Below are 144,179 nucleotides of genomic sequence, written 5' to 3'. Positions count from 1 at the left end.
ACAGAGTAGAGAGATATGGCAGTGGCAACCCTTGCACAGCCAAACATTTGACATTATAAATGCCCAACCCCTCTTCCTTGCATGTGAAGTATAACCAAGTGCTGAAATAATTCTGTAATTGACTGAGCAGCCATACCCTCCCTGCCCAGACAACACAATGCTGCTACAGGCCCTGCAGCAAAGGTAAGACCCGGTCATAGCCCCATTTGTTTCTCCATGAAGTGGAAATAGAAGAAAAGATCCGACTGTAAGCATAAAGTCTTTATGCTTTTTAAAAGCAGTTCTGCTCATGATTTAAATATACTGTCACTCCTCACTCCAGAGTGTGTGTACTCAGGGTCACCGTCATGGCCTAATTTTAGGAAGAGAGCAAGACAGAATTCAGCTTTGATCTGAATATTAATTTAGGTAGCAATGAGTTTGGTGATGACATTTCTATATCATTTTCTATATTTCAAAGGACAGTGGGAGGTAGACCTTGCCTTTCTGATTAATGCTGAAACCAGTTGACCAAGGTGCATTAAGATGACCGGATGCAATATTCCTACACAAATAATTCTCCACTTCTCCTATAAAGTCACATCAAAGTAGCACGATTCTGATGATTACTAAAGCAGTGTCTTAAAAATCTCTAGTGAAAAATAATTTCTAACTTGGGGTTCTATGGTTTTTCCAACTAACTTGGGGCAACCATACCTTTCTGGAGATCTATCTATCCAGGGCCTGATTTACTTGAGAGTCTTTTAAAAAATTGTAAGAAGAATTTCACGAGGTTATTTTGTTTCAGGCAATCTGAGCTACTAACCAAAATCAAGGAGTGGGTTGAAGCTGTGGCACAGGTAGCAGACTTGTCTGAGTCAGACTGCTCTGCTGTCCCTCGCCCTGGGTGGGGAGACGGCCCGAGGCTGCTGTTTCTCAACACGGAACTGCACACCTCCTGCCTCAGAACTCCTGACTGGCTAGTGCACCTGCAGATTGAGGTTCCTCCTCAAAACCAACTAATTAAACTCCCTGGGAGTGGGCCCTGGGAAAAAACATTGAACAACTATGGTCCTCGGAGCAGTAGCATCAGCTTCACGTGGGAACTTGTGATCAATGTAAATTGTTGGGCCCTAGACATACTCAAGCAGAAAGTCTGAGGGAGGGGCCTAGGAATGTGTGTTTCAATAAGTCCTCTTATAGCCTGACTAACACTGAGAACCTGCTAACGTTCTCAGCTGCACACAGAGCAATCTCAATACAAGAACCATGTGAAATGGGGAGTTACCAAGGACTAGCATGTGAGGTATAGGCTCTAGGCCAGAGCAGGTCTCGCTCCTTGACAACACGGCCTCCGGGGGATGAATTTTCAGAAGGACAGTTAGGGCCTATTATGGGCTTGACACTCTTCAGAAAGGACATCGTTTATTACAACTTTATTCAAAAGCATCTGGTGTCTTTGTCATGGTAACTAATTGAATCCTTTTCTCAGTCATAATGGTGTCACCTGAAAATGTGCTGGGATTTGACCATGACGTGGCCTTCCACTCTGAGGGCCTCTGCAAATGCCTACATTGCCCACTCAGTGCACCTTTCTATCCTGTTGCCCTGGCATCTTGGGAGCTGGTACTACAGAGAGGAGCCTCATATAGACAGAAGGCCCTGAGGTTAACTAGGGAAGGTGGTTTGTTTTTAAGAATGTTCCTGCTCAGTTGTTGGAGCATCGGCCCACAGACTGAAGGGTCTGGGGTTCAATTCCAGTCAAGGGCCTATACGTGTACCTCGGTTTCAGGCTCAAACCCTGGCCCTGGTCTGGGCACGTGTGGGAGGTAACCAATCAATGTGTCTTTCTCACATCGATGTTTCCCCTCCCTCCCACTCTCTATAAAAATCAATGCAAAAAATGTCCTCAGGTGAGGATTAACAAAAACAACAACAATAACAACAAAAGAATGTTCCTGCTCAGAATTTTTCCAGAATTCTATGTACAAAATGCAATCTCCAGGAAGTGGAATTGTACATTGACCTTTAGGTTGAATTTACAGCTAGCTACTGCACAATTAAAAATGCCAGCCTCATTAAGTACAGCCATGAAGTACTTGGTGATGCATTCACTTACTGAGCAAATATCTATTACATGCATATCATGTACCAGCCCTGTGCCAGGCGCATCGGTTAGTGGTCATGAGCATCTGCTCTGGCATCAGATAGCCTGCAATTCAATCCTGATTCCACCACTTGACTAGCTGTGAGGCCTTGAGCAAGTACCTAATCCTTCTTGTCTCAGTTCCATCCTCTGAAAACAAAGGGGATAAGGATGCTACTTATCTCTGACAACTGTTATGAGAATTAACTGAGTTAATACTTTTAAAGAACTAATAACAGAGCCATAGAACATGGTCAATAATTGTTAACTGCTAGTAATAAGAATATTAATAAAATAAAAATGATAGTTTTCATAAGTTCTCTTTTAGGCAACAAATGCTTTGCAGAAACTGCTTCCAGAATAGGGTCCCGCCCCTAGAGTGGACTGTAGTCTGCTCTACCTGGCCAAAATAATTCGAGAAGGCACATTTTACTGGTTCTTGCACCAGATTTAGATAATGAGATTTCTCAAAACAACAAATTCTCTCTCCCACCACCCCTCCCTGACGCTCCCCCGCAAAAGCATCTGAATGTAAAGAACTTCTTGCTTCACACTTCATCAACCTTTCTACCTCTCTTCAGGGCCAGAGGAACTGGGATTAGGCTTTAACAAAGTGTTTCCTCCTCAGGGTCAGCAGATCGCTGCCATCCCACAGGGAAGTTGTGCTATTTAAGCAGATAAAGGCCTCAGGAGGCAGGATCCTGGACTCCAGCCAGGGCAGGGTGTCCAGAAACACCTCCGGCAGTATTCCCAATGGGCAATGCTCATTGCTTTGCTGTCTCTTTGGTTCCCAAATGTGACTTGGCGAAAGAGAGACTTACTGTGGTAATAAGGAGGCCTGAAGGTCTTATCAGCGACCCCCCATCGAGGTGGGAAGATGACAAAATCAGCGATGGCCACTCCAGGGCGCAGAGACTTGGCAGTCAATACTGTGAAAATGGACGGGTCCTGCGAAAGCACAAGGAGAGGCTGAGCACAGGGGGAGAGGGAGTGACTGGATGATGACACACATGGCTCCCACACAGAAGGGGTTTTGAGGGACACTCTCATTTCTGGTCTAACCACACTGGCCAGGCTGAGAAGTCTGGGCTTGCCATCAAGGCGCAGTAATCACTCATCTGACCTTCCCCTCTTGCTGTGCTGGAAGCAAAATGAATTAACACCGGCCAGGAGGATTCTGAGCTGCCTTTTCACCCTGCTGAGCCCATTTCATGTAAGTACTACCCAGCGGGCCTGAGAACCAGTGGTGCCTGCCTCCCAGCCTGAAGTCAGGTGACCAGAGCTGGGCTGTACTGCAGGGAGCTCTGGGCAGAAGGGATGCTCAGAGTAAGGTGGAGATAGAAATAAAATATCCAAGCTTTGGTACAAATGTAGGATTTGCTTCTTTTTTGGGGGGTGGGGGGTTACAGAGACTCCAGATGGTAACCTTATTGCTTTCTGACTCTTGTTTGACTCTCAGATTTAAAACATACCATGTACATTACTACTTTGGGTGTGATAGTGTGGAGGGGAGTAGGTTGAGGGACACTATTATAATTTTAGAAGAACTGTACAATCCTTCAGTGAAAAGATTGAGGTTCAGTTTAATTGAAATCAGTGATCATGTTTGCTTTCAGATGCCATTCAGAGATGATTAAGATCTATTCCCTGCCCCTTTAGCATTATTGGTGGAAGGGTGGGATAGGTGACTAAAGGAGTAATAAACCAGGTGCATGAACAACTAATCACAGCAAGGTGCCAAGGGCAATCGGACTTTATAAATAGAGACTGAAGGGAGTACAGAGGAGGGAGTCCTGTCTCCACCTGAGAGGATCAGGAAAGGCTTCAAAGAGGAGGTGACATTTGAGATCGGTGCTGAAGAATGAAAGGAGAGAGAAAGAGGGAGGGGAGGAAGAAAAGAAGGAGGAAGGAGGGAAAGAAAGGAAAAGGTATTGTAAGCACAGGAAACAAGAAAAGCATACAAATGCACACAGGTTTTATTAAGAGGAGAGAGGGGCAAGAAGTGGCACTGGAAAACAAGTCCATGGCCAGATGGTGAAGAGCCTCAACACCACACTTCAGAGCTCAGACTTAATCCTAAACCACAGGAAGCCTGCAAAGGTTTGCTTAATGCAGTGGTAGAACGATCAGATCTGAATTTTCGAAAAGTTACTACAGCAGCAAGTCAACACACCAACGCCTATTGCTGTGAGAGTTAACACTTCTTCATCTGCCGTGAGAAATGACCTGAAACCATTAGAGAAAATGCAGCGAGGCTCAAATAAAGCTCCATCCGTGTCGCAGGATCCTTTTTCATTTTGTTGTGGGCATGATGCCTCATTTTCTTTTTTCTTTGGTTTTATTCAGAGTTGCTGCCGTTCAGAAAGGTCGTTTTGTGTCTTCTCTTCCCCCTTCCCTCCCCCCTCCCCGAGATAAGCTGCACTGGCTCAGAGTAATCTTTCTGTCTTTGGTTCTCTCCCTTCTGCTCTAATTATCCCTCCAGCTTGTGAATTAAGTTCATCTATTATGAACGAGGCTGCAAACTGAACTTTCCCCCAGGACTAGCACTTTATCAAGAATGTGGGGCCTCAGGGGCCTGCACTGTAGACCTGGGGCCTATTTGTGGCCCCTTAATTGAGTGAAAATATGACCAAGTTCTTAGTCTAGAATTTCCTTGGTTTGAATTCAAGCACTAAACATTATGAGTAACTTTATAAGAGAGCCGTGGGCTCCATCGCTGCTAGAAACAGCCAGGAGTGGAGACCCTGGAGGAGGCAGCTGGAACAAATCAACTCTTGGTATTTGTGGGCAGGACGGAGAACTTCCCAAATCCAGAAATGTTCCCTTATCACTCCATCACTGACACTAGCAGTTGGTTTTCTTTTGGGGATAAACTCTCCATTGAAGAAACTAAGTTTTTAGCCATCTACTGTGACAACTGTATTAGAGAACGGAGCTGTGTTCACAGGTTGGGTGTCTTGGCCTGGCTTCCTTACTGCCTATGTTATTTATTCCTTCACCAAAGCCTTGCTGCAGGTGATTCAGATTCCTGTGAGCACAATGACAAGTGATTGTATTTCAGGCTTCCAAGGGTGACACTGGAAATGTGAACTCTGTGGACGTAGGGGCCTGCTGTAAACCCCTCTCACTCAAGGGTTCCCCTTTCTCCAACGCCCTCCCAGGGGCCAGACTTACTGCGTGGTCATAGGCCACCGCGTTGATGACCATGAAGTTCTCCAAGTTGTACTTGTAGGGGGTGTAGTTCCCATGCCAGGCCACGACATTGAACGGGGAGACATTCTGTTTGCAAAAGAAGCAGAAAAGATGATCTTAGCACCTCATGCTTTTGTAGCTGTGATGCCAGTTTGTACTTGGCATCACTCTCTCTTTTTGGATTTGATTTTGTGCTCATTATTTAATAATACCATCCTTTGGGAGAAGCATAGCCCTGAATCATTCTGTGGTTGCTTCACACACCCTCAAACTATCCCTCGTTTAGCCACTAACCCCATTTTTTTAGTTCATAACTGCAGCTGCCTCTGGTCACATGTGCAGCAACAGAAGCACAGCACATTCTCCAAGTAGTGCCTTTTCAACAATTTTTAACGCAATTGTGAGAATCTGTGGATGCCAGCAATTCTCAGACCATCTGGGTTACCCTCTGGGTTTCCTGTGTGAAGGGCAGGCACTCGCTGTGACTGTTCTCCAGGTAATGGCTGCCTAGAAGAGTACCCATAGACACTGTGCCTGGGTGGTGAGTGCAGGAGGGAGAGAGGGTCTCTAACAGCTCCAGCCCCAAGGACTTGAGTTTTCAGAGCAATCCTAAGGTGATGCTTCTTCAGCCTGCCCTGGGGTGGGAGAGGATCGGTGTATAAGAAGGTTGCCCCACTGTAGATATGGGTCTTAGATGCCGGAAACAGCATCCAATTCGGAATGTTCTAAAGACCACTGGAGAGACTACTCAGAGGTGTGGCTAGTGTTACGTGAACTGACTAGAGATGGGTGGTGTGGTATCTGAGCCTCGGAAGAGTGGGAAGACATTGCCACTCCTAGACCTGTGGTATATGGGAAGGAAGTGTCACAGGACTCCAGCAAGAGCTAAAAACCACAAAGAAGGGGCTGCCTAGTGGTGTGCTGACATTTTACAACCAGCAATCTTGGAAAAAATTTAAAAATTCTGATTGATAGCATTTGCTGATTTCTGGGGGGTATAAATACTCTCACCATGATCATTTTTGAGCGACTGATGTGTTGTCACTAAGCACAAAGCTGGGAAGAGGTGGCAAATCAGTATAAACTGGCTCCAGCATACCACTCGGGCTGCCCAAAACGAACTGAGATTGTGAAGGGATGCAGGCACAAGAGGTAGGAAGCAGGGGGAAGAAAAACTTCAACATGCAGGGGTCATTAAGGGGAGAAAAAGAGGGACATCAGTAATACTTTCAACAATAAAGATAAATTAAAAACAGAGAAAAAACCCAACTGCCTTCCAATTTCCTGTGAGGACCTCTTACTAGTTGAACCCAACCAAAAGCCAGCTGGGCAGGAAGCCTGGGCGATACAGTCCATATAGGTCAAGCTCCCAGGGCCCAGATCATGGCAGAGAAGGGAGAATGAATCAGTGGGAGCTCACACAGAGAATAACCAGCATAGGGTCCACTTGGAAAATGGAAACTAGTGGGGCTGCTGGCTGCCTCTAGAATGATGGTTCTTTATCAACTGTATGTCAACAATAATAGGGAGAAGATGCTTAAAATGAATATAGATTTCCATACCCCACCCCCAGAGGTTATTGGTTTTGCATTTTAAAGAAGCCTCTCTGATAATTTCTGATGAAAATGGTCTCTAAACCACCCAGAGAAAAAGAGGTTGATAATATATCAATGAGGTTGATAATATATCAATGAGGCTGATAATATAACCATTAGTCCTCAGGGGGTAACTTTAGGTGTCAAACTAGTTGGCCTCTGCTGGTTAGCATACCTTCTAGATGTTGTCCAATAATATGCCTTGGCAAAATGGAAGCAATAAGTCAAAAGGCAAAAATAAAGCAAAAAAATAATGGTAGACAGAAGAGATTTTTGGATTATGTTTGTTATATGATCACTTTAGGCTAATATATATTCAGTATATTAAGTAATAATATAATATATACTAATTATATACTATATTTTATATTAAATATATACTAATATTAGTATATGTTATATTATAAATTACATATGATGTTACAATTGTTATTATTTATTTATTTTTATTGATTTTAGAGATGAAGGAAGGAATAGAGAGAGAAACATAGATGTGAGAGATACAGTGATTGACAATTATTATTTTTATTATTATCTATGCCTTTGTTTATCTCTTGAGTTTACCAGGCTGGTAGTATAAACGAAATCAAGCTAATTAACTTGAGTTCTACTTGTTTTGTATGGTTATTGTTAGTATTTGAAATATGGTGGCCATTGGTGAATATAAATCTTGGATGATCTGCCTATTAACTCATTTCCCTTTTAGAACATATTACCCTGTCTGTAAATTATGTTTTCCCCACTATTTATATCCCCATGATTTTCATTTCTTGGTGAATGGAAAGAACATGAGCAACAGATATGGTTCTACCATATACTATGACATTTGGTAAATTATTTGTCACTACCTGGCTTGTTTTCATGGCTACAAATAAGGCAAATAGCATTTTATTTGTAGTATCTTAGTGGTGTAAAGATGAGGCAATATAATATGTGTATTTAACACTGGCCTTGGCAATTAGTAGGTGCTCATTCCCTCCACTGCCTACTGACCCTCTTTACCTGTTTGGCAGCAAACAGCTTTCCCTGGTATTTATTAATCACAGTGTAACCACCTGGCACTTGGCGATCTTCATACCAGGCAACAGGTATCAAGAAATCACGAGGATTGGCCAAGCCATTGGCTCCTAGAATACAATGACCCATAGTCTTTTAGACACTTTTGAAGTCACTTAGGAAAGATGCTCATGGTTGCACAAAGCAAAAGGACTTTCTACATCAAGAGCCACCCTATAATTTGCTTTCATTGTTCAAAGGCTCATTGGATTCCCAGTATGGTACCTTTTTAAGAGAACCCAAAGAATTTGATCCAGAAAAATAAATCATGAGAGTCATCATCATCATTGCCAGCATCATCTCCCAAAGTTTTAGAGCGAATATGGTTTATGAAACCACTTTACGTATATTATTTCATCACTATAGGTGAAGGGAACAGAGAGGAGGAAGAGACTAGAAAAGAGGAAAAGGGAAGATCTGATAGAAATACTTTTTTCTTTCCAAGAAAACCCTGATGACTCTAGAACTCATCTACAGTCCTTGATCTATAGTCCTCGAGAAAGAAAGAGTTCCGTGCTGGTGGCCCAGGTGTGCCATTGCTCCTCAGGCAGAACCCAGAATAAATCCAGGTCTGGAAAACTGCTCTCCAGCCTGACAAACCTGTCAGGAAGAAAGGATTCAGGACTTGCTTGCTTACCTTTGCTTTGCAAGTGTTCCCTCCAGAGAAAAATAAATAAATCAAAAGACCAAAAATGAAAAGCATAAGTGCAAAAACTTAATTTAACTCTGAGAGGAGAGACCTGGGGAGTGTTTTATAGTTTCTAGCTCCTGGGTTAAAAAAAAAGGGGGGGGGAGGGGGTCCAGCTGGTTAGAAAATTATATGTATTTTCAGGAGGGTACACATTCCATAGAACCCGGAGGCTATGCTGACTGCAGAGCAGCAGGAAGCCAGACCAAAGTGGGAAGAGCGGGTGGTGAACAGGATGACAGACGGCCCACCATGGCTCCAGCTGCCTTCTGCTGCCTCCCACCTTCCTCTGACTATTTGGTTCCTCCCAGGGGAGTGACCAGAAGGCACATGCTGGCCTGTCTCTGTTTTGCTCTAAAAAAGCTGTTAACAAAAAAGGGAAAAATTGGGAGGTGTGGCCACCACCTTCAGCAAACATGCCAAAGATGAAACCAAGGGCCAATTTTCCCAACCACTCTTTTCACTCCAAGAGATGGTTTTTAGAACAACCCCTCCTACCACCTTCAGTTCTTTCCTGCATTTCCTGCCTCCAGCTGGCCAGAAAAATCAGGAATGGGGCATCTTAGCTCACTTTTGACTGTTTTAATCTGCCTCATGGAGACTGTGGTTTCTAGCTTCTTCATAGCACTGAATGATGTACCTTTTTTGACTGTTAAGTGTTTAGATTTTGTGGAATGTGCTCAGCAGGAATGTGAGGTTCACAGACTATGTGTCTCTCGGTCTGCTTCCTCTTTCCATAGGAATATAGCACCTGCCATTGTTATGGCTTCCACCCTGTATTGTGTACACACAACCAATAAACTTAAGACATTGATATCCCCTCTAGTCACAAAGCTCTTCTCCATTTGTATGCTTTCCCATTTGTATTGCTTAAGCTGTTCTCTTTCTTCTTTATTTTTCCTCATCTTTTCAACAAGAATTAGCTAAATCTCATCTCTTCTGTGACGCTGTTTTTGGTGACTTGGCTCAAAGTATTCCAACTTCTACATCCAATAGGGCGTATGTACATACACTGCTCTCCAATGGTCTATGTACTGTTAGAGAGAGAAATTTATAATGGGTTATATTGGGTCGTTTTCTGTTATGCACGTTATACATGTATGGGAAGAGGTTAGTGTTACCCTTGATGAGGTTTCTGTCACTACCTTCAGCACCCAGGTGAGCTGAAACGAACTGGTGGGTTAATACACCGATGAGCTAATAAGTGAAGGTTCCATTTCAGCAGTTGGTTCAGCGATACTACCTGGAGCCCCTGAACTTAGAGGTCTGAAGAGAAAGTCTGGCATCACTCATGGAGTTCCAAGAGGCTTCTAAAATTCCCAACTACACTTGGTCTAGAGAAGAAGTTGTCTAGAGGAAAGTTAAAGTTTGAGTGAGATAATGAGGGGAGAAGAATGTTTAACTCTCATGCAATTATCTGTGTCCTATATGTCAATCCAGGCTTAGAGGCTTGTGGTGGAGATTTACCAATTGGTCCCAGGTCAGGTAACTCAAAGTGGACACCGTAGACCTCCAGGATGTAGCCTCTAGTCTCCTCGAACACATCTACGCTGAACCGCATTCCTCTCTGGAATGAGAAGCAGACACTCATGTGCCCTCCCAGATCACACATTTATATATCTAAAAGCATAAGTGACCGAAGGACCGAACGACCAGTCACTATGATGCACACTGACCACCAGGGGGCAGACGCTCAACGCAGGAGCTGCCCCCTAGTGGTCAGTGCGGTCCCACAGCGGGAGTGCCGCTCAACTGACCGATGGGTGCCAGACACAGGGCTCACAGCTGGCCACCACAGCCCAGAGACCACAGCTGAGTGGCAGCGAGCCTACTGAGTGGCGGTGGCAGGTGCAGCAGGGCCGGGAGGAGCAGGAGCAGCAGGCAGGAGCAGCAGGTCGCGTTGGACTGCCGGTTTCGGCCAGATCCCTGCAGTTCATGCCGAGGGACCCCACATGTTCTTATAAAGAAGCTCCAAAGCCACAGCCAACCCCACGTGCCCAAGCTATAGTCTGCTGAACTAGATCTGAGAGACAACCAACTCAAAGATGAGTTAGAAATAAAAAATGTAAATCCTAATCACATCTGGGACCCAAACCAACTCTAGTGTATTATCTTATTTGGTTCAGAGATCACAGTGCCCTGATGTAGCAAAAATTGTCAGAAATCTGTCTTCACTGCCCTCCACCCATATCCACGGTCTTATCCAGAATGTGTAAAGGTGTTCAGGAAGGTGAATTGACAGTGCTCTTTGCTTTGCGATTGTGTGCTATTTTAAAACAAAGCAGACACCCAAGCCTGCTCATTCTTCGGCACAGGGAGCCATCTGTGTAACTCAAACTCCCTCCCCATTGCCCAGACATGACAGAGACATTTTAGAGTTGGAAATAGCAGCAGCTGCAACATCTGATTGCTCCCAAATTAGAGAGAGGCAGAGAGAGGGGACACATTACTCACCTGAATGACGCAGATCTCGTTGGGCTGCACAATCATCTTGCCAAACTCGGTGTAAATGAGAAGTTTCCCTTTCTGGGGAACTAATAAAAAAGACAGGGCAGCAGTGAGTGTCTCTTTTAATGGAAGAACCACTTCACGAAGAGTCAAAAGCTTAAAGACTGCATTTGCTTTTTCATTTCCAACGAACAGAGCTTTATTGAGTCTCAAAGGGAAAAATGTATGACAACTTAGGTTACCTATTTTATCATGTAGAAGAACGCGCATGAAAAAATGGACTCTGGTTTTTGGGGTTCTTTTTTTAGTTGTCAAGTAAGGATCCTGAATATGCACAATTCTGGGGATTGACCAAAAAAGGCAACTGAAATAGGACAGAAAATCACCTATTTCTGATGCTTCCAGCAGAAGGCTATTATTTGCATGTCTAATGTCTACGCCAAAGTGTCCACTCCAAAATATTTCTACTAAAGCCATCAAAAAGAAGGGGCAGACCAGATAAATCTCTAACTGACATTCCAGTTTAGGGCTCTCATGAAAATCTGTGTTTAAATTGCAGTTATCAATGACAGATAGCTTTTTCTTGGGTGAGTATGATGGCAAATAGAGTCATCTTAATAAGTTAATCTCATCTTGGTATTGCTCGTCATTTCTTTTCAGCTGCTCAGATCGCCCATATTAGGAGGACCCAACAGAAATGGGCAAAATCAGAGAGACCAGGACATAGAGTAAGGGCTCTGAGGTGCAAGAGGAATCTTTTCCAGGCCCCCAGTTGCCTTTAGACCTTAGTCTGTAGATTCCACTAAATACGACAGATTGAAGGATGAAGGGAAATAATATGTATAAAATTAAAAGGAAGCTTATGACTAGGGCTAAATTCACAGTGAAGGGGTCTGAAATCTTCAAAACTTACCAATCAGGAAGTCCCCATCGGAATTATAAAAGCATCTGAAACATAGAATCATGCCTGTGATTTCCTGTTTTAACATCACCCAAACAAATTAATTCACTGCACAAATTATTGTTCAGCACCTGCTCTGCCAGATTTAGTACTAGGTATAAAATGGTGTGCAAAATGATCCAATCTCTGCCCTCATGAGGCTTAGGATCTAGTAGGAAGTCAGACAGCTATCAAACAGAACTATTTCATCGTAAACTGTAATGGCACTGTGAAAGTTAAGCCCAGGGAAATGAAAAAAACAATGGACATGATCTAGCTTGAGGAATCAGCAAGAGCTTCCCTGAAAAAGGGAAATTTGACCTGCGATCTGAAGGAATCATCCAGGCAAGGGTTTGAGTAGGGAGGCGAACATCCCAGGCAGAAGGAACAGTATGTGCAAATGCTTTGAGGCAGGAGGACACATGGCAGGTGGAAAGATCCGAATGAAGGCTCAAGTGGGGAGAGAGGAGGTGCCTGATATGAGCTGGACCCAAAGGGACAGCTCCTGTGCCTTGTCATAGGGCTTTGATCTTGGACCTGATTCATGGCTCAGGTAAGTTAAACGTCTTGCCCAAGGTCACCCAGGAAGAGTAGAATTGCCTTTGGACACGTGGTCTGGTTCAAAAATGGTTCTGATATTCTGCTTCCCAAAGAAAAGGCAGGAATGTCATTTACATACTTTGCTGATTAAAAAAAAAATCCAATATCAAAGCTCCTCTATCTAGGAATTTTAAGCTTACAAAGTTGTTAGCTGAAGCCAAAGTCTGTCCACTTGACCTGTCACCTACAGGTGGTCCTAATGGCTGACCATGCATCATGACTTTGGACTCAAGAATAGTCCTGGGAACTTTAGAAATTAAGAATATTCTAACTCAAATCTGGTTAAAGCCAAAATGCCTCTTGGACTACTCTTTCTTTCCAGTGTCCCATTGTCCCTTTTTGATTTGCATTGTTATGTGACATTCTTGTTTAGGTCACAGGAGTCTATCAAGATAAAAATACTCATGTATTGTCATTATTAATAAGTGCATGTCAACATTGCCCTGGGGAAGAATCAATGACAAAACAACAATCCAGATTTTACCCTCTGGTCAGCAGCTTTTGGGGAAAAGGGCTGTCCTATCTCAGGACTGAGTCACTTACCTGTCCCCCATGGAGGTGTTGCAGAGGAAAATGTGGACAGCAAGCCCATTGTTAGATCTGATGTCTCCAGCTCCACATAAGGTGTGCAGGCCCTGGGAGAGACCCAAAGAAAAAGGAAGAGTGAACATGAATAGTGCCTAAGAGGCTACCCCTCCTCCTGGTACCTGAGGGCCATGAGACAAGTTCTAGTACAAGTGTCTTCCCTTTGGGACCAGTGGGACATTTGGGATTCAGGTTATCTATGGGGAGTCCAAAATTCATTGACTTATGTTTGGTAGATGGTGGTTCACCTTAGTTACCTGCCATGGGTTGTCTTAATTGCTGCATCAGATGAACTTATAGAGCATCAATTGATTAGAGTCTTTCATCATTTTTGTACTTAGATCAACCTGAAGGAAAGTTTCTATTGGAGGTAAAATCAGATATCCAGGAGGCTTGGGGAGGAAGACTGCACCATTAGGCACCAGTCAATGCCCCTCAAATACACCAGACCATGTGGGCACTCCTCTGCTTAGGAATAGGGTCAGCACTAATCTCTCCAGAACAAGGCAAAGGGAAGCGCTCTGACCAACTGTAACCCTCTGCTGATCATCCACAGTCCAAGAAACTGTAACACTCAGGCCATCTAAAGCTTCCCTCTGCCCCAAACCTGTACACTGATAGCCCACAAGGAGAGAGTTCTGTTCCTCCAGATATCCATGATTCACACGGGGTGGAGGACTTCTTTTTGTATTTTAATTCAACTTCCAAGTTTGGGGGCTATTTAGATGAGTCTACGTAGGGTTTGGAGCATTTAATGTGGGTGAGGAGGTCAACATGATACAAACAATCTGGCCTATGGTTGGACATCTGGACTCTCCCTACGTAAACCATGACCTGAGGTTGGCCTGCAGAATCTTCCACTAGCTTTTTTGAGCCCCACCTCCGTACAGCTCCTCTCTTCCTCCCTGATAGGCCTGGCTCTGAGCACAGGTGTTCCTATACTCTCAGCACCTATTACTACCAAGCAGAACTTCTAATCAGCATTGTCCTAACCAGAATTGCTGGCCTGAGTTGATCCTATTCAGGGGATCATTTCGGAGAGTTTCTGAATTTGAATGGGAAAACAAATTATATATTTGTTTTCACTAATCTCTGACTGAAATTTATCATTTCCTTCAATTAATGTGGACATAAGCAACAAACTACAGCAGTATTAGAGGTGCCTGTGACCTTGACACTGATAGAAATCATGGATCATTTTACATCACATTAGAGTTGTTACAGATATACCAAAATATCATTTATACTCATACTTCTAATAACCAGAGTTATTAGATCCTCTCATAGATTTTGTGATTTAGTGCATTAATAAGGAAGCATGCTTATTACTATAAACCAAACCAAATTTATTTTAATATTTTCATCATTGTATTTCAATATAATCGGCTTCTTTGTCATTTTATGAAATTTATTTTATGCATTCAAGAACACAGACTTCACCAGACTACCAAAGGAGTCTTTGTTCCCCAAAACAAAGGAACCTGGGAAGGTAAAAGCTCAATTTCCTTTGGCTGTTGGGAGATGTCATAAATAGCCCTTGAATGCCCTTTGGTGTCAGGGGGGAGATGTAAGTAAGACATCAATGGGCAGTGCCGAAAGCAGAGGCAGATGGTGCTGTGCCGGCTGCCCGCCTCTAAGGCTGCTTCTGCCTGGCATTCAGCCCGCAAATGGCTGGATCACTCACGGCGGAAGAGAGAAGGAGCAGTGGGAAGGTGTGGGCAGCATTGACTTACACTCACAAAGTCCACCTTCTTCTGAGATGCTTTTGGAATCTCAAATGGTTTCCATCTAAGCTGGAAAAAAAATACACATACAGGAAAATGATTTCACAATGGGGAAACCATAGACTTTCTAAATAAAAGCACTGATTACACAGAAAAAGGACAGCTGCTCCCTGCAAGGTTCTGACTACTTGTGATTTTTGTTATTTTAAATTTAATAATTATCCATCATTTCCTTAAAGGAGCTCAGTTGGTGTGTGTGTGTGTGTGTGTGTGTGTGTGTGTGTGTGTTTAATTCATATGCATATATATTGTCTTTGTTCATTAGCACTTTGAATTACAAATTTTTTTTTTTAAAAAAACCCATTGCTTCTTATTTCAGAAACTGTTTATTTCTTTTAGTATTTGGCTCAGGCACACCAGTGAGTTTTGACTGATGCTGCTTCTAATGCTATTTATAATCAGCTCCCTTTGCTGGCACGCCAGCCTCTCTGTGTGGGCCCTGGACACAGCAGGAGAAGGTTCTACTTCTCCTGCCAGCCCTTGGAGTTTTGAATTATTTCTTGAAGTGAAAGAAAAAGCACCCAGCCGAGATTGAATTTGGTAAATGCAGTACCAGGTTCAATTTTTTTTTCCACCACACCCCACGTTTGTCCCCAGGCTGCCTGACAGTTCAGTTTAAATCACAACAATCTTTAATTTAATAATGAAGTGATCTAAGGAAGTGGGGAGAAAAACCAGCAGGTGCAGGCCCTACTCAAAGAGTCAGCCCCATACTTATCAATCAATCTGGCAGCAGGCCTGACCCAGCCAGGCTGGCAGCTGATAAACCTAGCAGCCTCGGGACACTCCATGGGGCAAACTGCATCCCAAGGAATGGCCCCACTGGCTAGGTAGGGCCCATTAAGACACTGGGCTCAGCTCATTCTGTATTTCAGAGAGGCAGTCATGGTCGGGATTGGGGGAGGGGAAAGCAAGCAGCAAATGGAAAGGCAGCGCTGGGATTGTTCTGCCTCTCCGATTCACACAGTCACACAGCAGCCTTTATTTCTTAAAAGCAACACAGAGGATCACATTTTGGGACTACTTAAAAAGAATGTAAAATGTTGATTTGAGGAACGCTGTTGAAATCATGCTTCAGAAAGAAGGAAAATATTTAGGACTAATTCATTCAAGATAATATTTCCTGGGAAAAGAGAGGGAACCTGAGAGCAAGGATCTAGAAAGCGTTTTTCAACCTTGGCACTACTGACATTTTGCAGCGAATAATTCTCTGTTGTGAGGGGCTGTACTGTGCATCATAGGATGTTTAACAGCATCCCTGACCTCTACTCACTAGATGCAGTAGCAATCTCTTAAGTTGTAATGATCCAAAGTGTCTCCATTGCTAAATGTCACTTGGGGAACAAATTTCCCCTGGTTGAGAACCACTGAGCTAGGAGGACATTCCCCAGACATCAGGAAGGGCCACAGAGAAGCACTTAATAGGGCTCACATCCTGGATGAGCAGTGGCCTCAAAGAACCTTTCCTAATGCAAAAAGGGGTGCCCTTCAAATGATAGAGATGGTATAGGGAGAGGAGTAGTTTATCTGCTGGATATGATGGCAGCAGGTTGTACAGGGTCTAAATTCAGCATATCATGAAGGATGATAAAGACTGCAAGGTGGTTCTATCAAACCCAGTGCACAGAAGAAGAAGCAAGCTTTGATTGAATCTTCAGGCAAGATTCTGGCTAGGAGCTTTGGTGTGATATGCTGCTGAATGTGAGGAGGGAGATCTGGGGAAAGGATAAAAAGGAAAAGTCCATGGAGTACAGGATAGAACCATCTGCCAACTCCAGATGTTCAACTTAATTGCATGCTGTGGGAGCAATTACCCCCTCATCCAAACGGGGCTGTGCATTGGGCTAAACCAGGAGACCTGAGTTCTGTTACTGCTTCTGTTCCCATTTACTCTGTGAGCTCAGGCATGTCATTTCCTCTCCCTGGATTGTGTTTTTTCTTACATGTAAGAAAAGCTATAATACCATAATTTACTTCAGAGAAGAGCTTCTGACTTAGTCCTATAACTTTTTAATCATTTATTTTATTCATACTATATATTATTGATAAATAACCTCCTATTTATCAATATAATCCTATCTAATAAAAGAGAAACATGGTAATTGGCATATGACCGCTACCCTTCCCATTGGCTAATCAGGGTGATATGCAAATTAACTGCCAGCCAGGATGGCGGCCGGCAGCCAGGTAGCTTAAACTGAACATGAGGCTTGCTTGCTTCAGTGACGGAGGACTGCAAAGTTCCTCGCCTGCCTTGCCAGCCTCTGAGCTTGCAGTTTAAGAAAATTGTAACATATAGAAGCTAAACAAAACCCCAGAAACCAGCTTTCAGCGAGCCCGGGATCTCAGAGCTGGAGTTGATACAGAGTTTCGATTATAGAACCGAAACGAACCAGATACCTGCTTTCAGCAGCTGAGGGCTCAGAGCTGGAGCCTCAGAGCTAAAGGTGGCCCAGAATAAAAATAAGAAAGAAAAAAAGGAGCAGTTGGGAGCTTCAGTACCAGCCTGAAATCAGCCCTCAGCCCCTTACCCAGACTGGCCAGGCACCCCAGTGGGGACCCCTATCCTGAAGGGTGTGTGACCAGCTGCAAACAGCCATCATCCCCTCACCCAGGCTGGCCAGGCACCCCAGTGGGGACCCCCACCCTGATCCAGGACACCCTTCAGGGCAAACCAGCCAGCCCCCACCCATGCACCAGGCCTCTATTCTATATAGTAAAAGGGTAATATTCCTCCCAGCACCGGGATCAGCAGAGCCGCAAGGCCTCCCAGCATCGGGATCAGCATGACAGGGGGCAGCGCCCAAACCCCCTGATCACCCTGCAGCTCTGTGTGTGACAGGGGGCGGGGCCACAACCTCCCTATCTGCCCTGCTCTGTTCCTGACAAGGGAAGGCGCCCCAACCCCCTAATCGGCCCTGCTCTGTGCCTGATAGGGGGGAGCTCCCCAATGCCCTGATTACCCTGAGGCTCTGTGTGTGACAGGGTGCGGCGCCCCAACCCCCTCACCCCACAAGCCCTGCTCTGTGTGTGACGGGGTAGAGCCATAACCTCCCCATCAGCCCTGCCCTGAGTGTGACAGTGGCGGCGCCCCAACCCCATGATTGGCCCTGCTCTGTGTGTGATAGAGGGTGGCGCCCCAACACCCCCCCCCCATGGGCCCTGCTCTGTGTGTGATGAGGTAGAGCCATAACCTCCCCATCGGCCCTGCCCTGAGTGTGACAGTGGTGGCGCCCCAACCCCCTGATCGGCCCTGCTCTGTGGGTGATAGAGGGCAGCACCCCAACCCCTTGATCTGCCCTGCTCTGTGTGTGACAGGGGGCGGTGCCCCAACTCCCCTATCGGCCCTACTCTGTGAGTGACAGGGGGGAGCTCCTCAACCCCCTGATGGGCCCTGCTCTGTGCATGACAGGGGGCAGAGCCCCAACCCCCTGATTGGCCCTGCTCTGTCCGTGACAGGGGGTGGCGCCACAACTCCCCAATCAGCCCTGCTCTGAGCCCAACCAGGGGCTGCACCTAGGGATTAGGCCTGCCCTCTGCCACCCGGGAGCAGGCCTAAGCCAGCAGGTCGTTATCTCCCAAGGGGTCCCAGACTGCAAGAGGACACAGGCCGGGCTGAGGGATCCCCCTTCCCCCCGAGTGCACAAATTTTTGTGCACCGGGCCTCTAGTCTATACTAATAATAGAGGAATATGCAAATTGTCCAAGATGCCATCACAGTAACAGTAATGACCAAACAGAACAGCAGGCTGCGTGGGGCAACCAGGCCGGCAGGGGGTTTAGTGAGGGACAACCAAACGACTGAACAGCAGGCTGCATGGGGAGACCAGGCCGGCATGGGGGGCAGTTGGGGGCAACCAGACTGGTGGGGGGGGGGCAGTTGGAGGTGACCAGGCTGACAGAAGGGGGCAGTTGGGGGTGACCAGGTCGGCGGGGGGGGGGGCAGTTAGGGGCACTTAGGCCAGCAGGCAGAGGTCATTAGGGGTGATTAGGCTGGCAGGGGGTGGGCAGTTATGCCAGGAGCCGGTCCATCCTTACTGTTTCAAGGGACCTGGCATATATGGCATACTGTTCTTAATATGTTTGCTCACCTTCCTGGCACTATGTGTTTTAACCAAGGTCACCTCTCTGAGAAAGGTTGTTTCCCCAGGTAGGGTTTTCCCCTGAAGTTAGGGAGGAAATAAAACCCCTTAACTAAGTGCCAGGCGGGTAATTAATCACTTTAACTGTGAACAATCATGCTTAAGCTACATAATCTTTACTCCCTGGAATGGAGATAAGAAACGCCCTAACCTTTGGAATAGAGATTGATAGGATTGGAATCAACTGGTATAAATACAGATGTAACAAGACAACAGGAGACAGAACCTAGACACAGAACCTACACAGAACCTAGAGACAGAACTTAGAAGACAGAACCAAGAGACACAGAACCTAGACACAGAACCTAGACACAGAACCTACACAGAACCTAGAGACAGAAGAACTTCACTGGAGAGAACATGGCAAAAGATCCTGGACAGAAACTGGCCACAGAACCTAGAGACAGAACCTAGCAAGAGAATCTGGCTGAAGAACCTAGAGACAGAACCTGGCTACAGAACCTGAATAGAAAATGGCAAGAGAACCTGACTAGAACCTGGTGACTGAACCTGGCTGGAGAACCTGGACAGAACCTGGCTGGAGAACCTAGTGAGGGAACATGGCTACAGAACCTGGCTGGAGAACCTGGAGAACCTAGCAAGAGAACATGGACACAGAACCTGGCTGGAGATCCTAACCAGAACTTCGCTGGAGATCCTGAACAGAGCTTGGCTGGAGATCCTGGCTAGAGATCCTGGCTTGGCTGCTGATCAACTGAACGCTGTCTCTGTGTCATTCCTCCTTCGCCGACTCCATCCACACCTTTGGGGATCCCTGGACCTGCTGGGGTTGGACCCCAGCACAGTTAGGGGTGATCAGGCAGGCAGGCAAGTGAGCAGTTAGGAGCCAGTGGTTCCAGATTGTGGGAGGGATATCTGACTGCCGATTTAGGCCTGATTCCCAGAATCGAGCCTAAACCGGCTGTCGGACATCCCCCAAGGAGTCCCAGATTGGAGAGGGTGCAGGCTGGGCTGAGAGGACCCCTGCCCCCGCACGAATTTTATGTACCAGGCCTCTAGTAATTTTATAATTAAAATTTAATTATTAAACATTTAAAAACAATGAAATCCATTGTAGGACTCGATGCAATATCTTGACACTAGTGGATTTTAATAAATTTGTGGTGAATGGTTGAATGAATAAATATAAGGTACTGAGAACATTGATAGTAATATCTCAAAGAACAAGACTAAAGCAAATTTGTGAGGTTTTTGGAAGTCAAAATGACATTCAGGCAATAGTAGATTGATAAATGTTTCTAAAAGTACAATGGTTATTTCTAAAATGTAAGTCAATTCTTTATAAATATAAAAACCCATCCATTCTTCCATATCCTTTCTCATTTTTGGCCAGTTCTATCAACTATTGGGAGAGAGGTGTTGACATCTCCAACTATAACTGGGGATTCATCTAATTCTCCTTTCAGTTCTATCATTGCTTCACTTATGTTGCAGCTGTATTCTACAAGTTTTATTGGAAAATAAACTCTTCTTACTAGAAACGAGGTGATCAAAAATAATTTGAGGGAGTTCAAAGTTAAAATAAAATATTTTTTAAGGTTACCAAAGGAGAAAGACTGGAATGAGTGGCAACATTTAGTTATCAAGATTTGAAATTCATGCCCAGTGAGAAAAAGAAAACAAGAGAATTGATCTCGGTTATTTTGGGTCAGAAGATCAGGAGTTGGACTGGATGATTCAAATATACTTTTCAACACCGAGATTCTTTGATGTACTGAGATTCACTACAAAATTGCCCTGGACTTTAGATTAAGTGAGTTAGATCCTCTCAACACCATTGGATGGTTAGAGATAGACATATCATTAGAAGTCGGTACCATCTACCCAAGAGGTTGGAAGGAACTTGAAGATATAGTAGTGCTTACACTGTGTCGGCATTTATTAGTCCTGCTGTGGCTAGGAGAGGCCTAGGGTAATCCACTACAGTGAGTTTTAGTCCAGAATAGGGAAGGTGGCAGGGGCTGGGGCTGGGGTGGGGGTGGGGGAATGAATAAAATAAAACAATAACTCACTGAATGCCTCAGCAATTTGAGGGAAAAGGTAGCATGATTGGTGTGGAAGAAAAATCAGACCTTGAGTTCTTTGGAATTCTTTTGAGTAATAGACAAGAGTACAAGTAAGGAGGCTACAAGTCACTGTACTCTATTTAGGCTTTCAAAAGTCTATCATGGGGCTACAAAAAAGGTGAGCCTTCATGGGATTTGGATAACATTTTTTTCATGGAAAAAAAAAATCCAACAAACAAAACCTGGATTCCCATTTGGCCTTTCCCTTGAGTATAAAGCTAAGGGCATTAAATCCATTACTCAGCACCCAGCATAAGAGCATGAAACATAGTGGTCACTTTGTAAATATTTGTTGGATGACATTTAATTATCACAACTCTCCGAGATTCCTACGATTATTATTGTCTCTATTTTATTTTAAAATATATTTGTATCGCTTCTCGGCCTTTTGGCTAAGATCAAGTGTAGTATCTGTTCTTATCAGTTTAAAATATATTTGTTTCATTGATTTTAGAGAGGAAGGGAGAGGGAGAGAGAGATAAAAACATCAATGATGAGAGAGAATCATTGATCAGCTGCCTCCTGCACGCCCCCTTCTGGGGATAAAGCCAGCAACTTGAGCATGTGCCCTTGACCAGAATGGCACCTGGGACCCTTCAGTCCATAGGCTGATGTGCTCTTCACTGAGCCAAACTGACTAGGGCTATTGTCTCTATTTTAGAAGTGAAAACACAGATGGTGTAGACCAGTGGTCGGCAAACCGCAGCTCACGAGCCACATGCGGCTCTTTGGCTCCTTGAGTGTGGCTCTTCCACAAAATACCACGTCCGGGCGGGCACGTACAGTGAGATTGAAACTTCGTGGCCCATGCGCAGAAGTCGGTTTTCGGCCTGGGCGAGTCTATTTTGAAGAAGTGGCATTAGAAGAAGTGTGTGTGTGTGGGGGGGGGGGTGGTCGGTTGGTCGGGTGACAGGAGACGCGGTGCAGGTGGGCCGCGGGATAGCAGCGCAGGGTGGGTGCACGATTCATGCAGGAGTTGAGGATGGGAGAGTTGGAAGGGGTCGACCTCAGCGAATGTACCTCAATCAGATTGAGGACGTTTTTAGCAAAGCCCAGCCTAGGAGTACCCTAATTAAGTTAACAATGTACCTACCTATATAGTTTAAGTTTAAAAAATTTGGCTCTCAGAAGAAATTTCAGTCGTTGTACTGTTGATATTTGGCTCTGTTGACTAATGAGTTGGCCGACCACTGGTGTAGACCAAGTAGTATTTTTCTACTAAAACCTGATGCCAATACTCTCAGACTCTCTTAGTAACCTACATCCTATTCCCTTTACTCTCAGGTTGTCCTGATATGCTTCTCAAACTATCCATGATCTCCTTGGCTCCTGAACCCAGGCTTTGCCTCCTTTTAATGGTCTTGTGCTTGGTCTTCCAATCTGACCTTATTTATGCTCTTCCTGTGCTGAGTTGTCCTGGCCCAGCCTGTCTCCTGGGACCTGAATCCTGCTGAGGTCCTTTAGTGTCAACGTTTTTGTGTGCAATCTTTTTATACTAATTCATTCAAATGATTTATTGAACCTATCTGTGTGCCAAGTTTTATGCTAGGTTCTGGAGATAAACAGGAGTACAGTCTCGGCCCCCCGGGGAACCTATTACAGAAGATCCTGGGAGTGTGGACACTTTCTGATAGGAAAACAAGGAAATGCATAAGTAGAAATGACTTTGGAAGAGAAACAAAAACAGAAATGTTCCCTCAGGAATAAATCCTGACACAGGGCCCATTTAATATTCTTACACAATGGAAAATAAGGGACAGACACAATGAAATAATCTGGTTTGCAGACAGCTCCAACATCTTTCTCAGGGGTAAAATACAAGTTGATGGAGATGTACTGGTAAAAGAGCTAGCAGGCTATCTAAAAGGGCTGAACAGGGCAACATGCAGTGCACTGATGGCCAACGCCCATGAGTGCATTTAGGGAAATGATATCTAGTCTATTTGCAGGCTGATGGGATCCAAGCTATCAGGGAATATCATCAATAAATTCTAGTCATTCTGCTTTAAAAGAAGGCATATGCTGGATCCTGCAGGTCTGTGAAGACGATGAAGGCATAGATCTCAGAGTGTGAGAGAGCTGGAGTCTGGGAAAAACTGGGGAAAGGAGATTTTAAAAAGTTATGTTGTGGGACATATAGTGGGTCTTCTTGATTTTTTTTTTCAGGAGAAACAAGTGAAGCTTGAAGTTATTTTCAATTGTTTTTGGTCTCCGGCTGCATGGGATCCTGGACCTCATTTATTTACATTTATGTACAAAGAAAAAGACTGGAAAGAAACCAAAGCATTAGAAGTTGTTAACTCTGCACTGGTGGGATTATTGGGCATTGACACTTTTATATAAGTCTTAAATAAAAACATATATTAATGATGGGGGTGCATTAATGTTGTTTAAAGAAGTGTAAATAGTTTCAATAGACTAGTCAGGGCAGGATAAATTACAAAGGGTTAAAAACTTAAAGAGGTGGAGAACCCAAGAAGTTTTGGAGGAAAGAGGCTTTTAGGATTGTGAGACCTAAACAGTCTGACAAATTAGACAAGTGTTTGAAACATTTGTTATAATTTGCATGTCCTGGAAGGTAACTTTATGATGTAGTCTTTAATTAGCATTGAGGTGTTTATCACTTAGTTCAAATTATACTGAGAACTAAGAGGTAGTTTCCTCAGCTGAGGCTTAATTGGGTCAAGAGTCTGACTTTCCAACCATCAAGAGGTTGGGGATGTAGTAATAAAAAAAGATAAACTTTAAAGGACTCTGACTTTCAAGAAGAATACTGATTCAAGAATGCTAATTGAAATCTGTAAAATCATTAAAATTGGATGCAGATTTGTTTGTTAAATGATGAGGTTCCAGAAATTAGAGGAAGGTGAATGATGAACACAATTAGGTATATTTCTTACCTAATTTATTAGTGGATTGAACTTCTGTGCACAGGCTAAATCTAAATATACTCAAAAAGAGTTTACATTAATTCTTAAATAATTCATTAAATAAACACTAAAAGAAAACGAATGTTTTGTGGGTATAATCCCCAGTTTTCTGAGCAGGGTATCAAAAAGATAACAGTGATGATAGCATATCCCATGATGTTCTCATGGAGAAAACATTAGGTAATTCTCAGATCTTTAAATACCCAGAGATGACTAAGATGGGAACTTGGTGGAGCTGATGAATCACTTGCTTTGATCTGTGACAGGTGAAGACATACCTACCATACAGACTTCAGCTGGAAGGACTGTCAGATAGGTACCTAACTATAATTTTCTCAGACTTTCTTGGTGGGAGTCTGGAATATATATTTAGAAGAGGTTATGAGGGGGAAAAGTGATGAATGCAAATTGCTGTGGTTATTAATGAAGCACCAAATTGGAAAGAGATATTATCTTGTCAAGAAGGTGTAAATGAAAAGACAAAAGCATTAATGTAGCAAGAACAGCCAGGGTGTGTGCATCATGGCAAGGGACGCGGGATGGCGGGTGACGTGAATCACAGAGGAGGGAGGTGATGAACTGCTACCTGGATGGGGCTGGTGTTGACAGAGGCACTGTTGAGTTCTGGGGAACATCCATCCCAAAGTATGTGGACACAGGTCAAAAATGAGCAGGGGGAATATTGGAGAAGAAATTCATTTGGTGGCCACCATATAGAAAGTGTTGGAAGGAATTCAAAATGGGGAAAGGTAACACGTTCAAGGAGAAATGCAAAGAAAGGTTTAAATGGGGCACATTGGGTAGCGGGGAGGAAATAAATTTGTACTGAGAACCTACTAGAAAGTAAGCAGAAACCTTTGATACAGCTATTTCGATACCTCCATATTAGCTCATGCTTTTTAATGCAGTTGCCTCAAATTTCCCTCTCAATTTATGTTAACAATTTATGAAATAGTGAACTAACATGCCCAAATGGCATACTTGACTCTTACCTATGGTGGGAGACTTCCATTTCCTATTTTGTTAATTTAACATCATTTGAGTTTTTAGAAGTATCTATTATCTTTATAATAAGACAAAACCAAAAAGATTCTATCAGGACAAGGTTAGCTCCCATTGAGAAGCTATCTGTATCCCCCCAAATAATCACTGTAAAAGGATATATTTATGTTAAATAAAATGTGACAATAGTAGTCATAGAAATAAAGATATATAATAAAAGGATAATACTGCACATATTACATATCACACTCACAGTAGAGTCACATTTCCCTTAAAGGCTAGGTTTAAAATCTAACCCCCCTACCCTAAATAAAATATAATATAAGTGGGCTACACTGTTGCCCACATAAGCCATGATCAAATCTAAGAAGACATATTAAGACAGTGGTTCTCAACCTTCAGGCCCGTTAAATACAGTTCCTCGTGTTGTGACCCAACCATAAAATTATTTCTGTTGCTACTTCATAACTGTAATGTTGAAACTGTTATGAATTGTAATGTAAATATCTGATATGCAGGATGGTCTTAGGCGACCCCTGTGAAAGGGTCATTCGACCACCAAAGGGGTCACGACCCACAGGTTGAGAACCGCTGTATTAAGGTGATAGAGGCTTAAGTGACTGGTGTGGATGACATAAGCAGGCAGGGACACTGAGACTCCCCACTTGACCCCTAGTTATTAAATAACCACTCATTTTAAATAGTTATCTTAAGGGGCCATGGTTTGAATACCCAAACATCTTATGGACTTTTCCTGTAATCCTTCCTTTAATCTAGCTCAATGGTTCTCAAATTTAGTGCACAGAAGAATTACCACAATTTGTACAACCAACCTGGGGACTCTGTCTTCACTTCATCCTTGAGTCTCACCTGGGTTCCTAATCCAATAGTATCTTACCACCTTCTCTCCCACACTCTGGGGTAAGAAATGCATCTGGCATACCATCCTCATCTTGCCCATTCCATACTGGGCAAGACAGAGTGGAACACATGAAACCATGTATCCTTTACTTTATGGATGAGTTAAGGGCTTTTTATCAGTGATAATTTTGTTTATACTTAATTTTTGTCTTACTTGCTCATTTTACAACCACCCTGTTCCTTTGCAGAACATGCGATTTGCCTCTACTTGAGGGAACTATCAGAAACCTAATTGGGGATTCTCTATGCTGCCTGAAGGAAGAAAAAAAAAGAAAAAAACTGTAGTGTGGTCCAAATACCCTCTCAACCTTCCAAAGCTAGTATATAATAAATGCTTAATTTATTTTACCCAACCAGGAATTCTACCAAAGGACATTTATCCATTCTCTCTATTTTCTAATGGTAGATGGAGTCACTTTATTAAGCAGTTGGGTTTATTCATTAAGCAAAAGCAAACAAATGTGGCCATTGTAACTCTAATAGAGAATTGGAGATGCAACCCATTGAGGAGTCAGGCTAATTCTCAGAGAATGAACAGCAACTTTGTCTAGAGTGGTTCATGAGATGAGGGAAGAAGTAAATGGTTAAATGAATATGGTAAACTAGAAGCCCAGTGCATGAATCCATGCACATTGAAAGGAAATTAATTAGAAGAAATATTTTAGAGGGCAGGGAGGGACTGAGGAGGTTGGCTCCAGGTCATGTCCAGCCTGTCTTGCCCAGTCCCAATCTGCTGGACCCCAGCAGCAGGCTAACTTGCCAGTTGGAGCGTCTGCCCCCTTGTGGTCAGTGCATATCATAGTGACTGGTGAACAGTCGAGAGGTCAGATACTTAGCATATTATATATATATTAAATGAGGATGGTATGCCAGATGCATTTCTTACCCCAGAGTGTGGGAGAGAAGGTGGTAAGATACTATTGGATTAGGAACCCAGGTGAGACTCAAGGATGAAGTGAAGACAAAGTCTCCAGGTAGGTTGTACAAATTGTCCCCCACACAAGGGCCCTGATCAGCAGAAGGGGAAGGGGCAGGAGCTGAAAGCCCAACCTTTTGTCTTGGCAGGGGACCATGTCTGTGGGGTTAGAGGTTGGAGCAGGGCCTGACTTGTTCCAATATGCTCAAAGGCCAATACGCAATATACAGGCCAGTGGTCAACTGAGAAGGATGTCTGCTTCATGCATTACATTCCACACAAGTGGAAGTTTAGACAAAATATCCTGGTTTCGGGATGGTTGTGAGGTGGATAATATTTGAAGTTGTTAACTCATATTTCCCCCCACTCTGAATCCCTTTTCTGCCCTTGCTGGAGGGGAGTATCATTCAGTACTTAATTCTCTGAGATTTCCATAAATAGAGAAGAGATGGAGCAGAGCAGGAAACCAAAAGTGACTATGAATTATTCTGAATCTATAAAAATAATCTAAGCATTTCGGGGGGAGGGATTTGTAGGTATAGACATAATGTTTTGGTAAATCAAGGGGAGGCAGCAGATTTTTCTTGGGCTTTGGAAAGGGGTGGGAGATGGGGAAGGAGAGAGAAAGGCTTCTTGTTCTGTGTGGACTTTGGATACCGACTGGTGGGAGGGGGGTTCTTGAATCTGTGACCTGGGAACTCCCAGAAGGAGGGAATGGCTATGAGGCATATCCAGTACAACAGGACCAGAGTGGCCTTGCAGATGATTCCGTTGCCTACACCTGTCAAGATGGCAGCAGAACAGTGGGTGTCTCAACACTACCCAGTGAGAAGGACCAACCAGCAAGGCCCAACCCCCACTCCTACTTTGGCATCTTTTAAGAGCGCAATTCCCAGCCAAGACAGAGACGAAACTGTTTTTTGCCAGTTTGGCAGACAGGACCTCAGAATAAAAAATAATAGGAAACGAAAAAACAAACTTACCTGAATACAATTTCTGCAATTATATGTACTACCACTGCCTTTAAGTGAATATGTCGAACGGCTGTATGGGAATCAAGGTTCTCACCTCCTTCCTGTGTGCCAGGCACTGTTTGCAGCACGTTCACACCTGTTCTCTTACATAATCTTCACAAGAGCACCGCACAGCAGCTTATCATGCCAATTTACGGGTAAAATGCCACGGCTCAAAGACACAGCGGGTAGTAGAGCAACAGGGATGCAAACTCAGGCCTGTTTTTCTTCCTGCACTATATAGCTGTTATCAGTGACATGTACCTAAGCTCAGGGACAAAGGGATACACTGGGGGTCTCAGAAGGTAAAAAAAAAATAGAGCTCAGTCCATTGTAGCATTGGGTCTGTCTCATTACTGAAAGCAGAGTAAATACTGATGCCCAGAAGAAAAGCCCTCTGGTCACTCAAACAAAAGAAGGAAGCTTAGCAAGAAATGGAGTCCCCTAGGTCTGCAGAGAATGTGACAGCAACCTGTCACCACAATAAACGTACAGACTCCAGCTCAGACAAGTCTCTCTTCCCTATGCCAGAGGCCTTTCTTTCAGCTATGTGAGTGTTGAATGTGTTTTTTGTATTCTGTGGTAAGTTTATAGTAAAACAAACCAACTAATCTATGGACATAAAGATATTTTCACTAGCCTGTATAATTTCCGTTCAACCAACTCACCTTGGTACTCCTGCTGAGTTTGAACCACTTCTGTGCCTACCTAGTCACCATTAGGCTAGAAAAACACAAGCTTACACACACGCACACACAATCAAAACCAAAATTCCTACCCAAGTTTGAGTAAAACAAAAGATACAGCTTAATATTTATTTTAAAAAACACTGTCTAATTTCTCAAAGACCCAGGAGTGACTTAAATATTTATATTCAAGGCTTTGGATACATGGCAAGTTCCAATTCACAGAACCTGGTTACCTGGTTAGGATCAGGATCAACTTCATCCCAGTTGTTAGTGACATGGCCTTGGTCAGTGGATTCAAAGGGCTTGTGAGAAACTGAAGGTAGAATCCTATACAGCCAACTGGGAGGAAACAAGGACACATGTCTTAGGGAGATGTTATGATATACAGGCTGGCTCAGGAAGTACTCTCAGGAAGATGCGTAGGTGAACAATGATCTATGCACTTTAATGTGAAAACAATGACACAGCATCACTCCTTAATAGCCACTGCTGCCCATTACCCTGGCCTCCTCTCACCTTTCTACTCTACCCGTACTCTTCACATTAAAGCTCTGGCCCTCAGTTATTCCCATACTGACCAAAAATGAAGAATTGTCTTTCCCAATGACAACTATAAAGGAAAAGGAAATACCTTGAAGGACATCTGTGCAGGAAAATCCATAGAAAAACATTAGTTTATATATGTCATTAAATACCAGTCCTTGCTCTGGAAGGTGAGGATAATGAATCCTTTGTAGATTGGAAGATATGGGTGGTTTCTTTATTTTTGATATGTGAATAAATTGTATTCTTTAAAATTATAAAGAGTAATACATGTCAGTGGAAAAAATAATTCAAATAATTTAAAAAGTCCTGAAAGGCAAATGGCTTTCTCCTTCAGAGCCAATCCTCAGAGGCATCAGAGCTCCACAATTTTCTTGTATATCCTCTCGGATATGTCCAATGCATATATGAACAAAATTGCCAAGTCATTGTAACACTCTATTCTCACAACAAAAATATGTGAAAGTGTCTAATCACCCACATCTTCACAAATATAGGTTATTATGAATAATTTTGCCCTTTCAGGTTAAAAAAATTCATTTTCATTTTGTATTTCTTTTATTATGAGTAAGATTGAGAATCTGTATGTTTATTGAATCTTTGTAATTTTTCTATGAATTTCTTATAAAAGTGCTTTATAATTTTTCTATTGGGTTATTTGTCTTTTTAATATTAATTTATAAGAAGTTTAGGAAATTAACACTTCTGTATTCCAAAATTGTAAGACTATCTGTTCTTATTTTCTTATAGTACACCTATGGTACTTTCTTCCCTCCCTCCCTTTCTTTTCTCCCTCCCTCCCTCCCTTCCTTCCTTCCTTCCTTCCTTCCTTCCTTCCTTCCTTCCTTCCAGTTTTACTATCTGTATATGTCAAGGCCTGAGCCAAAGATCTTCCTGTCAGCACCCAGATCTCAGGCTTGAGGAAGAAAAGAAGACTCTGATGAGGAAACTTGGAAGGACACCTAGAGGACAACCCTCCAGAAGTGGAGAAGGACACTGAAACTCACTAAAATGGAACAAAGTCCTTTCAGAGGCCATTACCCTGACAGAGTACAAAAGGAAGAAGAATACTACTTCTGACAATGGGAGACCAGAGGAGCCTGAACAGGCTCTGGTCCTTCACGCCCTAGGACAGTCTATTTCAGAGAGGGGGTTGAGGTGGGGGTGGGGAATGGGGGTGGAGTTGGCCTGACGGCACACTGAACCATTGGATTAAAAGGCTAGATTTATTCAGTTTCCATTTGATTTCTCCAGCTCTAGATGATGTGACCCCCAGACCTTAGACTTTTAGGGCATGAAAAAACGAAGCTTCTCCAGCTTCTAGTAGTCTATGGAGTTGAGAGTGTGAGTGTATCTAGAACCAACTGTGTAATCATGGGCAAGTTAAACATTTTTCTCGACCTTGTGTTTCTCATTCTTATCTCCCAGGATTGTTGTGAGGATTCAGAGTTTATGTACCTAGAGTGCCTGGTGCAGAGTAGGTGCTCAATTATTAGATTCATGTTGAATTGTATGTCAACTCCTAATCAGCTGGATTTTTATGATGGTCCAAATTTTCCACATTCCCTGTCCTGACTCTTACTTTCTCATGACTTAAGGAGTCAGTTAATTAATATTATAAAAATTAATCCTTGGTCAATAAGTTTTGTAGGGGCTCTGCACTGCACTCTGTGACTTAAACACGTGGTGACTATAAGAATGCTAGGCTTACTCACCTATGGATGGGATTGGTTCCATCTTCCCATTGGGGATTTTGATCATTTTCACAAAATTCGTGTGGCTATCTTTAAAGAGTTCTAAACAGATGGGTGAGCCGTGCCTAGGATCCCTTGTTTTTTTAGCTGAGTTTATAAAAATCCCCAAGCAGCAATACATTGCCCAGGACAGAGATTTAATTCTGATTCAGGGAATGGTGCCAGCTTCTTAATGAAATGCCAACCGCTCATTTTCAGCCTCCTGGATCAGAGCTTAGCTCCTGCTGGCTGAAGATATTGCTGAATAATGGGGGCAGGCAGCAGAATCCAGAATCCAGGTGTCCCATTAGTGAATGGGACATAAAGTCAAGAACATAGTCATGGAGGTCAAGTTGTTATACGTTGGATTGGACAGGAATTATCTATGTTTACCTTACCTTGATTATTGGGTTTGCACAGAGAGAGATGATTAAATCACAATAGAATTAACCCCTGATTTTTCACAAGTATGGGAAACTATTTCTTCCTCCCCCAGGCACATATCTATTGAGAGAAAAGCCATTTGATATTGACATAGTAGCCTAGTACCTGCCATATCTCACACTCAGTTCTCTGATAGCCTCTTAGGGATAGATACCCTGTATTGGAGGAAGAAACTCTGCCATGGTGGCAATAATGATGATTATCATAATTAATGTTTAATTGAGCACCAATCATGTGCCAGGCAATGTGCTAAGCACTTTACATTACCTTCTTTCCTTAATCTTCATGACAACTATGAAATAGGTACTATTATTATCTTTTTGACAAGTGAGGAACCTGAGGCTCTAAGAGAGTAGATGACTTGCCCAAGTTCACATAGCTGCAAAGAGAAGAAGCCAGGATTGAAACCCAGGGTGCCTGACCCCAGAGTGGGCATGATTAACCACTAAGGGGAACCATCTATCTTTTGTGTGGTCCATCCTGCTTCTGTACTCACTGTCTTATTTGCTTCTCAGGAGAACTTCGTGGAGATACACTCAGTCCCTTCCACTAAGCAATACGAGACCTCCTGCTGCTTCTCTAAATCTCCAATACCAGTGGCAGACCTCCTCACAGGCGCCCTAGCCTGAAATGCCTACATTTAGACATTACATGTTTAAATCAAAATACTTACTGCCTCCCCAAACCACAACTGCTGCATCTAACCTGTCCCTTAGGAGTTAAGGGAGTGAGTTCATTGGCCTGGTTTACAGGATTAGAGCAAACATGGAATATGACACCTTGTGCCAATGAATGTGTTGGTTTCCAGCAAAGGCAAATTCCAAAGAGTAGAAACCTTATTAATTCAAACCACAAGGGGCTGTAATACATGACCTTTCAAATACTCGAGCTTGGATTATCCAACCTTTTCATGCAAAGAACAGTCAGCCGAGGAAGATATTGTGCTGAGTCTTCTATAATTTTGAGGTAATCATTATAAAAAACAAAACAAACAAGTAAACCAAAATCCAAAACTCAATTGGACAATCGTTAGGGAAGGCCAGACTATTGGGAACACTTTCTTCTGAGTAAAAGTGAGAATTTGTAAATGGAAATGGACGTGTGTTTCCAGGCTCCGTGCTGCTGTTCTCTCAGCTTCATCCACCGGTCACTTGATTCTAGCTGGAGGCAAGGCTTATGATCCCGAGCACAGTCTGTGAGAAGGAGGATCTTGGCAGCCCTGTGAGGCTGTGGCCCAGGCGTCGGAGGCAACACTAAGTAGCGGTTATAGCTCCCACAGTCTGCAGGTCAGAATAAACTTAATCCTCATACCTTCTCTTATTGGTGCTCCTTGGACAAGTAAAAGCTGATCCTGAGAGCTGCTCAGCATACAGATTGTAGGGACAAACTTGAGGATTGTTCTAAAACAAAGAAGGCAATAAATAGCATCACTTCAATCAGAAATGCATCCTACCTTCCCACCATGCAACTTGTGAGAGGATTCTATACTGAATGGGGGATGCACTGGGCACTACATATGACCATCCCCAACCCATATATACTTTTTGTAATAATTTTTTAGGTGACTTTCCCTTTATTAGAAAAGTAACGCATGCCTATTGTAGAAAATTTATAAAACATAACCTATTATGTCACAGTCAAGAAATAATCCAGTATAGTCAGATTGGTATATTTCCTTCCATTCTTATCCTTCAAAATGGGGATATTATGATATGTATAGTTCTGTAATAATTGGGACTTTTAAAAAGAAGAAACACTATATGATGAGTATTTTCTGATGCCATAAAATATACTTCAATTTTTTTTGAAAAATGGTTTGCCATATTTTTACTGTTGTAACCAACACTAGTGTGAACATCTTTGTGCATAAAATTCTGATTATTTTGTCATCATTGTTATATCTGATGCTGTTCAAGGGAACTATAAAAAAAGCTCCCTTACCCTTGGATCTAGGAAATCTTACTGAAAATCCTACAGTTAGTCTTCTTACTTTGAGTTTAGTGCTTTGCCATAAAATAACTATCATCCAACTTTAATCTTTGTGTTGTCATTGTTCTGTATTCTAATTGTCTGAAAGATTGTAAAACTTCTAGATACTTCACAGGCTGAATTATGAGAGCTACAGTGGGTAGAGGTGCTTGGCCTGAGAGCTGGTCATTCATTCCTGTAATCCAGAACTTTCTAATCTAATATTCTATTTACTCGTACCTGTCCTTCTGGCAGGGCACCAGGGCAGCGGGGGTCCTCTGAGGCACATTCGTTCCCGAATCCAGAAATGTACTGCATGTGACAAAAGCACAAAGACCACCATTAATGGGATTTAAAGGGCATTTCACAACACTGACAGTCTACAAAGGTAAGAGTTTCTACATGAACATGTGTTTGTATATGATTTCCCATACATAAAGTCTTTGCTATGTCTTGACATATGAAGCATTTAGGAAAGATAATAGGTTCTGTGTGAATTTTAAAGACTACCAATGAGTTGGAAGAAGAATGCTGAATGACATAGACTCTCCACCCTTCACTATACTTAGTAAATTTATGGGCTTTTTCTTAATTATCCTACTCCAAGGACAGGTTCTTTAATTCTGGTTCCATGAAGGGTTCCCTAATAGGGTAGAAGGCTCATGCATCACCTCATCCAGATTAATAAAATATTGCTGGGCCTAGATGGCAACCTCCTTGGGTTTGGGGAGTTCCACTCCCCATTCATACTCTGAAACAAGCAACTGTAAAGAGGCGCATGGATCCATTCTGATAGCAATATTCTTGAGAGGAAGCTCTCCAAATTAGCCTTACTGCAGATAGAAGATGACATAATCTGACTCATCTATAAAAATGAAGCTTGAAGCCCTAGCCAGTTTGGCTCAGTAGATAGAGTGTTAACCTGTGGACTGAAGGGTCTGAGGTTTGATTCCAGTCAAAGGCATATTCCACCGTGGTTGTAGGCTCGAATCCACAGGAGCATGCAGGAGGCAGCCAATCAATGATTCTCTCTCATTATTGATATTTCTATCTCTTTCTCCCTCTCCCTCTGGTTTTCAGTAGAAAACCAGAATCTGCCTCCCATCACAAAATGGAGTCTATTCCGATTGTCATTTGTTTATACCCAGAGAAAATAAAGTTAGGGGGTTTCTCAACAAAGTAACGCCTGTGGAGCCCATGAAGCTCATTGCTACAACCCTTAACACAGCTATGAGTTCTTCTTCGCTGTCTGACTCCTCGGTCAGTCCATAAGCCCCATGAAATCTGAGACTACAACATTCTTATGTACCTCCATATGCCCTGTGCCTGGTTTATAGAAGGTACTTATTGTTTGGTTTAGTTGTCACTTAGATCCTATCCTAAGAATATATGTATGCTGTTAAAGTGAGGTTAGAACCCCCTGTTTTTCTAACTTAAACATCAAAACAAATGGCCATTCCCCAACCCCACCCCAGCTGTTCCTAATAAATGTACTTAATTTTAGCCCAGGATGAAAGTGCAGCCTTGCTCAGGGAGGGAAATGCCACCATCTGAGCACATGCCTTTAAGAGATATAAGATAAGAAGGATGTAAGTGGGTGGAGGGCCAGTCCTCTAGAGCGCTCAGCAGCACGGAGAAGGATGAGCTTGGTGCAACGCGCCTGCATGTGTGAGCAATGAGCAGGCCAGCAGCTGTCTATATTTGGAAAGGAACATCAAATATGAAATGTTATGACCTAGAAAGCAATGGAAGTGAAATTCTTCTTTTTGCCTCCAGACACAATTTTTTTTATATGAAAATCTATCAGCACTAAAAACATCGAGTTCTATTATATACAGATTGGTTAACAGCAGCGGCATGCAGCTTGGAATGATTTCTTTGGGGAAACAGCAGAGACCATCCAGCATTCTGACTCTCCACTGAGCACAATTTTCTTCTCTCTAAATGAACCTCATGCTCACCATGAACAGGATGGAATGTGAGCTGCTGAGAAATGGTAATGACCCTAAATTCTGTGGAATGGAATTTAGACCAATCTGTGCCTGAAGCCACTGAGGGTCACAGTGACTTTACTTTGTTCAGCTGCCTCATTGTTTCTCTCAGCAAGCAAGGCAAGAAGGTGTGAGTGCGCGGGAATGCAGCCCATCTATCTGGCCAGCACGGGGTCTTCTCCCTTCTTCACAACTGCTGGCCTCAGAACAGAATCCACAGTTATGTATGTTCAGAACAAGGGAAGAGAGATTTAGTAAATGGAGTTCTGAAGCATTTGCTTCCTATTGCTTTAAAAAAAAAATAGAAAAGAAAGTAGCAAGCACAGCTAGCTGGTGATTTGGAGAGGTGTGAGTTCTAAATCACTTTCTCAATCTTTTCTGTAGTGTACCGACTGAAGAGGAGGGCGGAAACTGCTGAGTCACTATCACATCAGTTGGTTTTCCTACTCCTCTGAGAGAAAAGTGCCAGGTGAGTTCTTTAGAGCTTTAAAATTCCAGGTCCCTCACTGCTGAAGGTATCCGAATGAAGGAAGCCATTTCCTGCAGCTGCTTTCCCTGGGCTTTTGAGATCAAGGACCAAATCTCAACTCTGCTTATATTTGCTATGAAAATCCAAGCCTTCAACTCCCGCTGATTCAGTGACTATGTGCAAATATATCTTATACAAAAAAAGTCTAACATTTAGCAAGTGTGTTTATATGTTTTCTTCAATCCAGATTTCTGAATAATTTTATCCAACATAAAAGTATGATTTCATTTCTTTGCAAGAGAATTATATGCATCTCTTCTAAATAAAAGAACAGATTACTGAGCTCCATGTAACTTCAGTACCATCAGTTCTTTGACAGCTCCTGACTACACAGTTTTTTAATTCTCACCTAGTCCCCAGGATATGATTTATTTGTCAAGAGTGGTTTTATGAGTTGTTTTCTACTGACTCTGATCTGGTAACACCCTGATGGGACAAGCAGATGGTGCACCTCCCTTCCTTTTACTGGGCATGAAGCAGAGAGAGAGAGGGAGAGAGACACACGTCAGGGTAGAGATGGAGCTACAGCTACCATTTTTACTCTCTAAGGAGTCCAGTATTTCTAATTCACCTGTTGGGAACTTAGACTATAGGTCGTTAGGGGAACCTGCAGATAATTGCAGTAGGCTGAAAATAACCCTCAAAGATATTTATATCTTAATCCCTGGAACTTGTAGATGTTACCTTAAATAGCAGAAGAGATATGATTTTTGCAGATCTTATACTGCAGTTGTAATTAAGTTAAGGATTAAGATGGTTGAATAAGCCTAGATTTTTTGGGTGTGCCCTAAATGTAATCACAAGTGTCCTTACTAGAGGGAGGTAGAGGGAGATTTTACTGCAGAAAATGAAAAGGTGATGTGATGGAAACAGAGACTGGAGTGCTGTGCTTTGAAGATGGTGTGAGGCCACAGACCGTAGAGAGCCTGGGGAATCTGGGAAAAGCAGTGAAACAGATTCTCCCCTGGAGTCTCTAAAAGGAAGCAGGCTTACCAACACCTTGACATTAGCCCAATGAAACTGATCTCAGAGTTCTGACCTGGAGAACTATAAGAGAATAAATTTGCAGTTTGAAGCCACTACATTTATAGTAATTTGTTACAGCAGAAATAATAATTATGTAGACCAGTGGGACCTGTCTTTAGCTAATTGTTAGAATCACCCCAGAGGTTTGATAAGTGCAGATCCCAACCTAGTGAATCAAAATACTTGGTGGTGGGGCCCAAAGTTTGCATGTTAAAGAGCACTTCATGTTATTATTATTATTATACTAGAGGCCCAGTGCACGAAATTAGTGCATGGGTAGAGCCCCTAGGTCTGGCTGGTGATCAGGACTAATCGGGGCCTCTGGCTACCAGCTAGGGCCTTCCTTCCGGCTGCTGGCCGGGGCCTTCTTTCATTCTGCGCCACTCCCTGGTGGTCAGCGCACATCATAGCGAGCGATAGAACTCCCGGTTTCCCAGTCAAACTCCCATGAGGACACTTTGCATATTAACCTTTTATATGTATAGATTATTATTATTTTGTTAATCCTCACCCAAGGACATTTTTCCCATTGATTTTTAGAGAGAGTAGGGAGGGAAGAGGAGAGAGATAGGGATAGAGAGATAGAGAGATAGAGATAGAGAGAGAGGTGAGAGAGATACATTGATCAGTTGCCTTCCACGGGGGCCCTGACCAGGGCCAGGGATAGAACCTGCAACCCAGGTAGGTGCCCCTGATGGGGAATTGAACCCGTGACCCTTCAGTGCATGGGCCGGCACTCTAACCCCTGAGACACTGGCCAGAGCAAAGAGCTCTTCATTTTAGAAAAGAGGAAATCAAGACTTATAGAAGCAAAGCAATTTAAGAACACAGGGTATGGTCTATTTTAAATTTAATTTTATTTTATCTTTTGAATTTTCTTCCCCTAGTTTTGCTTTTATGTAAATGTGATTTCATCTGAGGCTTTGTGTTGACATATTCATTAAAATGAAGAAATAAAAGCTGAGAAATATATATTTTTTAATATATAAGGCTTATTGATTAGAATGACGCAATCTGGCTTTCTGTGTTTGGATTCCTGATCTCTAGAGCTAACCTTTAGACAGCAGGCTGGGATGAATGCCTTTGAAACTAAGAACAAAGACCAGCATGCAATTTACATTGGTGTGCTGGCTCTGTGCATAATAAATTGCTTAGAAATTTCAGCAGGGGAGGATTTTAAATATAATTTATTTATAAATGGTAAGGATATTTCCAACCCCTGCTGAACTCCCCCCAGGATTTTCATTAAGAAACAGTTTTTATGCACTCCTCCAAGACTTCAGCTACACCTTTGATATGATGATTTCCCATATCTATTCTCCTAGCCTTACCCACTCCCCTGAGATCCAGATCTATACCTCCGACCACCTCTTGGGGCATCTCAACTTGACTGTCCCTGTAGCAGCTCGAATTTAGCTGAAACAGTCTTGGACCCCAGAACAGGCAGGCTCTCTGTGTGTCCTATGCCTTTGTACATAACCCACACATTCAATTGCACATTAAATGATAAAAAGGAATGATTTCCTAGAGGAAGTGTTAGAACTTCTACTGGCCAAGGGCTGTTTGTGGGCCTCAAAATGACTGAATAGATTAAACCAGTGGTTCTCAACCTTCCTAGTTCCTCATGTTGTGATGACCCCCAATTTCATTGTTACAAATTGAACATAATTAAAGCATAGTGATTAATCACAAAACCAATATGTAATTATATATGTGTTTTCCGATGGTCTTAGGAGAGCACTGTGAAAGGGTCGTTCGACCCTCAAAGGGTCGCGACCCACAGGTTGAGAACCGCTGGATTAAACAAATGTAATTGGTCAGCTAGAGGCCGTCCAGAAAGCTTCAGTACCAGGAAGGTATTGGAAAGTGGGGGAGCTGGGGAAAAACAGTAAGACATGTGTCTGTCTGTGGTGGGAGGGAGCCCTTTTGATATCTACAGATTCCCAATACAATATTTGAAATGAACGATGAAAGCGTCAACTCTCCTTTTTAAAAATCATCTCTCCTTCATCCCCCTCATCGCTCCCAGCCCCAGCCAGGTCCACAGACACCACAGTGAAACCTCTGAAGACGGGAGCTTGGGCCAGGGCCTAAGTCTTTTCTAACTCTGACACTATGGAATTCTCTGAAGCGTCCATACGTTCTGGCTGAAGGAGCCACAGCAAAGTTATCTGGTAGTTTCTTACCTGCAGTGTAGCCATTTTCCTTCTGCTGCAGGCCTGGTGATTTCAAGAAACCCAAGCCCAGAGAGGGTATGAAGTCCAAATGCTTCTGTTTCTTCTTTAAACCACTTGCTAAATGTTCTTATTCCCACCACTCTGCGGTACTCACTGGTCAGCAGGTCGCTCAAACTGACCACAGAATTGCCTAACTGGTAAAGCAGGAGGAAAGTCCAGCAAGCTTATTTTCCACTAACTGCTTACACAATTGCATTTGTTTACTGACCCCGGGCTGTTTCTGGAAGAGTCTTCAGAGGCCTGTCTCTTCTTCACCTGAGGTAAAGATTGACTAATTATTTGTTCCATTTAAAAAAAAAAGGCTTATTACTAAAGGCAGAGAATTTTTTTTTTAATCCTCACACAAAGACATGCTTTTATTTTTTATTTGTATTTTTTGATTTGGCCCAGATTTGGCTTTGACTATTTTTTTAAAAACGTTTATTATAGAGGGGGGGAAGAGAGAGAGAAACATCGATGTGAGAGTGAGACATCGATTGGTTGTCTCCCACGCAAGCCTGACCAGGGATTGAACCCGCAACCTGGGTATGTGCCCTGACCAGAAATTGAGCCCATGACCTTTGGTGTAAGGACAATGCTCCAATCAACTGAGCCACCCCGCCAGGGCCTGAAGGCAGAGAATTTAAAGCTCTCTAGGAAAGGAACTGAAGTAGTTAGTGCCTGCTGTGTGTGGCAGAGACTTCTCTACTCAGTCCTGACTCAGGACAGGAAGGAATAGGGAAGTGTCACTCTCTGGAGACCAGTGAGAAGACGAATTATGCTCTGGCACAGATATTTACACATAGGGACCAGGTCTAGACAGCTCTCAGCAGGTGCCTCCTAAGGATGAGCTGGGTGAATTGTTCAGAGCTTTCAAAGCAAAGCAAAGCAAACAGATGTTTACTACTGCTCCCTCAATTCCTTAAATTTGTATAAATTCTTTAAGAATCTTGTTTCTTCATACCTTTATTTCTTTGAAAACAGACTAAGGGATTACTTTCCAGTCACTTTTTCCATGACTTCCTTGTCCTTCATCTTGGCTATTCTCGTTAGCCATGGTCAGGTATCAACTTCGTGGCTACTTGTATTCAGGAAGGAAGAAACCATATATCGAATGCGTCCTCTTGCCAGATTTCCCCACAGACATTACCTCATTTAATTTCACACACAAAAATCTTGTAAGCCAGGCTTTATTATTACAAACTCAAGTGCAACAGACCAGGCAGGAAATATAAATGGGTTAAGTAGGCTAGGTGATTTTCCCAGAGAAGACTTTTATATGAAGCTCCAATTTTGAAACATTGGCAACTAAATGACTGAATGAATAAAACCACTGTGATAGGTTGCAAAAAAAAATGCCCACCGTGCCCTCCCATCCTTGTATGCATGCCCCTTTGCAATGTGACTTTGCTGCTCCTCCCCTCAGGAGATGGAGTATTTTTATGTTTTATTTTTACCTCCTTGAATCCTACTTTGGCTAATAGCAAACATGACACGAGCAGAGGCTGGAAAAGTGCTTGTGCCTTAGGATTTGTCCATTTCTTGCTACTTGAGACCACCATGCAAAGCTGGGCGGGCCTCCTTGAGAATGAGAGACCACACGGAGAGAGAGGTTCAGGCAAAGCTCAGCACTGCCAGCCATGTGAATGAGGCTGCGTGGTGACTGCAGATACATGGATGACTCCAGGTGAGACCCGGAGAACCACCAGCTAAACCAAGTCCCAATAAATGGCTGACCCATCCAGATGAATGGGTCTCAGCAACCTCCAGAGGAGGTCCCCAGGCTCTAGCACACCATGGCAGCTGCAGAGTGATTTGCCTTTGTCTAAAGAATTCAGACAGAGAAAGCCAGACCAAAGGGGCCAGCTGATAGGAACAAGTGACAGGTGGACAGCAAACTGTGTGGACCAGGCATCTCAGCATATGATCAGCACAGACAGATGACACTGTGGTTTATACAAGCTTCCCTGGAATGTATATGCCAACCTGGGGGGAGGGGGCTATAGACCCCAGCTTACTGAAGGCTGAGCTTTTATATTTCTTGTAGTTTGCAGACTCAAAAGTGAATTCAAGAATAATCAAAAATGAATGCCAGAAAAATATTTTTTTTGCAACTGAGTTTATGAGTACATTGGATCTTGAATCTCTACCGACCTTAAAAGTTAGTCTTGGGTGGTTAAAAAAATTAAATAAATAGGAGCCAGTAAGAGACAAAGGAAAAGCTTTATCGCTTTATTTTCCCATAAACTTTTTATGCTCTTTCCATAGAATCAGCTTTGAAGGCAGATTGAAGAGGTGTTTGGGTTCTTCCTGAGGTGTGAGAGATTTCCTAGAGAGTGGTAACAGATCCTTGACTGGATGAAAATTACTTTGAGGGCCCTGAAAACATCTAAAATTGAATAGTAAACCTATCACTGAACTTTAGGGGTTTCTCCAAGTGGGAACTATTTCTTGTCTTTTTCTGTTTTTATAGCAATGATTTAATAAAACAAGCACTTCTAGTGCCAGGCACTATGCTATATACACAAAAGGGGATATGAGAATAAAACACAGGGACAGATAGTTCTGATTGGCTTTCCATTTTAATGTAATCACACACTCATTTATTTTTTAAAAATGTTTTTATTGATATCAGAGAGGAAGGGAGAGGGAGAGAGAAACATCAATGATGAAAGAGAATCATTGATCAGCTCCCTCCTGCATGCCCCCTACTGGGGGTTGAGCCAGCAACCTGTACATGTGCTCTGACAGGGAATCTAACCATGATCTCCTGGTTCATGGGTCAAAGCTCGGAGTCACACCAGCCGGGCTCATTTCTTTATTTCACAATTATCGAGGACCTGCTAGTTGCCAGACCCCGTGAGATGTGGAGGACACTAGATGACAGAGTCTCAGTCCTGTTCTCTAGCAGGACAGTGTACTGGTGAAAACTGACCAGGAAATGGGCCATTACAATAGAGCGCCATATGTGCTGCGACAGGAGGAGTCCAGTGTGCTACTGGAAAGAATGGGGGGCCACCTCGCCCAGACTAGGAGAGCAGGGAAGGCTAGCCAAAGAAGATGATGCCTGAGCCAAGTCACATAGAATAAGAGTTGGATAGGGCATGGAGCAGAGGGCAGAGTGTGTGCCAAGACAGAGAAGGGGAAGTGCAGTGCATTCAAAGACCTGGGTTTATTTAGGGCAGGGTGACTGAAATAGCAGAGTGGAGGGGTCTAGTGAGGGAAGGCTTCCAGGAAAGGGAAGGTTTGGTCAGACATTTGAAGCAAGGGAATAGGGGGACCTTCTAGGCTGGGTACGTGCTTTAGGGTTCAAAGACACCCAGTAGAAGGAGCAGGTTATGTGTAGGGCCAAGACAGACATATACTGGACCAGAACAGAGTCACAATATCAAAGTGGCAAGCAAAAAGAACAAAGATGCTAAAAACCAGACAGGAGAGGATGGATTCAGTACACCGACATGGGGAATAGGTGAGGTGAAGAATTTGAAAGGAACCAGGAATGGGAGACCCCAGGTGTCTGCTTCTCCCAGATTCTAGCACAAGATAGGCCTACGCTCCACAGAAGCCATGGAAAAAAAGTCAGAGAAGTTTCACACTTATAGGCACCAGGGAGTGGGGACTAGGACCAACACCAAGTGCAACAAGTGCTGCTGAGACCTCCAGCCTCCTTTCCCAGCGCACTTTCAGCATGCCATCAGCAGGTGCTTTACCTCCCGACAAGAGACTGGAGGACTCTTCTCTTCTCTATAAAGACTACATATTTTGATAAGTAATGATCTATAATAATAAAAGCATAATATGCTAATTAGACAGGATGTCCTCCCAGACTAAGCCAGAGCTGCAGCCGCCATGGCTGCGAGGGAGGGATCCAGGCAGCTGCCCGAAGGCCTACTCTTGCATGAATTTTGTGCATTGGGCCTCTAGTTAAATATACAAAGTAAAGTCTTTCCAGAAATGCTTCTTTAATGAGGTAGATGGTTCCCTTCCCCCATTAATTCCTATATCCATAATTAATAATTCTTGTTTTTAGAATGAGACAAGATTCAGCATCACTTAAGCTTATTTTTTGGTTCTACAGACATAAGCATGAGAAAATGTGTTCATATAAATAGTAGATTTGCCTGGAAGGAATTTTGCTATGGTGTCACTCAGTTCTCCTCCTTAATTAAATACTAATAAATACATAGTGTTCTATCATTACAGATTATTTTTAATGACCTGCCAATCAACAACTCAGTAGGGTCTTCTTTAATTTTGTTGCAATAGTTGGAAATCTGATTGAAAAAGGCTTGGTTATATAGCTATGGGAAACACTGACTTTAAATGTTACCTTTTCACTTTGAGGCACTTTGTCTAATTCATTTACTCAGAAAGAGTTGGGAAAGTAAGAATTTTAATTGTACATACCTTTGCCTGTATAATTATATTTGCTAAAAATGTTATTTTGCTATTTTGACAGTTCAAGCAAGAAGCCATCCCATGAAAGAATATGTCATAACCTTGGATATTTCTCACCAAAACTCTTTGCTTTGTTCTCTGGAACTCTTCCTTAAGAGCTCTGCATTTAAAGAAACTAATGGTGCCCCAACCGGTTTGGCTCAGTGGATAGAGCGTCAGCCTGCGTATTGAAGGGTCCCAGGTTCGATTCTGGTCAAGGGCATGTACTTTGGTTGCAGGCACATCCCCAGTCAGGGGTGTGCGGGAGGCAGCTGATCGATGTTTCTCTCTCATCGATGTTTCTAACTCTTTATTCCTCTCCCTTCCTCTCTGTAAAAAAATCAATAAAATATATTTAAAAAATAATTGTAAGAAGTGGAAAAAAGTCCTTATTTAAGTAAAACTAATATCCAGAATTGTCCTTTTGTTGGCATCCTGAAGACACGTACAACTTGGGACAATATACCATGTTTCTATGGTACTACTCATAAGATGCTCCTTTTCTGTAGTGGGGGAGGGTGACAGTGAAAGTAGAGGTAGAAGATAAGAACCAGCATTGAGGTGCATTCACAAGCGTTTCAATTTTTAAGGACAGAGGGAAAGTGATGACCTGAAAAATGACTCCTGTAAAACTATCTGTGTGCTCATGTACCTCCTGAAGGAGTATGTGAATTCATCCCAGTTGGAAGACCGCCTAGCTAGCCACACCAAGAAACTGGAAAACATCATCTGCAGGAAGCTGGGGATTATACCAGATAATGCAAATGAGAGCTTGCCGGGAGCTGGTCCATCCTTGCTGTTTCAAGGGACCTGGCATACATGGCATACTGTTCTTAATATGTTTGCTCACCTTCTTGGCACTATGTGTTTTAACTAAGGTTACCTCTCTGAGAAAGGTTGTTTCCCCAGGTAGGGTTTTCCCCTGAAGTTAGGGAGGGAATAAAACCCCTTACCCAAGTGCCAGGCGGGTAATTAATCACTTTAACTGTGAACAATCATGCTTAAGCTACATAATCTTTACTCCCTGGAATGGAGATAAGAAACGCCCTAACCTTTGGAATAGAGATTGATAGGATTGGAATCAACTGGTATAAATACAGATGTAACAAGACAACAGGACACAGAACCTAGACACAGAACCTACGCAGAACCTAGAGACAGAAGAACTTCGCTGGAGAGAACATGGCAAAAGATCATGGACAGAAACTGGCCACAGAACCTAGAGACAGAACCTAGCGAGAGAACATGGCAAAAGACCCTGGACAGAACCTGGCTACAGAACTTGGTTGGAGAACCTAGACAGAACCTGGCTGAAGAACCCGGCTACAGAACCTGGTGATCGAACCTGTCTGGAGAACCTAGTGAGAGAACATGGCTACAGAACCTGGCTGGAGATCCTAGACAGAACTTGGCTGGAGAACTGGCTACAGAACCTGGCTGGAGACCCTGACAAGAGAACCCGGCTATGATGATCACCTGAACGCTTCCTCTGTGTCATTCCTTCTTCACCGACTCCATCCACACTTTTGGGGACCCCTGGACCTGTTGGGGTTGGACCCCAGCAAGAGCTTACCAGGCAATCACTCCAAAATGGACTTAGAGGATGGAGGACTCTAGGACAGATGTCTCCAATAAAGACATGGAACTGATAGATTACTTGATGTACTTTATGGCACTGAGCAAGACTGTACACCTTTGTTGGAGTTTGGGGGTTTCATTCTTCACCATTATTTATTGACTAGAGGCCCGGTGCTTGAATTTGTGCACAGGTGGGGTCCCTCGGCCTGGCTGGCAATTGGGGCTGATGGGGACATTTCGCCCAGTCCCTATCAGGGTGTTTAGGGCTGGCCGGCTGGCCTGAAGGAGGTGGGGGAGGGACAGCAGAAGCTTGGCCGGCTTGTGAGAGGGACTTTGGGAGTTTGGCCGGCCAGAGGGAGAGAGGAGGGACAGCGGGAGGTTGGCCGGCCGAGGGGGAGGGGGAGGACTATGGGAGGTTGGCTGTGGGAGCGCACTAACCACCAAGGGGCAGCTCCTGCGTTGAGCGTCTGCCCCCTGGTAGTCAGTGCGTGTCATAGTGATTGGTCAACTGATCCTTGGGTCATAACTGTCACTCAGGCTTTTATATATATAGATGACCTTGGTAAAGCTTAGCAGTTAGCCTGCTGAGAAAATAAATGTGGTGCTGTTGGTTGAAAACAAACACCCGAGTATAAGTGGACCCATGCAATTCAAATCTGTGTTGTTTGAGGGTCAACTGTACAAAATCCTGGCCCCATCCTATATACATAGCACTGGGAGACAGGGGTCAGACAATTCCTGGAATCTGCATTTTAAACAAACACTCAGAGGATTTTTACTAACTTCTGAGTTTGAAAGTAATTGCTTTAAGTCCTTAAATGGAGGTGATGAATTGTAACTGGAAGTCAGATCCCCTTTCTACTCTTTGGAGCAGCCCTTGCAGGCTCCAGCTCCAATTTTGCATCAGGCATATTGTGGAGTATTTGAGGCTCAGGGTTCTTCCAGGGCTAGGTTTCCTGGGACCCTTCCTTTCCTACTATGGTGATTTAACTCAGTCTTGGGACTACAGAGAAATCAATTTTTTATTTCCTTCTCCTCCTTTCTCCAAAACAGTATCGTCCTTTGAATTTTAACAGATATTAAATCAATGCAGACATCCTGCTAGACCTTTAATCTTCTTCAAACAGATGCTACCTATGCTTTAAAAATTTCAATTAAACCAAGATTTATTAAATACTCAAGCAAGGCTCTACCTACATTGGGTGCTACAGCCCACATTATTATTAATACTTTTTAAAATATACTTTTATTGATTTCAGAGAGGAAGAGGGAGAGAGAGAAACATCAATGATGAGAGACAATCATTGATTGGCTGTCTTCTGCATGCCCCTACTGGGGATCGAGCCCACAACCCGGGCATGTGCCTTTGACTGAAATTGAACCTGGGACCCTTCAGTCCGCAGGCTAACACTCTATCCACTCAGCAAAATCAGCTTGGGCACAGCCCACATTATTGAAACAAAGACTGAAATGCTCTGATTATGGCAGCAATTAGAAGCTCTTCATCTCAGTCCAATGCCCCAGGACATGCAGTGAATTTTCACAATGCACAGGAAAGCAGGAGTGTCAAGGCACTTGGATTACATCATGGGTGTTTCAATTTCAGGGACTTCTGAGAAACCAAGATAAAGCTGATATGGATCAAACCCTTTGGGAGCAGCTCTTCTTAGAGCACTAAGATGAAGGACCAACCCAAATCCTTTTCAAGTAAGGGTCTAACCACCTGAGGGACAGATGACTGGCCATGTGCCTGCACATCTGGTTGCCTCCACTATGAGTAAGGACATTGGCTAGACATTTAAATCACTACAGGAAAAAAAAAGTCTTTCTCTACTGATAGCAACTTGTTCCATTAGTAAGAAAATTAAAGATTTAATTACCACTTTTTAGGAAGCACTTTGGTACTTTACACTTATTATTTAAGAGCAATTTTTATGAGCAGATCTCAGGAAGTCTCAGCACAAATTGTAATGCTTCAAAGCCTTCTTTTTGAAAAACTTTGGGTAATAACTTTCATTTTGGCAAACAACCTTATTTGTTGCTACTCATACTTGCAACAAACTTAGGCTGTTAAAAGTTTTGTTTTTTCTTAGAAAACTGTAATTCAGGGTCAAGCCTGACAGTAAAAAAGAAATGGAGTTGAGGAGTAATGTCAGTTTTTCAAGGTTGACCTTAAAGTCACCGGTGATGGGTTACTATTTTTTAATTAGGAAGAACATAAAGAAACCGGGATAGATTTTTTTTTTTTAAATTAAGGGAAAGAAAGAAGAAGAAGGGTAAAGAAAGAGTTATTGACTTATTTGTAAGTTGGTTTAGGTCTTTATGTGTTTATTTGGTTTCTACTTCCTAACTGCAGCCTGGGTCACAGCACACTTGTGCCAAATTCCACACACAGATCCTGATTTGCATAGCTGTCTTTCATGTCAAAAAAGAAATCAGGACAAAGTCTTGTGGGGGTGGATGCAAAGAAAGAATGGAGAATATTCTAGCTGATGAAAGTGCTTTAACCATCCTTTTGCAGATTCCGAAGACTGTCTTTCTAAAAGCACTCTCTAATATTCTTATTTTAGCATTCTCTTTCAGCATACCTTTGTTTCCAAGTACTTCTGAAATGTAATTAAAATGGAGTAGAAAGTGAATTTATTGTTCCCCCCTAGTTTTAAAATGAGAAGCTGAAACTCTGTATTTAATATTATTATTATAATATTTTAATATAGAGCAAAATCAGGAGTGCAGAGTCCCGCATCAGAGCCAGAGCCAGAATGCAGGAGAAAAGGTGTTGAATAAGGCAGCAAATTACATTTTTTGTAAACCAGGTTTATATATTTAAGAGCAACCAGGGCAGAGAGAATAAAAGAAGCAAAAAAGATGGGTAAAAAAAGTGACAAACAATTATCCATATACACAACCACCACCCCAAAATTCTGGCTTATGAAATCCAAGAATTCTGATTTATAATTCATGTAAATGTGTTGCTATGGAACTTATTTTTACTTCTCTCCATAAATACACTGTTGACACACAGAATAAGATTCTTAGTTTATAGACTATAGTTAAGAGACATTTCAGGAGTTAACTTTTCCTTTAAGAAACAAGCAAACCTGAAGAGGCTACAAATCTTTCTTACTGCCTTTGTGCAGGTCTTAGATTTCACCTTACCCATTTCCAAACAGATAACAGTGATCGTGCAGACAGCTTTAGCTAAAGAGTGAAGGATTTAGTGAGCTGTCAATTTCTTGCAGAATTCTTCTTTTCTGGTACTGCTGTTCTCTATGTATTATTAATCTATTTATATTTAACTCCAGCCATTAGTCCTCCTCTTCCAGCCACTGAGCCATTTTCAAAGGAGAGGAGAGGGAACAAGGGTTGCTATTATTAGGCATCCTTGTGTGTGATGAGGGTAGAGATAATTAAATAACATGATTTTGCTTCTTTGAAAATGACAAAGATTGTTTGGGGTAGACAACTCAGGGCTGGTTAACATAACCTTTCCCCTCCAGAAGGTAAAACAATAGAGATACATTTTTGAAGTGCTTAATTAAGCCTTCAGCAAGGCGTGTGGGAAAATTACAGACCCAAAAACGCTCCGGTTCTAGGCAGGAGTAAATTTTCTCTGCAGCACTCTGTCACTGCTCATTTACTGCATCATTTTGACAACATCTCATATTTCCATAAGGCTTTTACATAATCTATAAACAGGGACAGAAAGGTGAGGAACAGAGAGAATGGGGACAAAGTTCAGACCTCCCGCACTGTCAGTTCCTTTTAGTTTTCCATTAAAGGGTGAGGGTGAAGGGTGGCATTTTAAGATGATTTCATTAAAAGGCTGAGCCATTAATAATTAACACAGCCAGAAGAATGCTGTGAAAAATTGCCACTGCTTTCTCACTCTTCCAAAGGATGCACATAATTCAGTCATAATGAAGGCCCTTCAATGTTCCTCCCCAAAACCTCTTTCGATCAGGAAAGCCTGGAATCTGTAGGCAAGAAAGATAATCACAGTAAGTCTCAAGTAGGCAGAGTTCAAATGCTAATAGCCTTTAAATTTTTTTTCTTTAAAATGTCTGTCTATTGTGCCTGAGAGAACCACCAGTCTGTGGTTTTACTCAGAAAACCACAGCAGACTAAATAATAAAAATACATTTTCCCAAAATGGAAAACATTTGCCAACAAATTGGTGACAGGGTCATCTAAATCAGAGAGGATGAAGGTGAATCTCAGAATATTCACCTATTGGACTTTACATGAATTATTTGCTTGTAATAGACTTTGGATATATATCTTTGGTGTCTCAAGCAAACGATTTTATTTTATTATGTTATAATGTAACCTTATTCCTGGAATTAATTAATTAATTATCTCTTGGACTCTTACTTTCCCTTAACTCTTACTTTCCCTTGATCTTATTTTCTTTTGGGTTTAACAGCAAAAAATCAGTTGCTTGTGCTTACAAAGGGACTTCCCCGACTTTTTTTTTTTTTTAACCACTTCTGAAAATAAATTTGGAAATTACCTCTCTACAAATTTAAGAACCCATTTTATAAAGAAAAGATAGATACTGACCTGATTACTGTCTCTTAAAAAGTATCTCTTTTCTATGACCTGTGAGAAACAAAGATTTTAAGAGTTTAGTACACAGATCTGGAAAAAGTGGCTAATTATAATGGCCATTCAGGGGACTAAAAGGCATATATCCAAACTAAGAGTCTTTTCAATAGCTATAGGCATCTGGTACAGTGAGTTGAATCTGGTGCTAATGAGATCAGGATTGTAGGATTATTTCCTAAGAGCCTGCCTCATTCCAGAAAGTACTAATAGATTAAAAAAATAAATGAAAAAATAAATTTAAAAAAAAAATGACTAAGTAATCAGAGAATGACATTTGATTCATGCAATTTTTTCCTCCATGCAATTTTTTCCTCCATGCAATTTTTAGTATACTAGAGGCCTGGTGCATGAAAATTCATGCACTGGAGGGGGGGGGGTCCCTCAGACCAGCCTGCCCCTCTTACAGAACGGGAGCCCTCAGGGGAGGGAGGCGACCTGGTGATCAGGAGAAGGTGACGCCTCATCACACCTCTGCTGCTGCCACTGCCAGCAGCGCAAGCCTCAGGCTGGCCCAGGGTGCTGGGCAGCCGCCCTCCAAGGCTTGCCTGCGCCTCGGGCCGGCCCTGGGTAGCTTTGGGGCTGAGGGGACTGGGGACTCTGGAGGCAGGTGGGCTGAGGGGACTGGGCGCTGCCATCTTGTGGCTGTGGGTGCCACCATCTTTGTGATGGTGCGAGGGTCAATTAGCATATTCCCCCTTTATTAGATAGGATAAGAGGAAATTTGGCTCTAAGCTTCCCAGCAGTCAGTCCTAAAAGGTACCAAACAGAATTCATAAGAAAAATGCAAAGCACCTGCCTAATAATAGTACAGCTATTCCTTAAAGAGGAGTCTTTGTAATGCAATGAACCACCACATCCTCCTAGCAAAAACAGTGATAAATTCTATAGAGCCTCCATGGAGACAGATGACACAACATCAACAGTGTCAAGTAGCGTCTTTTTATGGATTTAATCTACACCCGTAATTCAGCAGTTTCAGAACTGTCTGTATTTGGTCAACAGGAGAAACACTGTAAAGCAGTGGGTGCATCTGCACAAATCCATCACTTCTATGATAAAGAAACCCTCAAACGGCATGCCCTAAATTGTGAGTTTAAGGAGCACCACGTTTTCCTATTATGAAACACATTTTAAAAAATAACAAATTCTGTTCTAACACTTGAGAAACTACAATGATTGCATAGGCAGTATTGTTTTCTTTAGCCAGAGCTGTTGTGATTAAGAAAATTTAATCAGTAAGATACAGATTATCTGGAGATTAAGACACTGGAATCTAGAATTGTGAAAATAAAAATTCCTCTGAATAAATGCTGAGCATCTTCTTCCAGGCCTGTGTTAGCTTACTCTCACTGGCCTGACAGCCAAAATAGCTGGATTTTTCTATCTTAGAGACTATGGCTGAGTCACTGTTAGCCACAAGAGACCTGGGGTAAGGTTACATTCACTGGTCCCTGAGGTAGGAAAGCTGGTTCATGACCAATATACATCTCAAAATACTTGGTCTTAGAGAAAGCAAGAAGGGACTGATTCTCTTTCCTTTCTCTGGGGCAGGACAGGAAAATCCTATCATTCTAGAGTAGGGAAGAATTACTACTAGCCAAGGGAGTCTGGAGGAGGAGTCAGATTCCCTCTTTGAAAAGAAATCTTTACATTAAATTCTTGGGGCCCTGGCCAGTGTGGTTCAGTTGGTTGGAGGGCAGTCTGGTACACCACAGGGTTGCAGGTTCAATTCCTGGTCAGGGCACATTCCTGGATTGCAGGTTTGATCCCTAGTCGAGGCGGGTACTGGAGGCAACCAACGGATGTCTTTCTCTCACACAGATGTTTCTCTCCGTCTTCCCTTCTCCCTCTAAAATCAATGGGGTAAAAATTCTCACAGATATGATGTATAGAAAACTGGGTGAAATTTAGTTGCCATATCCCTTGGTTTCTGGCAACCACCTCAGTCTGGAGGTCTGGCCAACCTCCTAATCCACATACTTTTGGTTGTGATTTAGGCAACGACTAGAGAAGTTACTTTTTTGCTTTTGCTTATAACTCCCTGCCCTCAACTTGCAATGTCTTCTTATTAAATCTTGCTCTCTTCTTAAAACTCCTCAAGTTCCCTCTGATTTTTTAAGAATAAAACCTTGCCCTGGCTGGCTTGACTCAGTGGATAGAACGTCAGCCTGTGGACTGAGGGATCCCAGGTTCGATTCTGGCCAAGGGCACATGCCTGGGTTGCGGGCTCGATCCCCAGTGTGGGGTGTGCAGGAGGCAGCCAATCAATGATTCTCTCTCATCACTGATGTTTCTATCTCTCTCTCCCCTTCTCCTTTCCTCTCTGAAATCAATAAAGAAAAAACAAAGCCTTGACAGACAACTTGGGTCCCATTAGTCTATAACCCATTGTTTCTCTAAGATATAACATTACATTTAATATTTCAATTCTAAAATTATTAAATTATTTAAAATTTTAAACAGTATATTGTGAGATCTTTCCATGTCAGACACAGATCTATAAGATATTGCTCTTAGGGGATAGTATGTTGTATCAGATGGGATCAGGGACCTAAACTAATCAAAGTTCTTACATTTTAAGTTTGAAAATAATGTGAACAGAAAATGTGGTTCCTTGCAGTGCATCCCATTTAGAAAATGCTAATATTTGTACAGCACACTGGGGTAAATAGAGGAGGTTGCCAATCACCCAGCTCGAGGAGCTCTGCTGCTCAGAGAAATGAGTGGATCAATATCTCAGTACAGCTGTGCTGTATTTGCAACACACCAGTTGGGAAGTTCTGCAATGAAGCAAAAATTTCCCTGTGATCTCATTAAATAGGGAGGGTGTGGGGCTTTATCTCTGCTGACATATTGGATAAAGGGCCAAATATTAAATCCCTAAATTGCTAGAAGAAAAATGATTCATAAAGAAGATCTATGAGAAAAATGTTTCTTGGAAGATTACACTTAAAAGGAAATATAATACAGAAATTAATCTTTTTCAATAGCATACAGAAATACATCCTATTTTACTTTACTACACAATGTCAGCATTGGGCAAGCAACTTAAGCTCGGTCAATACTACGTGCAATGCAGCTGTAAGGACTTGTGAAAGAAAGACAAACAGTGCTCTAATTTACTAGTATGCTGAGTCATTCTACATTTTCATTCTACAATAAGATGATGCTAGCAAGAGTCAATAACTTTAATGCAAAAGTTTATGATAGGGAAACAATAGGGAATCAAGAAGATTATCTTAAAAGTAATAGTAAGAACTATTAATAGCTAGGAGAGCAAAATGAACTCAGGGCTTTAACTAAGTAGAATCTCCTCAGTTCATTGTCTTTTGTAGGGCTTAGGGGTGAATAAGTACAAAAAGAGATAGAAATTAGGGAAACATAAATAGTTCTAAGAAGTGGAATTAGGTATCTTATTAAAAAACCCCATTTAAATTCAGTAGCTTTCATCCTTTGCTAGAGAACACTGGTGATAGTATAAATACGTCAGCAGGCCTTGAGCAATTATACCAACAGATAAGAGAGATCAAAACAAGTATTATTCAGCCTGTGACATTCAGGATGAAGGCATAAAAGGACAAAACATTCTATAAAAAAAGTTAAACTCTCATAATATATAAATTAAATTTAAAAATAACTTAATTGAGGCCATTACCTTATCAAAAAACCTACTGAGCTTGACAGCATTAGAAGAACCAGCAGCTAAGTACCGTGGATTTGTGCAATCCTAGAAGATAAAACATAAGACCTACAATTAAAAGCTAGAGAACATAGCTCTGGTTAGTTATCAATGTTCCTGTTGCACATTTCTATAGTAAAATGTTAGGCATAATACTCTCATAAAATATTCATGTTATTTTTAAATTATGATGCACACAGCATAGAGGGAAGTGCTAGAGGAAGATAAGGACACTTTTTGTTATTTGAGCCATTTTAGAAGACACTGAACCAATATGTACATCAATTAATTCACAAAGGAAGACAGGATTACTAATATCTTACTAATACAACCAAGATACTAATCAGGTGACCCACCTACATTTACCCTGAAAAGCAGAAATAAAGCCATTAAAAAGTCAACACTTTACTTTTTAGCACTAGTTACTCACCAGTGCTCAACTAAGTTCTATGCAGTTCATACAAATAGTAGGAAGCACGAAAATAAGGAGTTAAGAGGAGCAAAGAACAAACATAACAGTTGCCAGGGATTTCTCACTCACTGAACAAAAGGCAATACATCTCTTGGTAGGCCATAAAGGTGATAATAAATAATAGATATATTTTTTATAATAATAGACAATGTTATTATTAAATATCATTAAGCATTATTATTAACACTAGTTAGAGAAACGATAATGAACGAGATATATTACTATTAAATAGGATTTTTAAAAATGAAGCCCAGAGGAAACAAAACAATCTGGAACATTAAATCATTATAATGACTAGTAAAGACCTTAAAAGGCTTACTATCCTTTTATTGAAATTCCAGGGTTGTGTTTCCTTTGCCTGTCATTACTGACTTGCCACCTTAAGAGACAGAATATTTTGATTTCTAACTCAAATGGCACATAAGACCAAACTATGAGGATACCATGTAGGCTGCTTTACAAGAATGATATTTGTCTTTCAGGCTGTGTCCCTTGGGATATTCTGAAATTATTGGTGTTGCATTTATTGATTTGTACTCTCTAAGCCCACATGACTCCTTTCCAATAAATTTTGTAACAGTCACTTATTTTATCCATATATAACATTTCAAGGCTCACATTTTTAATTTTGGCCAGAATCTGTAATACATTTTCAAAACCACAAAAAAAGAGAGACTCTAACAAATGTTTCAAAGATCACAGAATACTAGAAGCCAGCAAGCTCTGAATCTGAATATCTGTCTCTACATTTCTAGACTGTGTGACATTGGTTAGGTTACTAAATCTTTAAAGTGTAGTTCATTTATGAAATGGGGATAACGATACTTATCCCATAGGATTTCTGTGAAAATTAAATGAGTTAATGCATGTCTGGCACATAGCAGGTACTGAAATATTAGTTCCCTTCTCTCTTCATTCCAAGAAAATGCTATTCAGACTGAATTTTCAGACACAAGCACCTAATATAAAAGATAATTCCATATATAGATTAAATAAGTTGAAATATTATTATGCAAACTATTGTATTTGAAATAATGTTTGAATACATTTATACAGCAGTTGGGGCATATAAGAGACAAACCTTAGATGGACCTGTGTTAGATGTTTTACAAAATGGATACTATTTAAATAGTCATCAGAATGTTAAAAGGCTTCGAAGATGATTCCAAATAGAGCTGCAGTACTAAATACAAAATCTAAACCAAGTAGCAAACAAATAAATAAAACCTCTCAAAAACTTAATTCTAAGGCTGCACAATTTAAGCTTGACCAGGCTAGAGAAATTCTATAATTTCAGGATAAGAATTTTAAGGCTGAAAGAGCCATCTGTTATTGATCACGGCTGAGAGCAAAACCTGAAAATTAATAGCTCTAAATAGCTTGTCTAAGCTTGAGAAAGGAATAATAACCAGGGAAGATGCTTTAATATGACCATTTTGAAATAAATGCATAACAGAGAAAAAAATTGTACTAGACACAATAAGCCTAACAGGATTTGGAAAAAGTAAGTAATCTTCTCCCTATCTAGAATTTAAACACTGACATTTTTCAGGTACAAGATGGTAACTCTGATTCCTTCTTTGATGTATACATACAGTAACTAAAGATGCTAGCACTAATATTGTTACACTAGTTTATTATTTGAGGCTTTATATTTACTTGCTGAGTCTTTTTGATCTCTTTTTTAAATTCTTAACCAATTTTCCTCATTTTTTAGTTCCCTGTATACTCAAGACCCCCTTGTCGCTCCTGCTGTGTCCTCAAGGCCATACATGGATAGAAGGCCAAAAGTATGTTGTATGTGGATAGAAGGCCAAAAGTATGTTGTATGTGAACTCTGTGGAGACTGTGTGCCAAAGTATCACCATTTGAGTACCTTTACATCTTGTTAACAATTGGCCCTGACTTTGCAAATAAAGTAGGAAATCATACATTTAACCACTATAAACAGATACTTCCCAAAACACATTGAAAGTAATTAATGGAACAAATTAAGTATATGTAATGGTAAATTTCACTTTGGAAATAATTTTCAAAGGAAGTAACCTCAGCATTATATATTATATTATAGGCCTGGTGCACGGATTCATGCATGGGTGGGGTCTCTCAGCCTGGCCTACGCCCTCTCTCAATCCAGGACCCCTTGGGGGATGTCAGACTGGCCTGCAGGGATCGGGCCGAAACCGGCAGTCCGACATCCCGCAAGGGGTGTAGCAGTGCCGAAGGGGAAGGTGCCCGGGAAGGAGCCCAGGCCAGGGCTGGGCGCCTCGCGGCTGCGTAGCACTGCTGTGGAGGTGGAAGAGGCTCCCACCACCGCAGCTGCGCTCGCCAGAGGTGAGCCTGGCTTCTGGCTGAGTGGCGCTCCTGCTGTGGGAGTGTACTGACCACCAGGGGGCATCTCCTATGTTGAGCATCTGCCCCCTGGTGGTCAGTGTGCTTCATAGCAACTGGTCATTCTGGTCAACGGGTCGTAATGGTCGCTTAGGCTTTTATATATATAGATTATATATTCTAAAGAGCAGGAATCTTCTGTAACCTATGGTCCAGTGCTGACCACTGGGGGCATTTACACTGAATATTCCATGGTGGCAGTTGAGAGAAATAAGGTACCTTAACTGCCAAGTAGAATGTAACAGAAGCTGATTCAATTACGGGGGTAGAGGTGGTTGAACCAAAGCAGTGTTCACAAATGTTGACTCTCAGAGTAAGGGCATTAGAATCACCTGAGTTATTTGTTAAACTAGAGTCCTGGTCCTCCTGCCAGACCTTATGAATAAAAAGCTCCTGCTATGGGGCAGTTATTAAAAATTTTTCACAGGTAATGTTTGCTGGTAATATGAATATGCAGTTAGCTTTGGGTAATTGTTAATCTAGGTGATTTCTAAGAGTTCTTTCCAAGATTCTAAATGTTAATTGTAGGAAAAATTAAGTGGAAAATAGGGTTAATTATACAGCACAGGCTATGAAGTCAGAGTGCCTGCTTTGACTGGGTAACTATGGCCTAGTTACCTCTCTCTGCTACTAGTCTTCATCTTTAAAATGGGGATAATAATAATGCCTACTTTATAGAGATGATATGAAGAGAATGCATGTGAGATAACGCATGTAAATAAGCAGAACAGTGCTTGGCACGTAAATAATAATAAATGGTAGCAGCTGGTATTATTAAACCACTACGACCACCACATGTCTGAATGCCAGTGCACCATATATGCTGGACAAATCCTACTTGTGAGCAATGACATATCTTTCTCTGGGCAACACCAACTGGTTTATATGAGGACTTTTCTTAGCCTTTTTAGCACCAAATTCTAATTGAGTTAAATATCTCAGGAAGGGATTCAATCGTCCGTATACATGTAAGAGTGTATAGAAACGAATGCCTATGAAGTACTCCTGGTTTATAGGTTATAATTTTTTCACTTGTCTAGTTGTTTGCCCTTTAAGGTAAATTCTGTAATTTAAAACACTAAGAGGCTTTTCTAAAGCAAGAATAATCAAGGTACAGTATCACAATCTTTCTTTGTCACCTTAAGTTACTTATTTTGACTTTAGGGTGATTTTTAAAAATCTTTTAAAAAAAAGCCCATGATTTTTACATTATTCATAGAACAAAGTTTAAACATTCCAACCGATCAGCATATAAAGAGACTGAAGTGATTGCCCATCTGACAGTCTATGTTGATTCCAATTTGCACCATATTTTGGAGTAGAACCAAAATAGCCTGACTTCAAGTATAAAGCTTCTTTTGGGAGAATATATGACTTGTGAAGTCTTCAGGTTCACTTTCAACTGACAATAATACAAACATGCATTAGTGAAAATACAGACCAAATTAATCTCTTCTGCATTGAAATCCTCAGCCAGGAAAGCAGTCCTAGTTAAAACTTCATGGCGCTTGGTTTCATGAATCTGATCCAGTTTAGTCCCTATTACCAGGAGTGGGATTTGGTTCTCAGCAAACTGTTCCTGATCATAATCCCTGTGATAAATAATGAAGAGGTGAATAGTATTTACCTTTCTGATGTAGATGTATAATATTTAAATGCAACTAGCTTATACTATTTTACTGATCATTCACTGACTCACCTATAAACCTATTTTTCTCCTAATTTCTTCCATCTACTTGTTTATTTAACAATCCATCCTCACCATCTACAGAGTTCCAACTATTTATCTAACTACTCAAAATTTGTGCCTGTGAGCCCTTATAGACTACTTGAATAACTTAGTGCCCACCAGGTATACCAAGGTAGGTTGAGTTGACTTCTCCCAAAGCTCTATCTCCTAAGGCTCAGGAATTTCTCTGTATAGATGCACAGAGTGGATTCAAACCTCAGTGTAAAGAAAACCCTGGAAACTAGCATGGCACTCAAGCCATGTGTCAGAGGGGAAAATGACAAGCTTCTGGGTATCTGCAAGGTTATAAATAAACTCTATACTACCATACATATTTCTGTCTATGAATTACAATGAAAAATAGATTGTTCAAGGAAAACAGGAAATAGGGATGCTAAAGGCCAGAATAAATTAACCATTAAGATGGTTTCAATACATAGAAAGGGAAGAAACAGCCAAACCACAAAATGAATAGTAAAAGGAAAGAACTGAATAACAAACAGTTGTTTGTCCTGATATGAGAGCTGTGGGAGACAGAGGACAGGGAGACCAAGGACAAGCAATACAAATCCCTTAGGGTCACTGTATAACCTTGGGCTAGTTACCTCTCTTTGTTGGTACAATAACAATTGTACCAGCACTACAGTTTTTTACAATTCTTTCTTTCTATTTCTACACAAAGAATAGAGTGGTATTCCTTCTATAACTAAAAGGAACATAGAGGTAAGGCCCTGAAAAAAAAAAAGATGGCGGCATAGGTAAATACCAGAGTTTGCTGCCTCGAACAACCACTTCAAAAATATAACTAAAAGACAGAACGGACATCGCCCAGAACCACAGGAAGACTGGCTGAGGGGAAATTCTTCAACTAGAAGCAAAGTGAACAGCATACTGAGACTCAGAGGAGGCGCAGTGCGGAAAATACAAAGGTGCAGAGGTGCGCGCAGAGCAGGCTGATGGCTGAGGGCGCGGTTGTCGTTTTCAATCGGGAGGGAGTCTCAGATTCTGAGCTCTAGTTCTGGGCGAGTCTCTAGGGACCCAGACTCAAATGGGAGAAGCAGGACTGTCTGGCATCAGTCGGAATGCGAGGGCAGCTTTCTTTCCAAGGTTTGCAGCGGTTGCTGGGACTCTGAGAGGCAGAGCCTCTGGGGACAGGACTGAGAGCAGCCATAACTGCTCCCTCCACCCGCCCGGTTGATCCAGTGCGACCCACCCACCCCGCCCAAGCCCTGCGCAGAGCCATTTGCCAGATAGCCTCAGGCAAAGGCTAGATTAGCACCTCCCCAGAGGACAGAAGTTTTCCCACTGCAGACACAGCTGATTCTCACAGCCAGCTGGCCTGGAGGTCAAATCCCCCTAGTATTAACTACAACAATCAAGGCTTAACTACAACAAGACTGCGCACAAAGACCACTAGGGGGTGCACCAAGAAAGCATAAAAAATGCGGAGTCAAAGAAACAGGACAAAATTGTCAATGGAGAATACTGAGTTCAGAACCACACTTTTAAGGTCTCTCAAGAACTGTCTAGAAGCCGCCGATAAACTTATTGAGATCTACAAGAAATCTAATGAGACCCTCGATGTTGTGAGAAAGAACCAACTAGAAATTAAGCATACACGGACTGAAATAAAGAATATTATACAGACTCCCAACAGCAGACCAGAGGAGCGCAAGAATCAAGGCAAAGATTTGAAATGCGAAGAAGCAAAAAACACCCAACCGGAAAAGCAAAATGAAAAAATAATCCGAAAATAAGAAGATAGTGTAAGGAGCCTCTGGGACAGCTTCAAGCGTACCAACATCAGAATTATAGGGGTACCAGAAGATGAGAGAGAGCAAGATATTGAAAACCTATTTGAAGAAATAATGACAGAAAACTTCCCCTACCTGGTGAAAGAAATAGACTTACAACTCCAGGAAGTGCAGAGAACCCCAAACAAAAGGAATCCAAAGAGGACCACACCAAGGCACATCATAATTAAAATGCCAAGAGCAAAAAAGACAAAGAGAGAATCTTAAAAGCAGCAAGAGAAAGAAACTCAGTTACCTACAAGGGAATACCCATACGACTGTCAGCTGATTTCTCAACAGAAACTTTGCAGGCCAGAAGGGAGTGGCAAGAAATATTCAAAGTGATGAATGCCAAGAACCTACAACCAAGATTACTTTATCCAGCAAAGCTATCATTCAGAATTGAAGGTCAGATAAAGAGCTTCACAGATAAGAAAAAGCTAAAGGAGTTCATCACCACAAAACCAGTATTATATGAAATGCTGAAAGGTATCCTTTAAGAAGAGGAAGAAGAAGAAAAAGGTACAGATACAAATTATGAACAACATATGCATCTATCAACAAGTGAATCTAAGAATCAAGTGAATAAATAATCTGATGAACTGGTGATTACAATAGAATCAGGGACATAGAAAGGGAATGGACTGACTATTCTTGGGGGGGAAAGGGGTGTGGGAGATGCGGGAAGAGACTGGACAAAAATCGTGCACCTATGGATGAGGACAGTGGGGGGGTAAGGGCAGAGGGTGGGGTGGGAACTGGGTGGAGGGGAGCTATGGGGGAAAAAAGGAGGAACAAATGTAATAATCTGAACAATAAAGATTTAATAAAATAAAAAAAATAAAAATAAATAAAAGGAACATAGAGCCCAACGTTGTTGAATTAATTTAAATTCTATTCACATATGAGAAATAAAAGGTTTGAATTTTTGACATGTTATAAGCTCAATTTACAATGGTCAGCAAAATCTGGTTTCAAACACCTGATGACAGTAAATCAATATTGCACAATCCAATCAATACAAGCCAGTTGAGCATAGCTGTCTTTCTTCCTTTGATATTATTTCCCTTTCTCTTTGAATAATCTAAATTAGGGGTGTGTGTACAAAATTATTTTTTTTGCCTTTTACAATAATCTTGCAGAACCTCAGTTACTATTCAACCTTGCAACACAATTGTTTTGAGCTATTAACTCCCATTTCATAAAAATATTACCATTCTATTTATTGCAACAAAGACAACAATAGCTTGAGTTCAAGACCTTTGATTCTTTTTGCCAATATCATCCCTGATTTAGGAGAAATTGTCTAAAACTGAAATCTGCTTTATTAGATAATAAAGCATTGAGAGTGTCCTCCGTTAGGACTATTTTATTTTCCTATACTCACTAAGTATGGTTCATATTCAAATTTTTGTATATAGTTCATCCAACATCATTTTTAATACACATATATCTCTGTCACTTGTAGTCTTGCATAATCTCTTGCAAATTAACACATATATTACATATGTAATATAACGTGCTGCAGGTGTTATACATTAGCATATATATTATATATGTATCATAACATACATGTTGAAATACACATATAATTTGTTCTCATATCTTTTTTTAGCTTCCATTTTTTCTCTCTTTTATTAAACCTTACAGCCAATTTAACTTTGGCAAACACACACACACACACACACACACACACACACACAAATTGCATCTTTCAGATCGCTATACTTAACTACCATTTTAGAGAAGATTTAGGATTCAGAGAAACAAATTTAACAGCTCTTATCAGCAAGCAATCAACAAAATCCAGGATACAGAAAATTCTACAAGACAAACAAGCCATCTTTTTTTCAAAAAATTAACTGCTAGAGGGTAAAAGATAAAAAAGGAAGGGGAAGTTAAGATGAAAAGAAAGTAAATACAATGAGTGGACCTTACTTAGATACAGATTTGAATAAACCAATATTTACAAGACATTTGTGTAAATTAAAATAATATTCTATATTAAAGGATTATTGTTAATTTTAAGTATGACAATTACATTTTGGTTATGTTCAAAAAGTTCTTAATATTTAAAGTTACACACTGAAGTACACAGATGAAATGATATCATATCTAGGATTATCACTGAAGATGTTTTGAAGTAAAACATCTGTGCTCACGGATTAGAAGAGGCAACAAATATTCTCTCTAACTTGATTTATAGGTTTATTGCAATTCCAATAAAAATCCAAGCATAATTTTTGCCAATATAGACAAGCTGGTTTCAATTTTATATGGTGAGGCAAACTAGACTAGCTAAACAATTGGAGGAATCACACCACCTATAAGACTTACTATAATGCTACAATAATCAAGACTGTAGTATTGGTGAAGGGATAGGCAAACAGGGCAATGGAATGGAATTAGGGAGTCTAGAAATAGACCCATATAAATATGATCAACTGATTTATGGCAAAAGAGTAAAAGAAATTCAATGAAGAAAGATTAATCTTGTCAATAGATTGTGCTGTGACAATTGGACATTCATATGCAAAAGTCACCCTCAACTAAAACCTTCCACATTATAAGTAACTCAAAAAGGAGCACAGATCTAAAAGTAAACCTAAAACTATAAAACTTCTAGAAGAAACAGAGGAGAAAATCTGCATGTTCTGGACGTAAGCCAAGAGTCTTACACATGATACCTACCCAAAGTATAAAATATAAAAGAAAAAACTGAGAAATTAGACTTTTAGAAATGCCAAACTATTGCTTTGTGAAAGTCACCGTTAGGAGAATGAAAAGGCAATGTACAGACTGGGAGAAAATATTTGCAAATCAAACATCTTACAAAGTGTTATTTTGGAGGGTGCATTCTTGTGCTTGCTATAACATTTCAAACCAATTATGAAGTAATTTGGGCTTACCCATTTGTTACCAAGACTCCGGTTGGCACCAAATCCTTGTTGAGAGCTTCTGATGACCAACGATACAAGTTTTGGGATGACTTCTTATTTGTTAAGTCATGTACTAAAATAATACCTAAAATAATCAGAGAAAATAATGTCAGTACAGGAACAATTCTTCTTCATTTCCGAATTGGCAAAGTGAGACCTATAAAATAACAAGCAATGAGCTGCTTAGTGAACCTAGCATTCTAGTAGTATGTATAATACTACGCAGACACAATTATTTTAAAATTTCTTCTACAAGTTCTTACAAATACTCTACCAAATTTCCTTTGTCAGTCTAACTTCTAAAAATTCTATAAAATGTCATTAAACTTTTAGAATGCCTTTTCTTTTTTTTCTTCATTCAACACTTAATGTGTGCCTACTCTGTCTGGTCCTAATTGCAGAACTACCTCATCGAAAAAGAGAATAAAAAATACTTCAAGTATATAAGAAATTATATGCATTCAAAAAGCTAACTGCATAAATTTGAATGCGATAGGCAGATTTATATTAAGAGTTGTGAGTCATTACACCTTTCTTAAATTAAGATGAGTCCAGCATCCCACAGGACTCCATATCAGATGATCTGTACTCTTAGACCGTTAATACATGTGAGAAATAAAAAATGCTTTACCATTGATAGAGTTGTAGAATACTGCTCTTGTGCTCTTCACACTGCTGGCACTGCCCACAGAACCTCCAACATCCCATAATTCTATATAGTAGGTCTTCTCTACTGGGGTTCCTTCTTTGTAGTCATGAACCTAAAAAATCAATCCATCAAAATACTTATTATAGCCACTTAGGAAATTGGTAAGCACTCTCATTCCAGTTTAAAGCACTGAACACTACTTATCAGCATCCTTCTGACTCTGATCATCATCTCCTCTCTTTCAAACTTCCTCTCTTTAATTCTCCAATTCAAATAATAATCTTTGACCTCACAGGACTCTTTATGTACTTCATTGATCCTAACACCTTTCACAGCTCCCCCTTCCACTTCCAAATCCTCCCTTTCTAACTAAGTATAAAATCCATGATTTGTCATTTTAGTCACTCCTTTGCCCCTATTTCACATTATATTCACCTGACAAAATTCCAACACTAATTATATCCACCTTTTTAAAAAAATATTTTTTACTGATTTTTTACAGTGAGGAAGGGAGAGGAATAGAAGTTAGAAACATCGATGAGAGAGAAACATCAATCAGCTGCCTCCTGCACACCCCCTACTAGGAATGTACCCGCAACCAAGATACATGCCCTTGATCGGATTCGAACCTGGGACCCTTCAGTCCGCAGGCCGACGCTCTATCGACTGAGCCAAACCAGTCAGGCCTATATCCACCTTTTTCTTGATTTCCATGTCTACAACCCAGGCAGCTGAATGTAAAGCTCAGGAAAATACACATTCAACCTGATCGGATTCATTTTAACTTTGAAGCTTCCTTCAGTCAATTGCATACAGTAGTTCATTTCCTATTTTTCTCTCCTAGGTAATTATTTCATACTTTCTCTTCTTTTTCAAAATTTCCAATATATCTTCCTTGTTCTCAAATACAGCTAGTAACCTTGCTTCCTGTGACAGAAACAATCAGAAGAGAACTTCAACAACCTGTTCTTCCCATATTTACCCACCTCTCTGCATTTGTGCCTGTAAAATCTATTTTCCCTCCATCTATTAGAGATAGGCTGTCTGTTTCCCTAATGACAAATACCCACCTCTTGTGCATGAGATCCCCCTCTTTCTTATCAAAGATGTAGCTCCTCTCACCATCAAATTTTCCTTCTCAGTTGGATAATTCCCACCAGCATACAAATATGCCATAATTTTTCCTATCTTAGAAAAAAAATTACCTTCTCTTGATTGCATGTATTTCCTTAAGCTATAATGTTGCTTCTCTGTTCCTTTAAATTAATTTGTATTGTTTTGTGTTCACTACACAAAGTCAAGTATCTTTCCATCACCCTTTATCCTCCTTTACCCTCTTTTATGTCCCTCCATCCCCTTTCTCTCTTGTAATCACCATACTGTTGTTTGTGTCTATAAATTGTTGTTTCTTGCTTAATTCTCTTCATCTTTTTCACTCAGCCTCCCAAAGCCCCTCCCCTCTGACAGCTGTCAGTCTGTTTTCTGTATCTACAAGTCTATTTCTATTTTGCTTGCTTGTTTATTTTGTTCATTAGATTCCACATGGAAATCATATGGTATTTATCTTTCTCTGACTGGCTTATTTCACTTATAATACTCTCCATGCTGTCGCAAAAGGTTAAGATTTCCTTCTTTTTTTATGGCTGAGTAGTATTTCATTGTGTAAATGTACCACAGCTTTTTTATCCACTCATCTACTGACGGACACTTGTGCTGCTTCCAAATCTTGGCTATTATAAATAACTAGGGGCCCAGTGCACGAATTCGTGCACCTTGAAAGGAATTGTGGGCCGCAAGGCTGTGGTGGGCATAGAAGTGTGTCTCAGCCCATCCTCCGCACCCCTGCCTGGCCCCTCCCACTGTGGCCCCCAGTCCCCTGTCTGCTGGCAGCCCCACTCCCGCTGCCACTGCTCCCACACGCTGATGACGCTGGCCCCACTTGCACTGGCTGACAGGTGTCGCGCCAGCAGTGGGTGTGAGTGGGGCCGGTGCCATCAGAGGGTGCGAGCGGCAACTGCTGCCACGATCACCCCTCAGGAGCAAGGGGAAGTGGAGAAACCCTCAGGGGCAATCATGGTCCATCAGCGGCCACTCGCACCCGATGATGGCTCCAATTGATCTGAACCAGTACCAGGTGCCGGCAGCAGGTATGAACGGCGGCTCCAGCGCTGGCAGCAGGTGTGAGCGCCAGGCAGGACTGTAGCACACTGGAGCAAAGAATGTTCAGTAACCACCAGAGGATTGCCCCAATGACAGCGACCAGCGCCCCACCTTGGTCTGGTGCCCCCACTCACTTGCTCCACCATCCCACCGCAGCTGATGCCCGTCATGTTCCGTGTGCACCCCCTGGTGGTCAGCGCACATCACAGTGACCGGTTATTCGGTTGTTTGGTTGTTCTGCTGTTCATAGTAGCCTTTTATTATATAAGACTAGAGGCCCGGTGCATAAAAATTTGACTCGGGGGGAGGGGGGGTCCCTCAGCCCGGCCTGTGCCCTCTCACAGTCTGGGACCCCTCGGGGGATGTCCACCTGCTGGCTTAGGCCCATGCCCCGGGGGATTGGACCTAAGCTGGCAGTCAGACATCACTCTGGCAGCCCAGGAGCCCTTGGGGGATGTCCACTTGCCAGTGGGGACCAGGCCTAACCTGCAATCGGACATCCTTAGTGCTGCTGAGGAGGCGGGAAAGGCTCCAGCCATCACTGCTGTGCTGGCAGCTGGCAGCCTGGCTTGTGGCTGAGCAGAGCTCCCCCTGTGGGAGCGCACTGACCACCAGGGGGCAGCTCCTGCATTGAGCGTCTGCCCCCTGGTGGTCAGTGTGTGTCATAGTGACCAGTCATTCTAGTCGTTCTGCTGTTAGGGTCAATTTGCATATTACCCTTTTACTATATGCCTGGTGCATGGGTGGGGGCTGGCTGGTTTGCCCTGAAGGGTGTCCCAGATCAGGGTGGGGGTCCCGCTAGGGTGCCTGGCCAGCCTCGGTGATGGGCTGAGGGCCATTTTCAGACTGGCCACACACCCTTCAGGGTGGGGGTCCCTGCTGGAGTGCCTGGCCAGCCTGGGTGAGGAGCTGAGGGCCGTTTTCAGGTTGGCCACACTCCCTTCAGGGAGGGGGGTCCTGCTGGGGTGCCTGGCCAGCCTGGGTGAGTGGCTGATGGCTGTTTGCAGGCTGGTCACAGCCCCTTCAGGGTGGGGGTCCCTGCTGGGGTGCCTGGCCAGCTGGGTGCGGGGCTGAGGGCTGTTTGCAGGCTGATCAAGCCCCCCAGCAGGGACCCTCACCCCTTGAGGGTGTGGCCATCCTGGGTGAGGGGCTGATGGCTGTTTGCAGGCTGGCCACAGCCCCTTCAGGGTGGGGATCCCCACTGGGGTGCCTGGTCAGCCTGGGTGAGGGGCTGAGGGGCTGAGGGCCGTTTTCAGGCTGGCCACACCGCCTTCAGGGTGCGGGGTCCTGCTGGGGTACCTGGCCAGTCTGGGTGACTGGCTGATGGGGGTTTTCAGGCTGCCAAGCCCCCCAGCAGGGACCCTCACCCCATGAGGGTGTGGCCTGCCTGGGTGAGGGGCTGATGGCTGTTTGCAGGCTGGCCATGGCCCCCAGCCACCCAAGCTCCCAGTGGAGGCTGGCTGGAAGCAGGTATCTGGGATTCATTTTTCTTCTATAATTGAAACTTTGTTGCCTTTAGCGGAGGCCACAGCCGGCCAGTGCAGGCGGGAAGCTTGGCTTCCTCCATCGCCGGGGCAGCCAAGCCTCCTGCTTGCTCCAGCTCCGTGGCTGCCAGCCGCCATCTTGGTTGGGTTAATTTGCATATAGTCGCTCTGATTGGCTGGTGGGCGTGGCTTGGACATAGCAAAGGTATGGTCAATTTGCATGTTTCTCTTTTATTAGATTATATCATGCAATGAACATCAGGGCACATATTCTTTTGAATTAGTGTTTTGGGTTTCTCTGTTCCTTTTTATAGTGACAGCCCCCTCAAAGGACTTTTGAGTCTATTCTCAGCTGTGTCTAATTATTACCTTTACATTCTCTTTTAAACTCATTTCTGTCAAACTTTTTGCCCCAATCGCCCCACTGAATGATTCCTTATCAGGGTCACCAATGGCTTCCAAATTGCTAAATCCAATGATCAATGAACAGTTTTCATCTTACTCTACCATCTAACACAACTAGTCACTCCTCTGCCTTGCAATACTTTCTTTACTTAGCTTCCAGAATATCACACTTTCCTGTTTTTCTTCCCACCTCACTGGCTAATCTTTTGCAGTCTCCATTTGGGTTGTCCTTATCTCTTTATCCTTTAATTGTTGGAGTGTCTTAAAAGATTTTATTTTATTTATTTTTAACTAGATGCCCGGTACATGAAAATTCATGCACTGGAGAAGGGGGTCCCTCAGCTTGGCCTGCCCCCACTCACAGTCCAGGAGCCCTCAGGGGCAGGAGGAGACTCGGTGATCAGGGGAAGGGGATGCCCCCATCATGCCTCTGCTGCTGTCACTGCCAGCAACGCAAGCCTTGGCTGGTCCTTGTTACCTGAGCCTCGGGTGGCTCTGGGCCCGCCATCCGAGGCTTGCCTGCGCCTCAGGCCAGCTGTGGGCGGCTGGGGGACTGAGGGTGGGTCCGGTCGCACCGTGCACCTGCCATCCCCCGGTGGGGCTGAAAGGACTCAGGGACTCCAACAGGGCTGAGGGGACTGGGTGCCGCCATCTTTGTAACAGTTAATTTGCATATTCCCTCTATGTTAGATTGAATTTTATTGAGAGAAGAAGGGAGAGGTAGAGAAACATTGATGTGAAGGTGAAACATCGATTGCCTGCCCCCTGCACACTCCCCCCACCATGCTTTGAGCCTGCAACCTGAACATGTGCCCTGACCAGGAATCGATCTGGCAACCTTTCGGTGCATGGGATGACATCCAACCAACTGAGCCACACCACCCAGGGCTAATCTTAAGATTTTAAATGTCCTATGTTGATGAATTCCAAATTTTTATCCATCCTGGACCAATTCCTTGAACTTCAGAGTAACATAGCCACCAGACTACAGTTTGAATGTCTAACAGATACCTCAAATTTAACATGTAAAAATAACTTCCTGATCTTCCTCCCAAACCTATTCTTCTCCTAGTTTTGTCTCTGTAAAAGGCAATTCCATCTTTTCAGTTACTTGAAGGGCTAAAAACTTAACAGTGATCCGTAACTTTTTTCATACTGCATATCTAATTTGTCAGCAAATCCTATTATCTTTGCCTTAAAAATATATCCAAAATCTATTCATTTCTTACCATCTCCACTATTACTACCCAGCTCAGAGCTTCTATCTATCTCTTTGCCTGAATCAATGTAATCACCTCCTAACTGACCTTCCTACTACAGCCTTGCTGGACTCATAGGTCCCCTGCCACCCTCCCCCCACCATTTGCTTTCTATACAGTAGCTACAGTGACCCTTTAAAAAGAAAAGAATATATATATATATATATATATATATATATATACACACACACACACACACACACACACACACACACACATACATATACATAAATATATGTTATTGATTTTAGAGAGAGGAAGGGAGAGGGATAGAGATACAGAAACATCGGTGAGAGAGAAACATCAATTGGCTGCATAATTCTACCGGTGATAGAGCCCACAACCTGGGCATGGAATCAAACCGTGACATCCTGATTCATAGATTGACGCTCAACCATGGAGTCACACCAGCTGGGCTACAGTGATCCTTTTAAAATGTAAGTTAGATCATATCACCCTAATACCAAAACCAGATAATGACAACACAATGAAAGAGAATTACAGGCCAATATCCCTCATGAACATAGATGCCAAAATCCTCAACAAAATTCTAGCAAATCGGATCCAACAGTACATAAGAAAGATCATACACCATGACCAAGTAGGATTTATCTCAGGGATGCAGCAAGGATGGTACAATATCTACAAACAATAAATGTGATACAACACATAAACAAATTGAGAGCTAAAAATCACAATCATATCAATTGATGCAGAAAAAGCATTTGACAAAATCCAACACCCTTTCTTGATAAAAAACTTCAGCAAAATGAGAATAGAGGGATCATATCTCAACATAATAAAAGCCTTATATGACAAACCTACAGCCAACATCATACTTGTTGGAGACCAGGTGTAAGCTTACAAGGTCCTTGCACACGAAGGGGCTAGCAAGGCTGGGACCCTTACCCACACAGTTTTCCCAGACTTGTTTGGATGGCGATTATCAGTAGAATGAGAGCAACCTTTGTAGACTGAGAACAGCCTTTCATGGCTTACCAAGAAGTCTGTAACTATTTACCTAGATGTGCTGTACCGAGAACTTGTCCTTCCGCTCTATCTCTCCCTTAGAGATTAAGAGGAACAAAGAATACATTCCTCTTGACAGACCTCTTATTCAGTGTCTTGTGTATAAAAAACATTGTGTGGTTAATAAACTTGCTGCAGTTCCTCGATTGAGCTGTAGTCCTCCCGATCCCGCTCTCCTGTCTTTCTTTCTTTTCTCAATTCCCACCTCCCTACCTCAGCCTGGTTCAACCTGTCAGGCTGGCCCTGACACATACTCAATGGGCAAAAACTAAAACCATTTCACCTAAGAACAGGAACAAGACAGGGATGCCCACTTTCACCACTCCTATTCGATACAAAATTAATGCCAGGAAATCTATGGTATATTTATACACCAATAGTGAACTTACAGAAAGAGAGATTAAAAAAACAATACCATTTACCACTGCACCAAAAAAAGTAAGATACCTAGGAATAAACTTAACTAAGGAGGTAAAATACCTGTACTCAGAAAACTACAGGACACTGAAAAAAGAGATGGCGGAAGACATAAACAGATGGAAGAACAGACTCTGTTTATGGACTGGTAGAATCACCATCATTAAAATGTCCATACAACCCAAAGCAATTTATAGATTCAATGCACTTCCCTATAAAATACCAACAACATATTTCACAGACTTACAAAGAACTCTCCAAAAATTCATCTGGAATAAAAAAAAGACCCCGAATAGCTGCAGCAATCCTGAGAAAGAAGAACAAAGTAGGTGGGATCTGAATACCAGACATCAAGCTGTATTACAAAGCCACTATTCTCAAAACTGCCCGGTACTGGCACAAGAACAGACATATAGATCAATGGAATAGAATAGAGACCCCAGCAATTGACCCAAACCACTCAATTAATATTTGACAAAGGAGGCAAGAACATACAATGGAATCAAGACAGTCTCTTCAATAAATGGTGTTGGGAAAATTGGACAGATACATGCAAAAAAAAATGAAACTAAATCACCAACTTACACCATACACAAAAATAAACTCAAAGTGGATAAAGAACTTAAACATAAGATGGGAAACCATAAAAATATTAGAGGAATCCACAGGCAGCAAAATCTCAGACATATGCTGAAGCACTATCTTCACTGATAAAGCTAATCTAGGGCAATGGAAACTAAAGAGAAAATAAACAAATAGGACCACATAAAAATAAAAACCTGAACAGCAAAAGATACCATCAATAAAACAACAAGAAAGCCCACTGCATGGGAGAACATATTTGCCAATGTTATCACCAATAAGGGTTTAATCTCCAACATTTACAGTGAACTCATACAACTTAACAAAAGGAAGATAAACAATCCAATCAAAAACTTGGCATCGGACCTAAATAGATACTTTTTGAAAGAAGACAGAAGGTAGGCCAAGAGACATAGGAAAACATGCTCAAAGTCACTAATTATCCGAGAGATGCAAATCAAAACAACAATGAGGTACCATCTCACACCTGTCAGAATGGCTATCATCAACAAATCAACAAACGACAAGTGCTGGAGAGGATGTGGAGAAAAAGGAACACTCGTGCACTGCTGGTGGGAATGCAGACTGGTGCAGCCCCTATGGAAGACAGTATGGAGTTTCCTCAAAAAACTAAAAATGGAACTCCCATTTGACCCTGTGATCCCACTTCTAGGAATATATCCCAAGAAACCAGAAACACCAATCAGAAAGGATATATGCACCCCTATGTTCATAGCGGCACAATTCACCATAGCTAAGATTTGGAAACAGCCTAAGTGCCCATTAGCAGATGAGTGGATTAAAAAACTGTGGTACAGCCCTAACCGGTTTGGCTCAGTGGATAGAGCGTCGGCCTGTGCAATGAAAGGTCCCAGGTTCGATTCCGGTCAAGGGCATGTGCCTTGGTTGTAGGCACATCCCCTGTGGGGGGTGTGCAGGAGGCAGATGATCGATGTTTCTCTCTCATTGATGTTTCTAACTCTCTATCCCTCTCCCTTCCTCTCTGTAAAAAATCAATAAAATATATAAAACAAAACAAAACAAAAAAACTGTGGTACATCTACACAATGGAATACTTCGCTGTGGTAAAAAAGAAGGAATTCTTACCATTTGCAACAGCATGGATGGAACTGGAGAGCATTATGCTAAGTGAAATAAGCCAGTCAGAGAAAGATAAATATCACATGACCTCACTCATTTATGGAATATAATGAACAACATAAACTGATGAACAAAAACAGATCCAGAGACAGGGAAGCATCAATCAGACCATCAAACCTCAGAGGGAAGGTAGGGGAGGGTGGGGGTAAAGGGGATGAGATCAACCAAAGGACTTGTATGCATGCATATAAGCCTAACCAATGGACACAATACCAGGGGGATGAGGGCATGAGTGGGGGAAGGGGTGGAGAGGCAATAGGGGGATAAGGACACATATGTAATACCTTAATCAATAAAGAGAGAGAGAGAAAAAAAAAAAGCTCAGCCACATTACTGAAGCTTTCTTGATCAGTCTCCCTTCCCTCCAAGACCCAAAACCAACCAGGGCGGTTTAGGTACTCCTACTTGCTGCTGAACACCCTGTACACATTTATCATTTCTAACCACACTGCTTTATTTATCTGCCAGTATGTCTTCTATTAGACTCTGAGCATAAGGACAGGATCATGTATTATTCATCTTTGTAGGCCCAGAAAATAGTATAGTACCCAGTACATATTAGATGCTTGGCTATGTTTGTTTAAATCAATACATAAATTTAGGCTATCTCACCCTCCAAGGTTTTATTATATTCACTTTATTATTTTTACTGAACACCAGTGCTTCTCAAGTACAGTTCTGAGAATGAACTAAATCAAAATTAATAGGAAGCTTGTTAAAAATAAAATTCTTGCCCTAGTCAGTTTGGCTCGGAGGGTAGAGAGGTGGCCTGCAGACTAAAAGGTCCAAGGTTTGATTCTGGTCAAGGGCACATACCTCGGTTGCAGGCTCCTGACCCTGGTCCAAGGCATGCAGGAGTAACCAATCATTGTGTCTCTCTCACATCGGTGTTTCTCTCTGTCTCTCCCTCTCCCTTCCATTCGCACTAAAAATCAATGAAAAAAAAATATCCTTGGGTGAGGATTTACTAGTAAAAAAAAAAAAAAAAAAAAAAGTCCCGAGTTTGATTCCGATCAAGGACATGTGTCCAGGTTGGGGTGTGTAGGAGGCAGCCGATCAATGATTCTCTCTCATTATTGATGTTTCTCTCTCTCTCTCCCTCACTCTCCCTTCCTCTCTGGGGGGGGGGGGGGGGGGGAGGAAAGAAAGAAAGAAAAGAAAAAGGATTCTTGGACCACTCTGGAGCTTTTAGGGTGGGGCTCAAAAAAATCTGTATTTTTAAAGAAAGCTCCCTAGGTGATTCTGTTACATAATTAAGTTTAGCAAGCATTGCAGTACACCACTTTTATCTCTAAAATTATTTCAAATGTCTAATGTTACCTCCCCTAAAAGACTAATTCCTCTAAGAATAGCCACTATGTAATACAATTCCCAGGTAGCATGCCCTCTTAGCATTGAATGTACCAAGTCTGCTACCCATATCCCTTTTGGCTTCACACAGTCCCAAGCCAGCTTGACAAAAATACCTTCCCTAATCACCTTTCATTGTTTCCCTCAAGAATTAGAAGAGGTGTCCTTCTTCCTTTCCAACTTGTTCAATTAATACTGTTTAACTTAATCCAAATGGAATGAGTCCTAAGAACTTTAAACCAGTGGCTTGTAGTTGGAACATTATATCTTTCACATGGGTGAGTGATCGCCAAAGGAAAGCTTGACATTATAAAAGTTATTGCTCTCAACACAATAAGTAGTTTCTTGGTGCTATACTAACAGTCCAACATGATGGGGGTGGGGATAATGCCAAACTATAAACAATGTGTTTTACACTTAAATAGGTCATCAAGGATTTAATAACGTCATTACGGACTTTAGAGTTATACAAGGAAAAATTTCGCAACAGGTAGCAAACAGTATGTGCTGATCATCAAATGGGAAAAAGGAGCCATACTCCCTAATACTGTTTCTCACTCAAAGTTGACTTTTTATTGGAAACCAAATCAAGACTAAGTACAAAAGGTTTTGTCTCATTTGAATAGTTTATTTATTGTTTGTAACTTTTAAAAAGTAAAATCAAATTTAGTAAAGAAAATAAGACACATCAAGAAAGAATGTTGGATGTTATAGATGCTAGTAAGTTTGGTCTGCATTATTATTATTATTATTAGAGAAATAAAAAGGTAGGAGGTCTTAGAAGACAGTTGGGAAAAAAGAGATGACAGAAAGAGCAACTACTAAAGTGCACCAGGGAGCAGGAACTGAATTTGTCTCATTCACTGCTATACAGGCATCTCTCAGAGATATGACAGGTTTGTTCCAGACCACTGCAATAAAGTGAGTGTCATAATAGAGCAAGTGATAATGTTTTCACTGGTGGAGGGTGTTGCCTTCAATTTGCAAAAATCACAACATCTATAAAGCACAATAAAGCAAAGCACAATAAAAGGTGGTAAGCCTGTACTTTCAATTCCTTGCAGTGTCTTATACTCAGCCGGTATGTAATATATGTACTGAATGAACAATGAATGAATGACTAGTATAGAGGTTGCTGTTAATTACTTCTCCTTTATAGTAACCTTGTTTTGCCTTCAGCCAAGCTCATTTCCTCTTTTAAAAGAAATCTTCACTTTTCCCTTCTATTCTGTATCCATTCACTCCTTTACTTAACCTCTATTTTTTAAAAATGTTTCTATTGATATCTGTAGAGAGACAGAGAGAGAAACATCAGTGAGAGAGAAACTGATTGACTGCTTCCTGCATGCTCCCTATTGGGGATGGAGTCCGAAACCTAGGCGTGTGCCCTGACTGGGAATCAAACCGGAGAACTCTTGGTGCATGGAAGGACACTTAACCAACTGAGCCACACTGGCCAGGGCCCTTTACTTAACCTCTACACTTTGTGAAAGACTGATTTAAACCTTTGTCTTTCTTTCCTCTCTGCCTACTCACATCATTTGGTTTCTGCCACTAACATTCCTTGCACCTTCGAAGGTCAGCACTGACTTCATCATCACCAAATTAAACTTTTTTTTCTTCTTAGTTCTTTTTTATTTTAATATATTTTTATTGATTTTGGAGAGGAAGGAAGAGGGAGAGAGAGACAGAAACATCAATGATGAGAGAGAATCATTGATCAGCTGCCTCCTGCACGCCCCACACTGGGGATGGAGCCTGCAACCCAGGCATGTGCCCTTGGCTGGAATCGAATCTGGGATCCCTCAGTCCGCAGGCCGACGCTCTATCCATTGAGCCAAACCGGCTAGGGCTTCTTCTCAGTTCTTACATCTCTATAGTATTTCATACTAAAAATCTCTTTGCTCTTGTGGTATTTTCATCATCTTGGCTATCCTCCTACCTTTTGATAAATCTTTCTCTGACCCCTCTTTCATCTTCAACTCTCTAAATATACCCCAAAGTTCTTCATCAGCTCTTCTCTTTTTACATGTTCTTTTCTGAAAACCTCATCATCTCTCATCTCCATACAGATGATTTCAACTCTGAATTTTCTCTTGAACTTCAACTCCTCATTTTCAAATGCTTTCTGGATAGCTTCAGGTGGATAACTTAGATACTGACCTTCATCACGTCCAGAACTGAATTTATTATAATTTTCTTCTCTTTCACCTATAATATACATCCTTTTTCTTGGGGTATAATCCATTCATCTGTTGCCCAGGCCACCCATTCAATCATCAATGCCAGTATAATTTTCTACTCTTCACAAACATCTCACCCTCTCCTAAATTGCTATAACACTAATTTTCTACATAAGTGCTGTTTATATAAGAACTTCCTGTGATGATAAAAATACCTAATATAGTAATATGTGACTACTGACCAGTTCAACTGAGGAACTAAATTTTTAGTTTAATTCATTAATTTAAATTTAAAGTGCCAACATGAGTCTAGTGGTTATTGTATTTAACAGCATTAGAATACTTTTTTCTTACTACCATTGTTCCTCTGGAACAAGAGTAAGTACAGAATAGCGGTCAAGAGCACAGGCTCTTGGACTTGACTGCCTGGGTCTGAATCCCAACTCCATCACTTATGATCAGTATGGCATTGTACAAGTAAGTCACTTAATATCTCTGTGCCTCCACTGCTTCATTGGCAAATAAGGACACTAATAGTAACTACCCTGAAGGTTATTGAGGGAATAAAATGAATCAGTATGTAAAATAGGTGCCTAATCTACCCAAAGGGTTAGCCATCATTCATTATTATTATTAAAGATCATTTCATTTATTTATACACCTTGTTCCACCCACTAGACCAGCCGTGGGCAAACTATGGCCCACGGGCCAGATCCAGCCCGTTTGAAATGAATAAAACTAAAAAAAAAAAAAAAAAAAAAAGACCGTACCTTTTATGTAATGATGTTTACTTTGAATTTATATTAGTTCACACAAACACTCCATCCATGCTTTTGTTCCGGCCCTCCGGTCCACTTTAAGAACCACTGTGGCCCTCGAGTCAAAAAGTTTGCCCACCCCTGTACTAGACCCTACTTCATATTCTTGGTGAAGATAGAGACTGCTTTTAAAAAAAAATTTCTCCCCAGTGCTTGCACATTCTTATGCTATCCAAAGAGGAAGTCAATAAATATTAATTGTATGAATATGTAAATTAGAGTTAAAATCCCATTAAAGTGAACAAGAAATGACAAACCAATTTCCTTATTTATAATCTGTGAAAAGATTAAGTTTTGTAAGTCTTGTTTTCATAAATAAAAGTACCCAAGCATTCATATTAATCCCATTAGACTTGGTGCCACAAAATTAGAAGACAGGAATGAAGAATACCACAAAATAAAACTTTTCTGCTTTCAGTTTAGTTATGAACACCTCTGCAGTGCATCCGAAATCCAAAATGTTAATAATTGCTGAGTATATACATTAAGCTCATTAGCTTCATCTAGTACTTGAAATTAAACAATTACATTATCACCTTTATCACTGCTATTTTTAGCTGGCTCTTAAACAGATGTGAAATGAGCTAAATGAGACAACTGTTAGTGTACTCATGGATCTATCCTTTTCACAGGTGTCAATAACAGAGAAGCTAAAATCCTATATAATAAAAGCCTAATATGAAAATTGTCCCCTCGACTGGGAGTTCGACCGCGCACTATGACATGCGCTGCCCACCAGGGGGCAGTGCAGAACATGATGGATGTAGGCCATGTGGCGCTGGCAGCGGGCAGCAGTAGAGGCACTGCTGGCCCTGATGGACCCTGACGAGAGCCGGACTGTGGTGGGATGGTGGAGCGGGTGAGCAGGCAACACCAGGCCAAGGCAGGTGCGAGCGGGGACCTGATCGCCCTGCAGATAGCGACCAGCGGCGGTGGCAGGGGGTGGGGCTGTTGCCCGGCACCCAGGCACTGAGGGAGCCAGGTAGGGGGCTGAGACGGGGAACTGGGGGTGGGTGGTAGTGACCAATCTCCTGCGGCACCTGGGCGGGGGGCTACAACCTTTCACCGGCTACCTGGGGGTGGGGGTGACGAGGATGGAGGTGTGGTGAGAATGTGCGGGATCTGCCAAGCTTGCTCTCACTCCCCTTGCTAACGCTTCCACAAGATGCCAGAGCTTGCGAGCCAGGGAAGTCCCTCCACACTCAGGTGCTGGACACCCGCGAGGAGCCCACCCTGCACCTGCGCGGCCTCTTCCAGGTGAGCCAGGCCATAGCCACCTGGGCTGTAGGGGCAGGTCGGGCTCCCCATGGGTTCACGCAGGAGCTGGTCTGTGAGGCTGGCTGGGAGAGAGCGTGCTGCCCCCGCGGCTTCCGTGCAGTGCTACTGGGCGGCCCAGAGGCCCACACTGCACCTTGGCCATGGCGTCCGGCCATGCTCATCACATCTCCGCGTGGGGACTCGGGCAACATGACTCAGGTGGAGGGGGGCACGTGGGGGCCTGCGGGCTCAGGTGCTGCCCAGGGCCCAGAGGTCAGCTGGGACCTGCCCTTCTACACCAGATGCTTGCGCTTCGATCGCCACCCAGGCCTAGAGACCACACCCATGCACGAATTTTGTGCATTGGGCCTCTAGTTGCAATATAAAAGCTGCTAGGAAGAAAGTGTTCAAAGCTACTTAAGTAAAGGCTTTATCAGATTTAATCATTCTTGCTAAAGGGAAGAAATGTTCACTTTATAATAAAAATAGTCAAAAGGATTTACATATCTATGACAACTTTACCTAAGATTATCGTTTACTTATGTTGCCATTAAAGAAATGCATTCTTTTCAAAGATCCATCAGCCCAAGATACAAAGAAGAGTAATAAGAGCAAGGTCCCTTTCAGTGTCACATGCTCCATTCTTCCACAATAAGCAATTTAGGCCAGGGTAGCTTTAAAGGAGTCAATTAGTATCACACTCATTCTCATTCCAGTAAAATTATTCACATTTCATGACATTTGTCTTTGACTACTATAGTCTTTATTCCAGTGTTCCTTGGAACTATGGGGAGAGTTCAAAAATCTGCAGTCTATTATGCTAAGCGAAATAAGCCAGTCAGAGAAAGACAAGTATCACATGATCTCACTTACATGTGGAACCTAATTTACAAAATAAACTGCCAAACAAAATAGATCCAGAGACATGGAAGCATGGAACAAAATGATACCAGATTTCAGGGTAACTGAAAACTTCCTGAGATTGGGAATGAGACAAGCATGCCCATTGTCACCACTTCTACTGAACATTGTACCAGAGATTTAGCCAACCCAACATGAAGTGAGGGGGGGAAAGGTAAATTACATGAGCAGACTAAGCTCTGGTTAGGGATAAGAAGGGCAGGACAGGGATAAAGGGCAGGGAGCAGAAAATTGAACTAAAGGTCAATTTAAAATTGTAAAGCGCTATACTTTAACTTTGCTTCTTAAGCTATGATCCTCTCTACAAACTTGTAGGCTAGGTAAAGCAGGTATTATTAACTTCAACTTTGCTAAGACTCAGGGAAGTAAAATGATTCATTTAAGGTCACTCTTTAAGAAGCAAAAGGCAAAATGAAGACTGTCTCAGGCAGTGGGAGTTTAAATCTAAGTTTGTTCTTCTTGTTTTGTTTTGTTTTTCAATATGTCTTCTCACAGAAAGGGAGCTAGAAAAGTGCAAAGGAAAATTTTGTGCAGAACTTGCTACTCAGTCTCCCAAACTTAAATAAAGTTGCCACTGAACTCATTATCTAGAATTTGTTTTTCTTCCATATCTAAGAATTTGAGGACATGGTAGGTTGAAATGGCAGAAAGGTACCCCCTGACTTTACATGCATAGAAATGTCATAAACTATTAAAAAATAAATAAAGAGGACAAGCTCAAAAGACAGGAAAATCCCCAGATGCTGGAAATGAAGAAAGAACTTAAAATCAGAGTGAGAAGTGGGAACTGACCTAGATTCAGAATAGCTTCAGGGTCTGGTCCCTGGAGTTTTAGTGCCCATCCAGGAATAGAGATTTGTTTTCCAGTTTTTAAGGCAAGAGTACATGTGGGTGAGTGACAAAGACCAGACTATAGTTCTCTTCATGAAATCTGGACCCATGATGAGCTACCCTGTCAGTGCAAGAGAGTAGGAAAAACTCTATCCACTGGCTCAGGAAAACATGAAAAATAAAAAACTTTCTATCAGTGACCTCACATAGGGGTAATAGCGAATAGACAAAAAGGCCCCAAGAAATGGAAACCATAGGCCTATGCTATAATTGAGTATTATGGGAATTTACATGATCTAAATGGCATGGAAACTCCTAAATGAGAAATTACAAGGACCACTGAAATCCCAAGGGCTCTGATAGCAAGTGAAATGAAAAAGCACTGACTGGACTTTCACAACACAACATATAGGACTTCCATAGGAACAGGAAAAATATCTTGCTCAAGATGTGATCATCTTCAAACAATTACACACCATACAAAAAGATACATTTTCATGGAGTCAACATATACAACAAAAAGGATACCTACCAACCACCAAGAAAAAATTAGAACATTCCAAAAGAAACGATAAAATAGTATGTTTAAAATGATTAAAATAAAAAAGTAAAAGCATAACTAAAGATTAGGATATTCTGAAAAATTTTGACATTTGCAATAGAACCAAAAAGAATATCTAAAAACTATAGTTACGAAAATGAAAAAAACTGAGTGGATATATTAAAAGCACATTAGTCATAGTTGAAGTGATTCTTAGGTAACTGAAATACATCATCCAGAATGAACTGAGGAGAAATAAAAAATAGAAAACATGAAAGTACATATAAAAGATATAGAGGAGAAAAATCTAATAGAAGTTCAAAAGGAGAAGATTGAAGGAATGAAGGAAGACAGACAATAGCTAAAATTTTTGAAAAGTGAAGACAGCCATGAAAAGCACAACTTCTGAATAGAATGACTAATAACTAATCCATACCTAGACATAGGTTAGCAAAACTACGTAACATTAAAGATTTCTGATGAAAGATTTCTAATCAGCAGCAAAATAAGTCACAGAACTTAGTTAGTCAAAGAACTAAAGGAAAATAACTGTCAATCTAGCTAACAATCATCCCTTCCCTACCTATTTCTTAACTCAGTGGAGAGAGGTATGCCAGCAGAAGAGATACTTGGATTGGAGTAGCTGGAATTAGCCAACACCAACAATATCTGGGAAGACACTTAATTCTATGGAAACTGTACCTGTGTCTCCTAAATGTAAGGTGGAACTGATGACCTATACATGAGGCTCCAAAAGCTTTTGCCTTTGCACTATTTCTAGCCAAAAGCTGGATTTTTCAGTGGCAAAGGCTTAGAATTAATTATGGAGCATGTAAAGTGAACTCTACATACATAGCATAGCAATTAAAACTGAAGTCTCTAAAATCAGACTAATGGGGATCAAATCTTGACTGCTTGTTAAGCACTGAGTGAATCTGGTCATGTTACTTTACTACTCTATGCCTTAGTTTCTGCAGCTATTATCTCACAGTTTAAAAACTATCAAATAAGGAAAGACATGTAAAGCATAGTATCTAGCACAGAGTATGTGCTTAATAAAGCCCAGTTATTATCATTACTTAGTTTTGATCATAGTACTATAATTTGATTACATAGTTGGAACAAATTAATTTTACTATGACTACTAAGAAAATAGGAAACATACTCTCACATCTACCGAGCAGCCCACAGTCCATGATGGATTTCCCAGCACTTGATTTTGGCACAGAAGATGAACTAGTGAAGATTTCCCAACACCTGTGAAAGATATAAGAACTCAGGTTATATAAGAGACATGCTGAAATCTGATGGCAAAAATATAACTGAGAATATGCAGTAATAATGGTATGTAAACTATGGTTGTTTAAAGGATGTTCATACCATACCAAGCATTTAATAAGCTTTATTAATAAGTAAATGGTCAAGGAGGGCATGTTAAAACATAGAATGCTGGGTCCTCCTCCCAGCTTCCTATTCAGCAGGTCTGTTGTGGAGCTCAAAGATTTTGCACTTCTAACAAACTCCTTGGTGATGCTGATGCTACTTGTCCAGGGGCCTTGCTTTGAGAACTACTGTTCTAGGGCACTTTCATAAGAACTAGTCCTTCCCTTTTGAATGATTTCATCTATTCAGCCTTTTTTAGAATTGTAGACTATTAACAGATGTTGGAGGTAATGCTCTATCCTGATTACCAATGGAGAGGTCTCTTCCATGGCACCATTAGATGATCTTTCAGATGGTGCTTGAACACTGTCAGTGACAGGGACTCACCATTTCACAATTCCTTATTTAGACACTCCAATTCAGGCAGCCAACCCCTTGGCCCAGCTTTACCCTCTGGAAAAAAGAGAACAACTCTACTCCCTCTTCTACATCATGGCCCTTTACCTTAAGACAGCACTTTATTTTCCTGCAGCTCTCCTGGATTCAGGGCAATCTATATGAGGGGGGGAAGAAAATGAGTTTCCATTTACATGATGGAGTCACTCATATAATTAACAGCAGTCTGATGCCATTATGACAAGCATGGTTGATGAATCTTCATGCATCATTTGTTGTATAAAAAATTTAGACCATCTCTTTGTGTGCAATTTTATGTATGAACCTATCATTTATGTTTATTTTTTATTATATGAGTTTATATTTACAGACAATCAGAAAGTATTTATTTATTTATTTATTTATTTATTTATTTATTTTATTGATTTTACAGAGAGGAAGGGAGAGAGATAGAGAGCTAGAAACATCGATGAGAGAGAAACATTGATCAGCTGCCTCCTGCACACCTCCTACTGGGGATGTGCCCGCAACCAAGGTACGTGCCCTTGACCGGAATCGAACCTGGGACCTAAAAGTCCACAGGCTGATGCTCTATCCACTGAGCCAAACCAGTTACGGCTAGAAAGTATTTTTTAAAAAGAAGAAAAAATCACCTGAAGTGCACTATTGTCAACATGTAGGTTTAATTCCATAAGCAGGGTTTTCTGTAAGGGGATTCTTACTGTAAATATGTAAATGGTATACTTGAAAACAATAAATCATAAGGCTCTGTTTACACATCTGGTTTTGTCTGGAATATACTACCTATTCTTCCCCACCCTCACCCTCCATTGGCCTGGTGACTTAAATTTGTCAAGACTCAGCATCATTCTAGTTATTGTCATTTTTGAGTTCACACAGGTAGAACTAAGCACATTATCCACCATCCTCTGGGTCTCCACTGTGCCCTGTACACTGTTCTACAGAACACTTAAAACACATTACACTTGTTTATAGGTTTTAGGTTTTATTCACTGTTTAATTTTAATTTCTTTGAGGATTAGGACTGGGTTTTACTCACCTTTTAAAAAAAAATCTCCAATACTCAGAACAGGTCCTTAAATAGTACTTATTTAACGACTAAAATTTTCCATGTTATTACAATCTTCCTAAACATATTTACTATCTCCTTTATAATTCAGAACACTGACATAATAATTTACTTAACTATTCCCTAATTACTAGATATTTATGGAGTTTTAAAATTTTCACTATGCCAAAAAAAGATTTGTTTAAATTTAAAATTATTTTGCCCGACTGTGGTAGCTCAGTGGATTGAGCCATCAACCTATGGACCAAGAGGACCCAGTCAGGGCATATGCCCAGGTTGTGGGCTCAATCCCCAGTAGGGGCGGCCGGAGGCAGCCAATCAATGAGTCTCTCTCATCACTGATGTCTCTCTCTCTCCCTCTCCCTTCCTCTCTGAAATCAATAAAAATATTTTTTAAAAATGCATTCATGCCCTAACTGGTTTGGCTCAGTGGATAGAGTGTCGGCCTGCGGACTGAAGGGTCCCAGGTTCGATTCCAGTCAAGGGCATGTACCTTGGTTGCAGGCACATCCCCAGTAGGCTGTGTGCAGGAGGCAGCTGATGGATGTTTCTCTCTCATTGATGTTTCTAACTCTCTATCCCTCTCCTTTCCTCTCTGTAAAATCAATAAAATATATTTTTTAAAAATGCATTCATTTTCTGGGGGGGAAGGGGGGAAGAGGAAGAGGCCCAATGTAATTAAATAAATACCAGCTGTAAATATTAGTTGTTGGTAATGTATCAAGCTCATCCCTTGTATCTGAAATAATAAAGAGAATCAGTATGCTCATGTTAGTGAGACTTTCAGGATTCCTTACTAAATTATCAAATATATCTAAGGGATACAAAACAAATCTCTATATCCCAAGTCATTCCTTTATGTATTTGTAAAATCCTCCAAATTTCACGAGGGAAATAAGCCTTTATTCAAAAGGAAACTTTAAAGGCTGAATACAAAGACAGATGAAGTGTAAGTATATTCTAACCTGTCTGATAGTAAATCACTGTTAAAAGGGAACTGATAAAAAGGCAATAACTGACTTTGTACATATAGCCTAACGTCAGTGAATGTGTAACAAGATCAGTCACTTTCCTGGTGGGCATGACTGTCTTCTGTTTTACAACTAAACTATAATGAACAAACAAAATAAAGCCTACTAACTGCCTGATCAGTTTCTACCATTTAATGCAGCAGCCAATTCAATCCTGCTACATAATTGACACCAGCTATAAACCCAGCAGTGTCTGCTCTGTAGTACATACTTAAGTGTTTTTTGTGTTATTGTTGTTGTTTTTTGGGCGGGGAGCGGGGAGCTGGGGGGGGGGGGGAAATCTGCTAGTTGCAACAATATCTAACATGAAGGGGCTGTAAATGTAATAAAAAAGGAAATTATAAAAGAGACACCCACTTCACATACCATGAAATTGTGTTAGCCCTGTATTCCAATTCTAAATCCTACCTTGATGATACACTTGCCAAATCCCTTTAGACCATCATTACTTTATCTGTGAAATGTAGTGATTTTATTAACTTCAGCATCACTTCAAGCTAAAGAACTGGAGTTGACATAAATGGATTATGTTCATAGGATTTCATAACGGGGTTTTCTTAGGGGATTTTAAATGATGCTCTCTGTAAAATATTTTAGAATGTAAATAATCTTCAGGCAAGGTGAAAAGGTTTCTGACCTCCTCCCTTCCCCAGCAATGTGGTTCAGTCCTGTAAGGGTAATCTTCAAGCTTTCTGAGGTATGCCCTCTCCACCTCCAAGTGTCTGGCACAATGTCTTTGCTCACAGCACACATTTCAAAGGTCAACTCCAGAGAAGCACAACTATGAAATGCAAGGTCAGCATTTATTCCAAGCTCATAAGGAGCACAGGAGCGGAGGTACGGTGCGAGGGACAAGGACAGTGAGGTGGGAGGGGGAGATACAGGATTCCAAATGTCCAAGGTGTAAAAAAGGATTTTAAAACTAGGGATAAACTGGGGCTCGGCATGAAGTCCCAGTTAATTCATAAAAGGCCCTTAATTTCTCTTTCTCACAACCTAGCACGGAATAGGTTTTCAATTAAGATCCAAGAGAAGAAAGAAATCAAGCCCCACTGAGAGTAAAACAGGATTACCCTCCACTATCTCATTTCATAACACAGCTTCGTGTTTAAGTATGTGGACCCCGGGTTCAAACCGGTTCTCTCAGTTACATTTCGCCGCCACACTCTTCTCATCTGTAAAATGGGGCAACAGGGCTACTCTCCGGATTAAATGAGTGAATATACGCAACGAACTTAGAACAGTGTCATTGTTCTGAGTGCACGTTCGGCTTCCTTAGTAAGATCTCCTGAAGGCACGGTCCTAGCTTCTGTTTCCTTAGCACCGCGCGCAACAGAATACTCAATGTCTGCATGTCTTGTAAAACAAAGGAACCGACGCTACGCGCTAGGTTACGACCGTCCAGGAGACCGACGTGGAAAGCGGCGAAGGCGGAGAAAGGCCGCGACTCCGCGCCCCCGGCCCACGCGAGGCCGCCACTTGGTCAAACAGAGCAAAGTCCTCTGGGAAGTGTAGTCTTTAGGCCTCGAGAGGGATTTCAGCCACGGGCCCGAGCGATTTAGTTGGCGGGGGGAGGGAGTCGTAGTTAGCGAATAATTCAAAAGTGTTGGTAGCCCGAGAGGTGGGTGAAGCCGCTCACCTGAGTCTCCCAACACCAGGACCTTTACCCGATCCAGGGACGCCATCTTGCCACTGCCTTCCGGGGTTCACGCCTGCTCCTGATTTTAAGCCAATCAGAGCTGGGCACGGAGGGCGGAGCCTTCCCTGTCATTGGCCAATCGGAGTGCGACTCGCCTCACGGACGGCTTCGCTGTGCTGATTGGCCGGCTCGGTTGAAAGTAGCGGGTGGCTCCCAAAGCTGGTCGCAGGAATAAGGCGTTCTCTTTGTCGCACGAATGGCGAGGCTCGCTGGAGCCGGTAGTTGAGGCGCTGAGGGAAGCTGTAGTGCCAGTGTTCGAGGATTCGCCTGGGTAAACCTTGTTCCCTGTTCCTTGTTCTGGGTTCCCTGCCCGGAGTCGTGTTTCTCCTTTTCGCTCCTTTCTCCTTAGCTACGCTCCCCCTCTCAGCTGCTCTCTGGACTGGGTTCTCTAAAGAGCCACGGAGCCCGGAGCGGCCCGTGTGCGACCTCGGGCAGGACCGTGGGCTCCACCGCGTGTGGCCCCCGCACTCGGCTGGCAGAATCCGAGGGAGTCGGGGGTCGCGCAGTGTGGGGATGAGTGGACATGACTGCACCGGGCTCGTGGGGGGCAGCTGGGTCCAGAGGTTTCGCGGTGGCCTGCAGCTTTCCTATGTAGGAAGGCGTGGAGAGACCATGAAACCTGGTAACTGAAAAAAAAAAAAAAAAAAAAAAAAAACCCAAAAATCCCACTGCAGTTAAATGTATAAGATTCAAATTCGTATAGAACTGGCATAGTAGTATATTGGAATAATCGCCTGGATTAATAAACTGGACCCCCCCCCCCCGCAACCAACCTCTTCTTTCTCCGTTTATGTTATACCCTGAGCATCATCTTTTAAAATTGCAGATTTGGCCCTGTTGCTTCCTGCCTAAAACCATTTGAAGTTTAAGAAGAGGGATCCCACTACTGGCCTGTCCTTTTCTGCTCTGGAAGCCGCGGGGGAGGCAGTAGAGTGTGGGGAAGTTGGCGGGACGGGCCTTGGGAAGAACACGTGCTTGGGGGAGCTCCTGGGAGGTTTAGGGCAGCCCCTGACGAGCGGGGCCGGGTTTTGAAAAGTCAGGGGTGAACGTGATATCCCCGTTCTCAGGGAGATAGGAGAGTCCAGGTCTACTCGCTGCAAGGAAGGAGGTTGGGAAAGAGCCCCGGGAGCTTGTGAAATGGGCTCGATCACACTGAGCTATTCAGGGGGAATCTAATCTGGGAAGGTCTCCGAGGAAATGCCGTTTGAGGTGCGAAGGATGATTAGAAGAGAGTTTGAGCAGGGAGAACAGAATGTGCAAAGGCCTGGAGGTGGGGAAGGCGTAGGTAGGTGGCTGATGGAGTTGAGAGCGTGCCAGTGTGGCTGGAGATAAGAATGACGGGGACAGACTGTGTAGGGAACTCATTCATCTCCCTTTTGTTCCTCCAGCTCTGTGCCTGGTGCAGTGTCGTTCTTCAGTGTTTGTATGCCTGTCGTGCATAGGATTCAAAAACAAGATCTTTGGGGAGCTGTGCTGGGTAGGGAGGGAGGTGAGACTGGGAGGGACTGAGACGCTGAAGCAAAGAAGAAGAAAAAAAGGGATTGCCCTGAGAGGTTACAAACTTAAAAAATTTCCAGAGCCGAAACCGGTTTGGCTCAGTGGATAGAGCGTCGGCCTGTGGACTGAGAGGTCCCAGGTTCGATTCCGGTCAAGGGCATGTACCTGGGTTGCGGGCACATCCCCAGTAGGAGATGTGCAGGAGGCAGCTGATTGATGTTTCTCTCTCATCGATGTTTCTAACTCTCTATCTCTCTCCCTTCCTCTCTGTAAAAAAATCAATAAAATATATTTAAAAAAAAAAAATTCCAGAGACCAGTCAGTCAAGCTCTTTCCCTGTTTAAAAGTGACAGCTGCTTTTCAGCTTTTTTTTTCTTCTTCTTCTTCTTTTTTTTTTCATATGGGAACCTGGTCTCACTTTTCCTCAGATATTTCCAGTTTTCAAGAGGAGCTGAAAGTTGAGATTTATGTGAAATCCCACTATTTTTAATGTTGGCAGCTAACTCAGAACATTTTCAAGACATTCTTCTGGTCAAACAGTGTGGTAGAGGCTGCCAGTTTGGGACCTCGGACTTAAATAATTTAAGAAATCCAGAGATTGAGTAGGAGATTTAGCATATGTGGGGAAGTAGACGTGATAGAGAAGAGAAGGCAGTGGTCAGGAAGGACGATTTTAGAAGGGAGAAATTTCGAACGAGGTGGCATGATTTCTTTCCTGAGCTTGTTTAGTTCATTCAGCTACCTGCTGGACATCTTCACAGGAATATTCTGTAGTACCTCCTCAAAGAGAAGCAACTAAAAGTGAATGCCTCATTTCTTTCAAACCTGTTCCTCTGCAGGTGTTAGCCTATTTTTTCATAGGAGTACTTTTCTTGGTTACACTGGCTTAAAACAAATAGCTGTATCTTTTTGTATTAATAACATTCTTGTTTAATGGTTATAGCGTTTCAGTTTTATAAGATGAAAAGAGCTACGGAGATGGATGGTGGTGATAGTTATACGATCTTATGAATGTATTTAATACCACTGGACTGTATACTTAGAAATGGTTAATTGGTAAATTTTGTTATGTGTATTTTACCATAATAAAACATTTATTTAAAAATAAATGTTTATTTGGTTAAAAAAATAACTACTTAAAAATGTACTGCTTTTTTAAATCCCATTTCCAATATATTATTGGGCCCTTTTGATTGTGTTTCTGAAAAGTAGAATTATCTAGGGAGCATCCTGTTCTCTTGCAATAGTTTGCTCTCTTTCTTAGTTCAGGTTTGATTACTATAGCTCCTAATACTTCCATATACGTCCCATCTTCACTTACCTCGATCCAGTCTTCATATTGTTGTAGAGTCACTTTTCTAAACAGGAGTTCTTAGTATGAATACCAATAATGGAACTCTTATGATGCCACCTCTGTAAGCAGCGTATTTTTCATGGATTATTTCATTTAATCCATGCATCAACTCTATGAGGAAGGAACTGCTAATCACTTTTTATGCATGAGGAAACAATTTTCAGGGCCACAGGTTAAGAAATGGTGGAACCTGGGATTCAAAACCCAAAACGATTGGACTGAAGAGTCCTCATGTCACTCCCTTGCTCTAATCGTTAGGACCCTCTAAGTCAGTGGTTCTCAACATTGTCTGCACATTAGAATCACCTGGGAATCTTTTTAAAATCCTGATTTCTGGGCCTCATCCTCCAGAAATTCTTTCTTTGTTATGGGGTGGGGCCAAAACATTAGTAACGAAGAAACAGAATTTCCGGAGGATGAGGCCCAGAAATCAGGATTTTGAAAAGACTCCTAGGTGATTCTAATGTGCAGCCAAGGTTGAGAACCACTACTCTAAGTTGTTTCAGGCAGTGGAAACAGCAGAGGGTCCTCAATGCATGATGTGTGTTGGCATAATATGTCATAGCCAGTCACCAGATTTGTTTGGAGTAGTGGTCAGGGATTTTTTCTGTTTATTGGAGTCACCTAAAGAGCTTTTAAAATATGATGCCTAATCTGATCCTCCCAGACCAGCCGAAACAGAATCTCTGGGAATGGGGCCCACTTGGGTACTTTCAGATGCTTCCTAGATGGTTTTACTTTACAGCCAGGGTTGAGAACCATTGATTCCAGAATATGGAGTGTATGTTGTGGGAGGTCAGGGAGGGGAAATAATGTTGGAAAAGTAGGTTATTTTGACATTTGTCTGCCATTCTTTGGTCTGTTGGATGTTTCTGAAGCCGTGTTTTGTGTTCTGCCAATCATTAAGCATATAAAAAACACAAAAACAGCTGTGTTCAAGTACAGTGTATCAACTAAATTAGAAAGGAGAGCAAAATGCATCTGATAGTATGCTCTAGATCAGTGATTGCGAACCTATGACACGCATGTCAGAGGTGACATGCGAACTCATTTTTTTGGTTGATTTTTTTTTGTTAAATGGCATTTAAATATATAAAATAAATATCAAAAATATAAATCTTTGTTTTACTATGGTTGCAAATATCAAAAAATTTCTGTATGTGACACGGCACCAGAGTTAAGTTAGGGTTTTTCAAAATGCTGACACGCCAAGCTCAAAAGGTTCGCCATCACTGCTCTAGATACTTTGGTGTTGAACCCAGGCACTTGCTTGGCACCCTTGATCCTTGGAATAACAGGAAGGTGGTAAGACCACAGTTTTGGATCTAGGTTCTACTTTGTTATTTCATAGTCAATGCCTGAAGGTTTACAATAGGAAATATATATTTAATTGTAACTAACTTTCCTTTTATTTCTTTCTTTATTGCATGTAGGGCATTATATCCGCACCCCCCCCCCCTTCTCCAAATGTGTATAGATTGGTTATTTAGGAATATCTTTTTAGTATAATACTGTGAATATAAAAATATTTCTTATGAAAGGAGATACTGTTGATAGCCACTGATTTGAAATAAAAAGATTCAGTAGATAGCAGTGTTAATAACAAAAGATGATTCCTTTTTGAAATTATTCAGTGGGATGTCTCCTAAAAATTTCCCTATGGTATAGGGAATTTCATTTGACAGTATGTCTGGATAGCCTGACCATTTTTACTTTGGGACATATTAAATCTATATGGAAGCTATTCTTTTTTTAAAAAAAAATGTTTTAATTGATTTTTTTTTTTTTTTTGAGAGAGAAACATCAATGTGAACATCAATTGGTTACCCCCTGTACCCACTCTGACCAGGGATCTACCAGGGAACAACCCGCAATCTGGGTGTGTGCCCTGACTAGAAATCAAACCAGCAGCCTTTTGGTGCATGGGACAATGATCAACCAACTGAGCCACCCCCACAAGGGCGATGTGGGGGCTGTTCCTACTAATAAGTGCTTCCTAAGCACATTACTTACATTCTCATTTATTCATCACAACAACCTGATTGAGATAGCTGATATTGTTATTTCGCTAGGAGAATAAAGTATGGCTTGTGGTGATTTAAGTGATTTGCTTAGGATCACACAGCTACTAAAACACAGGTTGTCCAACTCTGACTTCCAAAGCCTATCCTTTAAAACAATCACGTGAAAGTCTAGCCCATGCCATTTTGGGCTTCAAAAAGAAAGCTTTTTGGGTCATGATATAAGAATTGGGTACAATTGTTTTGCAAGGAGGTCCAGTATTTAAGGATATCTTGGGGTGTGTGTTTGTTTGCTTTTTAAGGACTATATGGTATTAATTGATTAATAGATTTAAGTTAACAAGGTTGGTAAAGCTATCTAGATCTAAGTGTTAATTTCTTTCATATTTGTAGTAATAATTTTGCTAAGCGTCCCAGTTGGTGATTACTTACGTGTTTTTTGGTTTGTTGTGATTTTACATATGACTGTGTAAAACATTCTAGGTCTATTCTGAGAGAAAATTTTTTAAATTATATTTTTTAACCCTCACCTAAGGGTATGTTTTTATTTATTTTAGAGAAGGAGGGAGGGAGGGAGGGAGAGAGAGAAAAATACTGATGTGAGCACTAACTGGTTTGGCAGAGTGGATAGAGTGTCCGCCTGCAGACTCAAGGGTCCCAGGTTTGATTCCGGTCAAGGGCATGTACCTTGGTTGCAGGCACATACCCTGTGGGGAGTGTGCAGGAGGCAGCTGGTCCATGTTTCTCTCTCATCGATGTTTCTAACTCTGTATCCCTCTCCCTTCCTCTCTGTACAAAATCAATGAAATATATTTTTTTTTTTTTAAAGAAAGAAAAATACTGATGTGAGCACTGATTGGAAGCCTCCTGTACCCCCTAACCGGGGATCTACCAGGGAACAAACCTACAACCTGGGTATGTGCCCTGACTTGCAATTGAACCTGTGGCCCTTTGGTGCACAGGATAGTGCTCCAACCAACTCAGCTATACCAGCCAGGGCTATCTTGGTAGAAAAATTTTTCTCAAGAAATAAAGACACTTTAAGGTTATGCTAATGGTTAGACTTCTTGCGGGGGGGGGGGGGGGGGGGGGTGGGGTGGGGGGAAGGGGGGGAGTTGGGTGTAACCCAGCATTTCCAAATATCTATAGCAGCGATTTTCAATTGGGGTACTGCCACAGACATGCTGATGTGCCACAAGAATTTTTAAAACATGGAATACCTGGCTATTTAAAAGACCTCTTTTCCCTTAGATTGTCCAATAAAAATATGATAGCAGTCAATACACCATAACCGGTGTGCCATGGAAGTTACAAATTAATTTATATGTGCCATGAGATGAAAAGGGTTGAAAATCACTGATCTATATAGCATTAAGACTAATAAGACTTTATTTAATTTTTTTGTGTTTCTCTTACTGAAATAAAGTGGGTTTGATAAGTATCATTGCTATAAGTAATGTTAATTTTTTTAATCAAACACATTGTAGATCATGAAAATAATCATTTAAGAAATATGCCAAGCTTTTTAGGTGTAATATTTTGTATACTCGGAGGAAAATCTTGTTCTCTGTTAAATGTTTTGGCATTATAAGTCTTATAAAACAATGTTCTGAGTGCCTTTATGGCACTCCAAGAATAATGATAGCTACCTAATGAGTTGATTATTCTAGATTTAAAATGATTACTGTGTCCTCATTGTGCCTGTGTAATCTTCTCTTTTTTTCTGAATTCAGTACATTTAAAGTTGAAGTTTGCTGCTAAAGATGGCAGACCCCGATGTCCTCACCGAGGTTCCTGCATCATTGAAGAGGTTAGCCAAGTATGTGATCCGGGGTTTCTATGGCATTGAGCATGCTTTGGCCTTGGACATCTTGATCCGGAACCCTTGTGTGAAAGAGGAGGATATGTTGGAGCTGCTCAAGTTTGATCGGAAGCAGCTTCGTTCAGTTTTGAATAATTTAAAGGGAGACAAGTTCATCAAATGCAGAATGAGAGTAGAGACTGCTGCAGATGGGAAAACCACTCGCCATAACTACTACTTTATCAATTATCGTACTCTTGTTAATGTGGTAAAATATAAATTGGACCACATGAGAAGGAGGATTGAAACTGATGAGAGAGATTCCACCAACCGGGCTTCCTTCAAATGTCCTGTCTGTTCTAATACTTTTACAGATTTAGAAGCTAATCAGCTCTTTGATCCCAGGACAGGTGAGACTTTTCCTTATGAATCTTAAGTAACTTTTAAAAATAAAATATGTATTCTTTTTCTTAAATTGATTCATCTAATTTTTAAGCCAATCATGTATCTTACCTAATAATAGACAAACTTGTAAATTGACTGTACCTTCACTATGCTAACCAGCCAATCAGGAGAGGATGCAAATTAACCTAACAAAGATGACAGTTAATTTGCATACATAGGCTCCAAGCAGTGGAGCAAAGCTTGACGGCCCAGGGGCCAGAGCAGCGACGGCCCCAGGGCCGGTGGTGCAGCGAAGCCTCATGGCCCCAGGGCCGGCTCCAGCCGGGGGCGAAGGCCTGGGTGCTGGGTGCCGGAGGAAAATCAGTGCCAGCAGCCAGGGGAAAGGAAGGCCTATTGCATGAATCTCTTCATGCTACAGGCCTCTAGTACAGGGGTGGGCAAACTTTTTGACTCGAGGGCCACAATGGGTTCTTAAACTGGACCGGAGGGCCGGAACAAAAGCATGGATGGAGTGTTTGTGTGAACTAATATAAATTCAAAGTAAACATCATTACATAAAAGGGTACGGTCTTTTTTTTTTAGTTTTATTCATTTCAAATGGGCCAGATCCGGCCCTCGGGCCGTAGTTTGCCCATGGCTGCTCTAGTATCATTATAAAAGTGAATGGATTGGTGTAAATCACTATATGGTCTGTGTTAGTCTTACTACCCTGTTTGACTGTTATGCTTTTAGAAGCTCTTGTAAAGCCTTTCTCCTTCACAAAGGAGTGTACTCTTCCACCCATGGCCTTCCTACCTCTGTTCCCACCTCCACCCCTATTTACAGGTACAGCTCAATCTGAAAGGTTGACTTCTCTATCACTTGAAGACTATTCTGACCATTTCACTTTTGTCCTCTTCATCCAGTATATATTTAGCACCTGTTTATGCCAGTCACTTCCAGACAGTCACAGTACAGTGCATATAAATGTTATGTTAGTGGAAGTGTAAAGTGCTATCAGGAGTACATAAATAGGGCTTCTAATCTGGAATGGCCTCTGAAAGAGTTTAAGTAACAGCTGAGATTTAAAAGATAAGAGTCAGCCAGATGCAATTAGAGGGGCATCCTTTCTTTCCTTCAAATGGATGGATATTAAATCTCTTAGGCATTACTTAGTGGAAGAAAACTGTCAACAAGATACATAATTTTTTCCATTTAAATACTTTAGTTAAGGATCTTTTTAATCAACCAGAATTTACAAAACACATTTTCAAATAGTTCAGTATGTCTGGCATTAACATCAAAAACTTTAAAGCGCTGGGTTGTATAGTTATTTTGTCTTATCATTTATAAACAGGTAAAGAGACTATAGTTTTGCTAATTATTCAGTAGACAATTTGGTCTTACTTTCAAGTGTAAAAATCAATAGAAAGAGTCAATGTTGTTAAGTTAGATTGTCCTTTTGTTATGGCTGAATTCAGGAGTAGAGGTGACTTTTTAAAAAATTCCTAGATCTGCCTTGGAAAAAAAATATCAAAAATGTAATTTAAACTTTTACATGTGAAATTTTTATTGTAAAAAAATTACAGATTTGTCCAGCTGGCTTCGCTCAGTGGTTGAGCATCGACCCAAGAATCAGGAGATCATGGTTCCATTCCTGGTCAGGGCACATGCCTGGGTTCTGGGCTCGATCTCCAGTAGGAGAGCAAGCAGGAGGCAGCCGATCAATGATTCTCTTACATCATTGATGTTTCTATCTCTCTCTCCCTCTCCTTTCCTTTCTGAAATCAATAAAAATATATTTTTTAAAAATTACAGATTTTATACATTTAATTTTCTAATTTTTGTACATGTTACATATTGTACACTTAAAATTTTTTAAGTGGGAAATAATCACAATGTCAATTAAGATTATTAATAAAAAGAGCTAGCTTAGGACTTTTTTCCCCCCTTATTTATGTGAAGCAGTCATTTTGGATGGAAAGTCATTTAAAGAATTCTCATTTGTGTTAAATGTTTATTTTGCCCGAATCTTTTTACCTTGAACGGACTTCACTAGGAAGGCTCTTGTTATAAGAAAATCTAACCATCCTGAGTATGAGGATTGTTTGAGTGTGCTATAGAGGAAGTTGTAGAATATATCTGGAGTTCTTTCAAAATAAACTAGGGAAATCTCGTGTTTTTTTGCTATTCACGTTAACAGATTTTTTTTCTTTTATTATTATTATTTTTAATCCTAACCCGAGGATATATTTTTATTGATTTTTGGGGATGGGGGATGAGGAGAGAGAAACAGAAACATATGCATAGGAACCAAAACTCTCAATCTTTTGGTGTACAGGACAGTGCTCCAACCAACTGAGCCAACCGGCCAGGCCAATTCTACCCGATTTCTTAAAGGAGCTCTTGGTTTTGGTTTTGTGATTCTATGCAGATGTTGGTGTTACAGTTAGTGGTCATCTTCATCACTCTTGACTGCAGTAGAAGGTGTTATCCAGTCCCTCAAAGAGGGTAATCTAAAGTAATGTGCTTCTACTACATTTATTCATAATTTTATTCTTATTTCATGAAGCTTTCTAAAAGGAAGTTACTACAGTGTTTATATTAGTATTTAGGAGATTGATCTATGATGCTCTTTGAATTTCACCCAACGTTAGTGCCTGAATGAAGCTAATTGTAATCAACAGCTGGGTAGCCTATGGAAGAGATGGCCTAACACCCAAATAGTCAAGGTTATTTAAATCAGGGAGTTGAGATAGATTAGGGGGCATGAAAATATTTTATGAAAGAGAACTAAAACTGTAATAATTGTTTTGTGGCCAGTCTGAACAAAGACTTTTTAATATGAAGACTATGGTCAGCATGAAGGTGGAAAGAAGGGGTTCAAGGATAGTAAGAATAAATCATTTTACCTTGGTATCACTTGGGGAAGGGTGCCCTGGGGAATGTACTCGCCTTTTGATTATAATTTGGATTTTCATTTATTTGGACTTTAAGGACAGAATGTGTTGACTGGGTGATATTAGGACCCAGACTGCTTGTCAATTTTGTCTTATTTTTCACTATTAACTTGATACCTTCTGTGTTCTGTACATTCCCTTTAGAGACTTTGGTCTTTTTTTCCCTTCCTGATTTGCTCAGAATTCATTCCCTTCACACTCATTTTGAAGAAGATGGGAAATAAACATTTGGGTATGTGTATCAGAGTAGGGGGAGGCTTTTTCTGCTGTAATATTGTAATATTCATGCTCTGTTTAAGTTGATAGATTACAGTTTTCATTCTAAGCCCCATCTTGTACAAAGCTATTCTATTTCTTGGTTGCTGTTGGAGATTGAGGATGTTTCTGACCAAATGATGGGACTATCTACTGAGCTATCTTCATTCCCATCTCAACAGTTATTAGGTTGAACTCTTATATTACCAAATAGGGGTTATTCAGGAATTAGGTTTGAAGCCTTCTAGACTTTACTGCTTCCCTGATAGAAAGTTTTGAACTCAATTGTATGGGCAGCTCTGATGGCGAACCTTTTGAGCTCGGCATGTCAGCATTTTGAAAAACCCTAACTTAACTTTGGTGCTGTGTCACATAGAAATTTTTTGATATTTGCAACCATAGTAAAACAAAGATGTATATTTTTGATATTTATTTTATATATTTAAATGCCATTTAACAAAGAAAAATCAACCAAAAAAAATGAGTTTGCGTGTCACCTCTGACACGCGTGTCATAGGTTCGCCATCACTGCACTAAAGGGTGGTGACTCCTAGATGAGCACCTGGGAATTCTGGGCTCAGGAAACTCCAACAAGAATTATTTTATTTAGACTAATTCACACATAAGCCAGAGATCTTCCTACTTCAATTTACAGCTTTTCCTACCTCATCTCTCTTTTCTCTAAGAATTGTAGGTTCTCTTCATACTTTCCCTTTTGGTGTTCTTGGGTTGAACTCTATCCAAATGTTTGATGGTTGTATGTGTGAGGTAATAAAAAATATATATTGATCTCTGCCCAGTTCCTTGGACAGATGTCCTAAAACCCTTGTAATTTCTTAAGTGATAAGAGCACTAGGAGCATCTTTTGTGCTTGTGCTGTTTGGTCTTTGTCCGTCTCCCCCTCCCCCCCCCCCCCCCCCACACACCCTTGGTCCTGATACAGGGCACCTGAAAAGAAACCTTTGTAATTTCCTGGGTGATAGGAATGTCTTTTGTTCTAATGAGGCAACACTGGTGGGCTCCTAGATGAGAAGCTTGGAATTTTCAGCCCCATTCCCCCTTCTCTTGAGACAGGAGAAGGGCTGACAATGGAGTTAATAAGCCATTATGCCTACGTAATGAAGCCTCCATAAAATTCCCAAAGTATGAGGTTTGGAGAGCTGGTGAACACATGGAGGTGCTGGGATTGTGACAGGCCTGGACAGGGCATGGATGTTCCAAGCCCCATCCCACAAACCATGCCCTACACAGCTCTTCCATCTAGATATTTATCTGTGTGCTTTATTATATTCTTTAACAAACTGGTAAACATGGATAAGTGTTTCCCTGCATTCTGGAACTGCTTTAGCAGCTTAATTGAACCCAAGGGGTGGGGGAAGGCAGGGGGTCATTGGAACCTCTGACCTATAGCCAGTTGATGATAACCTGGGCTTGCAACAGGTTTCTAAAGTGGAGGCAGTAGGAGCAGTCTTGTGGGACTGAGCCCTTAACCTGTAGAATCTGATGCTGTCTCTAGGAGGACAGTGTTAGAATTGAGTTGATTGGTAGGACACACAGCTGGTATTACAGAGAATTACTTGCGGGGGTGGGGGTGGGGGGGAGTGGGGTGGGGGCGCGTAAAACCTCCACACACTTGGTGACCAGAAGTGTCAGAAGTGAAATGTTATGTGTGAATAGTACAAGAACACACAGGGAAGAAACACAGAGAAGAACTGGGGTTTTCCCTACACAGGAAAGAAGACAGGTTTTTCCATTACAGTATGTACAGATACTTCATGAAGATGGAATGAATGGCCTCGCCTTTGCCCACTAGTCCCTGGTTTCAGAAACTTAATTGGGCAAAACTAGCTGTTTTACTTCCTGAAATATTGGAGGTTTATGTAATTAAGACAAAGACAGTATGACATGAAATTCCTCAAATTAGGAAAGTAGAATCTTGTGGTTCATAAATGCATGTTTTTAGATTTAGAAGCTTTCTCACCGTGGAAAAATTAATATTTCTACTTTCGCAATCTCAGCCATGGGTAATTTAGTTAATGGCACTTCTAAGTTAAATTCAGCAACATGCTTCTCCCAAAGGGAAGGGGTAATTATATTCTCTCTTTTAGATTTTAAGGCTAAATGATATGGAAACAGCTTTATATTTTTCCTTTTTAATTTAAAAATTAAGCAGCCATAAGGTCAGGGATAATTTGGAAGAGAAAATATTACCCACGAAACCACTAGCTTTTGCATATTACTTATAATTATAATCACAGCCAAAAATAGTTTGTGATCTCTTGGTTCCTTAATGTACCAAACTCTCTTAATTCTATCTAGTGTTCAAAAGTTTTAATAGGTATAATTCTACCCTGTTCCCCCATTTTACTTTCTACACATTTTCAGCATTATCTATTTTTCTTAGTGCAGATACCATTTTATTCCTGTAAAAGTTTTTTTCTTAAGACTTCTCAGCAGTGGGAATATAGTTTTATAGCTTCTGGAAAACAGCTGTGCTCACCTGTATACCACCAACGCAACTTTAGTTTTATGGCTTCTGAAAAGGCATATATGGCACTATTGTTTATTGTGTATGGGATAAAATTGTTAGGTGTTTGAATTAGAAACAGTTTGGGAGCTCCTATTACTGAAATCACGTATAGACCTGGGAATCTCATTTCAAAACTAAGTTTTTTTTTGTTTTTTTCATGGCAGAGAACTAGGGCATATTAGTAAGGAAGTTTTTTGTTGTTGTTTTGTTTTTAATCCTCACCAGAGGATATTTTTCCATTGATTTTAGAGAGAGGGAGAGACAGAGAAACATTGATGTGAGAGAAACACATCGATTGGTTGCCTCCTGCACTCGCCCAGAGCCTGGGCTGGGGAGGAGCTTGCAACCAAGGTAAGCGCCCATGGCCAGAATCGAACCCAGGACCCTTTGGTCCACAGGCTGACACTCTAAGGCAGTGGTTCTCAACCTGTAGGTCGCGACCCCTTTGGTGGTTAAACGACCCTTTCACAGGGGTCCTCTGAGAACATCCTGCATATCAGATATTTACATTACAATTCATAACAGTAGCAACATTACAGTTATGAAGTAGCAACGAAAATAATTTTATGGTTGGGTCACAACATGAGGAACTATATTTAAAGGGCCAGAAGGTTGAGAACCACTGCTCTAAGGGAATCCCATTTTAAATAAACTTCTAAATAAGTTAAATTTATAAAAAGGAAATCTTAAAAGTATATTTAATAAAATCTTAGGAATAAGAATTTAGATATTATCTAATTCAGCTCATTGAATTGTGTGTAGGTGCACATACAAATGCCTATGTTGTACTCTAGGGTTTGGAATACTCTTATAAGTAATAAATAAACCCAGGGCTATAGAAATTTCTAGGATGTTTTAGATTGAATATTAGGGAAGAATAGGATAGCTTTTGTGAAGATTCAGCTTGTTTTGTGTGATTCCATGAAAATGACTTAGAGACAGATTTTATAATTAGTGTAAAATAAGTCTTTTATAACTAACTCTTAAATAAGTATCTAATAAATAAGCTTTAAAAATAGCCAATAAAGTAAATTGTTGTAATTTTAGTGGTTAGTTCTGAGTAACTTGGAATATTAAAGTAAACTTCATATATACTTGGGATATTCATGTATATATTTGGGGCTAAATCATATGAGTCTCCCTTCTTGCCTTGTGACTGCAGGCAAAGCTTTTTGGTTTATAGACAGATCAGTTTTCTGATTAAAATTCCTCTTCAATTTTCACACATCAGGCTACTTTTTCTTGTCTTCATCTCTTTCCATTTAGGACAGGAGAGGTCTTATAAAAGCAGTGTTTTCAGTTCCTAAAATGCTAAAAACACAAACAAATACAGAAAGAAATCTTTCTAGGATTATTTTGCTCAGTTGATGAGATGGAATCTTGCTCAGGATGAGTTAATTAGAAAATGATACCAGAAAGCTCAGAGGTGTGGATTTCGGGGGAGCGGGGAAGGAGGTGGGGTGACCATTAGAACAGGTTAAAAAATAAAAGCAAGTATGGAAAGAAAGTAAGGAACAAGTTCTTCTACATTCCCCCTCTCCAAAAAACAAAACAAAACAAAACAAAAAACAATCCCTTTAGGTCTGATTTTTTTTATTATTTAATTATTGTGTTTGATCTTGAAGATTCGAGAGCTTTTTAAAAAAAGTCATTTGTGTTTTCTTTTTTGTGATTTGATGCTGATTACATAGGAGCTCATTTATTTGTGAATAGTTGATGCTGGCATTCAATATTCTATTGAGTATTGTCTTTTAACTAGTCATATCAAAAACAGACTTTTTGCCTGCTCACTGCATGTTGAGATGAATTTCATTTAGGCCTAATATATAGAACTTATTGTTAGTTTTACATTTACCCAAGTACCACACTTCAATATGTTGTTTCCCCTCCCAGGCATAGTACATTTTTCATTTTTAGAAGAAGAGTTACAGAATCTAGGAATGATGCATGATTAGACCAAATCTAGATGTGTCCATTTAAGGAAGGACAGAAGACAGTTTCATTGATAAGTTGAGCTTTGGGGTGTGGGATTTTATTGTGTACATCATTAAAATATTTGAGATCTTCTGAGTTTAAAAATACTCAGAATACCCCCCAATACATTAAACCTGCTTATTTTTTACTTTTGCATGCAAATGAATGAGTATTTTACAGTGTTAGATGTTCTGCAGTCACTTGTTGAAGGATGATTTTTAAAATTTATATTATAGGTAAAATAATATAATATATTATATATTATATTATATAATATATTATATATTATATTATATAATAATATAATATATATTATTATATTATATATTAGAAATCAGAGTAAAAGGTACCTTTTTGAGGCTAGCATTTTAATATATATGTGCCTGAACATTATGAACTTTCATAAAAGTTATAACAAAAGACTTGATTATGCTTTCAAAGAATAGCCCAAGAATGACTACATAACTTCTTCATATTAGTTAAGAGGGAATTGAGTGCTTTTGGAGGATTCAGAATAACATCTGTTTTCTTTCTTCTAAAAATACTTAAGTAATGTAAATTTAGAAAAATATGTAGAATAAAATGGCAAACTTAGTTTTTCCTCTCTATGCTTTCCCATTCAACCCAGTCTGCATTCTCCCCATCTTTTAATGTGTTAATAACTATTAAGTTTTAGTTATCCTTCTAGTTCTTTCACCTTACACCCCAAGCCCACTCAACACCAACTGTCCCCCACCCTTACCCAAAGCCCTTTTGAAATCTCAGTAAATAAATTGATTCTTAATTAACTACTCTTTTGTTATAGCAGCTTATGGTTATTAATGTTTGGTAGCTTCTCATAGTATTGTCAGTAGCATTGTCAGGGTTTTTTAGAGCACTTATTATATTAGGTCCTTTTGCATAGTCAGTATATTCAGTTAACATGTCATTTCTAGAAGGTGTTTTTTTTTCTTTTTAAAAGCAATGGTTATAAGACAGTAAAGTGATAGTGTATTAGGATTCCAGAGCCCTGACTTGTAGTTTTGGGCTATGTTAGTAACTGTTACTCTGGCCAAATCCTTTAATCATTCTAGGCCTTTTTTAGCATGTATAAAATGTTAAGTTTAGTCTATTCTGTACCATGTATGGTTTCTCTTAACTCTAATTTCATAACACCCTTTGATTCGGAGAATAGTTGACATTTAAAAAGTATAAAGAGGCTTGAGGTTGTTTTATTACTGCTCTTAGAAGATGATGTTAGTCACTTTTGGTTAATTTGAAAGTCTTGGTTAGGAATTAAAACTCATGGTTATAGTAGTGTTCACATAGAAAATATGCTCTGTTTAATTATGCCATCTTCAGAAATACATCTCACTAAAATCCTAGGAAGTTTGGTTCTAGTTACTTGGTTTTAACATGGATCTGTTAATCTTTTGTTTTATTGTTTTTTCTGGAAACTTTTTTTTTTTTTATTGATTAAGGTATTACATATGTGTTCTTATCCCCCCATTGTCCCCCACCCCCCACCCCCGCTCATACCCTCACTCCCCTGGTGTCTGTGTCCATTGGTTATGCTTATATGCATGCATTCAAGTTCTTTCATCTCTCCCCCTTACCCCCACCCTCCCTTGCCTTCCCTCTGAGGTTTGACGGTCTGATTGATGCTTCCCTGTCTCCGGATCTGTTTTTGTTCATCAGTTTATGTTGTTCATTATATTCCACAAATGAGTGAGATCATGTGATATTTATCTTTCTCCAACTGACTTATTTCACTTAGCATAATGCTCTCCAGGACCATCCATGCTGTTGCAAATGGTAGGAGTTCCTTCTTTTTTACAGCGGTATAGTATTCCATTGTGTAGATGTACCACAGTTTTTTAATCTGCTGATGGGCACTTAGGCTGTTTCCAAATCTTAGCTATTGTGAATTGTGCTGCTATGAACATAGGGGTGCATATATCCTTTCTGATTGGTGTTTCTAATTTCTTGGGATATATTGCTAGAAGTGGGATCACTGGGTCAAATGGGAGTTCCATTTTTAGTTTTTTGAGGAAACTCCATACTGTTCTCCATTCTGGAAGCCTTTTTGAGTGGGAGTGAGTTTATTTACAGTTGTTTTTTTTCATAGGATTATCCAGAAAAGTTATGTAAGCCATTATCTCTTGCTTAGATTTTGCACTACTCTTAGATCGTCTCCTTACTTTCACTCTTGCTACTCATATGAACTATTTGTCACAGCAGCCAGTGACCCTTCTAAAAAGCACATCAGGTTATGTCACTCTTTTTTTCCAAAACCCTCCAAAGGCTTCTCCTCTCAGAAAAGTTGAAGTACTTAACAGAATTTATAAGGTCTTTTATCTACCCTTACCTCCCATTTTGAGGCTTTATTTCCACCACTCCCATGTCACTCCACAACAGCCTCACTGACCATCTTATTTCTGTCTTGCATGCACTAGGCGTGCCTTTACTTACCTTTTTAAAATTTATTTTATTTTTATTGATTTCAGAGAGAAAGGGAGAGGGAGAGATAGATAGAAACATTAAGATGAGAGGGAATCATTGATTGGCTGCCGCCTGCATGCCCTCCCCACTGGGAATCAAGCCCACATCCCAGTTCAATATTCTCTGACGGAATCAAACTGTGACCTCCTGGTTCAGAGGTCAACACTCAAACACTGAGTTACACCGGCTGGGCTCTACTTGCCTTTCTTTTTTTTTTTAAATCCTCACCTGAGAATATTTTTCCATTGATTTTTTTTTTTTTTTTAGAGGGGAAGGCAGAGAGAAACATCGATGTGAGAGAAAGACATTGATTGGTTGCCTCTTGCATGAGCCCCAACGAGGGCCTGGGTCGGGGAGGAGCCTGCAACCAAGGTATGTGCCCTTGACCAGAATCGAACCTGGGACCTTTTGGTCCGCAGGTTGATGCTCTGTCCACTGACCCAAACCGGCTAGGGCTGCTTGCCTTTTTACATGCTGTTTCCTTTTGCCCAAATGTCCCTATAACTGGTTCTTTATGTCTTTGCTTATTCATTGCTATATCAGAAAAGGCTGTCCCTGAGTTGCCTATATATGGGGTGGGGCAAAAGTAGGGTATTTTCCTTGTTTTGGTTTTTTGTTGTGTTTTTTTTTTTTTTATAGTTGTTTGTTTGGAAAATAATGCAATCATTAATAAATTATTGAGTCAGAAAGATTTGTACTTGAATCCAGGCTTAGTGATTTTTGTTTTCAAGTTATGACCTGGTAAACTTAACCTTTCTGAGTCTTTATTCCCTCTTTTGTTAGATTTCGATAATACTATTGACATAGACTTGATGAACAAATGAGAATATTTGTGAAATAGCCTTCTTAGTTGTCTTGTGGTTTGTGAATGTAAATGATCAAACAAATATGTTATCATTGAACTGTTTCTTTTTTCTTCTTTTAATCCTATCATTTGTCAAGCTTTGCCTAAAGAATCTTTGTAGCCTTCATTTTCTCCCTGCTGCCACATGCTTGGATGTAGCTTGCACATTCTCCTTGGCTTGGATTTGCTGTTTCCAGTTTTTGCCTACTTGGTTTTATGTGTGGGAAGGGGAAGACCACAAAGAGCTATGAGCTTCAATTTCAGTGTTTTCTCTCATGCTTGAGTAGTATATTCTATGCATACTACTTAGTGCAAAGCAATCCAGTTACAAGAAGAGTGGAGATATTTATCATAGTGATTACTTAACAGCAGCTCTCCACCAAAGGTATGTATATATTCGAATTCCTTGTGGAACTTTTAAAATTTATATTCCTGGGCCCCACTCCAGACTTACTGAATCAGCATCTCTGGGGTGGGGCCTGGGTATTAATTAAAATTTCTCTAGTGATTTTTATGAAAACACTCAGTCAAGAACTTCCACTTGACTTACTGCAGCGGTTCTCAACCTGTGGGTCGCGACCCCTTTAAGGGTCGAACGACCCTTTCACAGGGGTTGCCTAAGACCATCGGAAAACACATATAATTACATATTGTTTTTGTGATTAATCACTGTGCTTTAATTATGTTCAATTTGTAACAATGAAAATGCATCCTGCACATCAGATATTTACATTACGATTCATAACAGTAGCAAAATTACAGTTATGAAGTAGCAACGAAAATAATTTTATGGTTGGGGATCACCACAACATGAGGAACTGTATTAAAGGGTTGCAGCATTAGGAAGGTTGAGAACCACTGACTTATTGGAAGACCATTTCAAGCCATTAAGGCAGATCACTGTTTATAAATATTAGTTTTTGGTTTGTTAAAAATATGTTTTTATTGATTTCATAGAGAAGAAGGGAGAGAGAGAGAGGGATTGAACTTGCAACCCAGGCATGTGCCTTGATCAGAATCGAACCTCCACCTCCTGGTTATGGGTCAACACTCAATCACTGAGCAACACCAGCCCGGCTATAAATATTAGTTTTGATGACCTCATATTATTTCCCAAAATCCTTCAATCACTTTTCTATTACTAAAAAAATCAAAATGAAGTTTGGCATTCAAGACCCATTTATATTTATGGACACTGTAGTTTAATCCTGTTAATTCTGTTTTTTTACCATTCTTTTTGATGACTATATTTTTAGTAGACTGAAATTGCAGGTTAGCATTATTTTCAACTACCTACTTCTCTTATGATGAATGTCCCATTCTCTTCCCCATTTCCTTGATCTCTAACAACTACTTTTCTTCTAAAGTCTACCTCAAAAGGCACACTTTCTCCATAAACCTTCCTCACTGCTAGAAGTCACATTCCTTCTTAACTCCAAAATATTTATGTGCTTTATTTTTTCACTGATCCCATATCATGTTTATCTCCAGATACCTTTCATCTCTATTAAACTTGAAGTTTCTTGATGACAGATTCTATTTGTGTTCTACCACCACTCACTCAGTAGAATGGTACTTTGTACATAGTGTCTGCTAAGTTCCCCACCCCCACCGCTGATTTGGGAAAAGCTTATTTGCATTTTTTAATGTTTAGTGAAATTTATAAAAATGCTCCTATTATGTTAAACTAGTTTAAGTCATTTTCCAGAAAGATATAGAATTTCTTATTTTTCTTCTTAGACCTGGCTTTTGACAGGCTGCTTCTTGTTTACAACTTGTGTTTTGTGATAAATATAGGATTCAGAGATGTCAGGCTAGCTTTTCCTCTTGTATTGTTTGCCAGACATGGTAATTGTTGGGAGACAGACAGTTCTCCATGGGTCTCTCACACGTTATACATGTCTTGCAAGTAGAGGTACTGTCTGCCTTTTTTCCGGACTACCTTTTTCAAGGATATTATAGTGAGCAGCCTTGGAAGATACAGATATTGTTCCAAAGCAAAGGGCAAGCTTGCTTGCTGTTCAGTATAATAAAAATAGATTTCCCCCGCATATGAAAAGGTGCTCAATATCACTAATTATCAGAGAAATGCAAATTAAAATCACAATGAGATGTTACCTCACACCAGTCAGAGTGGCTGTCATCAATAAATCAACAAACTACAAGTAAGTGTTGGCTAGGATGTGGAGTAAAGGGAACACTCATGCACTCTTGGTAGGAATGCAAATTAGTACAGCCACTATAGAAAACAGTATGGAGGTTCCTCATAAAATTAAAAATGGAACTGCTTTATGACTCAGCAATTCTACTTCTGGGTAAATATCTGAAGAATTCCAAAACACTAATTCTAAAAGAGATAATGCACCCCTATGTTCACTGTAGTGTTATTTACAATAGCCAAGATATGGAAGCAACCCAAGTGCCCATCAATAGATGAGTCAATAAAAAAGTGGTGAATATATATAAATATATTTATAATGGAATATTACTTGGCCATAAAAAAAGAATGAAATCTGCCCAGCTGACATGTTCAGTGGTTGAGCATCGACCTATGAACCAAGAGGTCACCGTTCCATTCCTGGTCAGGGCACATGCCTAGGTTGCGAGCTCGATCCCCAGTGTGGGGTGTGCAGGAGGCAGCCGATCAATGATTCTCTCTCATCTTTGATGTTTCTATCTCTCTCTCCCTTACTCTCTGAAATTAATAAAATACATATATGAAAACAAGAGTGAAATCTTACTACTTGTGACAGCATGGATGGACCTAGACTCTAGGTCCTAGAGGGTATTATGTTAAGTGAAATAAATCAAACAGAGAAAGACAAATACCATATGACTTCACTTATATGCAGACTTTAAAGAACAAAATGAATGAACAAACAAAACAGAAACAGCCTCAGCGATACAGAGAACAAACAGGGTTGCCAGAGGGGAGGGAGTTTGGAGGATTGGGTGAAAAAGATGAATGGATTAAGAAGTATAAATTGGTAGTTACAAAATAGTCATGGGCATGTACAGTTTAGAGAATATAGTAAACTAGAGGCCCGATGCACGAAATTTGTGCAGGAGTAGGCCTTTGCAGCCCCGGCGCCTGCTGGCTGTGGCGGCTTCCACAATCCCTTGCATCCATGGTGGCTGGAAGGGCATCCGGACGGTTGTTCCGCTGTTCGGCCGTTTGGTCAATTTACATATTGTGCTTTTATTATTATAGATTATATTGTAATACCTATGTATGCTGCCCTGTGGGTACTTGAAATATTGGGAGATCACCTTGTAAATTGTATGATACTCTCACCATTATGCTGTATTGCATATTGAATGTCAACTATAACTGAAAAATAAAATTGAAAAGTAATAGTCTTCCTTCAGAGAATGTTTGCTTAGTTCAGCATAGTAAAGATAACATCAGCCTTCAGAGCAAAGGACAGGCATGTTTATGCTCATTATAAAAAGTTGGGTTCCTTAACCTCAGGGTTTCTCTCCTGCAACGTAACCCACTGCATGTACAATTGTTACCTGGCTCTCTTTGTGTCACCCTGTGGGAATTGGGGGCTTACAGAACTGTCACAAAACTGACTACTGCTACTGCCCTGATTAATAAAGTTCTTTGTCTCTGACCTAGGAGTCTGTGTCTTTCTCCAACATCCATGAAACTGGTAGGATAACTTGTTAGCTTATAAGAAGGATAAAGTCTTAGATTTTTCACAGTAATATGTAAGCCACTCTTTTTAGAACTGAAAATGAGCCCTTCTACAAGTAACTCTCAGTAAATCTTCATCTAAATTAAACCCAAATCTGGAAAGTTACCTGGGTGAGGCTAGAATTCAGGTCCCTTATGACTATATACTATGTTCTCTTTCCCCCCTCTATTTTTTTCCCCACAAACCAAATTTATTCAAGTTAAAGGACTGTTATTCTGAGATTGCCCTTCTATCAAATGACGATGTTAACAGTGATCTATCTCTTTCTTTTCCCAAAATAAAAGCATTGCTATTTTATGTGGATGAGCAACACTGACTAGCGCGTTTATTTGTTTATCTAAAGCTGAAGTTTTAATGTATCTTGCCTTCAAAAGAGAAATGGGGTATTTGGAAGGGCTTTTTAAAAATGTTGGTATATCACGATACTTTTAATGATAAATAATTGAATAAATAATAAAACAACATGTTTGATAGTGATAAATGTTAAGGAAAAGAGGAGGACAGGACAGTATTGAAATTTTAGGTAATGTTGGTAGGGAAGGCCTCACTGATGTTACGTTTGAGTAAAGAACTGAACTAAGTAGGGAGACTTGCCACTCACCTATCTGGAGGAAAAGCATTCTGGGCAGAGGAAACAGCAAGTACAAAGGCTCTGTAGCAAAGTGTGCCTGGTGCAAGACTTTGAGGAGCCAGTTTGTAATGCTTTGAAGACATAGGTTGAGAGGATTATAGTGTTGCCCTTTGTCTTAGTTGTCTTTCTGTGCTTCAGTTGGAGCACTTGGTTTTATACTTACACTAGGGGTCCCTCAGCCTGGCTTGTGCCCTCTTGCAATCCGACATCCCTCGGGATGTCCGACTGCTTTCGGCCCGATCTCCGTAGGCCAGGCCAAGGGACCTCACCGGTGTACGAATCCGTGCACCGGGCCTGTTTCGATGTGATCCCCGCAGGCTAGGCTGAGGGACCCCATCTGTGCACGACTTCATGCACCAGGCCTCTAGTATGCATACACGATATTTGGTTAATCTCTTCCTGCCCTCCCCCCATCCCTCTTCCCTCTGAGATTCATCAGTCTGTTCCATGTTTCCATGCCTGTGCGTTAAGTGTCTACCCCCTGGTGGTCAGTGCACATCATAGCTACCAGTCAAATGATCAGATGGTTGCTTAGGCTTTTATATGTATAGATATTAGTTACTTCTTCACTTGTGGAATAGGGTTTCTTTAAGAGTTTGAAAACTGAATTACATAACTTTTTTGCAGTATTCTCTAGTTTTCATTGACAGTCTTTGTAAGTGCCCATCTTTCAACATTTAATGTAAGTCCCACATCAGCATTTTTTCTTTTTAATTCAGCAGGTATTTGAAAATGGATTTAGACCTTATTTTATATGATTTATTTTTTAACTCCCACCTGGGTTCTATTCTATTTTTGTGAAGAAAAGAAGCTGAGGTAACCTGGAATAGTTAGAAAATAATCTAAGATAGCATACCAACTAAAACCTCTCTAGCCAAGGTCACTAATACCCTTTGTTACTAAATATAGAAGCTAGTTTTCCATTCTTTTTTACCTTGAGAAATCAACACCAAACCATTTCTCCCTTGAAATACCATCCTATCCCTCTGGTTGTACCATTTCTGTCTTAAGGATTCTTCTTTCCTTGGGTTTATGCCTTGACTACCTATGCTTCTCACTCTCCTTAATCTCTTTTGAAATTCTCATCTACTTTATGATTTTAGTTACTACCTATATGTTGTTGATTCTCATATTAGAATTTCTAATCTACATTTCAATTTTGAGCTTTGAGCCGTTGTAATAAGTTGGCTTCTAACTCATCCATTTTGATGACCAATGGGTAAAGAAGATTCAGATATTTACAGTAACTTTATATCTTCACCACAAAGAAAAAAGAACTTACTCTTCCTGTATTTATTTTGGTAAATAGGATGCTTGTCCAGTTGATTAAGCTAGGATTTTTATATTGATGCCCACTAGTCAAACACCATCAGTAACACACCTCATAGGTAAATAAAGTTGGGTAAATTGATGCTATCTGCAACATGGGAAGTCACATGCCATGAGGAACTATGGAGTGTCACAGTAAGAACGTGCTGGATGGAGAATTGGGGCTTTTGTTAGGTAATTTTGGGGAGGATTCAAGGAAGTGGTTTGGGTTTGCTCTGGATTGGGTATTGTCAAGTAGTAGGAATGGTTCTATAATTGGGTATCTTTTTTTAAAAAAAGATATGTTTTAATTGATTTCAGAGAGAGGAAGGAAGAGGGAGAAAGATAGAAACATCAGTGATGAGAATCATTGATCAGCTGCTTCCTGCACGCCCCCTACTGGGGATCAAGCACGCAACCCAGGCATGTCCTGACCAGGAATGGAACTGAGACCACCTGTTTTCATAGATTGGCACTCAACTACTGAGCCACACTGGCCGGGCTATGATTGAGTATCTTAATAAGTCTTATCTAGAAGGTGAGAAGAACAGGGTCAGGTTAAAACTGTAACTGGTAAAGAAGCAGTAGTCCCAGTTAGCTGATATTTTTGTGTGTGTTTGTATGGTTGGACAGAGACCTTGCTTTTGTCTGTACTCTTACTCAAACAGACTTGGCTTTGCATCATGGTCATAGTGGACCTTCCTTATCTGATATTGGTGATCTGTGAGATTCTGTTTGGTAGAAATACATCAGAGCCTAACTGTGCTAGGCCATCTCCTAGCTGTGAGAGGTTGCTTTTCTCTCTCACTTATTTGGGATAGGTGTAAAAGATTAGGTACCGTTTGGCCAGCAGCAAGATGGATGAAGAATGTTTTGGACAGGATATATGAACAAAGAATTTATATGGTATTGAGTGCTTATATGTGAGAAGCAGTAAAAAAGCTTTTCTACGTGAAATATATTAGTAAGCTCCAGTGTGCTGAGACAGAGATGCCTAGTTTGTTTATTCCTTACCAGGGAAGGAGGGATTAAAGGGTAGGGATGTGTATCAATCACATATGGAACTTTGTAAAGCTAAATGTTTGCATACTTAAAATGTGTCAGGCACTAAGTACTTGTATGGTCTCTTGATCCATACTCTGGTATATTGGGATAGAAATGAAAGATGCATATCTCTGATGTTGGGAATAAGAGCCAAACTGGAGATCCAATTGAGGCTAGTCGTATAGACTGTAATGTTTAAGAGTGTGAGTTTCAGCAAAATAGTTTGGGTTTTAATCCTGGCCCCTTCCTCACAATTATCAGTTATATAACCTTGAGCAAGCTACTTAACCCCTTAGAATAACTGTATTTTACAAATTTAAATGTGCAATAATTATACCAGCCTCAGAGGGTCGGCAATACTTGGTAAGCACTCAGTATTCAACAGTTGCTGTTATGTACTTTTTCTTTCTTTTTTTTAATGAAAAAAAGAAGTCAAAAGTTTATTCTACTTAGTATAAGAATTTTTACATTAAATATATAGTAATTCATTTATCAGAAAATGATACTGGGAACTATGAGAAGTAGTTGCATTACACAATGACTATGACTAGAAAATCTCAAATGCAACTAAGCAGCTATGCTATATATATATAGCTCTTGTTCTGGGTTAACGTACATTTCAGTTTAATATGGAACTGCATTATGGGTGTTAGAAAGGCAGCAATAGTTATATTTTGGCTTTTCTTCTAGATACTTAAGTTAAGGCAGCAGTTCAAGCATATTAAGTGAAGGTAGTTAAAATGTAATGATAATTAATACAACTTGATTACACTGTTTACTGCTTTCTTATATACTTTTCTTTTACTGGCTGTGTGACTTTGGACAAATCACAAAACTCAGAGCCTCAGTTCTGACATAACTTTGTAGGATTGATATAAGGATTAAAAAGTATACATGGAAGCATTTTAGAAACAGAAAGTACTATAAAATATAATAAATATTAATGTCGAGTATGTTGTTTTTCAAGTATTTGAATTTACTTGACAGGTAAAGGACTATGGTTGGGTTGTGATGTTTTGCGCCAGATTATACAGGATCGTGAATGTTAGGATGAGAAATTTAGATTTCATGCTGTGGACTTTAGAAATTCAGCTGCCAGACAGACTTTAGATCAGGGCAATGAGATGGCAAGAATGGTGGCATAGAAAACGTGGAAATGGAGGAGAACCTAGAGGTCCATTGACCAGATTTAGGAAACTGTTTCGAGCTAACTAATGGTGGTTTTGATTAGTGAAACTACAATAGAAGTGAAAAATCTTAAGATATTTCTAGGGAATTAGTGCAATTTAGGTACAAGTTGAATGTGAGGGATATAGAAATAAGAACAATAAAGGGTTCTTGAACTTTAATTTTGGAAATGATTGGTTAAATTTGTTTAGGTATAAATGGTTAACAAGTTTGAAGAAATAGCTGTGTGACAGTGTACAAGATGACTAGAGACTTGGTTTCAGGTATTTATTTGTCTTTCTCCATAATGTAGGCCCAAATATGTAATGTGTGAAAAGAAGGCTTTTGGGAAAAGGTACAGGTTTCACTGGTAAACTAAAAATTTGGTTTTAAGTTAAAATAAGTATAAGTTTGTTAGAAATATGATTAAAATCTGTTTGCTATGCTGCAATTAGGGGTTAGAAATTAATTTGAAATACATCAAAATGAGATGAATAGAATCTCGATTGTGAGCACGTGGATATTCATTTTAAAACTCAACTTTTCTGTATGTTTAAAAGTTTTTTGTTTGTTTTTGTTTTTTATTTAAAAGTTTTAATAATAACACATTAGAGGAGAAGTGGAGATATAAACAGTTTGCTAAAGGCTAGTCTTGAGAATTTCTCTTCCCTGACCTGAGACTTTTGTTTTCTCTGTAGGAACTTTCCGCTGCACTTTTTGCAATACAGAGGTAGAAGAAGATGAATCAGCAATGCCCAAAAAAGATGCACGCACACTTTTGGCAAGGTTTAATGAACAAATTGAGCCCATTTATGCTTTGCTTCGGGAAACAGAGGATGTGAACTTGGCCTATGAAATACTTGAGCCAGAACCCACAGAAATACCAGCCCTGAAACAGAGGTGAGTATAGTCCCTGTGCTCTTACCAATAACACTTTAAGCTTGCTCTTGTTTTAACTACCTGTACTTTGAAGAGAAAGAGTGGGTAACTAATTTACTAGGAGACTAAAGACTAGTGTTTCATAGATTCCAAGCTCTGTTGCACTTGTCTTATTAACTTGTGCCTGTGATGAAGTTTGTTTGTAGTGAATACAGAAAAGTGTGGGCCTTAGGCAAAAATCTTTAAATAGTTAAGTTTGACTTCAACTACTCACTCTGCTTGTTAGGCCTGCTGCAACTCAGGCAATTGTCAGCTAATCCTAAATTGGTAGTGCCTCTTGGGGATATTTGAATTTTCCTAGCCAAGTTCTGAAGGCTGAAGTTCTTTAAGGAAAACAGCATTCACTTTTTTGTTTTTGAAGCACATTAACCACACTTTCTTGACTGCCTCAGTTTTCAGTGCAACTTCCTTGAAAGTGAAGTAAAATATGTGTTTCCTATGAGTTAGTACTTCTTACTATGGCTTCCTATTCTGTTGAGTGTCCTAATTGAATGGCAGATTCAGCCTTAGTGTTGCCATGCCATAAAACGTGGCTTATATTCTTTGAAAAGCATACTAGTAAAAGGGAATTGGGGTCAGCGAGTGTTCTCCTACGCTACCTCTTTTCTTTTTCCTCCTAGTGTTAAGCTAAGAGGAAAAAGCTAAGAGCTTAGCGTTTACTGTATACCCTTTCATAGGACACATTAGTCCAAATTGTAACTACAGTTTTTAAGAACACAATATAATACTATCTATGAATTATTCTTGTGCTTCTTCTGACTATAGTTATTTTCCTGTTTAGATGTTCCCTAGGTACAATAGTATTCATTCACCATCACCAATGGCATCCTACCTCTCATGTTCCCCACTTACCACTGTCCACTTCCCATTCCAGATCTTTATTTAGATATCCGTTGCTTCATGCCAGTGCCAAGTCTGAGTGGTGGTGACGCCAGAGGCCCTAGCAACTCACTGTATCAAATAACCTAGCTTCTTATTAGGAATGGTGATGATTCCAGGGATGAAGAAAAATCAGGAAATAAAGCAAATAAACTGATCAAGAAAGAACTTATCCAACAGCTTGGTCACTAGGAAATAAAGGGTGAAATAGAGGCAGGCAAAAGAGATAGAATGGGGTACCTGGAGGTGCCAGCCAGAACTAAGTTCAAGAGAAAGACCATTGAGCGAGGTTACAAGGTGTTAACCTGGCTGAGATGGCCTTACTAAGCATTTGACAAGCTCCACTGCCTGGTTATAACATCCTGGAAGTGGTATTGATTTAGCCTTTCTATACTAAAGGATTTGTTTCAGAGCATAACAGATCTGCAATAGCCATCCTACCCCAAATACAAGAAAAGAAGCCACAGGAGAGTGGAAAGGGAATTCAGAGATGACAGTGATTCACTGATGATCTAAAAAGAAAATAAGTGGCATGATTGTTAGTTTGGTTACTGATCTGTAACCAATTAAATTCTAGCTTATCCCCAGATCAGGAGCCAGAAGCTGCCTCTGCAGAATTAGTAGACTTAACCCGAGAGCTGATGGACAGTTCCAGCTTTTCAGCAAGTCTTTCTTAAATGGAATTCCTTGCTCATAGCCTCTCCCTTTCCACCATCTCTTATTTAACACTCACCTTAAAGATCTTTAAAATTTTAGTTTGAAATAATATTCCTCCCACACTCCTGAGCAAGAGTTCTATCTTTTAAAAGTTCTAAAATGTCTTAAATAATGTAAAAAGATTTAAAACTGAATTGTCCATTTTGTCATCTTTAAGTAAAATGTATGTATTCTCTCCATAGAAGAAATTTAAATATGCAGAAGGAGTGAACCTACGTGTCTCTCATCTAGATTTTTAGTGTCACATTTGCTGATAATTTAGATTGGTCTGTATCTGTGGTGAAAGTAGAAATAAAATCTGTGTAGTCAACTCTCCATGGTTAAAAATATCATTTAAAAAATATTCTTCCAAATTTTAAAATTTGTTTGACTTGTGGTCAGATCTCTTCTGCTTCAAACTGGAATTAAACCAATCTTGATTTTTCTATAATAGAGTACTGAAAACAAGAGACTTACAAAAGTATCCTCATGGTAACATTTATTTATTTTAATTGTTCTGCTCTTTTCCTGCACTTTTCTTGTTCTTCTCTACTCGGAGTACTAAATACTTGTTGACCTTCAGAGTTAAAGCTAAAGATAGAGCTTGGATGAAAGCTATGTGTTCACGTTTATACATAGAGAAATAGTAGCTTCAGGGAAAGTGAGTAAACCATTTAAGAATCTGCCCTGGCTGGTTTGGCTCAGGGGATAGAGTGTCGGCCTGCGGACTGAATGGTCCCGGGTTCGATTTCAGTCAAAGGCATTATGCCTAGGTTGCGGGCTCAATCCCCAGTAGGGGGTATGCAGGAGGCAGCCGATCCATGATTCCCTCTCATCATTGATGTTTCTATCTCTCTCTCTCTCTCTCTCCTTTCCTCTCTGAAATCAATAAAAATATAAAAAATAAAATAAAATAAGAGTCTGGATGAAGAAGGCACAGAAAAGGACAGAGGTGTGGTTGGCCAGGTCAGAGCTAGAGAAACATTTAATGTATGGAGAGACAAAAGGCATATGGCTAGCTCAGGGAGATACTCTTGGGGGTAGACAGGCATATAGAGCAGGCTCAACACAACAAGGTAAGGATGTTGGCTGAGGATAGAAGAGATATTCTGGGTGAGAGAAGAGAGACTCAGGATATAGAGTAAGTATGTAAACATATAAACACAGATCAAGCCAAGGGAGAAGAGAAGAGAAAGAAAAGTGAATGATTGAGGGAGACTAAAATTCAAAGAGCCAATTTACACCAGAGTAAGCAGAGTCAGATTATAGTGAATGCAGTAATACAGCCTTTTAGAAGACATCGGAATAGGTAGAAGATGGTAAGAGAATGACTAGGGCCAGATTAGGATTAAATTGAGACAAACATAGTAAATAGTTCAAAAAGTACCATGATGAATGCAGAAAGAAAAGAGAAAGAAACCAGTTATTTGCAGTGTAGCATAAGACTTTAAAATGTAGCAAGACAAATAGATGGGTTGGGTACAGAGAGACACCTACTAAGCCTAGACTCAGAGGGCAACAGCAAATAACTGGTACAAAGACTAGGGGAAAGAATAGTTTTTAAGCAGCTCTAGGTATAGCTAGAGGTAATAGCTGGCAGAAATAGATTAAATGACTGGGTCAGCTTGGATTGCACAACTGGAGAGAGTGCTTTTTTTTTTATTGATTAAGGTATTATGTATGTTAACAAATCCCCCCATTCCCCCCATCCTCACCCCACTCCCATACATGCCCTCACCCTCCTGCTGTCTCTGTCCATTGGTTATGCTTATATGCATGCATACAAGTCTTTTGGTTGATCTCTCAGTGGCAGTGGGCCTTTAGGTACCCAGAAGGAGAACAGGAAGGATGGGATAGCCCAAGATTCCTCCATAGTATGGCCAGAAGCACAGTGTTCTGAGGGAGAGAAATAAAGTAGGATCCAAGAGAAGGAAAAATAGTGAATGGTTTGTAGGAGAGAGAAGTGTTAGAAGACATAAAGACAAGTGAAGAAGTATTGTTTAGGCTCAAATTGGGACAGGACTCCACACAAAACAACAGTCCAGGTTCCATGGGAACATTTAGAGAAAAATGGAAGAGAAGTAAAGGAAAAACATGGGGCCAAAAGTGTCAGTCAGAGGTGAAGAAAGATAGATGAAAGACATACTAGTACCTGGGAGAGATTTTTGCCGACCAGTGTCTTTAAGTAGATTATGTCATCATAACATTCTCCCCTTTCCTAAGTAGACTTATTGCAACATCTTCAACTATCAAACCTCAGTCATTCATATACCCCAGATTAACCTAGAGTGTGAAGAACTTAAATGTAAATATGATGTGTTCTTATAACTGAGGCAGTTTTCACCCTGAGATGTAAACGAGGTTTCTCAGCATTGTTAAAGCTTATATACATGATTGCTAGATAGTATTTTTTCAGTAACCACCCAGGCAGCTGCCCTCCTTTTCCGACACCACGATTTGAATATTTTTCTTCCTGTCCTCTAATCTTTTCATTCAGCAAAGACCGTGCAGCAACTACTGCTGGAGCTGCTGGCCTGTCAAGTGGGCACCACCGGGAAGCATGGGCTACCAAAGGTCCCTCCTATGAGGACTTATATACTCAGAATGTTGTCATTAACATGGATGACCAAGAAGATCTTCATCGAGCCTCACTGGAGGGAAAATCTGCCAAAGAGAGACCCATTTGGTTGAGAGAGAGCACTGTCCAAGGAGCATTTGGTCCTGAAGAGATGAAGGAAGGTAAGAGAAGTCATTAAAATGAGTATGTCCTGGGTTCAGTTGAAAATGAGTTTGACTTAGTGCGAAATTGCCTAGGCAATTCTTGGTTTTATTGGTAATCCACTATATCTCGGTTCCAAAATAATTGCATTGTAGCAGGAAGTAAGAAATTGAGCAATAAACATAAAACCAAATAATATACTTGCATTTTCCTTCAACTTAGTTGAAGAAACAAATAGACAGCTTTTAAATCTATCTATCTACCTATCTATCATCTATATTTTTAATTGAGGTAAAATTGGAATATAGCATATGCTTCAGGTGTACAACATAATTCTGTATCTGCACTACAAAGTGATCATCACCAAAGTCTAGTTACCATTCTTCATCATACAATTGAACCTCCTTTACCCATTTTGCCCACCCCCTAACCTCCTTCCTCTCTGGTAACCACCAATCTCTGTATCTATGAGTTTTTGTTTTGTTTTATTTTGTTTTTTAAGATTTCTCATAAGAATGAAATCATACATTATTTGTCTTTCTCCATCTGACTCATTTTACTTAGCATAATACCCTCATGGTCCATTCATGTTGTTGCAAATGGCAAGATTTCATTCTTTTTTATGACTGAGTAGTATTCCATTATGTATATATACCACATCTCTCTTTTTTTAGAAATATATTTTATTGATTTTTTTTTACTGAGAGGAAGGGATAGGGATAGAGAGTTAGAAACATCAATGAGAGAGAAACATTGACCAGCTGCCTCCTGCACACTCACTACTGGGTATGTGCCCGCAACCAAGGTACATGCCCTTGACTGGAATTGAACCTGGGACCCTTGAGTCCGCAGGCTGATGCTCCATCCACTGAGCCAAACCGGTTAGGGCTATACCACATCTCTATCCATTCATCCAGTGATGAACAGTTAGATTGTCTCCATTTCTTAGCTATTATAAATAATGCTGCAGTGAACATAGGGGTGCATATGTCTTTTTGAATTAATATTTTTGTATTCTTTGGATAAATACCCAGAGTGGAATAGCTAATATATGGTAGTCCTAGTCCTAATTTTTTGAGGAATCTCCATACTGTTTTCCATAGTGGCTAAACCAATTTACCTACAATATACAGGAAGCATGTCAGAATACAGCGGCCTGCTGGCTGTGAGTTTGACATGCTTGATGTATAGGGTTCTCTTTTCTCCACATTCCTTCTAACACCTGTTGCTTCTAGTCTTTTTGACAATAGCCATTCTAACAGGTGTGAGGTGATGTCTCATTGTGGTTTGGATTTGCATTTCCCTAATCATTAGTGAACTACAACATATTTTTTATTTGCCTGTTGGCCATCTGTATATCTTTGGAAAAATGTCTGTTCAGTTCCTCTGCCTATTTTTAGAAATCAGGTTGTTTGTTCTTTTGTTGTTGAGTTGTAGGAATTCTTTGTATATTTTGCATATTAATCTCATCAGATAATATGATTTGCAAATATCTTCTCCCATTTAGTAGATTGCCTTTTCATTGTGATAATCATTTCCTCCACTGTGCAGAGGCTTTTTACTTTGATGTTTATATTTGTTTTTGCTTTTGTTTCTATTGCATTTGGAGTCCGGTCCATGAAAACATTGTTGATGTCATAGAGCTTACCATCTATGTTTTCTTCTAGAAAGTTTATGGTTTCAGGTCTTATGTTCAAATCTTTAACTCATTTTGAGTTAATTTTTGTGTATAGTATAAGATAGTGGTCTAGTTTCATTTTTTTGCATGTGGGTGCCCAGTTTTCCCAGCACCATTGCTTGAAGAAACTTTTTTCTTCATTGTATGTTCTTAGCTCCTTTTCCATAAATTAATTGTCCATATCTGTGTGGGTTTATTTCTGGGCTCTGGATTCTGTTTAATTGATCTATGTCTGTTTTTATGCCAGTACTATATTGTTTTGATTACTATGGCTTTGTAATATAGTTTGAAATCACAGAGATAACTGATTCCTCCAGCTTTGTTCTTTGTCAAGATTGCTTTGGCTACTTGGGATTTTTTATGATTCCATACAAATTTTAGAGTTATTTGCCCTAGTGAAAAATGCCATTGGAATTTTGATAGAGATGGCATTGAATATGTAGACTGCTTTGGATAGTATGGACATTTCAACAATATTAATTTGTCCATTCCATGAATAGTAAATGTCTTATCATTTATTTATATCTTCTTCATTTATTTTATCAGTGTCATAGTTTTCAGTGTACAGTTTTTCACCTCCTTGACTAAATTTATTCCTAAATATGTTATTCTTTTTGATGCAGTTGTAAATGGGACTATTTTCTTAATTTCTCTTTATGATAGTTTATTATTAGTGTATAAAAATGCTACCCATTTCTGTACATTGATTTTGTATACTGCATCTCTGCTGAGTTTATTTGTTCTAATCTTTGTTTGTTTGGTGGAATCTAAGGATTTTCTTTATATAGTGTGGGGCAAAAGTAGGTTTACAGTTCATACGGAAAATAATAATTAATAAATAATAATACAGGATAAACTCTGTGTTTCACATACTCACAACTGTAAATCTACTTTTGCCCCACACTGTATTACCATGCTATCTGCAAATAGTGAAAGTTTTACTTCTTTCTTTTTTATTTGGATGCCTTTAATTTATTTTTCTTACCCAATTGCTGTGGCTAGGATTTCCAATAATATGTTGAATAAAAGTGGTGAGTGTGGTCATCCTTGTCTTGTTTCTGATCTTAGATGAAAAGCTTTCCAATCTTCACTGTTGAGTATGGTGTTAGTTGTAGGTTTGTTATACTAGTATATGGCCTTTGTTATGTTGAGGTATGTTCCCACTTTTTGAGAGTTTTTATCATAAATAGATGTTGAATTTTGTCAGTTTCTTTTTCTGTATTTATTGAGATGATGAGATGATTTTTATCCTTTATTTTGTTTATGTAGATTATCAAATTGATTTGCACATGTTGAACCATCCTTGCATCCCTGGAATAAATCCCACTTGATCATGGTGTACCATCCTTTAAATGTATTGTTGAATCGGTTTGGTAATATTTGGATGAAGATTTTTGCATCTATGTTTATTAAGAATATTGGCCTATAATTTTTTGAGGTGGTGGTGGTAGTGTCCTTGTCTGGTTTCAATATTGGTAATGCTGACGTTATTAAATGAGTTTGAAAGCGTTCCCTCCTCTTCATTTTTTTTCCCTCCAGTTTTTTGAAAGAGTTTAAAAAGAATATGTATCAAATCTTCTGTGATGTTTGATAGAATTCACTAGTGAAGCTATCTTTGTCCTGGACTTCTATTTGTTGGGAAATTTTTTTTTCTTTTTTTTTTTTAATTAAATCTTTATTGTTCAGATTATTACATTTGTTCCTCGTTTTCCCCCCCATAACTCCCCGCCTCCCAGTTCCCGCCCCACCCTCCGTCCTCACTCCCCACCCACTGTCCTCGTCCATAGGTGCACGATTTTTGTCCAGTCTCTTCCCGCATCTCCCACACCCCTTTCCCCCCCAAGAATGGTCAGTCCATTCCCTTTCTATGTCCCTGATTCTATTATAATCACCAGTTCATTCTGTTCATCAGATTATTTATTCACTTGATTCTTAGATTCACTTGTTGATAGATGCATATTTGTTGTTCATAATTTGTATCTTTACCTTTTTCTTCCTCTTCCTCTTCTTAAAGGATACCTTTCAGCATTTCATATAATCCTGGTTTGGTGGTGATGAACTCCTTTAGCTTTTCCTTATCTGTGAAGCTCTTTATCTGACCTTCAATTCTGAATGATAGCTTTGCTGGATAGAGTAATCTTGGTTGTAGGTTCTTGGCATTCATCACTTTGAATATTTCTTGCCACTCCCTTCTGGCCTGCAAAGTTTCTGTTGAGAAATCAGCTGACAGTCGTATGGGTATTCCCTTGTAGGTAACTGAGTTTCTTTCTCTTGCTGCTTTTAAGATTCTCTCTTTATCTTTTGCTCTTGGCATTTTAATTATGATGTGCCTTGGTGTGGTCCTCTTTGGATTCCTTTTGTTTGGGGTTCTCCGCGCTTCTTGGACCTGTAAGTCCATTTCTTTCACCAGGTGGGGGAAGTTTTCTGTCATTATTTCTTCAAATAGGTTTTCAATATCTTGCTCTCTATCATCTTCTGGCACCCCTATAATTCTGATGTTGGTACGCTTGAAGCTGTCCCAGAGGCTCCTTACACTATCCTCGCATTTTTGGATTCTTTTTTCATTTTGCTTTTCCGGTTGGGTGTTTTTTGCTTCCTCGCATTTCAAATCATTGACTTGATTCTTGCACTCCTCTGGTCTGCTGTCGGGAGTCTGTATAATATTCGTTATTTCAGTCCGTGTATGCTTAATTTCTAGTTGGTTCCCCAATATAACATCGAGGGTCTCATTAGTTTTCTTGTAGATCTCATTAAGTTTATCAGCGGCTTCTAAACAGTTCTTGAGAGACCTTAAAAGTGTGGTTCTGAACTCTAGATCTTCCATTGACAATTTTGTCCTGTTTCTTTGTCTCCGCATTTTGTTATGCTTCCTTGGTGCACCCCCTAGTGGTCTTTGTGCGCAGTCTTATAGTTAAACCTTGATTGTTGTAGCTAATACCAGGGAGGGTTTGACCTCCAGGCCAAGTGGCTATGAGAATCAGCTGTGTCTGCAGTGAGAGAACTTCTGTCCTCTAGGGAGGTGCTAATCTAGCCTTTGCCTGAGGCTATCCGGCAAATGCCTGTGTGCAGGGCTTGGGCGGGGCGGGTCTCACAGGATCAACAGGGTGGGCCAGAGAGAGCAGTTATGGCGGCTCTCAGTCCTGTCCCCAGGGGCTCTGCCTCTCTGAGTCCCAGCACCCGCTGCAAAGCTCGGAGAGAAAGCTGCACTCGCTCTGACCGAAGCCAGACAGTCCCGCTTCTCCCGTTTGAGTCTGGGTCCCTAAAGACTCGCCTGCATCTGGAGCTCAGAGTCTGCGACTCCCTCCCGATTGAAAACGCCAACCACACCCTCCGCCGCCAGCCCGCTCCGCGCACTCTGCACCTCAGAATTTGACTTCAGCACTGCGCCTCCTCTGAGTGTCCGTATGCGTTTCTCTTTCCTCCTAGTTGTAGGACTTCCACTCAGCCAGCGTTCCTGTGGTTCTGGGTGATGTCCATTCCGTTTTTTAGTTTCACTTTTGAAGTAGTTGTTCAAGGCAGCAAACTCCGGTGTTAACCTGTGCCACCATCTTGGTTCTCTCCAGAAAGCTGGTTTTCTGTTGGGAAATTTTTGAGTACTGATTCAATCTCCTTACTAGTAATCAATCTATTCATGATTGAGCCTTGAAAGAATGTGTGTTTGTAGACATTTCTTCTGGATTGTTCAATTTGTTGGTATATAATTGTTTATACTAGTCTCTTATGACCCTTTGTATTTCTGTAGTATTAGTTGTAACTTTTCTTTCTGATTTTGTTTATTTGTGTCTTCTCTGTTTTTTTCTGGGTTCATATAGTTAAAAGTTTGTCATTTTTTTAAATCTTTTCAAAGAACCAGCTCTTGGTTTCATTGATCTTTTAAAATTTCTTTTTAGTCTTCAGTTAATTATTTCCACTCTGATCTTTAACTTCTGCTAACTTTCAGCTTTGTTTGTTCTTATTTTTCTAGTTCCTTAAAGTGTAAAGTTAGATTGTTTGTTTGAGATTTTCTTCTTTCTTAAGGTAGGCCTTCTTGCTATGAAATTCCCTCTTAGAACTGCTTTTGCTACGTTCTGTAAATTTTGGTGTGTTGTATTTATGTTTTCATTTTTCTCTAGGTATTTTTATTCTTTGATTTTTGTGTGATAATCCATTGATTATTTGGTAGCATATTGTTTAATCTCCACATTTTTGTGCTTTCTTCATTTTCTTTTTGTGATTGATTTCTAGTTTTATACCATTGTGGTTAGAGAAGGTGCTTGATATGATTTCAATCTTCTTGAATTTATTAAAACTTGTTTTGTCACCTAATGTGATGTTCTGGAGAATTTTCCATGTGCACTTAAGAAGAACGTATATTCTGCTACTTTTAGATAGAGTGTTCTGTATATATCTATTAAGTCCATCTGATCTAATGTGTTGTTTAAGGTCAATGTTTCCTTATTGATTTTCTATCTGGATGATTTATCCATTGAGGTAAGTGAGGTGTTAAAATCCCCTATTATTATTGTACTAGAGGCCCAATGCATGAAATTCATGCAAGAGTAGGCCTTCTTTCCCCCAGCTGCCAGCACCAGCTTCCCTCTGGCACCTGGGACCCAGGCATCCCTCACAGCCCCAGCTTCATCAGGAAGGTCATCCAGAAAGACGTCTGGTCTAATTAGCATATTACGCTTTTTCATTATTATACTAGAGGCCCAGTGCATGAAAATTCGTACGGGGGGGGGCAGGCGGAGGTCCCTCAGCCTAGCCTGCTGCCCCCTCTCACAAGCCACAGTCTGGCATCCCTCTGCAGGAGATGACCAGGCCAATCAGGGGAAGGCACTGCCCCCATCACCCTGCCGCTGCTACTGCCTCTGGCCTCCCTCTGCAGGAGGCGATCAGGGGAAGGCACAACCCCCGTCACCCCACTGCTGCTGCCACTGCCAGCCACCACGGCTGCCAGCCCTCCTTGGCCCTCACAGCTGCCGTGACTTTGTCCAGAAGGATGTCCAGAAGTCCCGTCTATCTGGTCTAATAAGCATATTACCCTTTTATTAGTATAGATTGCTGTTAATTTCACCCTTTTAGCCTTTTAATATTTGTTTCATATATTTTGTTGCTCATGTGCTGGGTGCATATACATTTATAAATGGTATATCTTTTTGCTGGAATGGCCTCTTTAGAGAGAGTGGAAGGGAGAGGGAAAGACAGAGAGAGAAATATCAATGTGAGAGAAACATACCAATTGGTTGCCTCTTACATGTGCCCTGACCAAGGCCCGGCTGGGGAGGAGCCTGCAACCGAGGTACATGCGCTGGCCTGGAATTGAACTGAGGAACCTTTGGTCCACAAGCCAATGCTCTATCCACTGAGCCAAACTGGCTAGGGCATCTTCTTTGTCTTTTATTATAGTCTTTGTTTTAAAGTTTATTTTTCTGAAATGAGTATGCTACCTCAGCTTCTTTTCCTTTCTATTTCCATAGAATATCTTTTTTAAAAAAAATTTCTTTATTTAATAAACATTTTATAAGAGTTTATTTGAGTCAAATGGAGGATATGCCTGGAAGCAAATCTCAACAGATAGTAATATACTTCCTGCATGGAATATCTTTCACCATCCCTTTACTTTCAATCTCTGTATGTACTTACTTCTGAATTGCCATGGTGCAGGTCAGGGCTATCACCTGGCCTGGCTAAAGCGTGCATCAGCTTCAGGCTGAGGGTAGGTGGGGCTCTCAGCAAGGCATGCCCACCTGTGTTAACAGATTAAAAGGGGAGTTCCAAATAGTGCCCACCATTGTCTCCATTCCTAGGGCAAGTTCCAACAGTTTTCTGTCTCTGTGGCAGATACTTTAAGATAAGTAAGTAAGTTTCCTTCATATATGGTTTAGGTACTCTTCAAACTGGTGGTTTTGCACTGTGCCCAGGGCAAGTGAGTTTGCACACAAGTCCTTTAAGTTCAGGTCCTCTGTTTTCTACAGTTCTATGCATTTCCTGGACATACTCCCCATTGGTTTTCAAAGCCAGGTGTTTTGGGAGTTTGTCTCTTCTGTACAGGATCGGGATCCCTCTCAAGTGTGGATACCTACAGCTGGGGTGTGGTGTTCTTTTCTTCTTCCTTTTTTTTTTTTTTTCATAAGACCTTGTCTCTGCCTCTTGCCCATCTTGAGGCTGCTGTTTTATCTTTCATTGTAGAGGCTTTGTTCATCCAATTTTCAGATCTTTGTCAGAAGAAATTATTCTCTACTAGAGGCCCGGTGCACAGATTCATGCACCGGTGGGGTCCCTTGGCCTGGCCTGCAGGGATTGAGCTGAAATGGCTCTCCAACATCCCCCAAGGGGTCCTGGATTGTGAGAGGGCTCAGGCCACCGAGGGACCCCACCGGTGCATGATCGGGGCTGGGGAGGGACCAGGGGAAGGTCCTGCCCATCTTGCCCAGTCCAGATTGGGGTGATCAGGGCCAATTAGGCTGTCTCGCCCAGTCTTGATCAGGGCCAATTGGGACTGGCCGGCCAGGGAGGGATTGTGGGAGGGCTCCAGGGCATGTCCGGCCCATCTCACCCAGTCCCGATCAACCGGACCCCAGCAGCAAACTAACCTACTGGTTGGAGCATCTACCTCCTGGTGGTCAGTGCATGTCATAGCGACTGGTCGAACGGCCAAAGGAACGATCGGACGCTTAGCATATTAGGCTTTATTATATAGGGTATAGCTGTAGATTTGTTGCGTCCTTGGGAAGAGGTATGATCAGGATTTTCTTATACTGGCGTCATGAACTGCTCCTTAATCTCCATTTGTAGATTTAAGAAAGAACCATCTCTTTCTCTTAATTTCTTGGAAAAGTGCTCTTGTGTTCAAGGTGGCCAAATTCATCTCTTCTTTTTTGTTGCCCTAATTCTTTTTTAATCCTCACCCAAAGGTATTTTTTATGGAGGGAGGGAGGGAGGGAGGGAGGGAGGGAGGGAGGGGAAAAAAACATCTATGTGAGAAAGAAACATCAATGGGTTGCCTCCGGTATGGACCCTGACTGGGGATTGAACCTGCAACCTACATATATGCCCTGACCAGGAGTGGAACCCGTCACCTTTTGGTGTACAGGACAACACTCCAACCAACTGAGCCACCTGGCCAGGGCTGTTGTCCTAATTTATATGCACTATCATTTCTCTGAATTTGGAGTGATAACTATACACTAGTCCAAGCTTTTTTTTCTTGTCTCATAAACACCAAGGAGTTTGTGCCACATGAAATATATAGAAAGATACCACCTGAGTGAAGGACTAAGGATATTCAACATCCATGAAGACTGGTGCAACTTCACACTAGAATATTTTAGAAATCTCTGTGAGCACTAAAGAATTGCATAATAATCATAAGTTTGAGAACTGCAAGATTTTGCTTTGTAAATTTTAGTCTCAAGTTACTGGATTTTGGGGGATGATGATTTAGGAGTACATAGAAAATAGAAGGTTAAGACTGGACAAAGATTACTCAGAAAGTGGGAAGCAGAGATGAAAAGGAGTGTGTACCTCTGGTTGGATTTCATCAGCATTCAAATCTGCATGCCTCTGTGTATCTTATTAACATGGCATCTGAGTATGGTTCTTTAATAGTAAAGAATTATCAGTAATTGAAAACCACTTGTTTTTTGGCCTTACTCCTAACCTTTTTTCCCTTTATATTTAGCATTTCTTTACTGTGTATGCTAAGAATTGTAAAAGTAGTGTGGAATTAGGTAGTGATGATAAAAGCAGGTGATACTTCTAGTGTGATTCTCTTTGGTATCTTCATTCCAGTCAGAAGAAAAAAAGTTAGTTTTTGGCAACCATACTTCACTCTCCCTCCTCCTGATCAGCTTGGCTATGATGTTTATTTTGATTCAAGTTGTTGTAGATTATATAGTAATTAGGCTGTCAGCTATTTAATAGGCTTGTTTTCCCCAACTTGGCTTCTTGCCTATTCTTGAAGCAACCAAATCTTATTTTCTTTGAACTTAGAAACACAACTGAATAAAACTATTGTTAACCAATATTATATACAATTAGACTCATAAGCTTAACATTCAGTGTTTATAATTCCTAGAATAATTGAATTTGAATCATAAGGACCTTAAATAAGTCATTAGTGTACTAGATTTGTCATTTCTAAATTTGTTTTTGTTAAGTTTTATGACTATAAAATAGACTTTATCCAGTGCATGTATGGAGTCTTATTTATCTTACCCTTAATTTGCCTCAAACTTCATTTTAACATCTTTCAGAATTTCATAGACTTCAATCATGTCCTTATTACTCTACAGAAAGTTCTAACTCCTTTCCTTGTTGTTTTTTTTTGTTGTTGTTGTTTTGTTTTTTGTTGTTGTTGTTGTTAATCCTCTCCTAAGGATGTTTTTTTCCGTTGATTTTTAGAGAGAGTGGAAGGGAGAGGGGAGGGGGGAGAAAGAGGAGAGAGAGAAACATCTATTGATTGACTCCTGCATGTTCCCCAACGAGGGCTGCAATCAAACTGTAACCCAGGTACATGCCCTTGACTAGGAATCGAACCTGCGACTCTTCACTGTGGGCTCAACACTCTAACCACTTAGCCACACTGGGTAGGGTGCTAAAAGTTTTCATTTCTTTTGATTCTACTTTCCTTACAAATAGTCCTGTTCCCCCAGCCGCTCCACCTACAGTTTTTATTTTATTTTAATTGCCTCTTTTTGGACAATCTCCAGTCAATGTACTCGGCTTGAGACCTACTGACCAGAAAAATACCATATATGTTGTTCATGCATGGGTTCATCATTAATAATTTGAGTTTTATTTCCAATGTCCTTCAAGTTGTTACCTGATACTTTGTTTGTTGCTTTGGCTCTGGAAGCATATTAAGAATAACAACCTTAGCCAAACTGGCATGGCTCAGCAGTTGAGTGTCGACCTAAGTACCAGGAGGTCCCGTTTCAATTCCAGTCAGAGCACATGCCCGGCTTGTGGGCTCAATCCCTGGTGTGTGGTGTGTAGGAGGCAGCTGATCAACGATTTTCTCTCATCATTGATGTTTCTATCTCTCTCTCCCTCTCCCTTTCTTTCTGAAATTAATTTTTAAAAAAATAGTATTTTTTTAAGAAAACCTTTTCTGCCCTGTATCTGATAGCTTGGACCACACCTTTCGGCATATTTTATATTACTTTTCTAGAGATTTTTTTACATTTGCCAGTGTAGAACTGGATCTGCCACTTTTCTGCCCATTTATACAACTTTCAGCTCTTCCTTTATATTTTCTGCTATCAGCTTGGCCCTTAAGTAGCCAGAATTGCTTTAGAAATTTAGTAATGTTTCTAAATATTGCTCAAATATTAACATCATTAGTGAAGTTGACAATTTCTGAGTATAATTTTTTTTTAATTTATAACTTTCTTAAATAAGACTGTTCCTAGAACTAGTGTTTAAACTTTACCGTCCAGAGATTTGCTCATTTATCCTAATATTCTGTTTTCTTGTTGTCTTCATCTATAATGCAGAACAATTCCTTTTGTCCCATACCTCTCAAGACCCTTGTCAGAAATCTTTTAAATATAATTTCATTTAGGTTACAAAACTAAATAGATTTTCCCCTCATTTTAGATTTATTTTAAGCATTAATCAAAACACTATTTTGGAAATATGAAACTATTTGGAAAATTTTTAAAGAGGTAATGATTGCCTTAGAGCAGCAGTTCTCAACCTGTGGGTCGCGACCCCTTTGGCGGTCGAACAACCCTTTCACAAGGGTCGCGTACGACCATCCTTCATATCAGATATTTACATTACGATTCATAACAGTAGCAACATTACAGTTATGAAGTAGCAACGAAAATAATTTTATGGTTGGGTCACAACATGAGGAACTGTATTTAAAGGGCCAGAAGGTTGAGAACCACTGCCTTAGAGACTCATGTGCATTTGTTGTCTTTTTTTTTCTTTTGAATTACTGCATTGACAATAAGGGCTCTAGGAGTAGGTCCGTCCTTAGGATTTCAGTTCTCATTTTTTGTATCCAGGTTGTCAGAAGCTTATTTTGTCCTGAATTTTTAACTTCTCAATTCTTGTGTCCCATTCTCTTTTCTGCCCAGTATCTCATCTCAGGAGTTCTATACTTTTTTAAAATGTCAAGAGCTAATCCATTCCAATATGTTAATGAGAAAATGCTTTCATTTCACCGTAGCCAGAATTGACCATTTCTGAGCCTTTTTTTTATGCTGCTGTTGATTATAAATACCACTATTCTAAGGGCCAAGCCTATTCTAAGCACTTCACATATATTCACCTAACTCTGACAGTAATCCAGTGAGGTAGATACTATTATTCTTTTCCTGTTTTGTTTTTGAGAAAATTGAAGTAGAACCCTGGCTGGGTAGTTTGGTTGGAGCATCATCCCATGTACCAAAGGGTCACAGGTTCGATTCCCAGTCAAGGCACATCCTCAGGTTCCAGATTTAATCCCTGGTTGATCCATGTTTCTCTCTCACATCTCTCTCTCTCTCTCTCTCTCTCTCTCTCTCTCTCTCTCTCTCTCTCTCTCTCTCTCTCTCTCATCAATGAAAAATATATCCTCAGCACAGTTAAAAAGTGTTAAGAGTAAGGATTTGAATAAAAAAGTCAGTTTCAAATAACACTTTTAATCCTGTTATATATTTTAAATGGCAATATGTTTGGTATTATTTTCCAAATACCGAATACAAATGTTTGTCTTAAATTTTTCATCTTTAATATATCAGACAAAATGTGTACACAAAATGATAAATAGGAAGTGTGTAGTAAGAGAATTTTTATTCATGATACTAGATTCCTTTTTATAAAGAGTTCAAAGTGTGCTTAGTTTGCTTCAGGAAGCTAAAACTGCCATATATTCATTGAGTCATCAAATATTTATTCAGTACCTAACAAGTGATAGGCACTATTCTAGGTACATGGGATATATCACTGAATAAAAAAGATAAATATCTGTTGTGGGGGACTTACATGCTGGGAAAGAGGGTGCTAAAGACAATAGTGAGGAGTTATTTATTATGTTAGAAAATCATTGCTCTGGGAAAAGATAGAGCATTGGGAACATAGAGGTGAATTCAAAGAAGATGATGTTTGAGTAAAGACTTGAAAGATGTAAGGGAATTAGATGTAGTGTCCCAGGTAGAGGCCAGAGGCAGTACAAAGGCTCTAAGGTAGAAGTGTGTGTGGTGTGTACAGGAATACCATGGAAGCCACTCTGGCTAGAGCAGAATGGGCAAGGGGAAGGAAAAGACGTAGTAGGTGGGCAAGAGGGGTTCAAGATAATGGAGGGCCTTATACACCATCGTAAAGTATCTGGCTTTTCCTCTGAGCAAAGTGAGGAGCCATGTCTTGATTTCCTGTTATGACAGTTACTATACCTGGTCTTTCATAGACATTATTTCATACTAGAGGCCCAGTGCACCGATTTGTGCACCAGTGGGGTCCCTCAGCCCGGCCTGCGCCCTCTCACAATCTGGACCCCTCGGAGGATGTCGGAGAGCTGGTTTTGGCCCAATCCCCACAGGCCTGATCTAGACAGGAGGGAGCCCGAGCCTGTACTTTGAGCATCTGTCCCCTGGTGGTCAGTGCCCCTCATAGCAACCGGTTGACCAGTCTTTCAGTCATTCGGTTGCTTGGGCTTTTATATATATAGATGCCCTTATCCAGAGTCCTAGAAGGTAGATGCTTTTATCACCCCATTTTATAGAGACAAGGCAGCATAGTTTACATGTGAACCAGGATTCAGTTCCAGGCTATATTACTCTTAAAACCCATGTACTTAACCATCAGGCTACTTAAGTTTCAGTTTGTGAGAAACATTTTGAATATATTATGGACAGCAGCTCAAAAAGTAGAATCAGTGAAGTTTTATCGGTGTTATTTTATAATGTTATTGTATATTTAAATACCATGTTTTAAAATATATATTTTATTATAAGGGAATATCTTTTATATTTAAGGATATTGACTTTCTGGGTTTTTCCCCCCAGGTGGCTTAGATATAGATGCATTTCAAGATCGTGAGGAAGGCCGTGCAGGGCTGGATGATAACGAGGAGGTTATGCGAGCCCTGCTCATTCATGAGAAGAAGACCCCCTCTGCTACCGCTGGCTCCGTGGGGGCGGCTGCTCCTGTGACCACTGCCAATGGCAGTGACTCAGAGAGTGAGACCAGTGAGTCAGACGATGACTCCCCACCTCGTCCAGCTGCTGTGGCCGCACATCACCGAGAGGAGGATGAGGAGGACGACGAGTTTGAGGAAGTAGCAGATGACCCCATTGCTATGGTGGCTGGTCGTCCATTCTCATACAGCGAAGTGAGCCAGCGGCCAGAGCTGGTGGCACAGATGACACCAGAGGAGAAGGAAGCGTACATAGCAATGGGACAACGCATGTTTGAGGACCTCTTTGAATGATCTGTCCCTACATTTTCCTCCTTTCTCTAAAGCTCATTTCAAAAAGAAAGTACCTACCTTTGAAGAAAAGTATTTAAGTGGCTTTCTGCCCTTCTTGATGTAAAGCGATTGTTAATCTTGCGCAAAAAAAAAAAAAAAAAAAAAAAAAAACCACTGGGAGAGAAAGATTGATTTTTATGACAGAAACTTTCCCAAAAGGTAGGTTGGCTACAAGCGTTCCTTTTCCCATTACTACTACAGTATTGCCATTTTACTGTATTTTCTTATCTAATCCTTTTCCTTTCCTTTTTAAGACACATTCTTCTCCCTTGTGAAATAAATAAGGGAAGTCTTTAAGGTAAATTCTTTCTGTCTGCCTGCAGAAGCCCGCTATGACAGGTTACAGTAATTCACTGATCACATTTTTTAAAAATCTATTCTGAGCCAGCATTCCAGACAATTCCTGGTATTGCTGCAAACCAAAGCAGCTTGCCAACAGCAAATCATTTGATGAGGGACAAAACAATCTTAAAACTTCAAGTGAGGATGATGTCAAAAAGTAAGGGGATGTTGGGAATGTGTGTGGGAGAGGGATGGATATGCCTAAATCTTAGGATTAATATCTAAACCAAAATTTGTGTATTTAGAACTGACCTGACTGGAAGAGTCTGTTGTTTTGCTTATTGCCTTTTGGTTTGTATGTTGGATGATAGAAAGCAGAAAGTATTTTGGTAAACCCTTTTGAAGAAATTAGGAAAAAAAACAAAAACAAACATGAATGAAGGACCAGGAGTTCCATGTAAAGGGTTCAAAAGTGAAGAGCATTGAGAATAGTACCTTTTAGAATTGCCTGAGTTTGTGCTGATTTGGAAATCCTTTATAGAAAGGTGAGACTGGTCCCTTCCTTTTTCTCTTCTTCTACAGTGCTGTAAATTGTTTAATGAGGGCATTTCAGCAAAAATTAGCATGTAACAATTGATACTCCCCTCTTTTTCTCTCTCAACACCATTGAACGTCTTCTTTGTTTCTCTTTTGATTGTTGTCAGACATGGTATTATAGAGTACACCCAGTATATTGTTGAGCATTGTAACCTCAAGGAACATAGTTTATCATTTCAGTTCTGCTGTGTAGCATGGTATTATTCCCTAAGGCAGAACTTTAAAAATAAGGAACTTTATACAAGGATCTATAACAGTTGTATATTTTGTAATATTTCTCCTTGCATTGTAAGTTTTAAGTATTTATCATTTTTTATAGTACATGTGTGTAGTTAAGGTAGATTTTAGAGTTATCTGAGCCTTATAGGAAGTGGTGTTTCATTTACATGGTGTATGAATGACTGAATATTAACAAACTTTTATGCTGACTAAAATTTGTTCATTTCCAACTCTGTAACATCTTGGAACATAATTAAAATGAATGTTCTTCCCATTAAAAAAAGTTTCAGACTTTGTTCTCTTATTAGTTATATTTTAAATAATAGATGCAGTTGTGTGTGGTCTAAACTTTTTCTGGCAATAGTTGACTTAGGAGTGACTTTTAGCCTTGACTGGTGTGGCTCAGTTGATTGGAGTATCATCCCATACCCAGGAAGGTGGTGGGTTTGACGTTTCTCTCTCACATTAATGTTTCTCTCTCTCTCTTTTTCTCTATCTGTGTCTCTCCCTTTTCCCCTCCCTCCCTTCCTCTTTTCCTTCTGCCCTCCCTTTCTCTCCCTTCCTCTCTCTAAATCAATGAGGAAAAAAAAGGAATGACTTTCATAATAAAGTTTCTATGAATGTTTCCCTGTGGAGGAAAAAAACGCATTATTATTATGTATATACCTTGTACACATGGACTATTCAGCTTTTAAATATCTTTTTTAACTTTTATAGTTGTAGAATGAAGTTCACGTAAATAAAATAGTAATCAGATACAAAGTTTTAAAAACAGTTGTAGGTTAACTGTCATCTTTTTATTTCTCAAATAATAAATGTATCCACTAATTTTTCTTGAATCTGACTTGCATGTTCTTCCTAAAGCTACTATTCTTTTTCTTTCCCGTTATCTATCAACTTCTTAAGTAATCATACAAACTAGTTACATACTTCTTTCATCTCCCTCTTGCTCTAGGTTTTGCCCTATTCCTACATAGAAACAGCTTTCCCCAGTCCTAATTGTCCAACCTAACAGCCCTTTATTCCTCTGTTCTTTTGGCTGCTTTTCATTATTTGATGCCATCAACTCATTCTTTCTCTTTGAAACACTTTCATTTGATACCCTAGTCATTACACTGACTCATTACCTCATCGGCTATTCCTTCTCAATCTTTAGACTTCATTTTTTTTCCTCTGCTCTATGTTTCAGCATATCTCAAGGCCTAGTTCTTTTTTCCCTTCTTTCTCTCTCCTTCTCTCTCTCTCTCTCTCTCTCTCTCTCTCTCTCTCTCTCTCTCTCAAATTTATGTAATGGGTAAATGTCAAAAGTGAAGACAAGCCCTGGCTAGGTAGCTCAGTTGTTTGGAACATCATCCCGTGCACAAAAGGTTGCAGGTTCAATCCCCAGTTGGGGTGCATACAGGAGGCAAGGTGAAGAATAAGTATATTCATTACAGGAGTGTATGAAATAGAATAGGTACATAGGTACACCAAATAGGCATTAACCAGGAATTAAATTATTTTTCCATGAACCATTTAGCCATTAAAAAGAATGTATTGATAGGAAAAGATATCCATAATGTGTAATTATAGAAGGATTCTGTTTTTCTGTGTGTGTGTGTGTAAAGAAAAAAGTAGCTAATATATGTGTTGAGACACTAACTTCTTTACATACGTTGACTCATTTAATCTTTATAACCTGTGAGGTAGATATAGGTATACAAAGATGTATATAATTAGAGTTGAGAATTACAGTGGTCTTAAGTTATAATGGAAAAGGTATTTTCATTTTGAAAATGAAATCAAATAGACATTTTAAAAAGTTCATGTAGAAGGTACTTGGTAGAATTAAAGAAATAGAGTGACAGTGCTCATTTCAGCAGCACATATACTAAAATTGGAACAATACAGAGAAGATTAGCATGGCCCCTGCACAAGGATGACACGCAAATTCGTGAAGCGTTTCATATTAAAAAAAAAGAAGAAGAAGAAGAAGAAATAAGAGTGACAAAAGTAAGCTTTTTATATTATTGCTAGGATTTTTAGATGTTCCTTTTATAAATCCTGGATTTTTCATTTCCTTATATAAACATCTCTGAATTTATACTCAAAATTAATAGGGAAATATAGCTTAATATATAAAATTTTGTACACTACCCCACATTTCAATAACATATCTAGTGACTCAAGGGAGTTTGATATTACTTTATCCAACAGGTTGATGGGTGTTGAGTGGCACAATAATCTGGTGAGAAAAGCCAATCAGTGACAGGATGACCAAAAATGGGAGCCCCCCCAATTAGCAGCTCTCAGAAGGGCAGACTCACACAAGGTTGGTCCAGACATGTGGTCACAGTGTTGCGGACCTCGGGACACATGGAGTTGTTACCACCCACAGCCTGTGAGAATGGCCGGCAACTCCTCTGAGCGAGATGGGCTGTATTAGTATAACTCAAGTGTCAGCTACCCACGTGTCCCACTGTCCTTTAAGATTTAAATAGAACAGTTGTATCCTAACACCATGGGATAGTATCATTTCTTTTGGGGAGTGTGGGAAGGGCTTGGTGGTTTATATCCTCCTGCTTTGCCTCCCTGCTTCCCTGGCTTCTCCACCTCTCCTCTGCACCACCTGTACTGACTCCCCGAGTGTCCTCATTGCAAGTCTGTGTAACGGATCCTCACTGAAGTTTTTATAGTAATGGGCAGGGGACAGGCAATGAAAGGGTTTTTTGTCTCAGCATTGCATAGTCCAGGCATATAAGGGTGGATCATATACATTCTTGTTCTTAAAATGAGTCTCTTGCCATTCTCACAGAGTTCACCTCAAGTACAATCCTGACTTTAAATCTTGCTAAAATTTCGGCTCAGTTTTTCCTTCTCTTCAATCACCCCTTTCTTTCCAAAGGCCTTGGAATGTTATAAATGTATCAGAGGAAATAACTTTGTTCTTCATTTTATTCCTATTCCAAACAGTGCTGTGAATGATCCTATCACGTCCAAAGTGGCCTATCAGGATGTTTGCTTAACCAAGGAGCTATCTCCCCACCTCCAGGCGTCAGCATGGAAGGTTAACTGTGGCTTTTAAAGGAACTTTTTTCTCTTCCCACTGCACTAAAATATATTACTTATATAGTATGTAAGTAAGGTCATGTATAAACAGTCCTGGCTCCAGGGGATCCATAACCTTGTATCTGGTGGGAAAATGCTTTTATTCTACCTGCCCATGAAGTTAAAGCCTTTTTCTTATTAAGATGCCCCCTTTCCCCGAAACACCTTAAGGAGTATTAAGGTTAAATGAATGATTAAAAGAAATTATCTAATTTGGCAAAGCCGGAAATCAGGAGACTTAAGTTCTAGGCCCAGGACCAGTTAACTAGATACTTGCACTGTGATACTGTTATCTAATGTAATCTTTCTGGGCTGGTTTCTCAGCTGTCAATAATGAGAGGATTTTGCTAGGATCACCAATGATTTCCTCTGCTCTGATATTTTTATGGAGGTAATACATTTTAAAATGAGGCCAAATAATAACCTAAAAAAAGAGAGAAAAAGTCTTCTTATATGCTACAGCAATTCAAACCAAGTGAAAGATATTTTATTTGAGGGTCTAGTGTAGGTGGCAGTTTAGGGTTTAGAACAGCCGTGGGCAAACTATGGCCCGCGGGCCGGATCCGGCCCATTTGAAATGAATAAAACTAAAAAAAAAAAAAAAAAGACCGTACCCTTTTATGTAATGATGTTTACTTTGAATTTATATTCGTTCACACAAACACTCCATCCATGCTTTTGTTCCGGCCCTCTGGTCCAGTTTAAGAACCCATTGTGGCCCTCGAGTCAAAAAGTTTGCCCACCCCTGGTTTAGAATGTGGCAAACCACAGAAAAAACAATTGCTAATTAGGTTTCTCTTTTCCTATCTTGCCAAGATACTTCATTTCTAATCATCTGAATGAGAAAGACATATTTGAATATTTCATAACTTTTTTTGATACCATTTTGAGAGAATTGGACTAAATGGGAATAAGATTGGGAAGAGCAGTTCATTTTCTTTTCTATGAGTTGGCTCTTATGGCTAGATTCCCAGCCAGGACCACAATAGAAAGACAACATATGTACTTCCTTTTTTTTTTTTTTTATTCCTGAGTTTTAAAAAGTAACTAAGAAATGACAATCAAAAAACAAATATGAACATCTTTAGAATTTAGAAATCAGTATAATTCCACCTTCTACTTGTTTAGCATTTTGTTTCCACCAAAGCTATTTCACATGTTTTATCTCTTGGGGAGCCGACTGGTATGGCTCAGTTGACTGGAGCATGGTCACAGGCACCAAAAGGTTGCCAGTTCAATTCTCTCTCAGGGCACACACCTGGGTTGTGAGTTTGATCTCTAGTGGAGCGTATAGAATGCAACGGATTCATGTTTCTCTCTCTCCCCCTCTCTCTCTCTTCCTCTCTCTCCCTCTCTGTCTCTCTTCCTCTCTCTCTCTCTCTCTCTCTCTCTCTCTCTCTCTCTCTCTCTTTCTGTCCTCAGATGAGGATTAAAAAAGAAAAAAAATCTCTTGGGGAAATGAAAAAGATTTTCAGAAAGACACTGGCACTATGGTAAATTTACTATCTATTCATTTGGCTTTTTATATCATAAAAGAAGCAAAATAAATTGAACAAGATAAATACAGGTATTCTCAAAATGTAAGTAAAGCCAAATAGGCTGAGAAGGGGAGAGTCATGAAATTGCCCTCCTTTCTTGGAAGAGCTAGAGCATGAGCTGATTCTGCTGTGCCCTCCGCAGGATGAGTAAGTACCCTCAGCTTCTCTTGAGAAAGAGCTTCATGTCCTGAACACCAGAGGCTGCCTTTCCTATTCCAGTTGCAAAGCAGACAGACCTAGTACATGACCCAGTTTCAACAGTCAGCCCCACATTCCCTGTCGACAGGAGTACATTATTGCATACCTAATGTAAATAGTCTGAGAAATTAGTCTGGATAGAAGGCTGGTGCAGGTCCTAAAGTGCCTTGTATCATGTTAAAGCATATAAGATAGTCATACAGGTTTGTTGTTGTCATATGAATATTAAATTTCTAAAAATTCATCCAATAAGTTCTATGTAGTAAAAAATAAAAACTCTCTGCACAGCCCATCCCAATCTTACTACCCCTGAGGTAACTGTTGTTAATAGTTTAATTAATGTGTCATCCCAGGCCTTTGCTAGGCCTTTAAGAAACAACATAGACACGCACAGATATTCTACAGTGATCTTTAAATAAATGCAATCCTATACACCTTGCTATTTGTTTTAAAGTATCTTTAAAAATATGAAGGTCTTTTCATATCAGTATATTTAGATCTTCAATATTTTAAAATAAGGACTAGAATTTTACAGTATAGTTGTATGATGGTTTGTTTAACAATTTCCTTATTTAGTGGCATTTAGGTGAGTGTCCAGTTTTTCAACTATTAAAGTGCTATAATGAATTACCCTCATATTTTCATTCTCTGGGTATTTTTGTAGGATAAAATCATAAAAGCCAAAGTGTATGTCCATTTTAAACTTTGATAGACATTGCCAAATTGCTCTTTGAAAATATTGTTGGAGAATTTTAAGCAGGGGAACAATTTGTAGCATTGATATTGGGTTGGAGTTTAAACCTGGAGATGTTTAAGGCCATTTCAATAGTCTTGGTGAGTCATTTGGTCTAAAAAATTGTCCAAGTCAGTGGGGATAGAGAGGCGCAAACAGATTTGAGGAACTTTGGGAGATAGATTTAATGGATTTGTTGACTTGCATAGGCCAGTGCCTTGGATGAAGCTCAGGTTTCTGACTGGGTGGTTCCATTTATCAAGATGCAAACATAGGAGGAGGGGCAGATTTTACTCCTGTTTCAGTTCCCATCTCAGGAAATGGAACCACCATACATGCTCAAGCCGAAAGGTTGGTCATAGTTTTGTGTGTTTTTTTCATCCCACATCCAATCCATTAGCAAGTCCTATCAGACTCAAAATATAATCTAATTTATAAAATCTAAATTTGAAGGTAGAGCTAACAAGACCTGCTGATAAATTTAAAGTATATCCTAAACTTGATTTCTTACTTTGACCACTACCAGCCTATGGCAACCTTTCAACTGGTCTCCCTACTTCTACTCTTAACATCCCCCAACTCACAGGGATGTTGACTACTCTCCACACACAACATGTTTTAAAAATGTAAATCAGATGTTCATCCCCAAACTCCCCACCCCCTTAGATCCCTTCATTGATTTTTTTTTATTTCTTCTTAGAATAACATCTAAATTTCTTACCCTTTTCTGTGGGCCCTCAGCGGTCTGGCCTTGGCTACCTTTTGACCAGGTCTCTTACTGTTTATTCTTTTCCTTGTTAACTACTCTCTAACCACTTTGAAATTTTCTCTGTTTTGCAAATATGCCAAGCTTTTTCCTACCTTAGGCCTTTGCCCTAACTGTATTCTCTGCATAAAACATTCTTCACTCTTGTCCCTGTTATTTCATTCTCAGCTAAATGCCACCTTCTTTGTCTGCCCTATCTAAAGGAAATCTCTCCCATTCATGATCATACTTTCCTGTTTTATTTTCTGCAGGGCAAAATTGCTATTTTAAGTGAATTTGTTTATTTCTCATTTAATTATTTATGTCTATCAGCCTCTCCTATAAAAGACTAAGCTCTTTGAGGGCAGGATACTAGCATATAGAATTGATTCTGATGCATAGTAGGCTCTCAGTGTTGAATGAATGGATGGACTGATGAATCACCACTAGGGGAACATAGCCTTTTCTCCACTAAGGCTGATCATTTTGTTCCTGCCTGAATTGCAAATATATATACATTCTCTTAATTAGTTAATTATGTTCACTGTAGTCCGTGGTACCTAGGGCTGTGTCCCCAGGACTAACAGTAGAGGGTGCCAGAATATCGTTTCTTGGGCACAGCCAATGAGATGGCTAGGAGCTTCAATTCTGGGGAACCATTAGCTTTAATGTTCATGGAAAAGGGAATACTTTGTTTAGGACTGCACTGTCCACATATGGCTGAGTACTTGAAATGTATCTAGTCCAAACTGAGATGGGCTATAAATATAAAATACACACCACATTTTGAAGACTTAGTATGGGAATAAAGAATATAAAATTCTTACTAATAATTTTTATATTGATTATATGTCGAAAAGATAATTCTGTGATATGTTGGGTTAGAGGAAATATACTATTAAAAATGATTTCACTGGTTTTTTTTCTGTGGCTATCAGAACACTTGAAATTAAATATATGGCTCATATTTGTAGCTTGCATGTTACTCTATTGGACAGCACTGGTCTAGGGCATTTTCTTCAGGTAGTAGAGTTATATGTATTGTACTTAGTGATTATTTGCATTTTTCCTCCCATACAAGTTTTTGGCTTGATTGCTGTGCCAATTTCCTCTCCTACCCAACCCTCTTCCAGAAAGTTAGGCTTTGTTTTGTTTGCAGGCTCTTTGTTCTTGGGACAATAATGGATTTTGCTGGGTTAATTTTCCCCCTTTTAGGGGTGGGCGTGGTTGTGGTGAGGTGCTTTGTGTTGGTTTGTTTCCTGAAGTAGGGTGAAACGTAGGGATGTCAGCAATGGTGACAGAGAAGTTCCCCACTACTGAGAACAGTGTTGTGAGGTTGAAAGTGCTGCTGACTTGTTGGTAGCGAGGAACCTGAGCACCCTGTGAAGTCCTGCTGGAGATGGAGGTGCTAAGACCTAGTCCTAAATCAGAGGAGAGTGGTAAACTCACACTCTATATGCAGTACATCCTATATAATAAAAGGCTAATATGCAAATAGCCCGAATAGCAGAACACTGAACAATCAGTTGCTGTGACATGCGCTGACCACCAGGGGACATGTGCGGAACATGGCAGGCGTTGGCCGCAGTGGGATTGTGGAGCAGGTGAGCAGGGGTGCCAGACCAAGGTGGGGCACCAGTTGCTGTCATCAGGGTGAGCCTCCAGTGGTTACTGAAAATTCTTTGCTCCTGTGCACTGCGGTCCCTCCTTGGCACTCGCATCCACTGCTGGTGCCAGCCTTGCTTGCACCTGATGCCAGTGCTGGAGCCACCGCTCACACTCACAGCCAGCACCAGCCCTGCTTGCACCCACAACTGGTGCCCAGCACCAGTTCCGATCACTCAGCACCATCAGCTCCAATGCCAGCAGCGGGTGCGAGCAGGGCCAGCGTTGTCAGCGGGTGTGAGCGGCAGTGGGAGTGGGGCTGCCAGCAGACAGGGGACCAGGGGCTGTGGCAGGAGGGGCCAGGTGGGGTCACGGAGGATGGGCCTAGACCCGCCCCTGTGCCTACCGCAACCTCTCGGCCCACAGTTCCTTTCAAGGTGCACGAATTCGTGCACCGGGCCCCTAGTTAATATATAAGATACCATCTGAAATTGCTCATGTGTTTATTGTCTGTATCTCCCCTTCGCTAGAATGTAAGCTCCATGAGGGCAGAACCTTTATCTTTCTTGCTCACTGTAGTATTCTGGTTCAGATCCCTGGCTCAGTGCCTGGCACCTAGTAAGTAGTGGTCAATACATATTGAATGAATAAATAATTATGTTCATTTAGTCCAAGAGTAAAGTATGACCTATATATAAAAGACTTATTTTCTGTCATTTTACTTGTATACCTAATGTTTGTGATGCTATTTTGCATTAATTATCTTCTTGTTTGGAGTGTTTACAGATGGTGAATGCTGATCTGTGTAGCAAAGGGCATTTTCTCAACAACTGGTGAAAGCAGCTAACCAAAAGGACATGTAACAAATACATCCAACCCAAGACTTACTTGTGACTTTGCTCACTTAGTCTATGTTAAGGTCATTCTTTAAAGAGGAAATTTATAAAGAACAAATATTTTGCTATTTCTTTGACTAGGAGTTTTGTCTCATAGTAAAATTGATGAGCCCTGGCCAGGTGGCTCAGTTGGTTGGAGAGTCATCCCATACACCATAAAGTTTGTAGATTTGATTCTGGTCAGGGCACGTACCTAGGTTGTGGGTTCAACCCCCAATCAGAGCATGTATGGGAGGCAACCAATTGATGTTTCTCTCTTGCATCAATGTTTCTCCCTCCTCTCTAAAATCAATTTTTTAAAAATTTGATAATACCATGGTTTCCTTCACTACATCAAAGACCCAGCTTCCTTTTATCTTTATGCTCAGCTATTCTTTTTTTTTTTTTAATATATTCTATTGATTTTTTACAGAGAAGAAGGGAGAGAGATAGTCAGAAACATCGATGAGAGAGAAACATCGATCAGCCGCCTCCTGCACATCCCCCACTGGGGATGTGCCCGCAACCCAGGTACATGCCCTTGACCGGAATCGAACCTGGGACCTTTCAGTCCGCCGGCCAACGCTCTATCCACTGAGCCAAACCGGTTTTGGCAATTCTTTTTTTTTTTTTTTTAATTAAATCTTTATTGTTCAGATTATTACATTTGTTCCTCTTTTTTCCCCCCATAACTCCCCTCCTCCCAGTTCCCGCCCCACCATCCACCCTCACTCCCCACCCACTGTCCTCATCCATAGGTGCACGATTTTTGTCCAGTCTCTTCCCGCATCTCCCACACCCCTTTCCCCCCCAAGAATGGTCAGTCCATTCCCTTTCTATGTCCCTGATTCTATTATAATCAACAGTTCATTCTGTTCATCGGATTATTTATTCACTTGATTCTTAGATTCACTTGTTGATAGATGCATATTTGTTGTTCATAATTTGTATCTTTACCTTTTTCTTCCTCTTCCTCTTCTTAAAGGATACCTTTCAGCATTTCATATAATCCTGGTTTGGTGGTGATGAACTCCTTTAGCTTTTCCTTATCTGTGAAGCTCTTTATCTGACCTTCAATTCGGAATGATAGCTTTGCTGGATAAAGTAATCTTGGTTGTAGGTTCTTGGCATTCATCACTTTGAATATTTCTTGCCACTCCCTTCTGGCCTGCAAAGTTTCTGTTGAGAAATCAGCTGACAGTCGTATGGGTATTCCCTTGTAGGTAACTGAGTTTCTTTCTCTTGCTGCTTTTAAGATTCTCTCTTTGTCTTTTTTGCTCTTGGCATTTTAATTATGATGTGTCTTGGTGTGGTCCTCTTTGGATTCCTTTTGTTTGGGGTTCTCTGCACTTCCTGGAGTTGTAAGTCTATTTCTTTCACCAGGTAGGGGAAGTTTTCTGTCATTATTTCTTCAAATAGGTTTTCAATATCTTGCTCTCTATCATCTTCTGGCACCCCTATAATTCTGATGTTGGTACGCTTGAAGCTGTCCCACAGGCTCCTTACACTATCCTCGCATTTTTGGATTCTTTTTTCATTTTGCTTTTCCGGTTGGGTGTTTTTTGCTTCCTCGCATTTCAAATCATTGACTTGATACTTGCGCTCCTCTGTTCTGCTGTCGGGAGTCTGTATAATATTCTTTATTTCAGTCAGTGTATGCTTAATTTCTAGTTGGTTCCCCAATATAACATCGAGGGTCTCATTAGTTTTCTTGTAGATCTCATTAAGTTTATCGGCGGCTTCTAAACAGTTCTTGAGAGACCTTAAAAGTGTGGTTCTGAACTCTAGATCTTCCATTGACAATTTTGTCCTGTTTGTCTCCGCATTTTGTTATGCTTCCTTGGTGCACCCCCTAGTGGTCTTTGTTCGTGGTCTTATAGTTAAATCTTGATTGTTGTAGCTAATTCCAGGGAGGGTTTGACCTCCAGGCCAAGTGGCTATGAGAATCAGCTGTGTCAGCAGTGAGAGAACTTCTGTCCTCTAGGGAGGTGCTAATCTGGCGTTTGCCTGAGGCTATCCGGCAAATGCCTGTGTGCAGGGCTTGGGCGGGGCGGGTCGCACAGGATAAACAGGGTGGGCTGGAGAGAGCAGTTATGGCGGCTCTCAGTCCTGTCCCCAGGGGCTCTGCCTCTCTGAGTCCCAGCACCCGCTGCAAAGCTCGGAGAGAAAGCTGCACTCGCTCTGACCGAAGCCAGGCAGTCCCGCTTCTCCCGTTTGCGTCTGGGTCCCTAAAGACTCGCCCGGATCTGGAGCTCAGAGTCTGCGACTCCCTCCCAATTGAAAACGCCAACCGCGCCCTCTGCCGCCAGCCCGCTCCGCGCACTCCGCACCTCAGAATTTGACTTCAGCACTGCGCCTCCTCTGAGTGTCCGTATGCGTTTCTCTTTCCTCCTAGTTGTAGGACTTCCACTCAGCCAGCGTTCCAGTGGTTTTGGATGATGTCCGTTCCGTCTTTTAGTTTCACTTTTGAAGTAGTTGTTCAAAGCAGCAAACTCCGGTGTTAACCTATGCCGCCATCTTGGTTCTCCGGTTTTGGCAATTCTTAATATATGATTGTTGCTTTGTGGTCACATAATGGCTGATCCACCTCCACCTTCAGGTAGAAAGAAGGAGGAGGGTGTAAGGGGATAAAGATATATGCCAGCTGAGTCAGTATCCTCCTCCCATTTGGGGGTGGGGGGATGTTTTTTACTTGTGGCGAAATTCATGTAACATTAAGTGAAACATTTTAAGGTGAACAATTCATTGGGATTTAGTGCATTTACAGTCTTGTGCAACTAGCATCTCTATTCACTTCCAGAACATTTTCATTACCCCAAAAGAAAAACCCAGTATCTACTAAGCAGGTGCTTTCCATTCTCCCCTACCTCAGACCTAGCAAGCACCAACCTTTCTGTCTGTCTGTCTGTCTATGGATTTACCTATCCTAGATATTTTTTATAAATGGAACTGTATAATATGTGGCCTTTTGTGTTTGGCTTCTTTCACTTAGCATGTTTTCCAGGTTCATCCACATTGTGGCAGGTATCAATGCTCCATTACTTTTTATGGCTGCATAGTATTCCATTGTGTGTCTATACTACAATTTATTCATTCCACTTTTGATGGACATTTAGGTTGTTTCCACATTTTGGCCATTGTGAATAATGCTACTATGAGCATTTGTGTACAAGTATGTAAGTATCTGTTCTCATTTTGGGAGGAGTATATACTTAGGAGTGAAATTGCTGGGTATTACGGTGATTCTATGTTTATGTGCTATTTTTTTTAAAGTAATACCTCTCTAAGCTCTGTGTGCAATAATTACTGCCATTCACTGCGGAGTGGGAAGGGCCCTGTAACCAAGATGTCTGTTTTGGATGTGAGAGTCAACAGAGAGCACCAGAACTCTAGGATCTGTGATCAGAGAGCCTTTCCTGGCAACAACTATAGAGGGCAGAGTATTGGGATTTATGCATATGAAGTAAGAATTCAAGAGTCTTGAATTTTCTTTCCTTACATTCAGTCCTGGGACATGGAGTCCTCCTGGCCTTCCAGAGTGCTGACCTGCAACTGTGACC

The 144,179-nt window shown here is 40.7% G+C and overlaps 3 protein-coding genes and 1 long non-coding RNA gene across 6 annotated transcripts in view; 2 read left to right on the top strand and 2 right to left on the bottom strand.

Annotated features, from left to right (window-relative positions):
• The window catches only part of HGD (homogentisate 1,2-dioxygenase), a 44,612-nt gene extending 5,223 nt beyond the window's left edge, over positions 1 to 39,389 (bottom strand). Inside the window, exons 1-12 of one of the 2 annotated variants that reach the window (XM_081088406.1) lie at positions 39,134 to 39,389; positions 33,642 to 33,713; positions 32,745 to 32,833; positions 28,947 to 29,052; positions 14,963 to 15,022; positions 13,188 to 13,279; positions 12,018 to 12,052; positions 11,111 to 11,190; positions 10,124 to 10,223; positions 7,915 to 8,039; positions 5,300 to 5,404; positions 2,947 to 3,073 (exon numbers count right to left, since the gene is read on the bottom strand). In XM_081088406.1, coding sequence (XP_080944532.1) covers positions 2,947 to 3,073; positions 5,300 to 5,404; positions 7,915 to 8,039; positions 10,124 to 10,223; positions 11,111 to 11,190; positions 12,018 to 12,052; positions 13,188 to 13,279; positions 14,963 to 15,022; positions 28,947 to 29,052; positions 32,745 to 32,833; positions 33,642 to 33,713; positions 39,134 to 39,148 — 1,006 coding nt within the window. In that variant the 5' untranslated portion in view covers positions 39,149 to 39,389. The remainder of the gene's footprint in view (positions 1 to 2,946; positions 3,074 to 5,299; positions 5,405 to 7,914; positions 8,040 to 10,123; positions 10,224 to 11,110; positions 11,191 to 12,017; positions 12,053 to 13,187; positions 13,280 to 14,962; positions 15,023 to 28,946; positions 29,053 to 32,744; positions 32,834 to 33,641; positions 33,714 to 39,133) is intronic. The other variant, XM_081088407.1, reaches the window with a different exon arrangement.
• LOC308517293 lies at positions 35,326 to 43,749 on the top strand. Its single transcript, XR_013995825.1, has 3 exons — positions 35,326 to 35,397; positions 35,777 to 35,861; positions 43,623 to 43,749. It is a non-coding gene; the product is annotated as an uncharacterized lncRNA (long non-coding RNA).
• Positions 43,750 to 47,985: 4,236 nt separating this feature from the next.
• RABL3 (RAB, member of RAS oncogene family like 3) lies at positions 47,986 to 85,436 on the bottom strand. The gene is made up of 8 exons (XM_081086883.1): positions 85,376 to 85,436; positions 81,002 to 81,093; positions 63,421 to 63,550; positions 62,760 to 62,874; positions 57,770 to 57,920; positions 53,442 to 53,513; positions 49,742 to 49,780; positions 47,986 to 49,155 (listed from the first exon to the last, which is right to left on the bottom strand). The coding sequence occupies exons 1-8, from the start codon at positions 85,419 to 85,421 to the stop codon at positions 49,090 to 49,092; spliced, it is 711 nt and encodes a 236-aa protein (XP_080943009.1). The 5' UTR covers positions 85,422 to 85,436; the 3' UTR covers positions 47,986 to 49,089.
• Positions 85,437 to 85,600: 164 nt separating this feature from the next.
• Positions 85,601 to 132,126, top strand: GTF2E1 (general transcription factor IIE subunit 1). Of its 2 annotated transcripts, XM_081086881.1 has the most exons (6): positions 85,601 to 85,706; positions 91,137 to 91,222; positions 92,041 to 92,518; positions 112,086 to 112,287; positions 116,399 to 116,640; positions 130,277 to 132,126. In XM_081086881.1, the coding sequence occupies exons 3-6, from the start codon at positions 92,071 to 92,073 to the stop codon at positions 130,699 to 130,701; spliced, it is 1,317 nt and encodes a 438-aa protein (XP_080943007.1). In that variant the 5' UTR covers positions 85,601 to 85,706; positions 91,137 to 91,222; positions 92,041 to 92,070; the 3' UTR covers positions 130,702 to 132,126. The 2 variants fall into 2 exon arrangements, with proteins under 2 accessions (XP_080943007.1, XP_080943008.1); XM_081086882.1 differs by lacking the exon at positions 91,137 to 91,222.
• The last annotated feature ends 12,053 nt before the right edge of the window (positions 132,127 to 144,179 follow it).

This window comes from Myotis nattereri (assembly GCF_964212035.1).
Source record: "Myotis nattereri genome assembly, chromosome: 3".
In the NCBI taxonomy this organism is placed as follows: domain Eukaryota; kingdom Metazoa; phylum Chordata; class Mammalia; order Chiroptera; family Vespertilionidae; genus Myotis; species Myotis nattereri.
The sequence above is the reverse complement of the archived record's forward strand: the minus strand, read 5'-3'. Positions and strand labels throughout refer to the sequence as shown.

Coding starts and splice junctions, on each gene's coding strand:
- RABL3 (XM_081086883.1), bottom strand. CDS start 85,421: ATGGCGTCCCTGGATCGGGTAAAGGTCCTGGTGTTGGGAGACTCAG. Junction 81,094..85,375: donor CCTGGTGTTGGGAGACTCAG/GTGAGCGGCTTC, acceptor TATCTTTCACAG/GTGTTGGGAAATCTTCACTA. Junction 49,781..53,441: donor TCAGTAGGTTTTTTGATAAG/GTAATGGCCTCA, acceptor TGTTTCTCACAG/GTCATAGAAAAGAGATACTT.
- GTF2E1 (XM_081086882.1), top strand. CDS start 92,071: ATGGCAGACCCCGATGTCCTCACCGAGGTTCCTGCATCATTGAAGAGG. Junction 112,288..116,398: donor ATACCAGCCCTGAAACAGAG/GTGAGTATAGTC, acceptor CTTTTCATTCAG/CAAAGACCGTGCAGCAACTA. Junction 116,641..130,276: donor TCCTGAAGAGATGAAGGAAG/GTAAGAGAAGTC, acceptor TTTTCCCCCCAG/GTGGCTTAGATATAGATGCA.